The sequence below is a fragment of the Cajanus cajan genome, chromosome 1 (genome assembly GCF_000230855.2).
Source record: "Cajanus cajan strain Asha chromosome 1, NIPB_CcT2T_4, whole genome shotgun sequence".
In the NCBI taxonomy this organism is placed as follows: Eukaryota; Viridiplantae; Streptophyta; class Magnoliopsida; order Fabales; family Fabaceae; genus Cajanus; species Cajanus cajan.
This window is the reverse complement of record NC_138517.1, coordinates 85,280,141-85,417,803: the sequence shown is the minus strand read 5'-3', so window position 1 is coordinate 85,417,803 and position 137,663 is coordinate 85,280,141. Positions and strand designations below refer to the sequence as shown.

The 137,663-nt window shown below is 30.2% G+C and overlaps 13 protein-coding genes and 3 long non-coding RNA genes across 21 annotated transcripts; 3 read left to right on the top strand and 13 right to left on the bottom strand.

Moving 5' to 3' along the window:
* Positions 1-8,397: 8,397 nt before the first annotated feature.
* On the bottom strand, positions 8,398-11,247 carry LOC109788915 (GDSL esterase/lipase At1g29670). 2 transcript variants are annotated; one of them, XM_083065846.1, is made up of 5 exons: positions 10,814-11,247; positions 10,434-10,558; positions 9,708-9,953; positions 8,906-9,173; positions 8,398-8,794 (listed from the first exon to the last, which is right to left on the bottom strand). In XM_083065846.1, the coding sequence occupies exons 1-5, from the start codon at positions 11,061-11,063 to the stop codon at positions 8,529-8,531; spliced, it is 1,155 nt and encodes a 384-aa protein (XP_082921972.1). In that variant the 5' UTR covers positions 11,064-11,247; the 3' UTR covers positions 8,398-8,528. The 2 variants fall into 2 exon arrangements, with proteins under 2 accessions (XP_082921972.1, XP_020203370.1); XM_020347781.2 differs by having other exon boundaries at positions 8,906-9,146; positions 10,814-11,223.
* A 6,375-nt stretch (positions 11,248-17,622) lies between these two features.
* Positions 17,623-21,196, bottom strand: LOC109788916 (GDSL esterase/lipase At1g29670). The gene is made up of 5 exons (XM_020347783.3): positions 20,817-21,196; positions 20,410-20,534; positions 20,060-20,305; positions 18,239-18,485; positions 17,623-18,019 (listed from the first exon to the last, which is right to left on the bottom strand). Exons 1-5 carry the CDS (start codon positions 21,067-21,069, stop codon positions 17,751-17,753), a joined length of 1,140 nt encoding a protein of 379 aa, XP_020203372.1. The 5' UTR covers positions 21,070-21,196; the 3' UTR covers positions 17,623-17,750.
* Positions 21,197-24,662: 3,466 nt separating this feature from the next.
* On the top strand, positions 24,663-30,924 carry LOC145952822 (uncharacterized). The gene is made up of 3 exons (XR_014430315.1): positions 24,663-25,069; positions 25,970-29,649; positions 30,550-30,924. It is a non-coding gene; the product is annotated as an uncharacterized LOC145952822 (long non-coding RNA).
* Positions 30,925-37,351: 6,427 nt separating this feature from the next.
* On the bottom strand, positions 37,352-40,852 carry LOC109790817 (GDSL esterase/lipase At1g29670). Its single transcript, XM_020350057.3, has 5 exons — positions 40,334-40,852; positions 40,085-40,209; positions 39,175-39,420; positions 38,155-38,395; positions 37,352-37,793 (listed from the first exon to the last, which is right to left on the bottom strand). The coding sequence occupies exons 1-5, from the start codon at positions 40,569-40,571 to the stop codon at positions 37,603-37,605; spliced, it is 1,041 nt and encodes a 346-aa protein (XP_020205646.1). The 5' UTR covers positions 40,572-40,852; the 3' UTR covers positions 37,352-37,602.
* Positions 40,853-44,980: 4,128 nt separating this feature from the next.
* LOC114915262 (putative AC transposase) lies at positions 44,981-51,810 on the top strand. Of its 3 annotated transcripts, none has more exons than XM_083065836.1 (9): positions 44,981-45,381; positions 45,934-47,931; positions 48,010-48,487; positions 48,610-48,725; positions 49,155-49,265; positions 49,368-49,424; positions 49,545-49,621; positions 49,770-49,869; positions 51,226-51,810. In XM_083065836.1, the coding sequence occupies exons 3-9, from the start codon at positions 48,412-48,414 to the stop codon at positions 51,229-51,231; spliced, it is 543 nt and encodes a 180-aa protein (XP_082921962.1). In that variant the 5' UTR covers positions 44,981-45,381; positions 45,934-47,931; positions 48,010-48,411; the 3' UTR covers positions 51,232-51,810. The 3 variants fall into 3 exon arrangements, with proteins under 3 accessions (XP_082921962.1, XP_082921958.1, XP_082921957.1); XM_083065832.1 differs by lacking the exon at positions 51,226-51,810 and adding an exon at positions 50,043-50,546; XM_083065831.1 differs by lacking the exons at positions 48,610-48,725; positions 49,155-49,265; positions 49,368-49,424; ... (1 more) ...; positions 49,770-49,869; positions 51,226-51,810 and having other exon boundaries at positions 48,010-48,386.
* Positions 51,811-55,826: 4,016 nt separating this feature from the next.
* Positions 55,827-56,420, bottom strand: LOC145952820 (uncharacterized). The gene is made up of 2 exons (XR_014430310.1): positions 56,107-56,420; positions 55,827-55,950 (listed from the first exon to the last, which is right to left on the bottom strand). It is a non-coding gene; the product is annotated as an uncharacterized LOC145952820 (long non-coding RNA).
* An 8,357-nt stretch (positions 56,421-64,777) lies between these two features.
* Positions 64,778-66,101, bottom strand: LOC145952813 (uncharacterized). The gene is made up of 2 exons (XM_083065839.1): positions 65,777-66,101; positions 64,778-65,700 (listed from the first exon to the last, which is right to left on the bottom strand). Exons 1-2 carry the CDS (start codon positions 65,988-65,990, stop codon positions 64,850-64,852), a joined length of 1,065 nt encoding a protein of 354 aa, XP_082921965.1. The 5' UTR covers positions 65,991-66,101; the 3' UTR covers positions 64,778-64,849.
* Positions 66,102-66,135: 34 nt separating this feature from the next.
* On the bottom strand, positions 66,136-69,619 carry LOC145952808 (uncharacterized). The gene is made up of 3 exons (XM_083065828.1): positions 67,125-69,619; positions 66,392-66,652; positions 66,136-66,314 (listed from the first exon to the last, which is right to left on the bottom strand). Exons 1-3 carry the CDS (start codon positions 68,833-68,835, stop codon positions 66,208-66,210), a joined length of 2,079 nt encoding a protein of 692 aa, XP_082921954.1. The 5' UTR covers positions 68,836-69,619; the 3' UTR covers positions 66,136-66,207.
* Positions 69,620-71,759: 2,140 nt separating this feature from the next.
* Positions 71,760-79,188, bottom strand: LOC109790816 (GDSL esterase/lipase At1g29670-like). 2 transcript variants are annotated; one of them, XM_020350054.3, is made up of 5 exons: positions 78,611-79,188; positions 78,374-78,498; positions 77,907-78,152; positions 72,876-73,137; positions 71,760-72,079 (listed from the first exon to the last, which is right to left on the bottom strand). In XM_020350054.3, exons 1-5 carry the CDS (start codon positions 78,846-78,848, stop codon positions 71,895-71,897), a joined length of 1,056 nt encoding a protein of 351 aa, XP_020205643.2. In that variant the 5' UTR covers positions 78,849-79,188; the 3' UTR covers positions 71,760-71,894. The 2 variants fall into 2 exon arrangements, with proteins under 2 accessions (XP_020205643.2, XP_020205645.2); XM_020350056.3 differs by having other exon boundaries at positions 71,762-72,079; positions 72,876-73,116; positions 78,611-79,177.
* A 3,815-nt stretch (positions 79,189-83,003) lies between these two features.
* On the bottom strand, positions 83,004-86,055 carry LOC109790814 (GDSL esterase/lipase At1g29670). Its single transcript, XM_020350052.3, has 5 exons — positions 85,756-86,055; positions 84,510-84,634; positions 84,151-84,396; positions 83,655-83,910; positions 83,004-83,551 (listed from the first exon to the last, which is right to left on the bottom strand). Exons 1-5 carry the CDS (start codon positions 85,994-85,996, stop codon positions 83,328-83,330), a joined length of 1,092 nt encoding a protein of 363 aa, XP_020205641.1. The 5' UTR covers positions 85,997-86,055; the 3' UTR covers positions 83,004-83,327.
* Positions 86,056-93,010: 6,955 nt separating this feature from the next.
* On the bottom strand, positions 93,011-95,122 carry LOC109790815 (GDSL esterase/lipase At1g29670). The gene is made up of 5 exons (XM_020350053.3): positions 94,815-95,122; positions 94,108-94,232; positions 93,773-94,018; positions 93,433-93,688; positions 93,011-93,347 (listed from the first exon to the last, which is right to left on the bottom strand). Exons 1-5 carry the CDS (start codon positions 95,038-95,040, stop codon positions 93,124-93,126), a joined length of 1,077 nt encoding a protein of 358 aa, XP_020205642.1. The 5' UTR covers positions 95,041-95,122; the 3' UTR covers positions 93,011-93,123.
* A 4,597-nt stretch (positions 95,123-99,719) lies between these two features.
* LOC109790819 (adenine phosphoribosyltransferase) lies at positions 99,720-101,999 on the bottom strand. Its single transcript, XM_020350059.2, has 2 exons — positions 101,378-101,999; positions 99,720-99,996 (listed from the first exon to the last, which is right to left on the bottom strand). The coding sequence occupies exons 1-2, from the start codon at positions 101,837-101,839 to the stop codon at positions 99,829-99,831; spliced, it is 630 nt and encodes a 209-aa protein (XP_020205648.1). The 5' UTR covers positions 101,840-101,999; the 3' UTR covers positions 99,720-99,828.
* Positions 102,000-107,807: 5,808 nt separating this feature from the next.
* LOC109790818 (subtilase family protein) lies at positions 107,808-113,690 on the top strand. The gene is made up of 9 exons (XM_020350058.3): positions 107,808-107,958; positions 108,062-108,266; positions 108,372-108,563; positions 108,958-109,069; positions 110,511-111,072; positions 111,211-111,308; positions 111,403-111,760; positions 111,985-112,201; positions 112,802-113,690. The coding sequence occupies exons 1-9, from the start codon at positions 107,866-107,868 to the stop codon at positions 113,341-113,343; spliced, it is 2,379 nt and encodes a 792-aa protein (XP_020205647.2). The 5' UTR covers positions 107,808-107,865; the 3' UTR covers positions 113,344-113,690.
* Positions 113,691-119,144: 5,454 nt separating this feature from the next.
* On the bottom strand, positions 119,145-122,389 carry LOC109790821 (receptor-like protein EIX2). The gene has a single exon (XM_020350061.3). It carries the CDS (start codon positions 122,315-122,317, stop codon positions 119,384-119,386), a length of 2,934 nt encoding a protein of 977 aa, XP_020205650.1. The 5' UTR covers positions 122,318-122,389; the 3' UTR covers positions 119,145-119,383.
* Positions 122,390-122,407: 18 nt separating this feature from the next.
* Positions 122,408-124,634, bottom strand: LOC114915261 (uncharacterized). Its single transcript, XR_003803217.2, has 3 exons — positions 124,252-124,634; positions 123,746-123,893; positions 122,408-123,649 (listed from the first exon to the last, which is right to left on the bottom strand). It is a non-coding gene; the product is annotated as an uncharacterized LOC114915261 (long non-coding RNA).
* A 5,575-nt stretch (positions 124,635-130,209) lies between these two features.
* On the bottom strand, positions 130,210-133,715 carry LOC109790813 (Pentatricopeptide repeat (PPR) superfamily protein). 2 transcript variants are annotated; one of them, XM_020350051.3, is made up of 8 exons: positions 133,560-133,715; positions 132,956-133,083; positions 132,787-132,861; positions 132,630-132,700; positions 132,455-132,551; positions 131,839-131,982; positions 130,874-131,086; positions 130,210-130,704 (listed from the first exon to the last, which is right to left on the bottom strand). In XM_020350051.3, exons 2-8 carry the CDS (start codon positions 133,007-133,009, stop codon positions 130,492-130,494), a joined length of 867 nt encoding a protein of 288 aa, XP_020205640.1. In that variant the 5' UTR covers positions 133,010-133,083; positions 133,560-133,715; the 3' UTR covers positions 130,210-130,491. The 2 variants fall into 2 exon arrangements, with proteins under 2 accessions (XP_020205640.1, XP_082921933.1); XM_083065807.1 differs by lacking the exon at positions 131,839-131,982.
* Between the last annotated feature and the right edge of the window lie 3,948 nt (positions 133,716-137,663).

Below are 137,663 nucleotides of genomic sequence, written 5' to 3'. Positions count from 1 at the left end.
ATTTGTCTTTTTCTTTTATTTTGAGGTAGGGAAAATGAAATAAGATTTTTTAGATGAATCTGGTTCTTTATATATATATATATAGTAACCACTTCTATCATTTGATTTGACATTTTATCCTTTTTCAAATTGACATCAAATGCAAAGCTTTCTGTCAAGTTGTGAATTTAAATTGCTTTAAATATGTTTTAGTTTTCGTAAGATATATTCACTTTTTAGTTAGTTTTTTTAATTTTAAATAATGTCTGCAATATTTAATTTGTTAGTCTATGTCTTTACTTAGTCACCTTTAAGTTTAACTGCTAAGAAAGTTAAAGAGTTATGGACTAAAAAAAAAAAAAAAAGATTTACTGATAAACTAAAATAAAAATGAAGTGTATTTACTTAAACTAAACTAAAATATGTATATAGTAATGTTTCAGTTCGTGATAGGTTAAAATAGAGCTATTAAACTGGCTGTCCGACCCGCTTTTTATATGCATTATGTTTTTGCTGATAAGGCTAGATTAAGTCAATTTTTAATTAATTTTATATGTATTATAAGAAAAAAAATAAAAAATATCAAACCAAATAAATCCAATATTCTTTTACCTGAATTTTACTAGTAGAGCCAAACTTGTTTGGTCAAGTTCTTTCTGCAACTCAAAATAAAGAACCTAACCTAGTATAGCCCATGAGATTATCAGATTGAACTACTTTTTTTATCAGTAGAAAAATTGCAAAGACTGACTGTAGTTATATTCTTAATTAATAGAAACCAAGTAATAGTAGAAACCACTGCTAAAAAAAATAAATATTTTATGAATATATTCAAAAATCATCTTGCGATTATGTGTGGGCATGATTTACCAACTAAGAAATTTTGCCAAAATTAAATAGATTCACAAACCTTATATCAAAGAAAAATAAATCATTGAATGAGAGTTGCAAATTGGTTAACTGTCCGTGCAAGAAAACTAGTCATAAGATTTTTGAGGTTGAAGGTTTGTAATTATAATTTTTTTACATTAGTATATAATGCTACTAATTTTACCAACATGACACCTTATTTTACTTAAAAAAAATTATTATATAGTGACACATATCTTATAATGATATATTATGTTATTAAAATTATTTTTACCTACACTATACATATAATAAATATTGATATATTGTTAAAAAAATATAAATATAATTTATAGCAACATAATATATATTATTGAATCCCATTCAAAATTAATATTAAAATTGTGTATAATCATTTATCAAATAAATTTATATATACATATATTACATTTATAATGACATTTTTAACATCTCACTGTATATAATATTTATTATAATATTCCATTATAATTTCATCACACAAATAAATACCATTATGCTTATATCCAAATTTTACAATGAAATTACTATTATAACGTAGGTAAGGGGTTGAGACTTGCAGTCTGACCTATTTGACTCATTAATTGAATAGATTATAGAATTAGATTTTTTTATAAAAAATATTTTTTTTTGGTAAAAAGGCTAGACCATATATCTTAAAAAACCTATTATTAAAACTAATAGGCTAACTTATTTATACACTTAATATATTATTATATTATATTTTGTTATATTATATAAATATAATTATATATAATACATATATTCCAAATAATAACATAAAAAATAATTATTAACAGGTAGTTAGACTAATAAACCTACTAACCTTTTTAAAATTCATATAACAAAATAGATTTCTAAACAAATTTACAAGTTTGGTAAAAAATTTATGTAGGCTAAAGAAACAGGGTCGGACATGACATTTCATTGATGGTGAATTCTCTGAAGGACCACTTTCACAAGTGGTCCATGGGTGCATCATCAATTTTCACCCTTAGATGCATCTAAACTAGTAGACCATAATACACCTTACCACACTGGATCTAAATTTTCGATTTTTTTACTGATTTTTTTTTTAAATTACCCAAAAAAAAAAACACGTGGCAACAGGCGCAGCTGCTACTGACACTCGGAACGGGCCGTTCTGAAATCAGAACGGGCCGTTCCAAATGAATAAATAACACATAAATATTGGACCAGAACGGGCCGTTCCAGATGACAAAAAAACACATGAAGAATGGAACGGAATGGCCCGTTCCGAATTCAAAAATGACACATCAATAATTAAATCAGAACGGGCCGTTCTGAAAACGGAACGGCCCGTTCTAACTACAAATTTGTCACACGAATTTTTTAAAGCAAAATAATATATTTTTTTTTCCATTCTACTAAATTACATCTACACCCTAAGCCCTAAACCCAAAAAATCTTATACTAAGGTCCATAATACAAGACCAAACAATATAAACTCTTGTACTACCAAATATATAAGAAAAGTGGTCATCCACTAAGGCTCATAATACAAGACCAAACATTATAAACTCCTATACTACCAAACATATGAGAAAGGCGGTCACCCATGTAAAGTCCAAGTAAATAGAACCTTAGGCCCACCAAACCCATTGGGCTCACTAAGCTTAGAAGTAAACAAAAGCCCAAAGGCCCACAAAGCCCAAAACTAGGCCCAATAAGCTTAAAACCCAAAAAGTCTTATACTAAGGCCCATAATACAAGATCAAACATTATAAACTCCTATACTACCAAATATATGAGAAAGGTGGTCATCCATGTAAAGACCAAGTAAAGAGAACCTTAGGCCCACCAAACTCATTGGGCTCACTAAGCTCAGAAGCAGTCAAAAGCTCAAAGGCCCATGAAGCCCAAAACTAGGCCCAATAAGCTTAAAACCCAAAAAGTCTTATACTAAGGCCCATAATACAAGACCAAACATTATAAACTCCTATACTACCAAATATATGAGAAAGGTGGTCATCCATGTAAAGCCCAAGTAAAGAGAACCTTAGGCCCACCAAACTCATTGGGCTCACTAAGCTCAAAAGTAAACAAAAGCCCAAAGGCCCATAAAGCCCAAAACTAGGCCCAATAAGCTTAAAATCCAAAAAGTCTTATACTAAGACCCATAATACAAGACCAAACAATATAAATTCCTATACTACCAAATATATGAGAAAGGTTGTCATCTATATAAAGCCCAAGTAAAGAGAACCTTAGGCCCACCAAATCCATTAGGCTCACTAAGCTCAGAATTAATCAAAAGTCCAAAGGCCCATGAAGCCCAAAACTAGGCCCAATAAGCTTAAAACCCAAAAAGTCTTATACTAAGGCCCATAATACAAGACCAAAACAAAAGCCCAAAGGTCCATGAAGTACAAAACTAGGTTAGTGAGCCCAATGGGTTTGGTGGGCCAAAGGTTCTCTTTACTTGGGCTTTACAAAGATGACCACCTTTCTCATATATTTGGCAGTATAGGAGTTTATATTGTTTGGTCTTGTATTATGGGCCTTAGTATAAGACTTTTTGAGTTTTATGCTTATTGGGCCTAGTTTTGGGCTTCATGGGCCTTTGGACTTTTGATTGCTTTTGAGCTTAGTGAGCCCAATGGGTTTGGTGGGCCTAAGGTTCTCTTTACTTGGGCTTTATATAGATGACCACCTTTCTCATATATTTGGTAGTATAGGAGTTTATATTGTTTGGTCTTGTATTATGGGCCTTAGTATAAGACTTTTTGGATTTTAAGCTTATTGGGCCTAGTTTTGGGCTTCATGGGCCTTTGGACTTTTGATTGCTTTTGAGCTTAATGAGCCCAATGGGTTTGATGGGCCTAAGGTTCTCTTTAGTTGGGCTTTACATAAATGACCACCTTTCTCATATATTTGGTAGTATAGGAGTTTATATTGTTTGGTCTTGTATTATGGGCCTTAGTATAAGACTTTTTGGGTTTTAAGCTTATTGGGCCTAGTTTTGGGCTTCATGGGCCTTTGGACTTTTAATTGCTTTTGAGCTTAGTGAGCCCAATGGGTTTGATGGGCCTAAAGTTCTCTTTACTTGGATTTTACATAGATGACCACCTTTCTCATATATTTGGTAGTATAGGAGTTTATATTGCTTGGTCTTGTATTATGGGCCTTAGTATATGACTTTTTGGGTTTTAAGCTTATTGGACCTAGTTTTAGGCTTCATGGGCCTTTGAGCTTTTGATTGCTTATGAGCTTAGTGAGCCCAATGAGTTTGGTGGGCCAAAGGTTCTCTTTACTTGGTCTTTAGTATAGGAGTTTATATTGTTTGGTCTTGTATTATGGACCTAAGTATAAGACTTTTTGGGTTTTAAGCTTGTTGGGCCTAGCTTTGGGCTTCATGGGCCTTTATACTTTTGATTGCTTTTGAGCTTAGTGAGCCTAATGGGTTTGATGGGCATAAGGTTCTCTTTACTTGGACTTTACATAGATGACCACCTTTCTCATATATTTGGTAGTATAAGAGTTTATATTGTTTGGTCTTGTATTATGGGCCTTAGTATAAGACTTTTTGGATTTTAAGCTTATTGGGCCTAGTTTTGGGCTTCATGGGCCTTTGGACTTTTGATTGCTTTTGAGCTTAATGAGCCCAATGGGTTTGATGGGCCTAAGGTTCTCTTTACTTGGGCTTTACATAGATGACCACCTTTCTCATATATTTGGTAGTATAGGAGTTTATATTGTTTGGTCTTGTATTATGGGCTTTTGTATATGACTTTTTGGGTTTTAAGCTTATTGGACCTAGTTTTGGGCTTCATGGGCCTTTGAGCTTTTGACTGCTTCTGAGCTTAGTCAGCCCAATGAGTTTGGTGGGCCTAAGGTTCTCTTTACTTGGTCTTTAGTATAGGAGTTTATATTGTTTGGTCTTGTATTATGGACCTAAGTATAAGACTTTTTGGGTTTTAAGCTTGTTGGGCCTAGCTTTGGGCTTCATGGGCCTTTAGACTTTTGATTGCTTTTGAGCTTAGTGAGCCTAATGGGTTTGATGGGCATAAGGTTCTCTTTACTTGGACTTTACATAGATGACCACCTTTCTCATATATTTGGTAGTATAGGAGTTTATATTGTTTGGTCTTGTATTATGGGTCTTAGTATAAGACTTTTTGGGTTTTAAGTTTATTAGGCCTAGTTTTGGCCTTTATTCATAAGATGTTTGATGTCATTGAGGAAGGGGCTTCATATCTCGCTCAATTGAAAAACTATACTTAAATTTTAAATGTGATTTAGTAGAATGAAAAAAAAAAAAAAAACAAATATGTAGCCAGAACGGGCCGTTCCGAATTCAGAACGGCCCGTTCTGGTTTAAGTAATCATATGTTATTTTTAAATTTGGAACGGGCCGTTCAGATTTCATAACGGCCCGTTCTGGTGTAGTTTATCACGTGTTTTTTTTCCTTCTAGAACGGCCCGTTCTGGTGCATTATTCCTGTGTAATTTTTTCATCTAGAACGGGCCGTTCTGGTTTCAGAACGGCCCGTTCTGGAAGTGACAGATGTTGCGTCAGTCATCGTAATACGTGTTTTTTTTTTAGGTAATTTAAAAAAAAATAAAATCTAGTAAAATATTCAGAAATTTTATCCAGTGTGTGAAGGTGTACAATATATCTTCTCACTAAATCACAATCTCAACCATTCATTGTTTTTAATATTATATCTATGGTGATTTTAAATGCACCATCCATGGACCACTTGTCCAACTTCTCCATCATAGACATCACCTTCATTGATTCGGGACGAAACAATAAGCTTGAGTACTTATTTATATATATATATATATATTAAATATAAATATTTATAATATAAAAATAGATACATAATTTAATTCACGTTTAATATATATCATTTGATTTATAAATTCATTTGAAAATTTTTTATTAGGTATTAAATTAAATTTTTTATATAATTTATTATTTTATATTTTTATAATTTAATCTCTACAATTAGGAATAAGCTCATAATCCATGATATTTAATTTGACATAATATTTTTTTTATTTTCTTGTACTTAGACAACTATATTAAATTATTATTCGATATCAACATTTATTTGTATTAGGTTTTCAATTCTATTGATTAAATTATGATTAAAAAAACAATAAAAATCGATTAAAATTTGTTAGACATGCGCAATTATATATAATAATAATAATTCAAGGTAACTCTACAAATATTAAGATATAAAAAAATGTCGTATTTCAAAAAATGTAAATAGATCTATAGTCCTAAAGACTAAATTACAAACAAACAAAAAATGACTCAATTACAAATTTTTTAAGTTTAGAGACCTAATAAAAATTTTCAAAAAATTTCATAGACCAAATAATGTATTAAAATTTTAATCAAATATAACATGTTTTATTATATTAAATAAATAACAATGTTAACAAATATAAAATAAATATACTAATATATTTTTATACAACAATTTATTATAAAATACTATATAGATAACTTTAAGGACCAAAAGTAATGCATATTCAAATTAAAAGGACAAAAATAAATTGAGAAACTATAATCAAATTTAAATTTTTTTTAGAGGAATCAAAAATATAATTTATAATTTTATAAATATAATACATAAAAAAATATCAATAAAACTAATAAAACATTATAATTGTGTCACGTTATATTTTAAATATAAAAACAGAAATATATAAAAGATGATAATTTTAATTTATTTATAAAAATAATATAAAAAATATTTCCTGCAATCAAGATCCAGGTCTGTCCTGAAATTTTTTTAAAAAAAGGTTGGGTAACTAATTAAGTCAAACTCATTGTATATAGATATTTAAAGAAATATTGAAAAATGATGTGGAAAAATATTTTTTAGGAATAATTACTTAACCTTCTTAAAGTTTAGTGTTGATTATATTTGTTCTCTTTTTAATTAAATAAAATACACTTACATGTTTTAATTTATAAATTATTCTCATACTTGATATCAATTATTTATAAAATAAAAATTGCACATATTTTTATTTTTATATATAAACCTTCTATATATATATATATATATAATACTATTACCAATATGTGATTAGTATTAGAGTGGGAAGAACTAGGTTTAAAATGTTTAATCAATTTTCTCGAATTAGATATTTATGGATAAAAAAAGTGGTTAAAAGAAAATTTTCACTAAAAACAGTCAATTATTTTTTTATATTAAAGATTAGTATTAATAAAATCAATAAATACCTTACATGCCTATAAAAATAAATAAATACTTTACAAATATAATATGATATAAAAGTGCATACAATATGATTGAAAGTAACAAATAAAGATGGTATAGAAAGATAGTATAATATTTTATTGAAAAGTTGTAAATATAGTTGGTGCTATCTTCAAAAGAGAACTATGAAATTACAACTTTTATTCATGCCACTTTAAATAGTAATAGGGAAGACCCCAAAGGACCATTCAACAAGAAGAAAGCGCGGAAGCAATGGGCCCATTCTATTTCTTCAATAAATCCAGTCCATCAATTCATAGCCCATAGCCCATAGCCCATAGCCCATAGTCCAATCCTCCATACTCCTTCACAATGTTGGTCTCCTTGAATCCTTATCCTCATCAATTCTCATAACGTAATTCAACTCATGAAACTAATGTGATCAGAAAAGAATTCCGGATACAAAATTTATTTATTAATTAATTTTCAATAAATATATGGTAGTGATTCATTTAACGGTTCTCGTTTCAACCATCCTCTCCGATGGTTATGAAACAAAATTTATTAAACACACTGACTTATACTTGATAATCAATTAAAATATAATTATTGAAGAATAAATTTAGATTCTTTGTATCCTTTCCATCTAGGTATTAAATCAAACAGTACATATATAGATATTTCTTTTAACAATAAATCGCGTGTCTTAAGAATAGTAGGACTTAGTCCTAAAAAAAAAATAGTACGACTTATTTTACATGTCACTGCGCAGTCTTCGCCATTTGAAATTCTAATGATAAAAATATAATGACATTAACTAAAGTTGTTTGAAATTAAACTATTTTAGAGAAATATGCTAAGTTAATGATCAGAATAAGGATATTTTTGACATCATTTGTTCTATACTCATGCCAATAGAGTATAGAGATAGAAAAGGAGAGAAGTGTGGTCGAGGGAAGACAAAGATGAGTGATGTGATAAAAAAAGACAGAGTAATTCAGCAAAACAAAAAAGTGTTGAATAAATGGCATGACTCATGCCAATATATTGAGTCTAAAGGGCAAATGCTGTTTTCAACAATGATAAAAAGGGATAAACAGTATAAAATCTTATTTCAGAGACACAATTTAAAAACCAAATCATTATGGTGTAATGATTTTGAATTGCATTCCATAATAGCAAACAAGATATAAATAATCAAGTAATACAACACAAGATTTTAGTCGGTATTCACAAGGTCCTAAATTCTGATCTGATTATTATTATAGTAATCTTTCCTACCAATAAAAAAATAAAGTAATCCAACACAAATCGGATCAAATTTGAGGAAGGGTAGCAAATTTACTCATTTGATTGATTCCATCTTGTCATTCAATTCAGTAGCAGATCATTACTTTGCACATTCATACAATTAATTCAACTTCATACCAACGACTACATGATAACCAGAACTTATTCAGTGGCACTTAACTTTGAATTGGACTCATTTGTGAACTCCAAATCCCTCTTAATTTCACAATCAACAAGATGCATGATATCCATTGGATAAGTGACGGCTGGATTAGTGGTAGAATTATAAGATGATATTGCATTGAGTAGGTTCCATGCCTCAGTGGGATGAGCTTCATCCCAAAACACATATTCACTCCTATTATAGCACGCCTTTTGATCAGGAATACACCCCAATGGGCAACAAGCAGCATCCGAAACCTTAAAACCTGACACACATTATAAATAGTATATTGTATGCTCCTATGTAGAAGACAATCAATTGCTTTTAATTTATAATATGTGGATTGAAGAATATATAAGAAAACTTAACTTATTACCATCTGTATTGTTGAGGGCCCTTGGTGCAGTGTGAGTAGAGATGAATTTGGAATATGGAGAGAACCTGTTATTGAATTGATCCACTAGAGCTTTAAGCTTGTTATTAAAGTTGAATGCTGCATCATTCTGCTCTTCAACACAAGATCCATTTGTCCCATGAGAATTCATGACAGATGGAGCGCATCCTAAAAGGCCCAAACCAACCAACACAAACTTTCTCGCTCCAATGGCTTGTAAAGCCTGCATGCCCATAAAATTTAAATTGCCCTGCTCAACCATCATATCATAAATGCTCTAGCTTCAAATGACATGCTACTATAGTTAATATAACAGTAATATTATATAATCTTACAAGTTTTCCTGATATTTTATAAAGAAGGGCTAATTTTTAAGCAATGACAGATGTAAAAAAGAGTAAATAGTCATTTTTATATTGAAAGTAGTCCAGTGTTGTGACATTGGTCTCTTAAACTAGAAAGTGTTAAGTTAGACTTCAAAATGTAAAATAAGTCTCTAAATTAGTAAACTTAACTATTTATTATTATTTTTTCTTTGAATGAATATCAATACTATCATTCTAATCACATATTTTTTAAAATTTTGAACTAATGTAATTATCAATTTGCACTTTCAGAAACATTGACATTTTTTAGTTTTAAATATTAATATGACAATGTCTTCCAAATTCAGAGATTAAAATGATTGTTTTATTTAAGTAAAAATATTTACTCTGTTTTGTAAAAATCTTACTCTTATCTTAGTACATGAACCATTTGTGAAACAGAAAATTTCAATGGATACCAGTAAATTCATAGATAACTCTTCATTCAGAGCTTGTGAGTACTGCTCAAGGCTATACATGCTGTTTGTTGGGTAGAGCTGGGGATTGAAGTAGTTGGTCATGTAATCATTGCTGCCTATGTTCACATAATACAAGCATTTTTCAAGGTATTGTCGAGCTAAGTCAGGACTTCCAAGTCTGCTAGCAATTTGAGAAACTATGACTCTGTGATTTGTTAACTGTGATCCCAAGCTGATAGTAGCACCCTGCATTATATAACATTAATCAAGGTTTTAAGAAACAATCAGCAATCACAATTTCATCCCCAACGTCAAAGTTTTTGAGATCTAATGCAACTGCAATTGCAGCCACATTTGTCCACAATTCCCTGACATCAAGGATCGCAACAAAATTGCAACTGTGACCCAAATTTCAAACCTTGAAGTTAATTTAGTGGCATCCATGAGAATTGTAACACAAGGCCTCTAGCCATTTAACATAAATTAATGGACAAAACTTAGGTATAGTACAATATTGTAAGTACTAATAGTATTATTCTCTAATTAAAAGTTGAGTTTTAATTTAATAATATGCATAATTGTATATTACTAAAGTCAGGACTAAATGTAATGTACTCTAATTCTAATTGAAGAATAACAGTACCTATTCTAATGTATCCAAGTTTTGTCCTAAACCAATTGGAAGATCAAGAAAAACAAGAAAGACTTTGGCAGTGTGATTTATACCAAATATGTGCCGGTTTCAAGGCGTATTCCAGCTCCACCAGATGCATAGTTCACACCTTCAAGTATGTCTGAACCACTAGTGTTTGCAAAGGGTGGGATGAATTTCTCAAATCCCAGAAGTTGAGCTGCAATTGTAGAACCTCAGTCTGAGCTTGAACAAAACGTATAGGGTAAGAGGAAAAAACACTTGTCACTAAATAAATGTTTTTTTTTGTTCTTTCAGCAATATTAAAAAATTGTTTAGATAACAGAAAGTAATCAATACCAAGTTCCCAACTCACAAACTTGACCCCCAAAATTCATAACGAGATTTGCACTAAAACTCTTTGGTTGCAGCACTGAATGCTTAATATTAAAAAGAAAGAAAGAAGAAATGTTACTAATTATGTCAATTTCTGTACGGCCATTGGTAAATCTTCCTGTTGGTCCTGTTGGAAAGTCGATCCCATATGGTCTGTAATTAGATTTTGCAGAGGTTGGAAGATGATTGTTGTTTCCACTATCAGATAAAGAGTCCCCAAAGATGAAAAGGCAAGGCACTTGGGACACCCCAAGAACACAATGTTGCATGTAGTTTGCAACCAACAAAAGAAGCAGCATAACCAAATATGTCTTGGTTTCACAAGCCATATCTAAGGAGAGGAATTAGTGAAACAAAAGAGGTTGAGTTATGGTCCAAGAAATAAAGAACAAGACAAAAGAAGAAGCAGTGGTGCTATGCAGATACTTAATTAACAGGCTGGGCTCCATTATTGCAATGTATGTAGAAATGCATGAAAAAGACTTTGGTATCAAACACGTGGCTAAGATGTTTTCAGATAAAATGTTGACTTTTATTTTGCTTAGAAAGCAAAAATTGTACATACTCAAAAATCACGTCTTGAAATCGGAAGCAGAGTATGACAAATCTCATATCAAGAGAAGAGAGCTTATTCAGATGAACGTGGCAGCTTCTTAGACACTATCTGCTGTTTTGTTTACTGTCATTTAACGTGCCCTGATTCATAAAAGTTACCCACCTAACTAACCATCGCCATTCTTAAATCATAAATAGCTCATTAAATTATTTGAGAATTTCTAGTCAAATTTTTTAATTTTAAATAAATTATAGTAACTTTTTTTAACCTTTTACGATTTTTTTAATTAAGTTTAGTGCATTTTATATTTTTTTATAATTGAGTTTGGATATTAATAAAATTGTTTCAAACTACTTGTCGTAATTAAGCCTTGCTTGGTATGCATGAAAAAGATAGGAAAGAATGGGAGAGAAGAGAAAAATAGAAAGAAAAAAATTCTTTCCTTCATTTGGTTGTTTAAAAAGATGGAAGGAAAAAATAAAAAGCTTGTGAACTTCACAAAATCAGATTTTTATTTTAATTATATCTATACAAATAGTAATTTTTACAAAATTTTATTTTTTAATTATTATTTTTTGCTAAATTATATATATATACACGTGTGTCTTAGGTTCTTTATGGTGAATTCTCTGATAGACCACTAGCACAAGTGGTGTATGGGTGTACCATGAGTTTTGACCATAAGATCCATCTAAACTAATAGCATACTATACACCTTGTCACACAGGATTAAACTTTTCGGATTTTTTACTAAAGTTATTTTTTTTTACCCAAAAAAAAAGCACGTGTTACGATACGCTGTCGCAACTGCTATTCAGAACAGGCCGTTCCAGATTAAACAATAACACATGAATAATGGATCAGAACAGGCCGTTCTAGATGAAAAAAAACACGTGATGACTAGATCAGAACGGGCCGTTCCGAAATCAGAACGGGCCGTTCCGAAATCAGAACGGCCCGTTCCAGATTCAAAAATAACATATGAATAGTTAAACCAGAACGGGCCGTTCTGAATTCGGAACGGCCCGTTCTAACTATTTTTTTAAGCAAAATAATTTTTTTTTCATTCTACTAAATTACATTTAAAATTTAAGTATAGTTTTTCAATTGATAATATTTTTCTATTAGAATTAAGGGTTTACATTAATTATATGCGTAAATTTCTAATTCTAATTAGAAAATAACACCAAACAAAATTTTCTATTATAAATATAATTTTATATCATTTAAACCATTGCAAAAATTTGTTAGTTTTAGTTTTATATCTCGATATTTTCCTCTTAAAAAATGATGTTACCAAATTTTTTTTAATTTGATTTACATTAGTTTAATTACTTTTAAGGTGTATAGACTTTCGTCGTTTTGTTGCCAATGCCACAAACATTAGGTGTTGATTAAATGTCACCTAGTGTGAGGAGCGATACTCATTTTCTGTTTGGATTTGCATTGGGTGTTAATGTATGTGGCGTTAAAGTAATTTAGAAAAAGGTCTTCTGCCTAATTAGTGTTGGGCGAGAGTTTTGTCATACCAGACGCGAGAGAATAGGAGACTCTTTGCCTCAATGACATTAGGTGCGGGTAGTTTGGTGCTAAGCGTGAGTGAGATATGAAGCCCCTTCCTCAATGACATCAAGCATCCTATGAATGAAGCCCAAACTAGGCCTAATAAACTTAAAACCCAAAAAGTCTTATACTGAGGCCCATAATACAAGACCAAACAATATAAACTCCTATACTACCAAAAATATGAGAAAGGTGGTTATCCATGTAAAGCCCAAGTAAAGAGAACCTTAGGCCCACCAAACCCATTGGGCTCCCTGAGCTCAGAAGCAGTCAAAAGCCCAAAGGCCCTTGAAGTCCAAAACTAGGCCCAATAAGCTTAAAACCCAAAAAGTCTTATACTAAGGCCCATAATACAAGACCAAACAATATAAACTCCTATACTACCAAATATATGAGAAAGGTGGTCATCCATGTAAAACCCAAGTAAAGAGAACCCTAGGCCCACCAAACTCATTGGGCTTACTAAGCTCAGAAGCAGTCAAAAGCTCAAAGGTCCTTGAAGCCCAAAATTAGGCCCAATATGCTTAAAACCCAAAAAGTCTTATACTAAGGCCCATAATACAAGACCAAACAATATAAACTCCTATACTACCAAATATATGAGAAAGGTGGTCATCCATGTAAAGCTCAAGTAAAGAGAACCCTAGGCCCGTTCCAGTTTCAAAAAAAAAAGACCAGTTAAACCAGTAGGGTTTAGGGTTTATGGGCCTTAGTATAAGACTTTTTGGATTTTAAGCTTATTGGGCCTAGTTTTGGGCTTCATGGGCCTTTGGGCTTTTGATTGCTTATGAGCTTAGTGAGCCCAATGGGTTTGGTGGGCCTAGGGTTCTCTTTACTTGGGCTTTACATGAATGACCACCTTTCTCATATATTTGGTAGTATAGGAGTTTATATTGTTTGGTCTTGTATTATGGGCCTTAATATAAGACTTTTTGGGTTTTAAGCTTATTGGGCCTAGTTTTGGACTTCATGGGCCTTTGGGCTTTTGACTGCTTATGAGCTTAGTGAGCCCAATGGGTTTGGTGGGCCTAGGGTTCTCTTTACTTGGGCTTTACATGAATGACCACCTTTCTCATATATTTGGTAGTATAGGAGTTTATATTGTTTGGTCTTGTATTATGGGCCTTAATATAAGACTTTTTGGGTTTTAAGCTTATTGGGCCTAGTTTTAGGCTTCATGGGCCTTTGGACTTTTGATTGCTTCTGAGCTTAGTGAGCCCAATAGATTTGGTGGGCTTAAGGTTCTCTTTACTTAGGCTTTACATAGATGACCACCTTTCTCATATATTTGGTAGTATATGAGTTTATATTGTTTGGTCTTGTATTATGGGCCTTAGTATAAGACTTTTTGGGTTTTAAGCTTATTGGGCCTAGTTTTGGACTTCATGGGCCTTTGAGCTTTTGACTGCTTATGAGCTTAGTGAGCCCAATGGGTTTGGTGGGCCTAGGGTTCACTTTACTTGAGCTTTACATGGATGACCACCTTTCTCATATATTTGGTAGTATAGGAATTTATATTGTTTGGTCTTGTATTATGGGCCTTAATATAAGACTTTTTGGGTTTTAAGCTTATTGGGCCTAGTTTTGGACTTCATGGGCCTTTGGGCTTTTGACTGCTTCTGGGCTCAGTGAGCTCAATGGGTTTGATGGGCCTAGGGTTCTCTTTACTTGGGATGGATGACCACCTTTCTCATATTTTTTGTAGTATAGGAGTTTATATTGTTTGGTCTTGTATTATGGGCCTTAGTATAAGACTTTTTGGGTTTTAAGCTTATTAGGCCTAGTTTTGGGCTTCATTCATAGGATGCTTGATGTCATTGAGGAAGGGGCTTCATATCTCACTCACGCTTAGCACCAAACTACCCGCACCTAATGTCATTGAGGCAAAGAGTCTCTTATTCTCTCGTGTCTGCTAATTAGGCAGAGGGCCTTTGTCTAACTTATATTTAACGCCACATACATTAGTACTCAATGCAAATCCAAACAGAAAATGAGTATCTCTCCTCACACTAGGTGACATTTAATCAACGCCTAATGTTTGTAGCATTGGCAACAAAACCACGAAAGTCTATGCACCTTAAAAGCAATTAAACTAATGTAAATCAAATTTAAAAATATTTGGTAACATCATTTTTTAAGAGGAAAATGTCGAGATATAAAACTAAAACTAACAAATTTTTGCAATGATTTAAATGAGAGAAAATTATATTTATAATAGAAAATTTTGTTTGGTGTTATTTTCTAATTAGAATTAGAAATTTATGCATATAATTAATGTAAACCTCTAATTCTAATAGAAAAACATTATCAATTGAAAAACTATACTTAAATTTTAAATGTAATTTAGTAGAATGAAAAAAAAAATATTATTTTGCTTAAAAAAAAAGTGCTTATGACAAATATGTAGTTAGAACGGGCCGTTCTGAATTCAGAACGACCCGTTCTGGTTTAACTATTCATATGTTATTTTTGAATCTGGAATTGGCCGTTCTGATTTCGGAACGGCCCGTTCTGATTCAGTCATCACGTGTTTTTTTTTCATCTGGAACGGCCCATTCTAATCCATTATTCATGTGTTATTGTTTCATCTGGAACGGCCCGTTCTAATTTCAGAATGGCCCGTTCCAATCGTGAATAACAGTTGCGTCAGTGCATCGTAACATGTGCTTTTTTTTGGGTAATTTAAAAAAAAAATAACTTCAGTTAAAAATTCAAAAAATTTAATCCTATGTGACAAGGTGTATAGTATGCTATTAGTTTAGATGGATCTTATGGTCAAAACTCATGGTGCACCATACACCACTTGTGCTAGTGGTCTATCAGAGATGCCACCTAAATCAAATAGTAAATGTATGGATGTTTTTTCAACAATAAGTGTTGTATATTTTTAATTTATTAGCGAGAATTATATATGTAATGAAAGGAACAAAGTTTGAATTATTATTTCATTTTTTCTGTTATTAAATTAACTTTAATGATTTAATAGATTGTATGTATTAAGATTTATATATATATATATATATATATATGAGGAAAAATCCTTTTACTTTAGAAATAAGTCTATCTAGACTTATTCCGTTCAATTATTCATGTTCAATTACTTCTAGAGTAAAGAGATCTCTCCTCTATATATATATATATATATATATATAGTATTCCCGTGTCATTATGCAATTTGAAATTCTAATGACAAAAATATAATAAACTTCAATAAAATTTTGTTAATAATTAAATTATTATTGAGAAATATGCAAAGTTTTAGAATAAGGATACTTTTTAAGCTACTCTTTTGCCATATGTTTAATATTGATGCCAACAGAGAGTCACTTTTGTAAATATAAATAAATAAATATATATATATATATATATATTAAATTAAATATTGTACCATTACAAAAGATAGAAAAAAGAGAGAAGTGTTAGATATAATGTGTTCTTATTATTTAACTTTTCATTCGCACTCTTAAGGTCTTAATATTATTTCATTGTTTCAAAAAAGTAGTGAATTTTTTTATTAAAATTATTTAACATTTTTTTTCTAATATTTTTCTTTTATCTACAATTGCCTTTTGGATTCATAAGTATTGTGATTATGCAATTTTGGTCTCTAAAATTTAATTTAAGTAATCTTAATTTTTAAATATTACAGTTATGCAAGTTTGATCTTCCAAATTTTAATTGAATCAATTTAATATATCCTTTAAATCACAATTATATGATTTTTGTTTCTCACATTTAAATTCTAATAAACTTAAAATTATTATTATATATATAATATTTTAAAATTATATTAATTTTGACCTATTTAAATTACGTATGTTATAATTTTCATTCATATATCAAATGATATATTATTACTAGATAAATAAAATGTATGTATGTTATTAGTAAGATAATATTATTAATAAATTAATATCAATAATATTATTAGTATATTTTAATATATTTATAGATTAATTAATAATTTCATAAATATAAATTAATATATTAATATTTGTTTTACAAAATATACATATATTAAAGTAGATGAGATAAATATATTAAAAAAAATTAATTAAAAGCATCAATGTACCATGTCACTTGTTAGTGTCATATCAATGAAAATCATTAAACTTTTAATAAGAGACTAAAATTGTATAATTACAACTATTGAGAAACTCAAATTGCTTAATTAAAAATTAAAAGATCAAAATTACACAATTAAAATATTTGATTAACAAAAAATATTCAATTAAAATTTAAAAAACTAAAATCATACAATTATAATACTTGGTAAACCGAAAATATATTTAAGGTCAGTTATTTAGTTAACATATGAGAAAATTTGATAATTATTATTTTTTATATTTTATTTATAATTTTATTTTATTTTTTTTTAGATTTATTTAAAAATCATATTCTTTTAGTTTTGCGTCCACTAACGGCATATCGACACATGAATTTGGGCGAACCTATTTATTTAGAGCGCCTAAACCCTAAACCCTAAACCCTAAATCCCAAAAATATGAATTTGGGCGAACCTAAACCCTAAACCCTAAACCGGACAATACATATGCGAATGGAATTTAGAGCGCCTGTTTTTATTTATACACTATCAAAACCTAGGATTACGTGTGTGTTACTTCAATCCCACCCAACATAGGGTTCGTTTGAATTGTTTTGGAAAAGAGTTCTCAAAAGTTATTTTAAACTCGTGGAACATATATGCCTAGTCCTACATGCTTTTCGTGACAGCTTACAAGAATCAAGTAATTAAAATACAATACATATTGGATGAAATTTGAGGTAGGATATCCAATTTACTCATTAATTTGGTGGTTGAACACAGTAGCATGCCATTACTTAGTACATATTCAACTCAGAGTTTATTCAGGTACATATGATAACAAGAACTCATTCAGTGCATGGCACTAAGTTTTGAAATGGACTCCACCAATTCCATTTTAATTTCAGTGTCAACCAGGTGCAGGATATCCACTGGGTATGCTGTGGCTGGATCAGTGGTAGAATTATAAGATGTTATTGCATTGAGTAGGTTCCATGCCTCTGTGGGATGGACTCCATCAAAAAACACATAGTCACTCCTATTATAGCACGCCTTTTCATCAGGAATACAATCCCCTAATAACCCCCATCCACAGCAACCAGCATCCGAAACCAAAAAAGCTGACACACATGCATTATATTTCGTTATTTATGATATATTATACGATAGGATATGCTGAACCATATGTGTTTTTTATTTATTGCTGATCAGAATTAGAGTTTTATTTTAATAATATGTGTGATAAATAATTTTATTAAATGTCAATACATATTATAAAAATAAAATCAATTGATTTTAACATGTGGATCGAAGAATAAGAAAATTTTACTAGTTATTACCATCTGTGTTGCTCAACTGAAGGGCCTTTAATGCAGTGTCTATAAAGATGAATTTGGAATTAGGAGAGAAGTCGTTATTGAATTGATCCACTAGAGCTTTAAGATTGTTATTGAACATGATTGCAGCAGCATTAAGCTCTTCAACACAAGATCCATTTGTCCCATAAGAATATATTTCAGCTAGAGTGCATCCTAAAAGGCCCAACCCTGCCAACACATACTTTCTCGCTCCAACGTCATGCAAAACCTGCCCACAAAAATCAAATAGCTCAGCTCAAACCATCATCATATCATAAGTGGTGCAGCTTCAATTGACATGCTACTATTATTATAGTTAAATTTTAAGAAAAATATTCTCATGTATATTATTAATTATTATACGAAACTTTGCACGAAATATATATCCATCAATGATAAAATAAAAAAGTTTTAAAAAAAAGTAATTTTACTCACAAATATGTTAATTATAGTTTCCTAATTTATAGAAAATTAAATCCTTGATTTATGAAAAAAAAATTATGATTCCCTTAAATTAAGTAAAAAAATATTTCAACATTCACCCTCAAATTGGTGCATTGATGTTTCACATACCCAATTTATCTACAACATTTGAAAACACTTGAGATGAAACTGTTTTAGTCAAGATATCTGTTAATTGATCCTTTGATTGTATCCTTGATAACTCTTCTCATCCAATTTCTCCTTTATGAAGAATCTATCTACTTCCACATGCTTCATACGATCATTTTCAATTAGGTTGTGAGTTACATCACATAGAGCCTTATTATCATAATACAATTGAATTGGTTGCTCAAGTGGATAACTCAAATTTGATAGGAGAAAACTTAGCCATGGTGCTTTATATAACCAAAGAGTCATCCCTCTAAGTTCAACTTCTACACTTGAACGTGAAACAACAACATTAATTTTTTATTTTTTCATGTGACAAGGTTACCTCCAACAAAAGTAAAGTAACCTAAAGTAAATTTTATCATCTATAGATCTAGCCCAATCAATGTCTATATATACATTCACACTTTGATTATTTCCATTTTTTTTTAGAACAAAATTCATTTCCCCACAGTAGACTTTAAATATCTCAAAATACGTATAACAATATTTATATGTTTCTCTTTGACTAACAATACTCAAAGCATAAGCAAGGTTTGGCCTTGTGTGTGCTAGATACATCAATCTTTCTACAAGTTTCAATACCCATGATACATGTATCAATGGTGAGTGATCCATTTAGAATGGATCTAGATAGCTATGATATCATCATTTAAAATAGTGAATTTGAGCTTAATTCAATCATACAAAATTAGTATGTTAAATAAGGGGTGTTCTCTACTTATATATTTTTTAATTGTCTTATCTATAGTGAATGTGGAACTTAAATTTTTTCCAATACTGGTACCAAGTCAAAGTTTAAAAAGAATATTTTCATGTATATTATTTATATATGAAACTGTGCAAGTAATCATCAATTATAGAGAGAGAGAAAGCTAAAAAAAAATAAAGTAACTTTGTTCATGAATCTGCTAACTATAATTTCTTGGTTTACAGAAAATTAAATTCTTTATTTACAAAAAAAAAAAAAAAATTATTGAATCCCTTAAATTAAGGAAAAAATATTGCAACAATTATTCCAGTGATGTTATATCCACCAACTATTATATTCCTAATACTTAATGTCTTGAAAACATAAAATAAAATATTCTATCCTTATCATACAAAACAAATAAACTGATTAGTAGAAGGATCTACGATTGAATTATTCATATTCTAATCGTTTGTGAAGCAGAGAAATTGAATACATACCTGCAAATTCTGAGATAACTCTTCAATCAGAACTTGTGTATACTGTTCAGGAGTGTAAATGCTGCTTGTTGGGTAGAACTGGGGAACGAAGTAATTGTCCATGTAATCATTGCTGCCTATGTTCACATAATACAAGCACTTTTCAAGGTATTGTTGAGCTAATTCAGGACTTCCAAGTCTGGAAGCAATTTGAGAAACTATGGCTCTGTGATTTTTTAACTGCAATCCCAAGCTGATAGTAGCACCCTGCATTGCATAGCATGCATGAGAATTGTGACATAAGCACTCTAGTCATCTACCATAAATCAATTGAAGAAAAACTAGAAAGAACTAGACCCTTTGATTTATACCCAATGTGTGCCGGTTTCAACGCGTATTCCAGCTCCACCTGATGCATAGTTCACACCTTTAAGTATGTCTGAACCACTAGTGTTTGCAAAGGGTGGGATGAATTTCTCAAATCCCAGAAATTGAGCTGCAATTGTAGAACTTCAGTCTTAGCTTGAACATAAAGCACAGGGCAAGAGAAAAAACACTTTGCTCTATAAATAAATACGGTTTTTATTCTTTCAGCACTATTAAAAAAATGCTTAGTTAACATATACACAAGGTAGTCCATCCAAGAACATGATCCCTATAATTAATAACTAGATTTGAATAAAATAAATAAATCTTTGATAGCAGCACTGAATGCTCAAATTAAAAATAAAAATTAATAAAAAAGGAGATTGGAGGTCTCATTGTAGAGAAATGTTACTAATTATGTCAATTTCTGTTCGGCCATTGGTAAATCTTCCGGTTGGTCCTGTTGGGAAATCAATCCCGTATGGTTTGTAATTAGATTTTGCAGAAGTTGGAAGATCATTGTTGTTTCCACTATCTGATAAAGAGTCCCCAAAGATAAAAAGGCAAGGCACTTGGGGTACCCCATGAACACAATGTTGCATGTAGTTTGCAACCAAGAAAAGAAGCAGCATAACCAACCATGTCTTGGTTTCTCGAGCCATCATCTCTAACCAGAGGAATTGATGAGGCAAAAAGAGATTGGCTTATGATTCAATAATAAGGAACAAGACTAAAGGTGGGTATATAGTAGGGTGGTGTGGCTATCATAGAAACAAAATATAGAAACAGTGATGCAATGCACAATGATTGGTTTGGCAATGGCACGTTTAACGGTAGGGGTGGGAAAAAAAACTAAACTAAACTGAACTCAACTGAACTGGTGGTGAACTGTATTATAAAAAACTAAACTGTTTGTAAAAAAATTGAACTGAACTGTTTAAAAAAAATTAAACTGAACTGAACTATTGTAAAGTTGAACTGTACTGAACTATAAAAACTGAACTGAATTATAAAAATTAAACTATTTTTATAAAAGAATAAAAATTAAATGTGTTTAACATGTTATGTCTTAATGGATTAGCTCGATAGTCTAATAATCAAAACTTTAGAAAAAAAGTGATCTAAAAAAATTGTATCAATTTTGTCGAACTTAACGAATCAATTGAGCTATGTTGAACTACTTATTTTTAGGCTTAAAATTTACTGAGTTTGTTTGACTTAATTTTATATTTTTTTCCTTTGAAAATTTTAAATAAAATGGAAAATAAAGTAAAGTTGGTAAATGTGTCCTATTTTGATAAATCAATGAGTCAAAATTGTTCAATTCAAAATATTATAACAGTTTAGTGCAGTTTAAATTATAGTTCAGTTCAAGTTTTTATAGTATAGTTCAGATCAGTTTAATGACACAAAAGAATAGTTCAGTTCAGTTAATCTGAACTAATATTTAGTTTAGTTCAGTTCATATGAACTACTTTTAAGTTCAATATAATTTTTATAAATTCAGTTTAATTCAGTTCGTTTTGCCCACCCCTATTTAACACACTTAAAATAAAAAACAAATGTCTAGGTACAGCAATGAGAGCATCTATTTTATTATTGAGTTTCTGACTGGGCGTCATTATTGCAATTGTGGTGCATGTAAATGTGAATTGACTGTCATATAAAAACGTGTGGCTAAGATATTTTCAGTACAATCAGAGAAATTATTGACCTTCACTTTGCTCGTGAATCAAAAATGGTGGAATTGTTTACAACACTCATATCACATCTTAAACTTAACTGGATGGACCCATGATGCATGCCTGTTCAGACCACTTCATGAAATCTGATACGGTCCACCATGGCAGATAGAAGATGTTGGAATTCAGATCGAAAAGATGTTAATATCAACTCTCAAGACACCTTGATTAATTATCTACATGGACGTGGCAGTTTCTTAGACTGTAGACACGATTAGACTTACCACCCACTCCCTACTCAGCTATTATTGTGATTTAATTTTAACGTACCATAAAGGAGTGGTGATGTGAGTAGGCATGGCAAATAAACACGTGAGTAATATACAAATCTATTCTGACTTTGACAGGTTAGTTTGATCGGGTATGGATATGAATACAGATAAAATTTGATATGTTAAATTGGGTATGGGTACAAGTACGGGTATATATATACATGTACCGTATCTGTTTCTAATTGAATTATATTAAAAAAATTTAATATTTTATTATGTGTAATTATTTATTTTAATGTGAAACATTTATAGTATTTTAATTATTAAAAAATCTTTTGATAAAAATATGTGATAGAGAAATAATTTAATTATAATTATAATATAATGAAAAAATAATTTAAAAATATTATATATTTTTTTATAAAAAATAATAATAATTTTTTACAAGTATGAATACGGATATATCCAATACCCGACGGAGACGAGAATAGGAAAAGAAATTACATACTCAATAAGTACGAATACGAGTACGGGAATGAATTTAAATTGCGAAAACAGAGACACGTATCATGAAATTCATACCCGACGTGCTCGATTATCATCCCTAGATGTGAGGTTAAACAAGACACCAAAAGTTGGCCCCCTTAATTAATTTCCACTCCCCAGTCTTCATGCATGAAACACGAGTGAAAAGGTAGTTTTCATTGATCGAGTTAGTTTGAATTTGCATGAAAATTTAATTTAAATTAATTAAATTTTATTAATTTGAATTGGTTTATATTTCTTAATTTTTTTTAATTTAAATAAATTAATCCGATATCAATTGAGTCGATTCGGTTCGAGTCATTAAATATATAATAATTTTTATAAAAAAAATAAATTAAATTTTTTTTTTAATTTACATCTACTAAATTGATATATTAACAAAAAATAATTAAATTAATAGATTTACAATATAATTCTTCTTGATTTCATTTCTTAATCTACTTAAAGATTAATGTTTGAAAATGCCACTCAATATATTATAATATAGTTCTTCTTGATTTCTTTTAAGCATTTGAAAACAAGAATAAAAAAATATACATATTGTAACTAAAAAATATCCTTAAAATAATATACATTTTTTTAGAGTTAAAATAATATACATAAATATTAATTATTAACTACATAAAAATAATAATAATATATAAATTAATTGTTTTAGTTTAGTTTAATTCAAATTTTAAATATATAAATTTGATATTTAAACCAATCAACATCAAATTTAATTAGTTTAGTTTAGATTGAATTAAAAAAACTAAACCAATTTAATTGATTTAATTCAAAGTGTTGGATTGGTCAGATTAAATTAATCCAATGAACACATATTATAACTAATTAAGAGGTCATATTTGCATGTCAATTTTTGTCGAAAAAATTGATTGATCACATTTTATAATAAAGTTTTTTCTTTCACTTATATTTTTTTAATCCACAGATTTTGACTTGTTTAATCAAACCAACCGTTTATTAGTAAATGCATATTAAATAAAGGTATATTTGAAAAGAAAAATATTAATTAAACTTTAAAATTCTAAACAATTGTTTGATGGAAAAAAAAGGGTAAAAGGACTAAAATTTTGGAACAAAGAATAGTATTTTAACAATGAACAATATAAATGTGTATTTTATATACGATTAAAATTTATAATAAATAAATATTTTTACATATATAAAAATTACTTTAGTCTATTAATTATGTTAACTTTTATCTCAAATACAAATATAATAATAATTTATATTAAAATTAGATTTAAATATACAAATTTAAGATAAATTTATTTTTGATCTCTCAAACTTAAAATTATTGTTTTTAGTTCATGTAATTTTAAAAATATTGTTTTAATTCTTATTTTTAAATTTTGTTATGAAATCTTTCAAATAATGTCGTATAAAATCTAGGCTAAAAACCTAATTTAGTCCCTTATAATAATTTTTTGTTTCAATTTAGTCCCACTTTTATTTTGATTTCAATTTGGTCCCAAACTAATTAATTGGTTTCAATTTAGTCCCAAATTAATTAATTAGTTTCAATGTGCGACTTCCGTCCAAATTATTTAAACGGAGTTAACTTTTGGCCACGTGGATGCCATGTAGATGCATACGTGGCATCCACGTGGATGAGAATTTTTTTGAAAATACCTGGAACCAGAACGGCCCGTTCTGAAATCGGAACGGGCCGTTTGTAACATCCCAAATTTTATTCAATGAAAAGAAATATTTTTTTATGTATTTATTATGTGAATAAGTATTTTATTTATGTATTTTACTATTTACGTATACGTATGTATGAATAGTATTTCACTATGCAATTGCACAGTGAAGGGCGGCTGCACGAGGGACGCGGGTTCAAATTTTATAATAAATTTGAATATAATAATGAATAGTGCATAGTAATTTATAATATTATTTTAATGAATAGTGCATAGTGCATAGTAACTTCAAAAATTCTATAAATAGGGACTTAAGGTTTTGAAAATTTAGAATTCTAGAGAGAAGGAAATTCTGGAGAAATAGAGAGAGAAAGTAAGAGAGAGAGAAGGAGAAAGAAAAGGAGGTTCTGCTCTAGTGTCTTGTTTAAGGAGAAAGAGGAAGAGATTCTGCCCTAATTCCGATTCCTTTTAAGGAAAGATAGAGAGGAGGAGATTCTGCCCAAATTTCTGTAAACCCAGGTAAGGGGGGAGTGGGAAACCTCACTTGGGGGTGTGGGAATAATTGTTAAATAGTTTGTTTGTTGGATTGGCTCCCGATCCCTTGCCTGTTGTTTATTTCTTTGAATATGTATTATTGATGTGTTTTGTTTTATATCTTATTTATTTACATATTAGAATCTGTTATTTGAATGGAAGGCTAAGCCTCCTAAGTATTTATAAATTTGTAATCTATTATTTAAATGGAAGGCTGAGCCTCCTTATTATCTTATATTACCTTTTAAGCTTCCTACTTTACTTAAAAGATCTTAATATATTATTATTGAAAAATATGATACCTAAGCAACCTCTGGACTGTTGGATTGTTGGACTGTTGGATTGTTGGACTGTTGGACTGTTGGACTGTTTGGACTGTTGGACTGTTTGGACTGTTGGACTATTGGACTATTAAATTGGATTATTGAAATAATTCTTAATTATGAAATATGAATATGATATGTGTAACATGCTAAAGGTTGAGTCTGTGAATGTATGACATGCATCATATGCACATATTACTCCAGGTGTGCCGCTGAGGCCGCATACCCACGACTAACAAGGTGTACCTTTGGGTCACCCACGATATGCTAACGAGGTGCATGAACACCAATGATAGGTGTACCTTAGGGTCACCGACAATTGTATAGGTGTGCCTTCGGGTCACCAGTGATGAATTCTGCAACTTCCGTATGGCGCCACATGCATACATTAGTGAGTCAAGTCAAGAAAATCATTATACATAAGCATATATGTGAGATTGATTATATATGTGAATTATATTGCGTGTGTGTGTGCTATTTAACTTTTATTTCTATATCTGCAACTGAGTGAGAAGTTTCTCACTCCCTTGTCATTTTTGTGTATATTTAAATTATGATGCAGATAATTAGCATGAGGCTGAGGATGTTGGTGGTGAAGCTTAGGCTTCTGTTTGGGTTTCGCTCTGATAGGATGTGACATCGGGATTAGCTAGACTTATTGTTAAATTATTATTATTTTTCTTTTGTAATTTTTATGTTATTTATGTTGAAAGTGTGTATTTTTGTCATATTATAATTTTACTAAAAGATTATAAGTTAATTCCTAACTAGGAGGCTCTGCCACCTTTACTGGGATTAATCTATAATCTTTATTTTATTATTTCTTGACAATTTGATACTTATAGTTGAAAATTATGAATGTGCATCTTTTACCCAATGATACTTGAGATAATTATTTTATATTAGACTAAGAAAGAATTTATATATAGATGGTTTATATCTATTGTATTTATGTTGGGGTAGAGGGTGTCACATTTAGTGGTATCAGAGCCTGGTTGATTTTATCAACCGTGTGTGTTATGTGCTTATCATGACTCTGTTGTGTACTCTGACTATGTCTTGTTTGTTGTGTATTATGATGATGATGTTCGTCCTGTGTTGATATTGTTGAGTTTGAGATTGTTAAGTTAGTTTGTAATCAGAGGAATGATAATCATGATAGTGTTAGCCAACTCGAATTATTAGAACCTTGGATGGGAGGTGATATATTGAGTGTACTAAGAGTTTATGATTGGTGAAGTTTCTGACATCTATAGTTGTAGCAGGTTGAATCTAAAGGTGGTTGTCTCTTTGGTGAGAGATCGAAATGATGGTAATTTCCTTAAGTGTTATTATTGGTATGTTAATTATTTATGGTTTAGGTAGCATGAGAGTTGTTTTGATTGAGAAAAGTAAGGAGAGACTTGAATGAGAAATTAAGTAGTGAATTTGGAAAAAGTTGAGGTATTTTGTGGCATTAGATATATTGATACATTATTGCTATTTGGTGTCGAAAATATTTTCATTATAGTTTGTTATGATAGTATGAGTATTATATCGACAAAATTTATATTTTGAGGTCTTTATGAAGAATATGGCTTTAGATATTATCTTTTCAATAGAACTAGGATAAGATGAAACAAAAATCTAGAACTTCAAGTTATGACTGCCTTGGTGATTAGAAATTTAGTAAGCACTGAATTTATTAGTGGTGATATTTGAATCTTTAGCTAAAGAGATGATCTCTTGGAAATCTTATGTCTTCATAAAGAGTTGTAGCTTATTCACTTAACTTTCGTTTGAGATAAGTTTGAAATCACTTGGATGAATACAACTCTGTGTGTCAGGCAGATATATGCTATCATGATATTTTGAGTTGTTAGGTATAAAAATAGATTTAAATATGATATTTTGAGGTTTTGTATTTGATAGGTCTATTAAAATGATATAATGCAGAGTAGTAAAAGTTGGTTCTTGTACATGCTATAGGATGTAAGCAATGATCAATTCATACATGCTTAGGAATGATATTTATGAAAAAGGTATTCTAATATGATTTGATATACATGTATGTAGAAATAAGAATAGATGACTTTATGGATCAATCAGTGGAGGGTTGCGATAATAAAATGTTTTTGACCTTAGGATGTGAGATGATCATATTAGAGTATAGATTTAAACTAGATTGTCTAAGTATGAATTTGGATTGTATGAGGTGAGTATTTTAGACCATGAAATTTCTTGCGGAGGAAGATTTACCTAAGTTGTGCTTAAGTGAGAGAAATTACCTTACCCATAACCTTGTTAGCGACTTTGTCATTTATACTAAGATTTGGAGACACTAACTATATGATTCTATGGTTGAGGTATTTAGTGATCATAAGAACCTTAAATATCTTTTGACCAAAGGGGTTGAATACGAGATAAAAGAAATAGTTGAAATTTCTTAAGGAGTAAAATTTTGATCTTATTATTTGGCTAAAGCCATTGTGGTGATTGATGTTTTGAGGAAATCTTTATCTTTCATTATGATTAGAGAGATGAATCTTTTTGGCTCAAATTAGAAATTTAAGTTTGGATTATAAGGTTACTTCTAGTATTGTGAGATTAAGTATGAACAACGAATGGATTGTTGAAGAAAATTATAGGAGCATAATTAGTTGATTTATTTTGGTAACAAGTTATAAGGCTATAGGTTAAGGTGATGGATATGATTATGACTTGGGTGAAGATGAAATGGTGAAACTAGAGAACTGATATGGATACCGAGTGTACATTATGCTTAGGTACCTGATCTTTAGAATTGATCATAGAAGAGTTTGAATTGGTTGTAGATAGAGTAGTAAAATTAGTGATCTGATATGTGTATCTAATGCTTAGGTGTTGATGTTGTGGCAAATATCTGGATTACAATGATAACCAAATTATTATTTTGATGATTTAAGGATTGAATTTGATTGCAGAATTTAGAAACTTATGCTTGATGTGTAAGATTACCCTAGTAGCATTGAATTATTTATGTTGGAAGTAACTATCAGATTAATAGATGAGATTAGAGGAACTAGGAGTTAGATCCTTTATTAGTGACCCAAATAAGCAAGAGATTAGAAAGGACACAGTTGGATGTTTAGTTATAAAACTTGAAAGGACATAAGAGTACTCTTAACATTTATTTAGAAGTTACTAAAATGTATCAGAGTGGCGCAGGGGAAGCGTGATGGTCTAATATGGAAAGAGAAGTAGAGAACTTGAATCAAGATATGGAGAGTGAGTTTAAATTTGGAGTGGATGGAGTTTTGAGATTTAAGGATAAGTTGTGCATTCCTAGTGTGCTAGAATTTAATAAAGCAATCCTAGAAGAAGGTCATAAGAGTATCTTTAGTATCCATTCAGAAACTACTAAGATGTACCAAAATCTTAAGAAGATATTTTGTGACCTAAGATGAAGAGAGGAGTAAAGCAATTGTATATTTATGGTTAGCATACTAGAAGTTTTTAAGAATCTTGTAGCACTTAGATGCTCCATTTTGGAAGTAAGATGGTGAATAGATAGACCCTAGTGGAAGATTTGTCTAAGACGCTTAAGAAATTGATTTTGTTTGTGTTTAAGTGGATAAATTCGTCAAGATCTTTCCCTAAGCAAATCCTTTGAGGAAATTGATAAAAGTTGTACATCAACAATGTAGTGATGTTGCATAAGAATTAGAAGTAAGAATGCGAAGAGTTTACCATTGCAAAAATTTCGGGGACGAAATTTCTAAAAGGAGGGGAGAATTGTAACATCCCAAATTTTATTCAATGAAAAGAAATATTTTTTTATGTATTTATTATGTGAATAAGTATTTTATTTATGTATTTTACTATTTACGTATACGTATGTATGAATAGTATTTCACTATGCAATTGCACAGTGAAGGGCGGCTGCACGAGGGACGCGGGTTCAAATTTTATAATAAATTTGAATATAATAATGAATAGTGCATAGTAATTTATAATATTATTTTAATGAATAGTGCATAGTGCATAGTAACTTCAAAAATTCTATAAATAGGGACTTAAGGTTTTGAAAATTTAGAATTCTAGAGAGAAGGAAATTCTGGAGAAATAGAGAGAGAAAGTAAGAGAGAGAGAAGGAGAAAGAAAAGGAGGTTCTGCTCTAGTGTCTTGTTTAAGGAGAAAGAGGAAGAGATTCTGCCCTAATTCCGATTCCTTTTAAGGAAAGATAGAGAGGAGGAGATTCTGCCCAAATTTCTGTAAACCCAGGTAAGGGGGGAGTGGGAAACCTCACTTGGGGGTGTGGGAATAATTGTTAAATAGTTTGTTTGTTGGATTGGCTCCCGATCCCTTGCCTGTTGTTTATTTCTTTGAATATGTATTATTGATGTGTTTTGTTTTATATCTTATTTATTTACATATTAGAATCTGTTATTTGAATGGAAGGCTAAGCCTCCTAAGTATTTATAAATTTGTAATCTATTATTTAAATGGAAGGCTGAGCCTCCTTATTATCTTATATTACCTTTTAAGCTTCCTACTTTACTTAAAAGATCTTAATATATTATTATTGAAAAATATGATACCTAAGCAACCTCTGGACTGTTGGATTGTTGGACTGTTGGATTGTTGGACTGTTGGACTGTTGGACTGTTTGGACTGTTGGACTGTTTGGACTGTTGGACTATTGGACTATTAAATTGGATTATTGAAATAATTCTTAATTATGAAATATGAATATGATATGTGTAACATGCTAAAGGTTGAGTCTGTGAATGTATGACATGCATCATATGCACATATTACTCCAGGTGTGCCGCTGAGGCCGCATACCCACGACTAACAAGGTGTACCTTTGGGTCACCCACGATATGCTAACGAGGTGCATGAACACCAATGATAGGTGTACCTTAGGGTCACCGACAATTGTATAGGTGTGCCTTCGGGTCACCAGTGATGAATTCTGCAACTTCCGTATGGCGCCACATGCATACATTAGTGAGTCAAGTCAAGAAAATCATTATACATAAGCATATATGTGAGATTGATTATATATGTGAATTATATTGCGTGTGTGTGTGCTATTTAACTTTTATTTCTATATCTGCAACTGAGTGAGAAGTTTCTCACTCCCTTGTCATTTTTGTGTATATTTAAATTATGATGCAGATAATTAGCATGAGGCTGAGGATGTTGGTGGTGAAGCTTAGGCTTCTGTTTGGGTTTCGCTCTGATAGGATGTGACATCGGGATTAGCTAGACTTATTGTTAAATTATTATTATTTTTCTTTTGTAATTTTTATGTTATTTATGTTGAAAGTGTGTATTTTTGTCATATTATAATTTTACTAAAAGATTATAAGTTAATTCCTAACTAGGAGGCTCTGCCACCTTTACTGGGATTAATCTATAATCTTTATTTTATTATTTCTTGACAATTTGATACTTATAGTTGAAAATTATGAATGTGCATCTTTTACCCAATGATACTTGAGATAATTATTTTATATTAGACTAAGAAAGAATTTATATATAGATGGTTTATATCTATTGTATTTATGTTGGGGTAGAGGGTGTCACACCGTTCTGGTTGCAAAATTAAAACACCAACAGTGAATTCAGAACGGCCCGTTCCAAAACTGTGAATAAAATATTCTATGCCTAATTATGTTTTTGATCGCTCAAGTATTATAATTATGCAATTTTAATCCCTAAGGTTTTAATTTAGTAATTTCAGTCCTTAAAAGATTATAGTTGTGTAATCTTAGTCTCACAATTTTTAATTTAACAATTTTAATCTCTCAAATATCATAATTGTGCAATTTTAGTCTTTCTCATTAAAAATTTAATAATTTTAAAATTTTAATATATATATATATAATGTTTTAAAACTATATAATTGTTTGCTTATTTAAATTAACGTATATTATAATTTTTTTTAATGTATTAAATGATATATATTTATTATTACTAAATAAATAAAATTTATATATTGTTAGTATTTTAATATTACTGATAAATTAATATCAATAATATTTTTACTATATTTATAAATAAACTAATAATTTGATAAATATAACTTAATATATATTAATATACTTTTACAAAAATATAAATATATAAGATCAGATATATATTTCTAATTAATATACTTATATTTTTGTAAAAGTATATTAATATATAACAAGTTATATTTATCAAATTATTAGTTTATCTATAAATATATTAATATTATTATTGATATAATATCAAAAATTATAATATACGTTAATTTGAATAGATAAATAATTATTTAATTTTAAAACATTATATATATATATATTAAAATTATTAATTTTTAATGAGAGAAACTAAAATTATACTATTATGATATTCGAGGGACTAAAATTGTTCAATTAAAAATTGAAGGACCAAAATCGCGCAATTGCAATTCTTTAAGGACTACAATTACCCAATTAAAATCTTGCAGATCAAAACTCCACAATTGTAATACTTGAGGGATAAAAAATGCAATTAAACCAATATTCTTTATTAATTTTATTAAAAATATAATAATTTTGAAAAATATTTTTTTATGGTAAAAATTTTAAAATTACTTATTTTTATAAAATATAATTGTCTTATAAATAGAGTAATAATTTTTTCTTTTTCTCTTTCTGTTTGAAAAAATATTTAAATATCACTTTATAATTTTTTGCAACTTATTTAAGATTAGAAGAATAAAATAATAAAAATTAATAAGATAAACATAATAAAATAAAATATATTTTTTTCTTTTGTACCTAGAACGGGTCGTTCCGAATGCAAAATTAACACACCAAAAGTGCACCCAGAACGGCTCGTTCCGATTTCAGAACGGGCTGTTCTGAGTCCAGGTGTTTTCAAAAAAATTCTCATCCACGTGGCATCCACATATGCATCTACGTGGCATCCACGTGGCCAAAAGTTAATTTCGTTTAAATAATTTGGACGGAAGTCCCACATTGAAACCAATTAATTAATTTGGGACTAAATTGAAACCAATTAATTAGTTTGGGACCAAATTGAAACCAAAAATAAAAATGGGACTAAATTGAAACAAAAAATTATTATAAGGGACCAAATTAGGTTTTTAGCCTAAAATCTATCATCTGATATCTTTGTTAATGAAAATATTACATTAAACCTAGTTAATATTACATAATTGTCTCAATCTATTACTTTTATATATATCATTAATGACTTGAAAAAATTATAATAATTTTTTAAAATTACATGAATTAAAAATAACAATTTTAAATTTTAAAAAATAAAAATAAATTTATCATAAATATATGGAAATAATCACATATTTGAACCTTAAAACTAAATTCATAATAATAAAAGTAAAGCACAAAATTTTAACAATTGTTCTTTTGGCATGGGGATCGATTATTCTTCAAGTCTAAAATATTCAAAAGTAATCTGTCAATTTTAATCCTAAAAATTCCTTATATATTGTTCAAGCCTATAGATTTCTTTGATCTCCTTGGAGAAAATGCGTCACGATCACAAATCACAATGTTTTTACGAAGAACAATAAAAAAAAAATCTCGACATTGTTACCTCATCATTATTCATCGAGTGATCTGGTTGATAGATCATTCTAGTGGGTGTACCTATCAATCTCTCCATCGACTTAGATGAAGACTTTAAAAAGAGATTGTTTGGTCGATCATTCTGGTGGGTGTGCTTATCAGTCTCTCCACTTTTTTTTTTCTTCCTATTTCAGTATTTTTTTAAAATTTTATTTTAGACTAATTTGATTAAGAACCAAATCCATTAAATAATTTTTTGTATAATTTTTCTTTGTATATTTTTTTTAAAGCTTTCATTTGTCTATTCTCTCAATTTTGCGTAAAGAGAAGGTTTTATTTTCTTCCCAACATTCATGTTGTTAAAATATTGCGCAAGTGTTGAAAACCTTCTTAATGTTGTGTTCGATTTCCATATATAAAAAAATATTACTAGTAGAGGCGTATATATAAAGGAGGATTGCTAGAGCATTTATTTTCTCACTTGTTGGAATCTTTATTTTCTCACACAAAATAAATTTCTCTATTATAAATACTCATTTTGTTTTATAATAAGTGTTGTATTTAAAAAAAAAAATACATCTTAAAATAAGGATAAATTATCTTTTTTTCATTTATACTTCTTATAATATTTAAAAGTGATTATTATGTTATATTGTTAATATAAAAAAATTAATCATAAAATTATTTTATGAAATCATTATTCTCTTTCATTTATTTATTATTATTATTTTGTTTGTGTAAAATAATTTAGGATGACATTTATTATAATTAAAATGGATTGAGTAAATAATGGGGGTTGATTTGTCTTTTCTTTATTTTTATTTTGATAATAATTATAATTTCAACTTTCGAATTTAACATTTAAAATTTGTCTTCTTTTCGTTTGCCGGATACATTTTTCAAATTTTATATATCTATTACATTTAATAGGGAAGTCTCGTAAATATAGTCCTCATGTAATAATTGAGTACTTATTTTCGTTTATAAAAATGTATCGAAACAATTGCAAGATGGTGTATCAATTAATCATCACATAACAATGTGAAATTTCATAAATAGTTTGATACTTATATTTTTTAAGTGTTGATATATTTATTCTATTCAATAATTCATATTTTACATCAAATTTTAATAATTTAAATGTTAAATTTAAAATTTTTAATACATAAATCAAGTCTACAAATTTTTATAAAATTTAAAAATTATTTGACTCTTAATTTCATTAATTCATATTAAAGGACAATTATAAAAATATTTTATACATTGATTTGAATTTGTATGATAAAGTAGCATATGATTTTCAATTTTTTTTAAAAATTTATAGACTTGATTTATGCATTGATAACATTAAATTTAATAGTTGAATCGTTGAAATTTAATGTAGAACATGAATTATTGAGTGAGTTAAATTTATCAAAATCTACTTTTGATGTAACGTAATTAGTAGACTAGAACGGGGCATTCCCAAATTGGAACGGGTCGTTCTAAATTACTAAATAGGCCTATAAATCCTAGTTGAACATGGGTCATTCCAAACAGGATCGTTGTGAGTTAAATGCAACTCCAGAACGGGCTGTTCTGGTTTGAGAACGGGTCGTTCTGGATGTAAATTTTACACATGACGTTTGAGTCCATAACGGGCCGTTCCGAATTCAAAATGGGTCGTTCTGATCACTCCAGACTTCTATAAATAGGTCACATGCTTGCAGTTGAGGAGAGAGAAGGGGAACTTAGAGAGAGGTTTTAGAGAGAAGGACTCTAGGTTTGTGAGTTCCTTTCTCTCCTAAACTTCTCTGTATGATTCTTCTTCTCATTTAGATCACCAACATCTTCTGTCTTTTCTTGAAATTCAGACTAGGAAGCTTTCTTTGGGTGGATTGAAGTTTCCAGGTTGAGCTTTGAAAGGAAATTCTACTTCTTATCAGTTCTTGGCCATTTTGAGTCAATTTTTAGGTGAGGGAAGCTAGAATGTTTGTTGTTTAGGTTGCATGTGAGTTTAGAAACTCAATCGATGCATGAATGTTGAGAATCCATGGTTAGATTGGAGAAATTGTTCATTTTGGGGTTTTTGGGAAAATTGGAGTTTTGATGATTTTGATGCATCGGATGAGTGCATGTTGATTTTGAACTTTTTTTTGAGTTGTAGCCTGTGCATTGTGTTTTTGTGTTTGCATGTGACTGGATTTGTTGGTTTGGATGAGTTTTTGAACTCTCTGATTGTGATTAGGCCAAGCGCAGGTTGAGCGCGCCGGACGTGGAAGAGCTTAGGGCTCTCGGGTTGGATGTTAGGTCGGGCGTGATTTGATTGCGCCGGGCGTGAGTGGGTTTGATGTTTTTGGATTGAAATTGACGTTCATGCATGTTTAAAGTTGAAGTTTTAGATTATGTATGTATGATATATGATGTATGGTGAGTAGTGATTCATATGTATGCTTGGTAATGATATATATGAATGTTTAAATATGATATGACATGTGTATATGTTCACATGAAAATGATATTGATCATGATGGTGGGTAGACCATGTATGATGTGTGATGCATTATTGCATGTGATGCCTTATGGCACGAGTATGATTATTGATTATGATAGTGGGTAGACCATGTATGATTTGTGATGCATTATTGCATATGATGCCTTATGGCATGAGTCTAGCCTAGGACTTGATGAGAGGGAAAATGTTTTCGAACTAGAAGAGCTCATATAGAGTCTCTTGAGAGTGGTGCTTAGATAGGCCACTGATATATGAGAGTGGTGCTCAGGTAGGCCACTAGATTTGGGTGAGAGTGGTGCTCAGGTAGGCCACTTGGTTGGGTGAGTCTCCTCTAAGTCCTTAGCTAGTGTTGGAGCGGAGTATGAGGTCGAGGGTTATTCCCTTAACCAAGTACTGGGGAAGGTGCGTGGATCCTTGCGGATAGTCGGTGGGCGAACTCCACAAGTGACTTGGTAATGCATGCCAAGGTCGTGGTAAGCCTGTACCCAACTGTGCTATACTTGACGGTGGATCCGGACTTCTAATTGTGTAAGTGACATCATCTGAGTAAACCTGAGTGAGGATTTTTATTCTGTTTAGCTGTGACCGAGCGAGCGCATTGGGCGTGAAAATGGTTGGGGTGGTTTCGGTAGGATTGAGATGTCACTTATACTGCTCTGCTGTTAGGGAGATCTCCTAGGTATATGCGTGACAACACATTAGATGATTGATATGCATTGATATCTGTCGTGAGTTACATGTATTGCATGATTGTTATGATGATGAAGTGTATGGTGTTTGACTTCATATTTGATGAATGGACGATTGATTGAGATGGAAGTTCCTTTGGGACTTGATTTGGATGCATGTATAGTATAGATTTTATTCTGTACTTGTATGATTGCTTTTTGAACTCTAGCTTACCCTTTTGTTTCCATGTTGATGGACTACAATGATCATACTTGGCATGGGAACAGGTCAGGGCTAGCTTAGAGTTGAGGTGACCGCTGCGTGATGGGGAGTTTGTCCTAGTGGTAGAGTTACCTTATTGGGTAACTGTTGTGCGTGCTTGACCGACACTAGGAGGTTATGATTTTGGGATGACTGTACATATATGGTGCTATATTTTGTAATAGAAACGTAATTATTATATTTATATTTATATACCTATATGTATGAGTCATTCAATTTTTATATTTTCTTAGTTCACTAGCTAGTAGTAGTGCGATTCTTCTAAGTGTAGAGACCATGACTGGTCATTACACTTGAAGTAAATAGGTCCCTCCTTATATATATATATATATATATATATATATATATATATATATATATATATATATTTCAAGTTCGACATTAAATTTCAACGATTCAACAAGTTAAATCTAAAGTTATTAATTCATAGATCAAGTATACAAAGTTTTTAAAAATTTAAAAACTATTTGATACTTACTTTCATTAATTCAAATAGATGGATAATTATAAAAGTATTTTATACCTTGATTTGAATCTATATAATAAAATATTATATGGTTTTTAACCTTTTAAAGAATTTAAAGATTTTATCTATTTATTAAGAACTTTTAATTTAATGATTAAATTATTAAATTAGATATATAAAATATAAGTTATCGAGTAAAATAAGTTAAAAAAATATTTTTTAAATGTGAATCCTATGTATAGTATAATATAGTATAATTGTGCCTTATATCCGTCTGCCTTTGTTCTGCTCTGGTAGAATTTTTAAATTTTAAATTTTAAATTTATTACATTTATTAAAGAGACCCTATAGTCTTAACCTAATAATATTAGGTAATTATTTCATAATGCACATTGACTCCTATCTTAAATTAAAATTTTAAATCAATCAAATATTGAATACACCATATCTCACATAAAAGAAATTGGTCAAGTTATTGCATATTATTTTCATTGTCTTGAATGAACAGCATTGCACCAATCAACGATAACAAATAATTGTTTTTGCATACTTTACAAACAGTGTATAATTAAATATTTATTTGCAAGTACTATTGTAACTACATGTATTTAATTATGAGAAAAATAAATATTTTGTATGTAAATAATATATTAATTTAAATTAAATAATATTTTTATTTTTATTAAAATATTTGAATGATTTTTATTTAGTATTTGGTCTTGAAGTGATAAAATGATAATAAGCTAACTGAATCATCAACCATGATGAACAATCAGCAGCTTGATATCATTATATAAACTTTTTGCAGTGAATTGATTTACAGCTTGTGTGGTATGGAATTGATCCCAAAACAGGTGTGCATCCACATTTTTGCATGGTATTTTATCAGGAATGCACTGCCCATTCTCCCCCGATAGGCAGCAAGGAGCATCCAAAACGTCCAAACCTGAAATACATGCATGGACCATATATTGTTATTACTTATTTCATTCAAATTAGAGTTTATTTTAATAAAATATATAATAAACTTTTTATTAAATATTAATTAGTGTGTACTATTAAAATAATATTTCAATTTAGATCAGACAATACACCCACAGTATTATACTACTTTTTGATTTTTTTTTTATAAGAAATAAATATAATAGAGTGTTTTACCCTGCAACTTAATTATTTCTTATGGAAAAGATCCGAGGGAGTATTTAAGTGTTGTCTTACATTTTCTTAATGAAATTGTAATGAAGACATTAAATTGTTGTAATCTAGAAAGTGAATTAATGAAAGTGTAAGAAAATGGAAATGTATACCCGGTAAGGTGCCAGGGTTTACAACTGTGTTGTTTATAAAGATGAATATGGAATGAGCAAAGAAGTTGATATTGAATCGATCCACCAGAGATTTAAGTTTGTTATTGAACAAGATGGAAGCATCATTCAACTCTTTAACACAAGATCCATGTGTCTTATACCTAGACAAGGCACTTGGAGTGCATCCTATAAGACTTAACCCAACAATCACGAATTTTCTTGCCCCAACTTCTCGCAGATCCTTCACATAACCCAACAACCATGAAACATTAGTTATTTGCTAAGACATTGGTTGATATAACGAGTTACCTAATAGTTAAACAAATTAAAGGTAGCTAATAAATGATTTTGAACGAGGCTTCCACTTAAGTGAAAACGAGTTTAACTTGTTTTCAAAAGTAAAATTTAATGTACAGTTGTTTTCCTTTCACACACGTAAGAGAATTAGTGGAGCAATGAAAATGTGACATAATTAATAGATAATTTATCTCTTAAATTTTGTTTGGAGGTGAGGAAGGAATAGAAGAGAATAAAAAATAATATATGAGAATTGATTTGATAAGAATTAAATAAGAAATTAAGTAAAATAGAATAAAATTAAATGAAAAATGAAATAAATTTAGTATTTACAATTATTATTTTATCCTCACTTTTATAATATAATTAGAATTAATATTTTTATTTTATATAATTTTACATATTTTCTAAAATCCACATGAATCTCCACAATAGAAAAAAAATATAAAAAAATGATGTGGGACATAATTTTAGATTCAAATTTAATTATTATCATTGTAATTTTTATAAATAAAAAAATAACAAAAGTATATGCGGGTAAAATGACTAGTAGTAAATAAATGAATTTTTTTTAAGTGAATCCTAAAACTCTGAACTCTTCAAATCTGCTGGAAGCTTCTAAAATAAATACTTGATCCAGTCAATTTATAATTACGTTACGTTGCCACTAAATCAATTAGTGAGAGAAAGTGAAAACAAATACAGTAGAAAATTCTGAGATACCTGTATATGTCCAGCGTATTGGTCAATAAGAAGATGCACGTATTGGAGAGGGGTATAAATGCGACTTGTTGGGTAAAAGTTGGGAAGGAAGTAATTATTTATGAAATCATTGCTTCCTATATTCATGTAATACAAGCACTTGCTAAGATACAGTTTTGCTTTCTCAGAACCTCCAAGCTTCTCAGCAATTTTGGAATATATGACTTCGTGATTTTTCACCTGTGCTCCCAAGTAGATATCAGCACCCTACATTATTAATGTTAAGTGTAAACCTAATTTAGTGGCATCCATGTGTGACCATTGAAACAAATATATCCTCTAAAATTATGCCAAAAATCTATTGAAGATAGAGATCAACAAAGAAGCATATTTGAGTCATCAGGAGATGTTTAAATATTTATTTTATAAGTACTTTTAATGAGGAAAAAAAAATAAGGAGAAAAATTGAATTTTTTTTTTATAAATTAAAACTAATTTATACACAAGTTAAAAATAAATTTATAAAAAAACTAATATGAGATAACTTTTACTAGTAAACTAAATTTAACTTGGGTAAAGAAAAATTTTAATCTTTATAATTTCATTTACTTTACTTTTTAGTATGAGAATTAATACATTTATTATGTGTCAACATGAAAGAAATAATATTATAAAAAAAATGATAACAAAGACTAAAAATAATAAAAACTATAAGTATAAGAACCAAAAAGACTTATCTTAAATTAAAAAAATTGAAAAAATAAGTATATATATTAAAAATATCTATTTTAGATTATAAAGATTAAAAATGTTAAGTAAGTTAAGTTATAAGGATAAAAAATATACTTATAATAAAGTTTTTTTTGTCTACTTATTTCCGAAAGTATTTCTTAAAAAAAGATTATCTAAAGATAGTGTTATATATATATACCATATGTGTGCCTGTCTCGGGGCGAATCCCAGCTGATCCGGATGCATAGTTGACACCCTTTTGAATGTCGAAGCCACGCGTGTTTGCAAAGGGTGGGATGAATTTCTCAAATCCCAGAAGTTCAGCTGCAATAGTTAAACGCTAATTAAAAAGATGAAGATAAATAAGTGTGAGGGCAACAAAATAGAAAATAATAATAATAATAATAATAATAAGGGCTACACTGGAATTAAGCATAAAAAATGTTACTTGCAAAGTCAATTGAGGTTCGTCCATTAGTAAATCTTCCGGTTGGGCCATTTGGGAAGTCGATGCCATATGGCAAGTAATTGGATTTTGCAAATGTTGGAAGATTGTTGTTGTTTCCACTATCAGATAGAGAGTCCCCAAATATAAAAACGCAAGGCAATTGCGATTCTCCATCAACACAATTTGCAGCCAATAGAAGAAGAGAAAGAACCAACCATGGTTTAGTTTCAATTGCCATATATTCAATGAATCTAGCTACGAAGAAAAGAGCAAAAAGAGGTTCAGTAGGTTATTATGATCCAAGAAATTATATGTAATGTGACAATTGCACAAAATCATGGAAGGTGAATGGATATATCATATATGTGTGGTGTGGGGTAAGTGGGTAACAAAGTTTTGCGCCCAAATGGCATGTTTTTTAATAATGAAGTCAGAATAAAGCAATATGGAGTGAAGAGTTTGGTAAGTTTTTTTTTTTTTTTTTTTTTTTTTAACGAAGTAACATTATCTATTAATAATAAAAAAAAGGGGTGAAATTCTGATAACTTCATCATATATGATTGAATTACAAAAACTTATGAACAGGTATCTTACATCTAAATTGAATTTTTTTCTGATTAAATAATCTCTTTCTAAATGTTTTGAAACAATTAGAATGAGATTTTTGAAAAGAAATACGAAATTTTGATTTTGGTAAAAATATATTTAGTTTGAAAAAAGAGTATGAAAAAATGGTTGGATCTTCATATTTGAATTTCTCGAATGAAGAGATTCATGAATTAGAATCCTAACGCATATAAATATAAATGGTAATTTCTAAAATCATTTGAACTATTTCATTTCCTTCCAAAACTCTCTTCTCTCCAAAATTTTCTCAATTTTTTTAATATATATATATATATATATATATATATATATATATATATATAAGTATATAATAATATTAAAATAAAAATATATTTAACAAAAATATAGCACAATAAGAAAGTGTATCCATATAAATGATAGTGATATATTTTTCTTTTCTTTTTTTCATATTTTTACTTATTTGTACACTTTATTTTCATCTCTCAAGATAATGATCATGTTATTATATTTCAATTTTTATATTTATTTAAAAATTTTGAAACAAAGAAAGAAGACTCTTTACATGTTATTTAAACATAAAAAAAAATAATTTTTTATGTTAAAATTATATAATTGCATCATCTTTTAAAATCATATAAAATATAAAAAATAAATTTATTTTACTAAATTAAAATTAATTTATTATTGATAAAAAAAAACATTAATTCAATACCCGCACATTGCACGGATATACCAACTAGTTGCTAATTAAGATAATGAGTTTGGCAATAGTTTGGTAGTAATAAAAACAGAGAGTACCCGTCAAAAAATAATCTTAACTATGTGTAGTGTGTTTTACATTTTTTTTATTTATTAATTACGTGTAGCATGATTGTATCGTAGAGCATGATTCACAATTCACCATAGGTGGAGTTGCTTTGGGTCTATTATTTTTTAAATATAAATTTGACCCGATATTTTATTTAGCTATTTTCTAAAAATATCAATTTAACTTGATTAAAGTGTAAAGTTATATGAGATAATGTCAAATCAATTCAATATTAATATACTATATTAATTTTAACATCATATATAATTAAATTATAAATTTTAAAAAATATATAACATAAATTAAGATATATTTTAAAAATAAATAATTTTATTATAAATATAATATCATGTTATAAAAAATATTAAACTAAATAATTTTTTATTATTAATATATAATAATTTAATAAAATTTATATTTTAAAAAAAATATTATATATTATATCAATGTGAAAACCTAAGTCCATTTAAATCAACATCGGACCAAACCGGATTAGTTCGACATTCATATATAAATTTTGACTATCAACTATAATTTATCCTTCATGCCAAACCTTTGGTTTTTGGCCATTCTACGAGCATCTACACCGCGAGTATCTTAAAGATATCTTAAAATTAAGATACGGTGTCTTACTTTCTTTTGCCGTTGGAAATTGTCTACATGTCACAGAAGATATCTTAAAACTAAACACCACATCTTATATGATATATAATTATAGTTAATATGATATATAATTATAATTAATCACTTATACACTAACACTGTAAAAAAATTTTATACTGACAATCAATCATATCTTTTAAATAAATTTATTTTATTTTTTCATTAAATAAGCAACTGAAATTATACTATTAAAAGATATGATTGGTTATCAGTGTAAAAAATTTTTACACTGGCAGTGTATATATGATTATTTCATATAATTAATTAAAAAGTAATTTTTTTTTACCATTAACCACCATCAAGTTAATTCTCGCATAAAACAATTATTTCAATATATAGAATAATTTTATGATTATCCGTCAATTTGAATAAGTGAAATGAAGTATTAAATGATTTTTAAATTTTCTAAAAATTTTGCAGACTTAATCTATGCATTAAGAACTTTAAATTTAACGGTTAGATCGTTAAAATTTAATGTAGAACATGCGTTATTGAACGGAATAAGTCTAGGTAGATTTACTCCTGAAATAAACAGATCCCTCCTATATATATATATAAAATTAGCTACATTGAAGTAGGTATTGGTAGAATTGTCAAAGTGATTTTCAATTCATAGGTCAATCCAACCCATTAGGGATGGGAATGGGGCGGGTCAGGTACGGGTTTCATGATACCCGTCCTCGTCCTCGCGACTCAAACTCATTCCCGTACTTGTCCGATATCGGGTATACCTATACCCTTAAAAAAAAAAAAAAATTTGCAAAAAAAAAAATATACAATATTTTTTAATTTTTTTTCATTATATTATTTATAATTAAATTGTTTCTCTATCTCATATTTAAATCAAGAGATTTCTTAATAATTAAACAACTATAAATGTTTCTCATATAATAAATAATTATACATAATAAAATATTAATTTTTTTTAACATAATTCAATCGGGGACGGGTATGGGTACGGGTACGGGGCAGGTATGTATATATCCGTACCCGGTTTAACATATCGGGTTTTACTCATACCCGATCAAACCGGGTATTCCTTGTCAAAGTCAGGATAGGTTTGGGTATTACCCACGAGTATGGGTTTATTTGACATCCCTACAACCCATCTTGAAAATAGACTGAGTCGAGCTAAAAAAAATGAGTTTTTTACTCAAATAATACTATTTAAAAAAAAAAAATTACCCAAATAGCAACTGTGCAAATTTATTTCCCCAATTAGCACCATTTATTGTTCGCGTTCAAAACGGGTCGTTCCAGATTAAAAAATAACACATGGCGAATGAATCAGAAGGGTCATTCCAGATTCAAAATTAGCACATAAAAAGTAAAACCAGAACGAGTCGTTCTAAATCCGGAACGGGCCGTTCTAGCCTATAAATAAAAAAAAATTGGTTCGATTTTCACTTATCAAGTACCAAAACTCAGAAATTAACATCAAATAATTAAATTTATTGAATATTAACATTATAAATATAACTAAATAAATTTATTAAAATTCATTACAACAATAAAGATCAATGGTAGCGGAAACTGAATTCATGACCAATATTTGGATATGTCTTCCTAGTGTGATCAGGGGTGTGACAATAGAAACAATTTTTTACACAATTATGTTGTTCTTTAATGTCCATATCTGTTTTAATTCTGTTGGACTTTGGCCGACCCTTGAAAGTTATCTTGAGTACTTGATTTGGCCACAAAGTTGAAAGAAATGCAACATCCGAGAGAAGTTTGACCCACAGGGAGATTTACAGTAAGGCTAAATGAAATGTGGTATGATTGCGGCAAGTTCCAAAAAGTTCATATCCCTTGCTCGCATAACCCGCTGGGAGATTTACAGTAAGGCTAAATGAAATGTGGTATGATTGCAGAGTTCCAAAAAGTTCATATCCCTTGCTCGCATGACCTATTGGGAGATTTACAGTAAGGCTAAATGTAATGTGGTGTGATTGCAGCAAGTTCTAGAAAGTTCATATCCCTTGCTCGCATGGTCACACTAGGAAGACATATTCAAATATTGGTCATGAATTCAGTTTCTGCCACCATTGATCTTTATTGTTGTAATGAATTTTAATAAATTTATTTAGTTATATTTATAATGTTAATATTCAATAAATTTAATCACTTGATGGTAGTCTTTGAGTGAAAATAAAAAAAAAAAGATGGTCTGAATCTGTAGGCCAGAACGGCCTGTTCTAGTTCTACTTTTTGTGTGCTAATTTTGAATTTGGAACGGCTCGTTCTGATCCATTCGCCATGTGTTATTTTTTAATCTGGAACGGGCCGTTCTGATTTCAAAACGGCCCGTTCTGGACGTGAACAGTAAATGGTGCTAGTTAAGGAAATAAATTTGCACAGTTGCTATTTGGATATTTTTTTTAAAATATTATTATTTGAGTAAAAAATTAAAAAAAAAAACTCCTAATAGACTAAAACATTCAACTAGTTCACTTTGATTTGACCAACCTGAGTTGAACTTATGGTGAGTTGGACTACTCACCAAACTCACTTACACCTAGGGCTGGGAAAAATTAACTAAACAAAACAAAAATTATTAAATAACTGAATTATTTTTAACTAAAAAACTAAAACTATTTAAAATAAAACTGAATTAAACTATTTTTTAATTCAGTTTTAAAAAACTGAACTTATTTTAGTTACAGTTCAGTTAACTATAAGTAATTACAAATTAAAAAATAAAAGCACGCACAACACAGGTTGGCTCTTGTACGCTATTAGGAATCCCTAACTCACACCAGCCACCGCCCACCGCATAAGGTAAATGCACCAACCAGAATTCGCAACTTGCTCACACCAGCCACCACCCACAGCATAAGGTAAATGCACCAACCAGAAATCGCAACTCGCACTAGCCACCTCATGGGTTCCTGATTCGTCCAACCAAGCCATCCTCAAGCACCAACCAGGCAACCACGGATTCCTCCATCCTCAAGCACCAACCACGGATTCTCTCTTCTTTCTTCAGGTTCACTTTTTCTATGTAAAATTTCATTTGGGTATCCCTTTTTCCCTAAAATATTTGTTTTTTTTATTCCTTTGTTGATTCCCAATAATTATCTGAATAGTTGTTGAAATGTCACGGTTTTAAGGTAGTGTTTTGTGATATTCTTCTCTTTAATAATTTTTTTTGGTGGAGTGGAAATTTATTTTAAAAATTGTATCCTTTTCTGTGTTTTTTGGTTAAAGGGTGTTGGTTCATTTTGCGAAGTTGGAGTCTTTGTAGCTGGTACTGAAGATGTATTGGAAACATGACACTGTTTGTGCTTTGACTGGCTTGCGTTTAATTAAGTTTTTTTTATATGTATGAGCAGAAAGTTAGTCGATATAAAAATGATAATATATTTTTCTTAAAAAATATATTTTATGTATAAAAATGATTAATTTTGTATACAAGTTGTCTTGATCCCAGCCTATATAGCCCAAAACATTAAAAGGTAATATATTTTCCTTTATATTGTGTGTTATAAAGTAGTAATTAGTAATATATTTTTCTTGCATCCTTGTTTTTTGTTATCAGATGGAATTTACATTGCCAAACACCATAGAAACTCTCATACCAGATGTTTCTAGAATTAATGATGTACCCCCTTGTGTTGATTCATCATCGACTGGGCAAAGTAAAGGTCGGTCAAACATGTGAGAACATTTTACTAAACAAAAACCTTATTCTAAGAAGAAGGCTAAATGCGATTACTGTGGAGATTTTATTAAATATTTGGTTGGGACAAGTGGCATGAGGAATCATTTGATGAGATGCAAAGAAAATCCTAATAGAGAAGTATTCAAGAGGCAAAAACTTTCATCATCAACTATAGAAGGGGTTAGTGTTGGCCCTTCGCCAACTATTTCTAAATTTGACCAAAATGCATCTCGAATGAAGTTGGTGAAGATGTTTGTGAAGTCTGAGCTTCCTTTTCGATTTGTGGAAGATGATGACTTTCGTGACTTTGTATGGTCCTTGCAACCACAATTTGAAGTCCCATCCCGCACCACATTGAGGCGTGAAATGTGGGAACTCTATGAAGAAGAAAAAGCAAAGTTAAAATTTTTCTATCAAAGCAATGTGGGAGGGTTTGCTTAACTACAGACACATGGACTTCAATCCAAAATCTAAACTACATGAGTTTGACAGCACACTTTGTTGACAATGACTGGAAGCTTTAAAAGAAAATTTTGAATTTTTCTCAAACAACAAGACATTCAAGAGAGCTCATTGCTAAACATGTTGAGGCTTGTTTGAATAATTGGGAGTTGAAGCAGGTCCTTAGTATCACTGTGGATAATGCTACAGCAAATGATGTTGGGGTCCAATATCTTAAAAGGAGGATGTTATCATGGAATTGTCTTGTCTTAAAGGGAGAATATGTCCATATGCGTTGTTGTGCACATATATTGAGTTTGATTATGAAGGATGGTTTAAAAGAGATCAAAGATTCAATTTTGAAAATTAAAAATGCAGTTAAATATGTGAAGTCTTCTCCAGCTAGATTTGCTAGATTCAAGGCTTGTGTTGAGCAAGAGGGAATTTCTTACAAAGGTATTGTTTGCCTTGATGTTGAAACTAGGTGGAATTCAACTTACTTATTGTTAGAGGCAAGCTTGAAGTATAAAGATGCCTTTGTCTTGCTAGATATGCAAGACAAGAAATTTGGTGTTGAAATGGCCAAAGGTAATGGTAGTGTGCCACTAGAAGAGGATTGGGAATATGCGAGGTCTGTTCTACCATTTTTAAAGATGTTCTATGACTCTACCATGCGCATTTCTGGTACTTCATATGTCACCAGTCATATGTACATGAAAGAGGTGTTTGGAATTGGTAAAAAGATTCGACAATATTCTGAGAGTAGTGATGTGAGCATAAGGTTGATGGCATTGAGGATGAAGGGAAAGTATGACAAATATTGGGGAAATCCTAATGGAATTAATATCTTATTATTGTTTGCTGTTGTGCTTGATCCTAGGAGTAAGTTGGATTTTGTTAATTACTTCATTGACTATATATTTGAATCTGATATGGCTAGTCAATTGAAATCAAAATTGTTGTCATCTTTGAAAACACTTTATGAACAATATCAAGGTGTTGAGGAGGGTTCTCAAAGTAGCCAACAAGAATCACAATTAGATGATGAAGATGATGATCCTCATGGCATGAGTTTCTACCTAAGAGCTATTGGACGTAGATTTGATTATATATCAGAGCTTGATAAATATTTTAGAGAAGATCCTGAACCTTATACAAAGTTAGTTGAGCTTGATGTTTTACATTGGTGGAAAGTCAACTCAACTAGATTTCCTATCCTTGCAAACATGGCTCGCGAGGTGTTGGCCATTCCCATCTATACTGTAGCATCAGAAAGTGCATTCAGCACAGGCGGAAGGGTGGTTAGTCCTTATCGTAGTTGCCTAACGCCTAAAATAGTGGAAGTACTTGTTTGCACCCAAGATTGGTTGAAAGGAACACCTTTCTCTATACTTTTTGATGAGGATCCTAAAGAGCTTGATAAATTTGAGCAAGGTGAGTCTATATTAAAAATCTATATATTTTGTTTATATTTTAAATTTTTGAAAATGAGAGTATTTTTTTTTTTTGTAGAGATAACCTCTCAAGATGAAGTGGGACCTTCAAGTGTTATTCATTTGGATGATTGAAGATGTGCTTGATAAGTTTTATTTTATGATACAACTTATATTTGAAGATGTATTAATTTTTTGATTTTGTTGTTCATGGGAGAACCTACATATTTGAACATACAACTTATAGTTTTATGTTTTTTTTTTTGTTTATGAGAAATCTATATAATTTTAGCTTGATTTCCATTTAATGACTCTCAAGACAAATGCTTCACAAATTACAGTTTTTTTTTGTTTATGAGAAACCTATATAATTTTTGATTTTGGCTTTGAGTTCTCTCTTTTACATAATTGGGGCTTAGCTTTTTCCCATGATGGATTTAACATTTTTGCTCTATGGGTACTTTTGAAGCCTGCATTCCTGATGGGACTTGTTTTTACCAAATGGGCATGTGCATTCTTACTCTGTTGTTGTCTCATCACTTCTGGGGTATATTCAGGTAAGGTAAACTCTGTTAGCTCCTAAGTTTCATGCCTTATCCGTTATTTATTCTTCGAAAGCAATGCGTTGAGTACATTATCTAACTTGTCTCTTGTGTTGTGTTGAATGGCCTTGTCTCAGTGGAGGGTTTACATGGGAGTTCTAAAGTGAGAGGAGTGAACTTAGGAGGGTGGTTGGTTATTGAAGGTTGGATCAAGCCTTCACTGTTTGATGGCATTTCCAATGGAGACATGCTAGTGAGCTACTTCACATTTTTGTTTATTGATTCATTTTTTCTTTGAAAAACATGAGTCTTCTGGGGTGTTAATAACTCATATGGATGATCTATATGTTGATATTGAAAATACTCGTCATTAGCTTATGTGATAATCTGCCAGAGAATTGGTTCATTATAATTGTTTTTCTATGGGTTTCTAGTAATGTTTTCTCATTAGATATGAAGTTTTATCTCAAAAACTTATTTTACCTTTAATATAAATATTTATTATGCTGATGGAATTCCAATTCTAATACTATTAAATGATGAAGGAAAAAAAGAAGGAAGAAAGAGAGTGTGAATCAAACGAATATTGTTTTTTAGCTAATGCTTGGTGCTACAGTCGCATGTGTTATTGATAGTTGATTACTGTTGAAGTAATCTTGTGCCCTTGGCATGGTTTTTGCAGTTTGATTATGATAGTTCTACTCCACCGAAACAAGCTTGGAGAAGGAGATTAAACAGCCATGCCAATCTTCTTAAAGAATTTAGAATAACTTTTATGGAAGCTATAAAAATGGCAAGTGTTTTTCTCTAACTAACGGTGATTCACTGGTTTAATAATTTTCAAATTAATGTTATTCTATCTGTTCTGATTGTCAATTGTGTTTTAAAATCCCAGGTTCGACTAGGCATTCGAATTTGGTCATATGTTAGGGAAGAGGCTTCTCATGGAAGGGTAAATTTCAAATTCTCCTTCATTTTTTGGTCATTCATTGTTCTCTGTGTGTGGATACACAAGATTAATATGTTTAAACTTAGGATTCCAGACTTCATTTTGCTGGCCTGATTTATGCAGAAAGCACCTATCGATCCTTTCACTAGAGAAAGTTGCAAGCCATCTACATCTCAAGGAGTTCCACTTGGAGGGATGGGGTATGATTTGTTCCAATTGAAAGCTACCAAATAATTGTTTGACTCACTAATAACCATTCAAATGGCTAATAGGTTACTATTTACAAATATGTTTATCTGTTGGCCATAACCTTTTTCTTCTTGTATTTATTTGAACATGACTATACAGGAGTGGCAGCATATCAAGAGGATTTAGGGGTGAGTTCCGACAATGGCAAATTATTCCTAGCTCGTGTGAAGCATCACCAGTCATGGCCAATCAGTTCTCTGTGAGTTCTATTTTTCCACTTACTATTGACCTGCTATAATCATCTCTAATTGCATGGATTTATTTCCCTGTGTCATATGTTTGTCACTGATGTGTTCAGAATGTATCATTTGAAATGAATTATAGAGACATTAACCATTTCTAAGGAGCTATTGACTTTTATTGATCATGCAGTTTATTGCTGCTTGCAAGAAATCTCCAGTGTTTTGCACAATTACTGAATATTTGGCTGGTGGTTCACTGGGAAAATTCTTGCATCACTAACAACCAGATATACTTCCACTCAAACTTGTTCTGAAATTAGCCCTTGACATTGCAAGGGGAATGCAATATCTTCATTCTCAAAGGGATTCTCCATAGGGACCTCAAATCAGAGAATCTCCTTCTGGGGGGAGACATGTGTGTAAAAGTAGCAGATTTTGGTATAGTTCATAAACAGTTCATAAACTGGTGGCACAGTTTAGAAGCAGTTCATAAATAGTTCAGTTCGAAAATAGTGCAGTTCAGAAACAGATTAAGGTGCATAGCAGTTCAGTTTAGTTCATATTATAGTTCAGTATAGTTCAGTACAGTACAGTTTAATAGAATAAAAAATAGTTCAGTTCAGTTTGTGTAATCTAATTTTCAATTGAGTTCAGTTTAATTGAACTACTTTTCAGTTTAATATAGTTTTTAACAGTTTAGTGCAATTTAATTTGCCCACCCCTACTTACACCTCCGTCAACTCCATTAATGACCTACTTAACCATTTATTATATATATATATATATATATATATATATATATATATTATTTTAATAAAGTACCTTTTTGTAGAAAAAGATAAAATTAATGTTAAACAATATGAAATTGCTATAAATTTATCTACTTAAGCCTTCAATGGAATTTAATATTGATGGATAACAACTCTAATGATAATTTTTATTATTATTATTATTTGATTATTTAAAGTTGTACATTTTTTAATTGAGTTTAATTTTTGTATGCATGATGCTTAACTTGATAACTTTTATTTTAGATTAGAGATTGTTTTTAAATTGAAGTTCATTTTAAATTAATATTTATTTTAAATTATATTTTTGAAAAAATAGGTGAATTGGTGGATAGACTTGCTTAGTCCACCAACCGGTGATAAATTGAGTTGGGTTAGAAAATTTTTAACATTTAAGTTGATGGACTGATGATAAGTGTCTAATTAGTTTGATGAAATTTAAATTTGAGACACTTATCTAGCACACTTTTTGTATATATATTGATATAATTTTGGCAAATACATTAAGAATCAAAGAGGGGATCTTAATTTACATTGTTACATGGAGTGATGAGTTTTTGATCAGATTTTCCTCTTATTTTGTAGTTTTGAAATATGGAGGCAAACAGCTGAGCGCCTTGAAACGGCTGAGCGCTTTCAAGCCAGAGAACTCAACAAATGCAGCAAAGAAGAGACGCTCAGCCACTCTAAGGCACTGAGCGAATTTGGCCCTGGAAGAAGGAGTGCTCTCTGCCTCCTGGGCGCTCAGCGGATATGAAGCGCCCAGCCCCTTGTCCTTGCTTAACAGTGAAGAATCTCCAAGGCGCTCAGCGGATTTGAACGGCTCAGCCCTTCAGATTACTTCATGGTGAAGAATTCTTCAAACCGCTCAGCCGTTTCAAGACGCTGAGCGGATTCTTCTCTTTCCTGCCTACTCTGTTTTAATTCTAGCACTTATAAAAGGGCAGAGGAGAAAGAAAAAGGAAATCACTAGCGGTACAAAGTGAAGAACAAAGAGGAACGAGGAAACAGAGCACTTTGGAGCTCGTGGGGATGCGATTCTTCAGAGGATCTCTTTCTTCTACCTTTCTCCTTGTTGTTTAGTGATTTCTTGTATCATGGAGAGCTAAAGCTCTAGGTTTGGGATTAATGTAGTCATCAAACTCCTGTGTATTCCTCTTTGATTTATATATATATATATATATATATATATATATATATATATATATATATATATCTCATCTATTACTCAATTTCAGTGATTTGTATTATGTTCTTAATGCTTTGATAAACTGATCATTTATCTTTGATCTTGGATTTAGAATTTGGTTGGAAAACGTTTTCTAAATCTAGACTTGAAACAAATCACCATTAGTTTTGAGAGCCAGGGATGGTCTTGAAATTAATAGTTGCAACAAGTTCTGATTCTTAATGCGGGATATTGAACTGAATGAAGTGAGGAATCATTCATTGAGTTAAATATCTCATAATCTCTTATGTCAAGGGATTGGGTTTGAATGAAAATAGAGAACTCAATGGCAATGAGTAATGGAATCATTTGATAGAATCATTAGGAATACATAGGAGAGAGATTGATGAATTTAATCCCAAACTGTTTCTCGTATCTGTTTTCCTTCATATTAAATTATCCTTTGGTTACTTAAATTTGATCAATCATCCATATCAAATTTGAACATGTGTAATTACTCAAGTTTTAAATTCACAAGCATCAATTAGTATAATAGAAATCATAGCTTACTTCACAAGTTCTTGAGGTTCGACAACCTTTTAATTATACTATAGAGACTTGGGTGCGCTTGCCTATAAAACCAACAACTGAATCGGACCAAGTTACTTAAAAAATAGGTTGAGGTGAGTCAGATCGAACATGTTGGATCAACCTATTTTAACAATCCTAAATCTAGGTACATGATGTTAGGTATATATTTTTATTTATTTTTTATTTTAAATAAATAATGTAATATTTATAATATTATTGATGATATATATTATAAATTTATTAAAAATAGATAAACTAAACACATTTTAATATTTATATTTTTAAAGTTAGAAAATGAAAAATTAAACCAAATATATTTTCTAAATTTAAAAATGAAAATAGAGAAACCAAACAACTTGTAAACAACCATTTATTTGAAAATAGTCTTAACTAAACATGTAATATACGTGCGAATTAATGGGCGAGTGGAAGTACAAACAAGTTGTTGGTACGGAGAAAGTTAGTAAATTGAATTGTTATTTTAAAATTGAACGTATAAATAAATCTTTAAAAGTATATATGATAAATAATTATGATAAGATCGATGTAAATTTTTTTCTTATGTTTGAGTTCCCTTACAATTTCACCAACAGTGAATCCATTGAAGCACGAACAACACAATTGCAACCCCAACATGCTTTGTCCTTTGAATTAATAAAACATAATGTCGTTCTTCCTTGCAAAAGAACATGCTGCTCTAAAGCCATTGTTAATGTTTCAGCATGTCGCGTTAGCTATCTTCTGCGCAACGATGTCGTTCAGCAATGCACAAACCTACAATGGCATCTCTCACGCGCCTATACAAAGGCACGTGTGACTGCTGTTCATCGTCTCCGACCCTAAGGAGTATTTCGGATATTTAGATATAATAATATGAATACTTGTTTAGTGATTTATTATATTTTATTACCACAATTCAATTTTTTATGGTATATCGATGTTTAGTTGAGTTTAAATTAAGAGATAATATTGAGTAAGTTTTTTTTTTTTTTTTTACAAAATATTTTATTATCTTTTATATTTATTACTGTTATAAATAATTATATTTTTATTTTTAAACAAATATTATATCTCCCTCTTATAGTTTTTATTACAAATATAATTGCATTCTTCTTTTTTTTCTAGACAAAATATCTAAATATCATTTTTTTTCTTTTATAATTATTTTTTTATTTTTATTTTAAAAAATAAATATTAATAATTAATATGTTATGTTAGTTGGAGGAACCCATACCTTCTTATCACTCCGGTTCTTATGTCTTTGTTTCCAAACCACTAAATCACCATCTTTTTCTTTTATAATTTATTGTTATTTTAAAGTCTATAAATGATTGTACTTGTGATCAAATGACTTTATTGGTCTTTCATTTAAAGTTTTGTACTATAATTGATTTGATAATTAAAGACTGTTCATTAACCTTGATGATAGGCCAAACTTATGAACATTATATAATAATTAATATGACATTTTATTTTTTAAAAATCATGGTTTATTTTTATTAAAAAAGTTATGATTTATGTAAATAACAATTTTCCTTATAAACTCATGATCATTAAGGTGCTTGGTGGCATGTGAAACTGATTACTAAGAAATGTAATGTTGGATCTTTAAAAAATGTTTTTAGTTTGTTTTTCTGTTATTTTTATTTGCATTTAAGTTGATAAATAATATTATAAAAAAAACTTGATATAAAAAAATGGCATTATTTTCTTATTTTTGTAGTTAAATTTTTTTTAATGTGTTGAAATAATACTTTCTGTACTGATTATTTTTTAGTTTAAAAAGAAAATATAATTTATTCTCACTAGTTGATCCATATGGAAGTGAAATGATACACTTAATCAGGACTCTATATTTAACTTTGAGATTGAATTTTAATTCGTTAAGAAATAAAAATAGTGATTCACTTATGCTAATATTTTTTTTGTAAAAGAACCCAAGAGGGGATGAAAAACATGTTTTTATTTTTATTTAAATGAATGTTAATGTTTACCGTTAGCCCCCAGCCTGGCTCCATCCCTGTCGATGGGTATTGATTCTATGACTTACGTACGGCTGAACGATATGTTTTAGGGTTTACCTTATATTTTGTCTATAAACATATCTAAAATGAATGTTTTATGAACAAAAAAATTGGTATGATAGAAGAATGAACCCTTCTAAGTTGAAGCAGTGAAAAATGGGGTACAACGGTGAGGTAAGAAGTTTTTGCAAGTTGTCCGTACATATTATATTTAAATATTTATATTAAAATAATATTATTAATTATGGTGGATAAGTTTAACATATTAATTGTTTACCGGTGTACAAGTGAACGGTAACAATTTTTATTTTTTATTTTCATTTAAATTGTTTAAAATTACTAAAAAAACTTTCTTTTTTTGTAACTTAACATCTTCCTTGCTTCAGTCATCATGAATGCGAGATTGTCGCTTTGATTGTGGTGGTGCAGATTCGCACTGACTTTATCAACAACTTTATGGAGTGTTCTAAGTCGAGGCCATCTAACATATTTGGACCAAGATTTAAAAGCACATTCGCCTCACATACCCAAATCATGTGCAACATCGCAAGGGTTGTGGCTTTGATCATAGTTGTGTAGATTCGTACTGGCAAAGCCTTTGCCAATAGTTTCACGCAGTGCTCTGAGTTAAGGTTGACAAGAGGAGGAGTGTTGTGCAGTCATCAACATCAACATCGTAGTCACTGTCGGAGTCCGAATCTATTGTCGTTGTTGGAGTTGGCATCATCGAGGAGAAGTGTTAGGGGTTTGAGGCTGAAGGTTTATAGGGTATAAGTAGTCCATTGTAGGAATATCGTCTCTGCACAGTACCGTGACATGGAGAACCCATTGCTATTGTTCGCATCTGACTATGCCAGCATCTTTGTGAATGACACCAACTTCTTCAAACCCTTTGAGGTGTCTTCGTCGAGCTCTAAGCTCCGAAATGATTAATAGTACCACGACACAAAGAACCTACTGCTATTATTCGCATTTGATTATGTTAGCATCTTCGCGAACGACACTAGCTTCGTGAACTATTTAATTTAATTATTTATATATCTAAGACTAAAAACTTAATTTAGTCCCTTATAATATAAAAAGTTTTAATTTAATCCCACTTTAATTTTTTATTTTAATTTAATCTCAATTTAATTTAAAATATTCAAATTTGAATAATAGAGTTAACTCTTGACCATGTATATGCAAACATGAATGCCAACTGGCTCTTGAATCGGTATCAGTCAGATTGCCTGAATCGTGTGAACCTCCTCAAACATCCCATTGAAGGCCTTGAACCTCTCCCTTAGAGCACTCTTGGACACCCCAGAAGAAAACCCCCCACTGTCACAGAAAAACCCCATCAATACCAATACAGTATAGTCTAGCACCACCAAAATTAATCCCAATATTGACTCAAAATATTCAATTAACGAAAGCCAATTTATCAATATCATTCCAAAATGCAGCGGCAGAAGTCAAATGCGCCTCAGACTTATTAGTAATGTTATCATCATTAACAATATTATTCTCTTCCACCACAACACCCTACAAAACAAACATCGCACTGAAATCAACATAAACAAATAAGAAAAAAAATCCCAATCGAATTGAGACACACCGATCGGAATGCAACAATCAATCAAACAACCCCTCGCGGGAATCAGATCGAATTGAGAATCTCGAGCGAAACAAATTCCTTACACGAAAATGAAAAGGCATGGAATAAAAGAGGGGAAAATTCCAGTGCGCGACGATGTTGATTCTGATGGGGTTTTGCTTCACGGCGACGTCGATTTCGCCGATGAGGAGGGCGCGGCGGAATTGAGGTCGGTGACGGCGACGACACGGTGGTTGTCGGCGCAGCACTATGTGAGGAATTGGTGGAGGTCTAGGGTTTCAGTGGAAGAAGAATAGAGAAAAAGAAATCTTTACGTAAATCTACTTACACATCCACGTGTTCAAGAGTTAACTCTGTTAGTCAAATTTAGACGAAAGTTCCACATTGAAATATTTTAAATTAAATTAAGACCAAATTGAAACAAAAAATTAAAATGAGATCAAATTAATTTTTTTTAATATTATAAGAGATCAAATTAGATTTTTAACCTATATCTAACAATAAATTTTATTTCTCCACCAGTGAATCACATAAAAATTATACTTTATTTTATTGGTTCGCTCATAAACTACATGATGTATGGATGCACCATAGTCGTCTAAAATAATATGTATTTACTTAATTTTGTATTGAAGATGGTAATTACAACAATGCCCTTCTTTCTTGAAATTTCTTTAATTATAAGGTACTGTAATCATCTTTTTTCAACTTCGATCATCAACCAACAATATTGTGCGGATTCACAGAAGATTTTTTTTTTGAAGCTTCTCATTTTCTTTTCTTAAAACCTAAAATGCTTTTTTAAATTTTTTTGTTGTTGTTTATTTGTAAATACTGGAATATCATGGCAAGGGGATGTTGGGATTGCGATTTTTGTTACAGGGTTAGAAATCTTAGATCATGTACTGTTTGGTTTTACATTCAAGCTAAGAATTTCTTTAGATAAAAGTAAAAAACGAGAAATATGACTGTTAGGCATACTCGAAAATCATGTGACTCGAAAAGATTGATAGCGCTGCCTGAGAAGTAAAATCAACACATGATGAAATTATGGGACTCGAAAAAACAAGTGTTGCTCGAAAATAGTTGAAAAGTTGAGACCGTCAGAACATGGAGGTTAAGCCAAAACGGTTACTAAAAAATCAATCGAGAAAACAAGGAACGTGGGAAGAGCGGTTAAAGGAAGTTGAGTCAAGACCACGTAGCAAAGATAGTGGATAGCGGTTGAGTCAAAAGCGTACATGTACAGAATCAACCGCCCTTAATTGCTCTATAAATACAAGGAGTACGGACCTTTAAGGAGGTCGGAAAAACTCATACTTGAATTAACTTCTGAAGCACTCTCTGCCTACACACACATATGGCTTTCGTGCACAAGATCGTTTTTGGGTATGACTGACTCTCGGCCACTTTTCTTTTGCTTTTTAGGAGTAGAATTAGCATAGTTCTCTTAGTTATTTCTTTTAATCACGTAGTTATATTACTTTGATATTGTAACTCTGGAACATTATGCAAGTTGAACCATGATTTGTATTGCAAGTATCTTAATTATTCATTCTGTTCATCTTAGCATTTATATGTATGAAAATTATTGCTTGTTAATTATGGAAGAATCTTTAGAAACAAGTAATTACTAAAGTTGTTCACTCCTTTTCCTGTTCTTAAATCAAAAATCCTAAATTGAAACCATTTACGTGCTAGTTCGAGTAAAAAGAACCCTTAAACGTTTTTTCACCGTAAACAAATTGGCACGCCCAGTGGGACCCGTTTAATTTAGAACATAATTGGACTAGTTTTAGGTGTGTGAATTGCATGAGATTAAGGAGTGGAAGAACTATGTCTACGTCTGATAACATGAACGTAAACCATAATAATGTAGATGTAGAACAGCCTAACTCCAATCCTAATAATGCTACCAATGTGACCAGGGGGGCAAGATCTCCTCCTGTGTTGCTTGAAAACCATGCTAGGCATAATAATATCACTCAAGAGTTGGTAAATGTTACTAGAGAGTATCCCTGGGGTATGCCACAGAATTGGCGAAATACCCAACCTTTGCATGTCGAAATGCCAATACCGCTAATAGGACCCAATTCACAAATGCATGTATCCCCACAGGGTTATAATCCTGGGCCGAATGGCATGGGTTTTGTTATGCAAGACCCGTATCAGCATGTAGGAACAAGTCAGGAGGGTTCATTAATTCGACAAGGTAGTTACATGCCCACGGGTATTAGTAATCAAGCAATGATGGCCCTTCGACAACAAATGGACCATAGTAATCATGACATGGTCAATTTGTTGTCTACTCAGATGCACAACATCATGACACCCCTTTACGAGCTAATAAACAAAATAGGAGATAAGTTGGGTAATGGGACTCCTTCGAGAGCAATGAGTGTGAATCTGAACGATACAGAAAACCCTGGGGGGCATGGAAATTTGCAAAACATAGTTCGACCTAACAGGAACCCTAATGATAATTTAGATCAAATGGTAGAAAGGATATTGAATAGACATGGATTTGATGTAGGTCGGAATGAACGCCCATACTTTGTGTCAGCCTTTCCAGATTATATTACACAAGTAGAATTACCCCGTGGAATGAAAGTCCCAAAATTCTCGAAATTTGCAGGAGATATAACTGAGTCAACAGTTGAACACATAGCTAGGTATGGGGTCGAATGTGGGGATTTGGCTAATAATGAATACTTGAAAATGAAATATTTCCCAAGTTCGTTGACTAAACATGCTTTTACCTGGTTTACCACCCTGCCTCCTAATTCGATACATACTTGGGTACAGCTAGAAGGTAGCTTTCATGAGCATTTCTTTCGAGAGGAAACAAAGGTTAGTATAGTCGATCTAATGAATATCAAAAGGCAAAGTAATGAAACATTAGATGACTATTTAAATAGGTTTAGGCAATTAAAATCTCGATGCTATACTAATATTCCAGAACATGAATTGGTTAGAATCGCCGCCACAGGTTTAGACTTCTCAATACGCAAAAAATTAGTAAATGAACAATTGAGGGACATGGCTCAACTTGCTGAGAAAGTGAGGAGGATTGAACAAATTAAATTAGAAAAGGAAAAGTTGATGAAATTCGACAAGTTCGTTCGAAAAGAAAAGATAGCGTATTTAGAAAGTTCTGAGTTAAATGAGGATTCTAATTATGAAGTTGTAAGTGAAGATTTCGAGATTAATTTGGCAGAATTGCGCCCTGGACCTACGTACCAATGTCAAATGCTAAAACCAGGAGGTAATATAGAAGGGAATTCGACTAAAAAATATAGTTTTGACATTAGTAAGGCAGAAAAGATATTCGATACTTTGTTAAAAGATAAACAGATTATACTCCCAGAGAATCATAAAATTCCACCTTTCGAGCAAAGAAAAGGAAAGAAATTCTGCAAATATCATAATATGTATGGACATTGGACTAACAGTTGTGTGCGTTTCAGGGATTTCATCGAGAAGGCGATTACTGATGGTCGCCTGGCTTTTGAAGAGAAGGAAATGAAAGTGGATGTTGACCCATTTGCTGCCCATACTGGCTATGTTGAACCAGTTTCGATGTCCATCAACATGGTGGAAGTCGCTGCTGAGGACGATGATAGCATTGAGCCCATTTCTGATGAGAAGCTCGAAGAGTTAATGGAGGATTTTGCTAAAGAGCAAGAACCCATATACCCAAAGGAAGGAGATAGTCTAGTGGAATTTTTATCGAAGAAAAAAGAAGCTGATAAAGAGGTCATGTTGTGTCCTCGATGCAGTGCTGTCTTCGACAGAGCAGCGGCTAAGGCTTTCGAGGAGTCTGAAATAATGAAGAATTACAAAGTTGAGAAGCTGCGTGAAAAAATGAAGCCCAATGCTAGGTTGAATGCTGGTCTGACTATGAGGCAAGTTCATATGCCTCAATATAATGCCCCGGTTGGGAAGATGGAGATGTATAACTCGTCTAGGTTCGGCAATACTTTTGTGCCGAACGCGAATGTGCCTGTCGGGACATGGAACGCACCACCTAGGTCTATGATGGGTCGAGGTAAACAAGTAATGACTAGCATGGGAAACCCGGAACAAAGAAATGCAGGAAAATTTTCGAACTTGACTACAGGGAATGTTGGAATTCCAGCTGGGGGATATGGACGTGGATTTCGACAGCCATTGAACAACTTAACCAAAACTCAATGGAGGAGGCAGCAAAGGATGCGTAAAGCAACCTTTGAAGGTAGGGGAGGAAATCGTTTTTCGATCCCAGTTCCTCAGAAAGGGGAATCTTCTGGCAAGTTCATCGAAGACGATGAAGACATGATAACAAACTGCTTCGAGAGCGGTTTTGAAGATTCTTTGGAAGATATTTGCGGGGTAGTTTCCATTTTACCTTCAGAGTATGCTGGTGCTATGGAATCCGTGAATGAACAAGAGGATATCATCAGGGAAGACGTTTTCGAGGACCCCAATTATGAGTCCAAAATCATATGGGTCAATCAAATCTCGAGGGTTATCCCTAAGTTCAACTCTGCTGTTTTCGACTCTCCCACAGAGGAAATGAAAGGACATCTCAAACCCCTATTGTTAACACTGATGATCGAAGGGCAAGAGGTAAACAAGGTCTTGGTCGATGGAGGCGCAGCTGTGAATATTTTGCCTAAGACAATGCTGAAAAGGTTTGGGAAATCCTTGGATGATCTGAAACCCCATAACATCATGATCTCCGACTATGCAGGCAAGTCTTCACATCCTGAAGGTATGATTCTGCTCGATGTACAGATCGGAAGTGTGAAGAGGACTACCATGTTTATAGTAACACCTTCCAAAGCAAACTTCAACGTGTTGCTAGGTCGGGAGTGGATTCATGGGGTAGGTGCTGTTCCTTCGACCGTACACCAGAAGATTTTCTTCTGGAACGATGATGAAGGTTTAGAGGTTCTCGAAGCTGATCAGAAGACTTATGAAGTTGGCATGTATTTTGCTGATCAACAACTGACAGCATTTGCCAAGACCAAACCTTTTGACGCTTACAACTCTAGGGTGATGGATGAAGAGAAAGGTGTCAAGAAAACCTTTTGTTGGGATGTAAAGAGAGGATTCGTTATTCGAGCCGAAAAGAATTCGGCTCCTTTGGATGCATGAAGGACGAAGATCCTTATTTGAGCTTTTTAGCTCGAATATCGGCCTACGTGGCCGATCAAACGGCCAATTTGGCCGATAAAGATCAATTTGACAATGAGGTTAGCACGGCTATGTTGGCTGAAGAAAAACAAAAAAAAAAGAAGAGATGGATTTCGAATCAATAAAGGAAAAAGAAAAACAACAAAAAGAAAAGGAGTTCGAAATCGGGAAAAAGAGGGAAGAAAAGCAAAAAACAGAAAATCAAAGGGACGAAGGAGTCTCAGATAAAAATGAAAAGCAAAAAGAAAAAGCAGAGCTAGAACTCAAACTGGATTGCATTTTTGATGATTCACCTTTGGGTTTCGAGAGTGCCGCTAATGGAGAGCATAAGTTAGAATCCCAAGATCCGCTCGAAGAGGTTAATCTGGGAACTATCGAAAATAAGCGGATTACTTACATTAGCAAGTTCTTGCAAGGGGAGCTGAAAGGGGAGATAATTCAAGTCTTGCATGAATACAAAGATTGCTTCGCATGGGATTATGATGAAATGCCAGGTTTGGATCGAGAATTGGTAGAACATAGGCTACCAATGATCCTAGGAAGGAAGCCCGTGAAACAAAGTCCTCGAAGATTTGCTCCTGAAGTGATCGAGAAAATCAAAGGGGAAATTGAGAGATTGCTGAAAGCAAAGTTCATCAGAACTTCGAGATATCCTGACTGGATCTCGAATATAGTGCCAGTTATAAAGAAAAATGGAAAACTCAGAGTTTGCATTGACTTTCGAGATCTCAACATGGCAACTCCCAAGGATGAGTACCCTATGCCCATTGCTGAAAATATGATAGACGTCGCTGCAGGTAACGAGATTATGAGTTTGTTAGATGGTTATTCTGGATATAATCAAATTTATATTGCAGCGAATGACGTGTCAAAAACTGCCTTTCGATGCCCAGGTGCCTTAGGCATCTACGAATGGGTGATGATGCCATTTGGTCTTAAAAACGCTGGTGCGACTTATCAAAGAGCGATGAATTTAATCTTTCATGATTTGATTGGTAAGTTCGTGCAAGTTTATATTGATGACATAATTGTTGGCTCAAAACAAAAGAAAGACCATTTATATCATTTGAAACTAGCCTTCGAGAGAATGAGGAAATATGGTTTGAAAATGAATCCATTGAAATGTGCTTTTGGTGTCATAGCAGGCGAATTTCTGGGATTTATTATACACCAGAGGGGGATCGAGGTAGACAAGAACAAAACCAAGGCTATCATGGAGACCAAGCCTCCATCGAACAAGAAAGAGCTTCAATCTCTCTTAGGTAAAGTAAATTTTTTGAGGAGATTTATTTCGAATTTGTCGGGTAAAACTAAAGTATTCTCTCCTTTGTTGCGTTTAAAAAAGGAGCAAGAATTTCGATGGGATGAAGAGCACCAGAGAGCATTCGAAGAAATTAAAGCTTACTTGGCTCATCCTCCAGTGCTTGCACCAATCTCTGAAGGGAAGCAACTGAAGTTGTACATTTCAGCTAATGATTCGACTATTGCGGGCATGCTGGCGCAAGATGATGAAAATGGCATCGAAAGAGTCATTTACTATTTAAGTCGAATGTTAGTAGGAGCAGAACTTAGATACACCCCTTTAGAGAAATTATGTTTAAGTCTTTATGTTGCGTGTACTAAGTTGAAGTACTATATTAGGACTCGTAATGTTGTAATACTTTGTCGAAGTAATGTGATAAAATATATGTTGTGTAAACCTGTGTTACATTCTCGAGTCGGCAAATGGGCACTTGCCTTAACCGAATACTCATTAACTTTCGAGCCGCTAAAAGAAACTAAAGGACAAATAATTGCAGATTTTCTTGCAGAACATTCGAATGGAACTGAAGAAGTTAATTACATAACCACCAAGCCTTGGCAATTATATTTCGATGGCTCGAAACACGAGTTAGGCGCCGGAATAGGTCTTTTAATCATCTCTCCCAAAGGGGTCCCGACGAAGTTATCAGTCAAAACAAATACAGGATGCTCGAATAATGAAACTGAATACCAAGCATTGATTACTGGACTTGAGATTCTTGAAGAATTAGGCGCTAAAAATGTGGTAATTCGAGGAGATTCACAACTGGTCATCAAACAATTAACTCGAGAGTATAAGTGTTTAAATGAAAAATTAATTGAATTCAAAACTCGAGCTACACGATTACTTGACACGTTTGATGAAGTAGAGTTGCAACACATTCCCCGGGACTCAAATCATATTGCAAATAAATTGGCCCAAATAGCCTCTGGATATAAAATCAGCAAAGAGTATCTTGAATATCTGATTCATACAGAGAGTGAAGTGTTAGACTATCGAGCAATTCTAAATATAAGTTCAGCAGGTCAACAAGATTGGAGGAGCGAATTGATCGAATACTTGCGAGATCCTAACATAAAGGTTGAAAGGAAGATTAAACTCCAAGCTCTCAATTATCTCTTACTAAATGATGAATTGTACAAAAGAGGCTTCGACGGAGTTTTGTTCAAATGTTTGGGAGACCATGAAGGTTATATAGCAATGGCAGAGATTCATGAAGGCATTTGTGGAGCACATCAAGCTGGAAAGAAGATGAAATGGGTTTTGTCAAGGAAAGGCTTATATTGGCCTACTATGATTAAAGATTGTATCGAATTCGCAAAAAGTTGTGTGGAGTGTCAAAAGCATGGACCAATACAAAAGGTACCGGCAAGTGAGTTGCATTCGATCATCAAACCTTGGCCATTTCGGGGTTGGGCAATGGATTTAATCGGACAAATACACCCACCTTCCTCGAAGAACCACAGGTATATACTAGTTGCCATAGACTATTTTACAAAATGGGTTGAAGCTATTCCTTTAAAAGAAGTCGAGCAAAAAAATATAATTGATTTTATCGAAGATCATATTATTACAAGGTTTGGAATTCCTCAAACAATCACTACTGATCAGGGTACGGTTTTCACGGGTCGAAACATTGCTCGATATGCAGAATCAAGAGGAATTAAGTTGGTAACTTCAACACCATATTACGCCCAAGCTAATGGTCAAGTTGAGGCTGCTAATAAAGTGGTAATTGGTTTAATCAAAAAACACATATCAAATAAACCTCGAAATTTGCATGAAACTCTCGTCCAAATACTATGGGCATATAGGAACTCACCTCGAGATGCCACGAAAACAACCCCATATAAATTAGTATATGGCCATGAGGCTATTCTTCCTATTGATATTAACTTACAATCAATTCATATACAAAAACAAAATGAATTACCCGTGGAGGATTATTGGAACTTGATGTATGATGAGTTGATCTCTTTAGAGGAAGAAAGATTAATTGCGTTACAGAATATTGTTCAACAGAAAGAAAGAGTCGAGAAAACTTATAATAAGAGAGTGAATATGCAACGTTTTCGAGTCGGAGAATTGGTATTAAAAGTTATACTTCCCATGGATCAAAAATCTCGATGTTTGGGGAAGTGGTCATATAATTGGGAAGGCCCATTTCTAGTCGAGCAAGTATATTCAAAGAACGCATATGTAATTAAGGAGATAAATAATTCAAGTGCAAGCAAAGTCATAAATGGGAAATATTTAAAAAATTTCCATAAAAGAGCAGAAGAATAATTGTTCAATACAAGGCAAATATAAACTAAAAGGTTGGAAAAGTAGATAAGAAGAATGAATTATTGCAAAAATTGCTTCTTGAAATCCTCGAAAGCTTTGTAAGCCTCGTCCAGATTCTTTTTGCGAGACGCACATTGAGCTTCTAAATGCCTCTTCTGCTCCAAAGTCTTTGCTAACCGAGAAGAAATGGCTTTGCCCTCTTCCTTAAGCCCTGTTTGACGTTGCTTGATCTCTTGACTCTTAATTTTCACTCCATCCTTCTTCGAGCGAGTTTTGTCAAGCTCGTGGTTTAAGGCTTCGATAGTACGTTCGATATCAGCCTCCTCCTTCTGCAATGCTTGTAAAGCAGAAATCATTTCTTCCGTTGATTTCTTGATAGAAACCAACTCGTCTCGGAGTTTCTCGAGCTTAGCACGGTCTCCTTCAGTTTCGACCTCAATTTGAGTCACTTCTTGATATGCAGTAGACCACTGAGTTCGAAGTTCCCAGGCGCGGCTAAAGGGCTTGATAAATGCTTGAAGCTCTAAAGAAATATCAGAAGGAAGGTCCGAATAACTGAGCAACTCATCAATCATTTGTTGCACTTCCGTTTTGAATTCAGGAATGAGGAAGGCTTGATCGAGATCTTTAACGTATGCCTTCGAGCGAAAAGAGTCGAGTAGGGGTTGGTAAGAAGGTGTGTCAGAAGCTGGCTCAACAACCTTCAATTTGTCTTTCTCTGACCCAGAGGGACCACTCGTCCAGTTGTCCAACACTTCGAAGATAGTATTGATATCTTCGTCCTCGTCATTAAAGAAACTCATCAAATCCAGATCTGGAGAGGGAATCAAGGAGAGACCTTGGACAGAAGAAGTAGCACCGCCCTGGGTCGAAGGAGAAGTAGTAAAAGGTCTAGGGGACTCAGTTGAACCTGCACAAAAGTAAATACATAAGAAACTTCCATTAACAAGGTATCATATCGAAGATTAAAGTCGAAAGAAATATACCCTGGTTCGGATCCAAGGGAGGTTGTAGTTCGAAAGAAGGTTCACCTTGAGCGGAGTCTTGCCGCGTCTCCATATTAGTCAAAGGTTCGGGTTGGGGAATCTTACCCTCTTCGACAGGAGGGGGAACTTCTATCGAAGCCATGGCAGAGGCAAGCGCCGCAACATCCACTTGAGGAGTAGACAACTGAGGAAATGAAGAAGTCAGGCTAAACATCAAGAGGAAATTTGAGTCACAAGGTATAACAAGATGAACATGTTGGGTTACCTCAGTGGCAAAGGGTACGCTTTTCTGCACCTCTTGAGACACCCCTTGAGAAGAATCCAGTGGGATAATTGCAATATCCTATTAATAGGATTTTAGAACGGTTAAAGGCATAAGAGAAATATAAAGGAGGAAAGACGTCGAAATTGAGATACCTTAGGAACGGACTTCATGGCGTCTTTAAGCAACTTCTCGCCAGAGGATTGTTGAGGTTTTTTGGGAAGAGGCAAGACCATCTTACCTTTCCCCTTGTCTTGTTTTTTTTGTGGTCGAGACCTGAATTGGAAAATAATTGATTAGGTATGAAAAACGAGCAAGAAAATAATCTTAATATTTGAGGTAAGATACTTAACAGTTTTGGTACTGTCTGAACCTATTCTTTGTTTCTTCGAGTTTCCAATACTCTGTAGAGTAGAATTTCGAGAAGGTAAGATAAAATATTAGTTTCGAGGAAAACTGCAATCCAAACAGGTATACCTTAGAACGTAAAGAAACCTTGTCAGCAGCGGTCTTTCTCTTTCGACCCTTTTTCGATGTCTCCTTATCCTCGTCATCGTCACTCTCCCAATCAGGAGTTGGATCAACATGTCGAGGAACACGCTGAGGGATGGCAGCTACAAGTGTCGAGCAAAGAAGTGAGACAAGTTTAAGGTATACGCGAAGAAGAAGGAGGTGAAAAATATTTACCAGGAGGAGGGTTAATGTTATTGACCCAACATAATGGCCACCATTTGTTTCGAGGAAAATCGTACACGGAACATCTCGCGTAGGTAACTTTATTCTTTACAGGAACTTCTTTGCGCTCAAGGTAAAACGGGTCGAGTGTTTTCACCCAAGGAGGATGAGATACATGTTTAACTAGACCAAAAAGGGCATTTGGAAGAGGAGGTATATGCTTTGGACAAAATTTTTCGAAATCAGTTTTACCTTGAGGATTTATTACCTTTTTTGAGCGAATGTTCCGTTGTACCATTTTCGATAATGAGACAGAAGCGTCAAAAATGGTTCGGTGCGCATTGTCAGGTCGATAACAAACCTTAAAAAATTGTTCGAATTGATAAATGATAAGTTGATTCTTGAAAGTACCTGGTTGTTTAGGCCCCTGCGAACAAGAAAGAGGAGAACTAATCAGCTTTTTCAGAAAGCCATCAAAATCGGTGAGTTTATCTACAATATAGTAACACCACCATCGAAGGTAGCATTTTGAGACTAAGAAGGAAGGAGAAAAGGTGGTCGGTGTAAGCCTAAGTTCTTTATCAGGGCGAAGGATGAAGTTAAGGACTTCTTCATAATTCCCTTTTTCGACACAAATATCCGCATCAATGCCCTCTTTACGTCGAAGGGGAAGAGGTTTCATTTGGCAAAGTCCAAACTGTCGAGCAAAAAGTTGGGGCTGATAAGGATAAAGTCTGACATCTTTTTGCCTCATACCCGACATGATCACATCCCAAGACAAGAATCCAAACCACAGGTCAGTTGAAGCTGGACTGATGCTACCAACTTGGTTATTTTGGCGCAACCACGTAGGACCTATCAAGTTCGGTCGAATGAAAGGGGCTAAATCTTCAGTGAAGTCAGTAAAGCTAAGGATGGCTCTAATATATTTCTCGAAATTGTCTACCAGACGCTTTCGAGGGGTAAGGGTTGTTAAACGAGCTCCTTCGAGTTCACATATGGGAATGGGTTTTGAGGGCAAATGAAGTTTCTTCTCCAATAGCGCGTTGAGCCAAAGTTGAAGTAGCCATAACGGGCCAGAGAGATTTCGAGGCCCAGATTCTCGAGCAAGACTTTCAGAAGCTTCATCAAGACAAGTATAAAGAGAGGCCAGAAGTAATTTGCTTAAGCAGATTTTCATTTGCAAATGAAGGGCTTGAGCTAAATTGTAATAATATTTTGGGACTTGAAGCGAAGGGGTACAAAAGACACAGGCTGACAACCAGTACATAAGAAAGGCAATATGTTCTGAAGGTGAGACAGGCGTGTCAGGTTGTCCCATATGCGCGTTAATAAAGGCCAAATAGGTCTTCTTATCCCAAGAAATTGAAGTATCCTTGATCGAAATTTCCTCTTCAAAGGCGTCAGGATAAAACCTATCTCCAATAGGCTTTAACCCTGTTATAGCAGCAACATCAAGTAACGTCGGGAAAATGAAGCCACAAGGAAACTCGAAAGCCCGAGTCTCTCTATTCCAGAAGAAGATAGCAGAAAGGAGCATTTGAGGGTCGAAAAGGTGGAGGTCGAACTTAGCTAGTTGGATAAATTCAAAAATACCTGTTTCTTTCCATTCTGAGGACATAGAAGCCTCTACACGAGCTAACCAAGAAAGGTGCCTTTCTTTAACGGGGGGAAACGCTCTGAAAATTTTGGTAGTATCCCCAAAAAGGTTTAGGTCTATTTCTGGGGAATAAATGAAAGGTAGGGTGGTGGAGTCCTCAGGCAAAAGGGTATTACCATATCTCTTGGTATTTTGACCAGCAAAAGGACCAAGGAAAGCATGAACAGAACCATCTGCTAGAGAAAAAGGAAGAAGTACCTGAGATTGGTATATTTTCAAACTAGCCTCCTCCATGCCTGGAATTGGAATGAAAGTGTCATCACCTTCTTTGACCTTTTGAACCTGAGCACCAGTCAGTAGCAGAGGAGTGTCCTGGATAGTAGTTGCGGTGGCCATAGTGGTTACCGGAGTGGTGGGCATAGCAGCAGAAGTAGTAGCAATCAAAATAGGGGAAGAAGTGGTGGCAGTAGGAGACATTGAAGAAGCTACGGCAGCAGAAGTGGACGCAGCAGAAGAAGCCATAACAAACAAAAGCAAGAACAGAGAGAACGGTCTGAGAAGAAGATCAAGAACCAGAGCAAAAAAGAAACAGTGAGCAAGAAAACTTGGGCACGAAGGAAGAGAATGGTGAAAACAATTTAACCCTAGGGTGAAAAAGGGGTTTTAAACGAGGTAAATGGGCCTAGGTTGAAACGGGTTAGGTTAGGCAAGATTATTTGAAATATTAAATTGAATTTCCAAAACAACCGCCAAAACGTTTCATATCAGAAGGCAAATTTATGGAAAAATAGAAGTATGCGCCGTCAGAGCTATCGATGTCACATCCAAATGGTCAGTACCTTACAAGAATAGGTTTTCATCGAAAGAAAGATTAAGTTAACGTCAAGAAAAGTGAACATCAAGAAACAAATCGAGGAAGTATCGAAGAACAACCTTGATAGGAATTTAGTTTTCTCCTAAGATGCTCATCGAAACCAAATTCCTAGGGGGGCATTTGTTAGGCATACTCGAAAATCATGTGACTCGAAAAGATTGATAGCGCTGCCTGAGAAGTAAAATCAACACATGATGAAATTATGGGACTCGAAAAAACAAGTGTTGCTCGAAAATAGTTGAAAAGTTGAGACCGTCAGAACATGGAGGTTAAGCCAAAACGGTTACTAAAAAATCAATCGAGAAAACAAGGAACGTGGGAAGAGCGGTTAAAGGAAGTTGAGTCAAGACCACGTAGCAAAGATAGTGGATAGCGGTTGAGTCAAAAGCGTACATGTACAGAATCAACCGCCCTTAATTGCTCTATAAATACAAGGAGTACGGACCTTTAAGGAGGTCAGAAAAACTCATACTTGAATTAACTTCTGAAGCACTCTCTGCCTACACACACATATGGCTTTCGTGCACAAGATCGTTTTTGGGTATGACTGACTCTCGGCCACTTTTCTTTTGCTTTTTAGGAGTAGAATTAGCATAGTTCTCTTAGTTATTTCTTTTAATCACGTAGTTATATTACTTTGATATTGTAACTCTGGAACATTATGCAAGTTGAACCATGATTTGTATTGCAAGTATCTTAATTATTCATTCTGTTCATCTTAGCATTTATATGTATGAAAATTATTGCTTGTTAATTATGGAAGAATCTTTAGAAACAAGTAATTACTAAAGTTGTTCACTCCTTTTCCTGTTCTTAAATCAAAAATCCTAAATTGAAACCATTTACGTGCTAGTTCGAGTAAAAAGAACCCTTAAACGTTTTTTCACCGTAAACAAATTGGCATTCACCGTAAACAATGACAAACGAGATTTTCTTTTTGAATATGATTTTTTATTTTCGATTTTGTAAAGTAGAAGAGGATTGTACAAGTGAAACAAAATGCGATTTACATTAAATGTTTTCTAAGATTGTAAGCCCCAAGTTCAAACTTTAAATCCGTGAAATCAACCTTGCCAAGTAACGGTGTCAAAGTCCAAAGATTTTGTCTAATGAGTGTAGAAGCTTTGATCTTCACTATTTCTTAATGTGTTTGTCCAATTTTACGATGGTGTTCACTTTCATCACAATATTGGTCACAATCAAATTGAAACACTTGAAACGAACAAAATAAGAAACATCAATTAGAAACACCGAAAATCCTACTCGAAAAAAAATGTCAAATAAGTCATTTCATTTTTAAGACTATTTTAAATTCTCAAAACCCCTATAATTTATCTTAACCTTTCAATACAAATATAATAAATCTAAAGGTGATAACTCATGGTCCACTCATATATCATATAAGACAATACTTTAAATTGCTTCCTCACCCGTAACACTTAATGAAATGTTTCATGTTAATTAGAATCTCTATAGAAGAATCATACTTTAAATTTTGAAGTACATTTTTGATATTCTTGTATGCCAAAAGGATAAAGTTAAGTACGAATATCTTAAATTTTAATTATTTTTAAAATATTTTAATTATTTTTTCTCATAACTAACAATTAAAATCATGATATGTAGTAAATATTAATTTAATAAATAAAACTTAATAATTTTTTTATTTGGACAATGATGATTCTGTTGTATATTTTGAAATATTTCAAAAGATTAATTTATTTATGAAATTATTTTGAATTTAAATTTAAAATAATTATTTTATTAATTACATGCTTTAAAATTAATTAATATTAATTTTAATAAAATATAATAATTTGATCGTTATAATTTTAATTAATTTTAATTATTAAATATTTTAAAAAATTAATGGATTTTAATTCTTATAATTAATTATAATCATAGTAGTTAGTATTTCCTACTATCAATACTGAGAATGAGTGAAAGGATCTATTTGTTTTTGGATTAAAAACTTGTTTGCTGGTTCCCCTTAGTAGTACATGGGAAGATCTTATAGGAGTCTGCGGATCCATTTAGAACAGTGGGAGTAAGGGAGTACTCTACAGATCCTTTAGGGAGAGTCTACGGATCCTTTAGGGCAGTCTTAGGAGTTCAAATTATTTTTGTGCTATTAACATCATAGACAACAGATTCAGCACAAGGTTTATCACGATTAACAGAACAAATTAACCATGTACGTCAGCCAAATTGGGAAAGAGTTGAATTCTACCAGATCGAATTTGTTATTAATGAGCTAAGTATTTTGTAAATGCTTGTTGAAGTTGAGGGCTTATATAAACCATGAAAAACAAAATATGACAACTTGTTTAAATATCGATGATTAATAGTAGAAAAAATGTGGGTATATATAATACAGATCTACTAGTAGCATCAATTTTTGAACATGGCCCAGGACCTACAAGGGCAAGGGGCCATGGCCTGCACCCACCCTAATAAGACTTGTGACCTTTCTGAATTAACCCAAATAAATTCGGCTTCAATTGTTTTCTGAATAATATTGGGATACTTCTTCGATAATATTCTACCAATTTTAGTCAATAAATAAATGGAAATATGTTTAATCAAATACGTAAAGTCAAATATTGATATGAATTTATTTAGAATAGTATATATATATATATATACATAAAAGGCCCTTATTTATTGTTTGGTCATGAACATATAAAATGTCATGAACTGGAAGTGATCAAGCCTGAAAGAGGAACTTGATATTATTATATAAACCTATTGCAGTGTAACGGTTGACAGCTTGTGTGGTATGGAATTCATCCCAAAACACAAATGCAGTGCTATTTTGGCATGGTGTCTCATTAGGAATGCACTGTCCATTCTCCCCAGAAGGGCAACAAGGAGCATCCACGACAGTGAAACCTGAAATTGCATTGTATTCAATTGTTGTAATCTACAAAGTGAAATGAAAGAAATGCATGTATGTATAGGGGTGGGCAAAAAAAACTGAACTGAACTGAACTGGTGGTGAACTGAACTGTACTGTACTATAAAAAACTGAACTGTTTGTAAAAAAACTGAACTGAACTGTTTAAAAAAAAAACTGAACTGAACTGAACTGTTGGATAGTTAACTGTATTGAACTATAAAACTGAACTGAATTATAAAAATTGAACTATTTTTATAAAAGGATAAAAATTAAATGTGTCTAACATGTTATGTTTTAATGGATTAACTCGATAGTCTAATAACCAAAACTTAAAAACAAAAAGTGATCCAAAAAAAATTGTATCAATTTTGTCAAATCTAACGGATCAATTGAGCTATGTTGGACTACTTATTTTTAGGCTTAAAATTCAATGAGTTTGTTTGACTTAATTATATATATATATTTTTTGAAAAATTTAAATAAAATGGAAAATAAAGTAATTTTGGCAAATGTGTCTTATTTTGATAGATCAATGAGTCAAAATTGTTCAATTCAAAATATCATAACAGTTCAGTGCAACTTAAACTGCAGTTCAGTTCAAGTTTTTATAGTATAGTTCAGTTCAGTTCAATGACACAAAAAAATAGTTCAGTTCAGTTAGTCTGAACTAATATTTAGTTTAGTTCAATTCATAAGAACTATTTTTAAGTTCAGTATAGTTTTTATAAGTTCAGTTCAGTTCAGTTCATTTTGTCCACCCCTATGTATGTATGTGTGTGTACTGTGTACCAAGTGAACTGTCGAGGCTTCCAGCTGTGCTGTTTATAAAGATGAATTTGGAATCAGCAGAGAAATTGGTGTTGAGTTGGTCCACCAGAGAGTTAAGCTTGTTATTGAACATGAACGCAGCATCGTTCAACCCTTCAAAACAAGTTCCATTTGTCTTATACCTACCAAAGGCATTTGGAGTGCATCCCATAAGACCTAACCCAACAATCACCATTTTTCTTGCCCCAACTTCGCGCAGACTCTGCGTGCCCCACAAAACCATCTTTAAATAATTATAAGTCGTTCCAATTAATAAACATAAAACTGCTTATTCGTTATTTGCTCACACATGAAACATTCGTTAACACTTACTCTAAATTTATATATAAGAAAATCTGCTTAACATTTTTAGGTTAAATTATACTCTTAATTTTTTTATTTTTATCGATCTACAATTTTGATTCTTCTATTTTAAAATAAAGATACTTAGTCCCTTTTTTTAAAAAATATAAAATTTTAATTATTCTGTTAATTTAATATTCGTTGGTTATTAAATTTTGATATTGTTGCATAATTTGTTACCATTTATGTAATAAGATATATATGAACAAAAATTAAAAAAATAACATGCAAAATATTTTTGTTTATTATTTATTTTTATAAGTTATTGATATTTATTTTATTAATAAAAATCATATTTACATATTTTTATGATTTTTTTTAAATTATAAATATCATGTTATTATTAAATATCACAACACTTAAATATGATTAAATGTTAATAAAATTAATAAATATTAATTTGAAAAGTAGACTAAAATTTTATATTTTTAAAAATAGAATGACTAAATAATTCTATTTTAAAATAGAGAGATCAAAATTACGAATTGATAAAAATAAAAAAGAATCAAAAATATAATTTATCTTAACTTTTAAACTAAAATATAAATAATTTTTAATCAAATTAACTTTATTTAATATATTTTTAATTTAAAAATACTTTTAAAATATTAGTAAAAAAACCATTTACTATAAATTTACTTAAGATATTTTAAAAAATGTAACTTGTCAAAAAAGTATAGTGAAATGCGTAATGTAGAAATTAAATTCAGCTAATTAATGTTGTCATTAACTTTATTATGAAAATAGTGACTCTTGGGATTTAAGAACATTAAATATGGACATTACATGTGTGTTTGGTTTGTAATTTAAAAAGTATTTAATGAATTTTCACACATTCCTATATACAAAACGTAAAAATAACTCTTTTAATCCAAAAGTGAGTTACGTTGAAGGCAACCTTTTCACAAACACATTCGACTTGCGCGCGATGCCTATAAAGCATGTAGTTCTATTTGATGAAATTTTGAAAACTACAAGTCACGTGTAATAAATTAAGACGGTGCCTGGCTGACATACACAAATTTTATGAGGAAATGTGAAATAAATATATATAAGATGTAAAATAAAGTAGTGTTTTAAAACCCGGACCGACCCGGCCGGTCGGACCGGTTGGACCGGGAACCGGTGGTCCAGCCGGTCCGAATCTGAAGTTGGATCGGTTATGCAGTCGACCTGTTTTAAACCGGATTGAACCAGTCAATTTTCCGGTTCAACCGGTGAACCGGTGGGTCAAACCAGTTCAACCACTTTTTTTTTTTTTTTTTAAGGGACCATAAATCACAAAAATAATAATGAAAATTGAATCTCTTAATGAAAAAGCAAGGAGTCTTATTAAATATAACAATGACTACTTGTTCTAAGATATTTGTTTGCAATATATACAACTTAAATAACTTTTATAGTATATTATTAATTTTAAATTATATATTTAATAATTCAATATTTATGTAAATATTAAATATATTATTTTGTGATATTAATTGCAAGCATATTATATATATACATATTATTTATATTTTTAATTTGTATTAATATACCGTTTAACATGTAATTTTTTTATATATTTTTTTACAAAATAAAAATAAAAATAATTTTAAATAAGATAAAAAAATTTAAATTTAAAATAAGATATGAATTTATTAGAATTTATAATTATAAATATATTTAATATGAATATTTTTTAATAAAAATAAATAAAAATCGAGTCATGCGGTTCAACCAGTGACCCACCGGTTCAACCTTTGACCCACTGACCCAATACCTTAACCGGTTCGATGACCGGTCCGGTTTTTAAAACTATTAATAAACTTTTAAATTTATTTTTATTTTAGTTCTTAATATATATTAACATCATTATCACATTTATTTTTTTTTTTGACGTTTATATTATATGACTGTGAATTTACACTTTTAAGTAGAAATAATAAAATGTATCCAAAACTTATGAAAATTGTAAAAATATTCTCAATTGGAAAGATAAAAACTTACATAATAGGATTAAAGTGAAGATCTACTCCAAAATTTAATGGAGACGGACAGGTATAGAGATAGATACTATATATCCAACTTGTCCTACACAGGCACCTCTATTTATATATAATTGTTTTTAAAATATATTTTATATTATAATATAAAATCTTGAGTTATATTATTTTATTTATTCAATTGGAGTTTTTTAATCTTTTGTTAGTATTTTTAATTATTATTTTAAACTTAATTTATTTTCATGTCTTAATTTTTTTTTAATATTATTAGATCAAAATAATATTAAATTTGAGAGATGCATCTGGTATTTTTTTTGTCTTTCCTTTTTTGAGGGAGTCTTTCCTTTTAATTTATAATATGTTGGGGTAAATGCATTAAATAGGATTTACACTTGATCCTCAATGTTGTGGAATATTTCGATTTATTAAAAAAAAATGTCATATGTGGAAATAGGCCAAAAAGCCTATTAGTGACTTACACTTTCTAAAAATTTTGTTTAAGTAAAGAGTCCAAATTTTAAGCTTTAAAAATGTTTGCTTAGGTCAACCTATTTATCTAACAAGTATTATTATATATTATACAAAATTATATGATGCATAATATATATATATATATAAAATATTTATATTTAATATAAAATTATTAATGATGAGTTTTTTTAACAAAAATAATTTAATCTAAATTTTTTCTATTATATAAATGTATGACTAATATTGCAAACATTTGCTAAAATTCCTTGTGGTCTTTATATTTTTTAATTGTGGAGTAATGATTGTTTTAACTGATGATTGTGAATTTTTAAAACTTCTCTAAATATATTTGGCATATATGATCTGTATTAGTAATCACATGTTGTAAGTAAAATCAAGCCTTTAAGAAAAGATTTATAACAAATAAACATGACAAATTCAAACTTAAAATATATGTTTTAGTCTTGTATGTCAAATTCAAGTTTGTCAAAATTTAGCATTAACTTGTTTTCACATCTATTAATGATAATCTTAAATTATTATAAATTTATGTTTCTAATGTTGTTTGATTATGACTTTATATTTAAATAATTAATTTAAAGTTATGTTCAAAAAATTTAAGAGTTTTTAATTTTGTTGTAACAACTTTTTAATTAATATTTTCTTATTAATTTATTAATTTTACACATAAATATAGATAACAAGTGCAAATAAGGTATATAAGTATATGAGGATGAGATTAAAGTTGTTAGTGACATAAAGATGAGAAAGGATAATGACATTTTTTTTCCAAACACAAATACTATAGTTATTTAGTCCTTATTTATTTTCAACCCTACTTTAAAGAATTTATTTGTTGAGAAATGTTATCGACATTCTTTCTAACACATTTTCTAAGACTATTTTATTATTGGTTAAAAATCACACATGTTGATAAGTCATATTACCAAATCAGGAGAGAGATTCATTAAAAAAAATATGTGAGATCGACAAACTTTGTGATTTTTAATAAATTTAAGTCAATAATAAAGAAAGTGTTAGAATTAAAAAAATTCTTTAACATTTTTTTATTTGAAATTTTTATAAATTTCGTGAGTCAATATGACCACGTTTTTTAAATTCAAGATCAAATGAATCGTATACTTATACTTAGGTTCATATTTAAATATATAGTTGATCAATTTTTATTTTATTCTTACAATTTCTTGAAATATAAAACTTTTAATTAAAAAAATTAATTAACAAATTATAACATCTCAGCCTATGGTAATTTATTCGATCATCATTTTGTAACTTAGTTTATCATAAATTAATTTTTTTATAAACATAATTCACATAATATCTTAAAGTTAACAATAAAAAATTAATATTAGTAGTGGTAATAATATATAAATATTAAATATTTAAAAAGATAAAATTTTAATATAATTTAATACTTCTAATAAATAAATAATTTATATTTTTAATATTTCTTTTGGTACCTTCAATTTAGGAGGGAGAAAGTCAAGATCATTAATATTACATTAATCCTCACTAAAACTTATATTTTACAGATTAATATATATCAAAATCATTCTATTTATAAATTTTAACCTATTGAAATTAAATTAAAAAACTCAAAATTGATTTCAAATTTTAATTTTTCAAATAAGCTATTAATAAAAGAAAGTAAATTAATTTGATATTTACACAAAATAATAAAAAATTAAAATAATTATTTTTTTATGAGAACCAAAAAAAATATTTAGTTAAATGTGTTCTCATAACTATCATTTTTGTCGAAATGTTTTTGTACTTGTACTTTTTTATTATAAAAATTAGTCTCTATAAAAAAAATTTTCGAGTTCAAAGCAAATGGCAAATAATTATCTCTACAAATCTTTAAATGTTATAAAAAAAATATTAAATAATCTACGTACAATAATATCTATATATTGCAAAATTCTAAATTACATAAAAATTTATTAACAAATGAATAAAAATAATATAATAAAATTTCTCATCTAATAAGTTCAATTTAAATTATTTTTTTTATGAATATAACAAAAATTAGGAGCTTTGAATGGCCTAAGGAAAACTATAACAAATACTTGATCCAATAGTTTAATTTCAATTTATAATTACGTATATATAAAAGTAACCCCAGATCAAAATGTGAGAGAAAGTGAAAAACAAACAGAATATTATAAAATACCTGTATATGTCCGGAGTATTGGTCAATAAGAAGATTCGCAAATTGGAGAGGGGTATAAATGCGACTTGCTGGGTAAAAGTTGGGAAGGAAGTAATTATTTATGTAATCATTGCTTCCTATATTCATGTAATATAAGCATTTGTTAAGATACTGTTCAGCTTTCTCAGAACCTCCAAGTCTCATCGCAATTCTGGAATATATGACTCTGTGATTTATCAACTGTGCTCCCAAATGGATATTTTCACCCTGCGTTATTAACACTAATTTAGTGGCATGCATGTGTGAGCATTGAAACACATATAAATCCTCTAAAGTTATACCAAAAATCAATTAAAGATAGAGATCAACAAAGAAAAAAGAAAGAAGTATAAAGGGTATTATGAACATTGTATGGAGAATTTCGTTCCTTTTTTAAATCATTTTTCTTTATTATAAGTGTTTATAAAGAAGTATATTCAAATATATACCATATGCTTGCCGGACTCAAAGAGAATCCCAGCTGCTCCGGATGCATAGTTAGCACCCTTGAGAATGTCTGAGCCACTGGTGTTGGCAAAGGGTGGGATGAATTTCTCAAATCCCAGAAGTTGAGCTGCAATAGTTAAACGTCGATTTTAATAACACAAGTATATGATATTATATAAGTTTTTTTTTTTTTTGGTGATTGAAACAAAAATGGTGAATTAAGCATAAAAAAATGTTACTAGTAAAGTCAATTGTGGTTAGTCCATTAGTGAATCTTCCGGTTGGGCCATTTGGGAAGTTGATGCCATATGGTCTGTAATTGGATTTTGCATATGTTGGAAGGTTGTTGTTGTTTCCATTATCAGATAGAGAGTCCCCAAAGATAAAAACACAAGGTACATGGGATTCTCCATGAACACAATTTGCAGCCAGTAGGAGAAGAGATACAACCAACAATGGCTTAGTCTTTGCTTCCATCTGGATTTAGGAAGAAGAGACAAAAAAGGGTTGGTTGCGTTATTATGATCCAAGAAATTAAATGAAATGTGGCAAGCACAAGATCATGAAAGGTGCACGTATATTATATATATATATATGGGGTACTTATCAAAGTTTTGTGTCCACGTGGGAATTTATTTTAACGATGAAGTCAGGATGAAGCAATATATTGAAGAGCGGAGAGTTTGCAAAGTTGTTCTTTTTGTTGGTCAACAAAGTAACATTATTGCTAATTAAGATGACGAGTTTGGCAAGTTTTGGCAGTAATAAAAACAGAAGGTCCATCCAGCCAAGAAACTAAAAATCCAAAACAGAAGTTAACCTAAGCCCTAAATTATCAAAAGTATTTTTTCTTTATCAGAATCAATTGCTCTATTTTAATTATATAAAAAAATTTATTGTATAATGTAGAAATTAAAATACTATATTATATATATCAAAAAGTTAGATGATATTTCAAATTAATGAAAAAGAAGTATATAATATATATTATAAGATAAAAACATAATAAATAATTAAATAATACATTTGTATACAAGTTTGTTTGTATTTTACGTTTTAAAAATATAAATATAAATCAATTTAAACCACTAAATAATTAAACTGTAGATATAAACTTTCTTTATTCTCTAAAATGATAAGCTCATTTTAGAGGATCTTGATTCTTTATTATATGTTGTTAGTTGTTCTAGGGATGAAAGAATTCTATAGTTAAGTCGTAAAATCTTGGTTTAACTTAAAAATAGAAGTTGGTCTCGAGAGAGTTAAGATATAAAAAAAAAATGAAAAGTCATTTTCAAAATTCTAGAAAGATAAACTACTCTGGCGACTAGAAAAACGTGTTCTTCATCTAATCTCTTTATGAGGCTTTGATTCTTCTCAAATTGAGTATTCAAGTCCTGAGAAGCTATAGGAAGATCTATAAAATTAGATATTGTTGTGGAAATACTAGTTTTGAGGGTTTTAGACAAGCTGTGGGAATGAAAATCCGGTCTATTAGGAAATAGTTGGTTGAGAGTAAAATATTTAGATAAAGAGCAAGGCCAATGCATTATTGGAAAAGTTAAACTATTAATTGATTTTTATATATTAATTAAACACGGATAATTATTGTAAATATTTTATGAATTTTTTTTACGAGAGAATTTTTAGATATTCTTTTATTATTTTTTATCTAATTCAGTTTTAGTAACTTTCTCTTAAAATTTAACTCCTTTTTTAACCTAATAGTTAAAACAATTAACTTAAAGTTACACATCTTTTTCCTCAAATAGTAAAATAAAAAATTAATAATATATATATATCAATAATTAAAACATTTATTAAAATCACCAATCTAATTAATTATAAAAATAAATAATTTAATAGATTTTATTAATAGAAAAACTTGGAGCGTTACATGAATTGTTGATATTTGACATAGAATATGAATTATTAAATGAAATAAGTAACTAAGACTTACTTTCGAAATAAGTAACTAAGTAAATTTCTTTTAATATATATATATATATATATATATATATATATATAGAGGAGGGTTATAATATTATTGATGTAAATTTTACTAAGCATTACACCCCTCAATAACTTTATATTAAATGTGAATTTTGTAAATTCAATCGTTAGATTGAAAGTTTATATCACTTTATATGGTTATATCAAATTTTGTTAAAATTGAACAATAACTTGAAGGTAATCAAAATGTTCGTATTTTAGTATATTTTAAAATGTATATATTACGTCAATTTTGTTTTACAAGAATGAAGTATCAAATCATTTTTTATTAATATAAAATTTTGTATATATGATCTAAGAGTAAAAAACTTTCAATCTAATTGTTAGATTTACAAAATTCACATTTAATATAAAGTTATTGAGCGGTATAATACTTAGTAAAAATTACACTGATGTTGTTATAATCCTCCTCATATATATATATATATATATATATATATATATATATATATATATATATATATATATATATATGATACATTGAGATCATGATGTTAAATTAGTGAAATGACACCTTTAATATATTTTTTTATAAAATATGAATTTAATTTATTCAACTGTTATATTTAGTGATTATAGTAATTTGATCAAATATATAAAATTACAATAAAAAAAAGTGACATGATTAGATATATGCACGTAATTAATAAATGATAAAGATTTTCTAAAAGATTATAAAACTAATAAAAAAATGTTGAAACTAAAATCATATTATGACATGAACTAAAAATATATTGTCATAAAATAAAAATCTAATATGAGTATATAAATTACCTAGTTCTTTTGTTTCACTTTCTCTATTTTTTTTTAATCTAGTTTTGTAATTTTATATTATTACATATTTCTAATGCAATATTTTTAATAGTAGAAATAATTCTTAATTGAGTTAATTCATGCAAAAGAATATTACAATAATTTTGAACTATTCTTTCTCTTACCTTATTAGTAAAAAAGGAGGTAGTCTACAATAAACCTTTCTTTTCAAAAGTTTTCTTTACAATATGCTTTTGTTAGAGTCATCATCATAAAACTATTTCTATACTTCCTAAAATCTCCTAATTTTTGAGCAAGAAGAAGAAGTTAATTCCAATATAATTTAACATAAATTAATAATTTCACAAATAGAACATCAAATTTCTAAATGAACCATTCCTAATTTAGAGATATCCTCCATGTACAAAACTTCATGGAATGATATTTTTTAAATTGAATATGTAATTCAAACAATAAAAAAGAAAGATGAATTAAAATTAAGTCATGAATCGATCCATACCATTTGTGTTCCTTAATTAAGTCAAGTAACCATAAAATCTTTGTTTAGTTTAGGAATGTACACCCCTATGTTTGTAACTTTAAGAGATAGTAGGCCAATAAAACTTAAAAATCAAATTCTAGCTATGTTTGAAATAAATTTACATTAAGGTCTTGTCTATATAAATAATTATCCAAATTATTCAATATCTATTAAAAGCTTCCATAATACTACTAATAATATTATGTTAGATATAAAAATGCTAGAAGATGAATGAAATCAAATTTTTTCCCTAATTACTACAATATATAAAATATACTAAAAAGTAATGAAAACTCAATTAGCCTCTAGAATATTATTAATGTTTCCAAAAGATAAAACTACTATACTCTTCGTAAATGCATAAAAGGTAAATATAGTGGTTCCAAAAATTTTAAAACATAATGTAATAACCAATAGTTTAAAATGGAGACTTGAAGATCTTTTAATTCCTGAACCACCCAAACCTATAATATTAAAATATATGATTAAATATAAATTAGGAACAAGAGAAGTACTATTTACTTATTAAGAAGATTTAGGTCTTTTAATTTTGCGTCATCCTCATCCATTTTTAATATGACTAAAAAATCTTTAAATCGATGTAGTTCTACAATACTAAAAGTATTCATTTAAAGGACATTAAATAATATTCAATTATTCTAATATCCGAATATGAATATAAATATGTTAATATATATAATTCACTTACTCAATCTGATATATACCAAGATGAAACTATAATAAAATGTTATTAAAAAATTTAAAATATATCAAGATTTTTTAAGACAATCATTTTTAGATAGTAAAATTAAAAAAAAAAAAGATTAATTTTTTAAAACCTTTCCTTTAATAAAATTATTATCATTTTTCATTTGTTTTGCCCTTATTTATGATTACACTTGGCCTGTATACACAGCACTAGTACATTAAAATATAAATTCAAAATAATTTAATCATTTCGACCTTACACTTGCGTCGATGTTTTGTTTTAGACTTTAGTTGTATATCTTAAAAATATTTAATTGTGTTTTTAGTCCTCTAAATTAAGATAATTATTTTATTTTATAAATTTAAAATTTATATTTTAAATTTTTATAATTATAATTATGCATATTTATATATATATATATATATATATATATTTCTTTTGTTTTTCAAATTTATAATATATATTTTAAAATTTTAAAATATAAAAAATATTATTTTAGTTTCTCACATTTAAAATTATTTTTTTTTAAGTCTATGAAATTACAACACAGAATTAATTAAAAAGTTTGATAGCAAATATTTTACGCAGAAAGTAGTTTCATTTTTTTGAAGAGGTCTGAAAGCAAATAATTTCTTGTCATTTTATTCATTTTGGATGAAAATATATATCACCAGCCAATAAGTGGTACTGACTACCAAAATGCAAATCTTAAACCAAAACTTTTATGACAAATTACACTTGAACTTATGAATACAACATTTAAAATATGAAAGCAAAAGTGATGTTACAAACATAAACGACTAGGCCGGTTTCACGGTGAGGTTTGAGTAACAGCATAAAAACTTGAAGTTTAATTCTCATCGCTGTTCTATAATATTTTCTACTGATTAAAAAAAACAGAGAACACACAAACATTACAATCGGCACTACTAGATCCTCTTTAGATCCGAGCTAAGCGATTGATATCAATAGGGTAAGCATCTGATGGAGATTGAGCATTGTAAGCTCTCCTTCCAATGACAGTATTGGCAGCTTCAGTTGGATGAAATGCATCCCAAAACAGGTAATCCCTCCTGTTTCTGCATGGGGGTTGCAGGGGCAGACATGTAATTTGACCATTGTTCCTTCCTACCCCACAGCAACCAGCATTTGTGACTCTGAATCCTGAAAATTGAAGACCACATATGAGCAAATTGTGCATGAACTATGTCCAAATTTTGACTAAACAAAATTACATCAAATGTTTAGGCACAAAAAATATAGTTACCAAAGGATGATGGGCTGTTTATGATATCTTGAAAGATACCATAAGTGTTTATATAGATGAGTTTTGCATTTGGAAGCTGGTTGTTGAGTTGATCAACAAGAGATCTCAATCCATTGTTGAATAATTGGTTTGCAGAATTGATTCTTGCCACACATGTTCTACCATCTGGACTGTTTTGGGCCAATTCATTAGGGCTACAACCTATTTGACCAACACCAAATAAGGCCATTTTTCTTGCCCCATAGTTGTACAGAATCTGAATCACAAGCACAAAACAGTTAGGCTTTCAGTTTGGTAACCTTATTTGAACTTCTAACTTGCACAACGTCAAACCATAATCATCTTTTTTTTTTTCTTCTGTTGTTTAATTACTGTTAATACTATTATATAGTTTTGGACTTTGCAACAAAAAATGGCTATAGCTGGAGCTGTATATGGAAATTATAAAAGCTAATTGAAAATGGTACAAGTGTAAGGGAAAAAAACTGAGACAAACCCTGATTTGTTGAGCGTATGCTTGAATAAGAACATCAGCATATTGTTGTGGTGTGTATTGCCTGCTGCTGGAATAGACTAGAGGCATGAAATAGTTGTTAAGGTAATCATTGCTACCCAATCCAATTGAATAAATGCACTTGCTCAGGTAATTTGCAGTGGTGTTCTCATCTCCTAACAAATTTACCATCTGGGACACTGTCCTTTGGTAATTTTGCACCTGCCCTCTAAAACTGATACGGGCTCCCTACAAATGAACAATTATACAAAATAACCATATGGTTATCAAATTAATGAAGAGGAAAAAGAAAGTTATGTGTTGTGGCACCGAAGCAAAAAACAAATAAGTAAAAAAGGTACCAGTTGCTGTCCAGTTTCCTCTCTAATTCCAGCAGCTGCAGAAGCATAATTGACTCCGCTAAGTATGTCTCGGCCTCTAGCATTTGCATAGGGACGTATGTAACCGTTGAACCCCAAAAGCTCAGCTGTTAAATTTCAAGACAAATTGTTAGACAAGAGTAAAAGATTAATATCAGATTCAGAGTAAGTTAGTTTTTCTAGATGATGCTCTTTTTCCCTCTGTACTTGCCTTCTGCAGTCCAAAGACTATACCAGTACCAGACTGTCTTAAATTGCAAATTCAATGCAGCCAAACAAACCCATGTGCTTCATATTTGAGGGGTAGTAGACATACAACTAAAGTAAAATATTTAAACTGTCGGTACTTTTTAATAAATTCATAATAAAAAAATTTAAATAAATAGCATGGTACAAATAAAAAATTAAAACTAGAGTTTTGTAATGTAAAAAATAAAGTGATCACAAATATTTCTCACCAAGTTTTAGATTTGTTATGTGATTTTTCCATACTACTTTTTATTTATTTTTTTTGTATTTTTTTCTGATCTAATAAAAAGGTATAAATTTTTTATTAGGTCAATTTTTATAAGAGTAAAATAGTATTTTTTTTGAATCATAATTTCATACTTAAGGTGAAAATTAAACTCAATTTTTAATTAAAGAACATAAATATTAAATTACTTGAATTAATAACTATAAATTATTTTACTTTTTTGTATTTTTATTGGGAAGTGATAGCTGATAATTAAAGAGAGTTTATGTATCTTAAAGCCGTGCCTTTAAAGGTAACCTATATTGTGGTTAGAACTTTTGGCTAAATTAACATCAATGCATCATATAATTGTCTTCCAATCGGCCATTAAAGGTAATCTATGATTGAGTATAAGTTGCATTTAATTTACATATACCTGTCTTAACTATGGGTTGATAAACAGAAAAACCATTAACTTGTTGTATGCCCAGTACGTAAAATCTTAAAACAGTTAGATAAAGGTTTAAGGATGACGAGTAGATAAACAATATTCTTCTCAAGTAGCTTGCAATCTTGATAAGCAAACTAAAATGTTTGAATGTTAACAACCTATTAGTATTATATAAAGTGGAAAAATTAAAAGAAATATGCTTTAGAAAAACATGCTTAAATTATCAATAGGTATAAGTTAGTTGAGTAATATATGTACAAGTGTTGCAAATGTTATTGATACTAAGTTCATGTTAAAAGCAGGCTAGCTATTAAGAAACTTACTGACAACATCAACAGTGGTTTTGCCATTGGAAAACCTTCCAGTTGGGCCAGCAGGGAAGTCAATCCCATAAGGAAGGTAATTAGCTTTTGCCAATGAGTTGAGCTGGTTGTTGTTCCCATTATCCACCAAAGAGTCTCCAAAAATGAAGTAGCAAGGTACTTGCTGTGCAACTCCAACTCCACTCCACAAACCCACAACCACCACCGCTACGTGGATCATAATCCATTTCATAGATGCCATTGACACAACAACAAACTATATTTAGATGTGGTGGCTATGTATTTGTAAAAGTGAGCAAACAAAGCTATATATAGCAGTTGAGGGAAGAAGAAAAACCAAGCTTTTACAGTTGGGATATTAGTGTTATGAGCATTAAATTCACGCGGATATAATGTGAAATTCAATGACGACAATCCCACCATTAGCTACCATCACCTTTTTCTCTACTCTTTAATGTCCAATTAATTAATTGCGTTTCTCAAGTCATGGGAATTCAGGCATGACAAGATATATACATAAAACCATATCCATCTTTTGTTAAAATGTTTTTGCCAGAGAGAATAAATGACAGATAGGTTTTGAATGATATTTTCACAGCTAATGGCTTAATTATCGCCACTTGCCATTTTGCTATTTCAACATTTTAGCTGCGTATGATTGGTATAGTGAACATCACGCATCATCGATCTATCTATTAATTGGGCATGCCGTGCCAAGGAAACTATTAATCAAAGTTACTGTCACACAATAACCAGATCTAGGTTTAAAAAATAAGTTTGTACTCCATTAAAAGTGCCAAGAAAAATTCTCCTTTTCCAATGCCAAAATCATGATCCATCCATTAAGAATCAAGGCAGATAACTTCATATTTATGCACAAATGTGTTCATAATCACGTATGGCACGAGTGAATGTAGTAACCGAGAGAGTTTAATTTGTTTAAAATTAGATAGAAGTATTTCTTTAAAAAAATTCTATTAAAAATAAAGAGTTATTTCAGTTAAAAAAAACTCTAAAAAATATTTCAAAACTTATATCCAATCATATTCTAAATTTAAGTTACGGCTGCAAATATACCATTTTTGTCTTTGATGAAGCGAGACACTTTTTCCTTTCATAAACAAAGTTATTGGCGCGTTTAATCGATAATGTTTATAGAAGATTGCAGATACTCCGATATGAATCACAAATCAACGTCAATCATTTTCTTCCTTCCTTCCTTTCATGATAAAACTGCAAGAACTAGTCTAGCTAGCTTATTTCCTTAAAATTAAATAAAAATAACAAAAAGAATAATTAAAATATTTAAATATAGTTTTAAAATTGTAGTTTGTATTTTTTTGTTATACTTGCCGTTAACATATTTAATCAGTAATAAAATGTATTTATACTTTAAAATTTTGTATTTATTTTAATAATTTAAATGAGTAAAAATATAAATTTATAATTTATTATTTTATATTTATTTTAACATTAATCTCTAAAATTAAGAAAGTTTCAAATAAGTTCTTAAAAGTGTGATGCATCAATCATATTAATTAGCCTAAAATTTTTAAAAGTACAATTTAAGTGTTAATATTAATATATCTTTTGAGATCAAAATATAATAAATATTAAATTTAAAGACTTATATTTGAAACAATTGAAAATTTTAGAAATTTATTTATAATTTCTTTAGTTGTAAGGATCGACATTACAACAACTAATTATACTTGGACTAAAATGACGATTTTTTTTTCTCTCTATCATATTATTTATCTTATTTAAAAGTTCTGCCTCCTCTCTTTTTATCTTTTCTTAGTTGTAAAAATGTATAAAATAGTTGTATAGAAGACAGTTTTCAATACTTTCAGCGAAAAAAAAACTCAAGACTAAATACCAAGATCACTCCCTAAAAGAATAAATTTAATTGACCCAAACCCAATTTAGTTTTCAGAGAAAAAAAATGATTGAATAATATCTCACAAGTCTACAAATTGAGTCTTATATAATAGTTCATCCATTTTAGCTAATATTTTAATTAGGAACCATTTTCGGTCATGACTAAATATTTAGTAAAAAAAAAAGAAAATTGAAAGAAAAAATGTTTCACATTTATAATTAATATTTAATTAAAATCTAAAGTAAATCGGATAATTATTTTTTCAAAAGGTCCTTTGAAAGAGTTTATATATATCTTATTTAAATTTATATTGTAAGTGTTTGTTTGTGATGATGTTTGAAAGATTTTATGAAAATATCTTATGATTATTCAATAATATGTATTTAACATTTTTTTTAGTTCTACAAGATAGCATATAATAGTTATTTTTAAATATTTGTATATTTAATCTAATTAGTAATATTATTGGCTAAATTTATATTTTATAAAAAATTATTAAAAGTGTCATTTCGCTAATTTGATAAAATAATGTCAATGGACCCAAGTTCCAATCCTTGTATATAATGTTAGTAATTAATAATTTAGCTAGTTTTCAAATTCATAATCCTTTTTTTTTTATCATGATTCAATTTTTTAAAATTATTTTTAAAGTGAAATAATATTTATATAAGTGTTTATCAATATAAACACTTTAAAATTTGTAAGTACTTATTGTGATACTTTCTACCCCGCATGTATAATTAAATAAATATAATAATCATGAAAAGAAAATATGGTACTGGAATGACTTCAACAAAAGATAAAGAGTATCACGTTTGAAATTCAAATAAAACTAAAACAACTACAAACTTAAAGAAGATATGTTTTATAGAAAGCAAACTATAATTTTTAAAACATAAAGCATGAAACGTAATTTAGGATCATCAATATCACAGGTATTAGAGTTGTCCCTTCAATCAACTAGACTCCCTAAAAAAGAAAGTCTCTTGCCACATATAAAACATCCACAAGGAGAATATGGGAGTGAAAACATATCTCACTCTGACTACTGATATAGAATAAGGTTGGGTATCAATACACAATATTATATAAAACCAATAATTTTCTTATTAAACCATACAATAATTTCAACTCAGTTTCTATCTCATTCCATCATGACATCAATCAAAATACAATTCAAACATAAGCAAAATGTTATGATATTATACATAAATTAGACTCCCCTAAACTATATGCATGTGACGCCAGTAAAACACATTTATCCTTGCCTGAAAGGCTAAGTAATATAGGAGTACGTACATGTTGGGTCAAGTCATCACAATACTCTCATTAGAAGTATATGTACTACTAAGATCTCGTTGGGATAGTCAAGTTGTGCAAGATACACTCATGCACACAATGGACAAGAACGGGGCTTCCCAAACCAAATTATTCCCAAATATTAATCTCCAAACTTTTATACAAAGAAATCTTTATAGCGGTGTATTTTGCATTGTACCCATCACAAAAATACAAATGTATATAATACATGACATTCAAGACTCAATGCATTTATCACGCATAATCACTTATCACTTATAATTCATAACACATCATGTTTTGTCATTGATCATTTTATCATTTCACAATTCATCACTCATTACTTTATCACTTCACAATTCATCACTCATCAATTTATCACTTATTATAATCACTTAAGTACACAGATTCTCTCACGCATAAGAACTAAGTTCAAATACATGGTCGCACTTGGTGAGACACACCTATGAGGCTGAGCCTCTGGATGGAATTATGCCTAACGTGGTCCTCCCTGCACTCGACAATATGCATCTAGAGAACTTTTGGAACCCTCACGCTGGGCGTGACTATACTCATGTTTGATTTCAATAATGTTACAAGTATTTTTGGACTTCCATGCTCAGCAAGGTGAAACTCATACCCGACATGATTGAGGTCGGAAGTATTCTATTACCTACACTCGATGAGCCCAAGCTGTCACTCAACACAGTATTAGTAAACAAGTTTTTTTTCATAATTTACAATTTTTCAAATATAAAGCTCCTACGATTTCTACAATTTTAACATGTTAAACAGGGTTCCTATATATCCTTTTATTGTAGCACTCCCTGCGTTTACTTTTTCCTCTGCTTTTAGTGCTCTGAAGAAAATGGAAAAGAAAAAGTACAAAACTTTGAATTTTCGAAAGGTAAATATTTAATGCTTGCAGATATATGGATGAAGGGGGAATCCAAAGATAAAAGTCGACAACAAATTAAACCAAATGAATCCAATGGAAGACAGCTTCATCCCTCTAAGTCGCTATATCCTCCATTTATAATTATGAATATAATGAATTTTGTTTAATTTATTTTTAGAAATTCATTTTTTAAACACTTTTACTAAATAAGATGTGCAAACGCTGTAATTGAAATAATGTTCTGGAACACATTCATGTGAATTATCTTATTTTCGCTTCAATTATGAAAATTATTACTACGAGTAATATATATCCTTAAAATAATGACGGTAAGGTAATGAAAATCATGACGTTTTATGGGTTTATACCATAATATCACCAAGTATCATTCATTATAGATACCAACCCATGGGTCCATACACAACAAAGTTATTGATTGTTTCAAATATTTAATATAATTATACATATTTAGTACTCGAATTTAAAATCTCTAGTTAAAATGTAATATAACTCCATGTTACTTAGTTCACGCACAAATTAACAAATTGTTCCGTCGATATAGAAAGTTCAATCACCAACCCATTAAAGAAAGAATACATAGTTCCTCTCATAGAAACATATGTAGATGATTCCTTAACGATGTGTTTGGACGAAAATTTTTAATTTTAAGAAATTTAAAATTTTTAGAATTTAAATTATTTTTTAATTTTCATTTATGTCATTTTTAAATACTTTGTTTAGACAAATCAATTCAAATTTTTAAAATTTTTAATTTTTGATTTGGATAGAGCAATTTAATTTCTATCATGGATAAAATTGAATTTACACACACGTATACACACAAATTTTAAGATTTAATTTTATAATACTAAATATTAACCAATTTTAAATATTTAATAATTTTTAAAATAACATTATACAATATTCAAGAATTAAAATAAACTTTTTATATTTTTATGTCAATTTTGAAAAGAAAAAAAAAAAAGAGAGAGGAAGGTAAAAAAAGAGAGAGAAAAACAAGAATTTCAAATTCTTACTTTTTTTAGAGAATTTAAAATTTTACAATTTTAAGAAATTTCATAAATAATTGAATTTCAATTTTTTTTTATAAATTCTTCATTCAAATAAAATATTTTATGTTTAAAATTTTTTGAAATTCTTCAAAATATTAAATTATTTTATTAAAATCTTCCATCCAAAAACACACTTTAATTTTTGACTTATTTTGTCCACTCATGAAAACATATTATCAATATGAAAATCTTTTGAAACATATATTACACTTTTATGATAAACTAACATTGGGTATCGTAGTCAACCTTTAGTGTTAGCAGACAACTCAACAACACCGTTGATCCACAACTTTGATAGATAAACAATCTAGCTTAAATCTTAAAACTTAATAGAGATAAAGACACTAAAAAACAGACCTAATATTGGTCAATATTTAACAATCTAAATGAGTACATATATAACCTCTTAATTTCTAAGTCTTTATAAAGACAAATAGATTGGAATGCATATACAAACTAAGATGGATCAATGCCTATAGGGGTATAAATATTTTATAAATGAAAGCTTTGCATTTTGAATAGAAGCTGAAATATTTGTTGAATTATAATTATAAAAAAAAAATACATCTCATAGTTACTATTCTTTTAACAATTGATAAAAAAAAACAAAAATAGGGAGTAGTACATGGCTTGAGATGGTGGGTGTATGGCTTGGAAGTTGTCAACTAAACATAAATATTAGTAGATAGTGAGATTTAATGATTTTGGCCGTAGTACCGACTAAGAAGGGTTGAAGAAATATGCTATTGTGCATTTAAAGCAAAAAGTCTAAAATCTTTGGTCAAGTTAGCTAAACTCTCCATGCAGCTTTGAGCAAGTTGTACGTTGTTGACATTTGCGTCGGTGTTATACAATTGCACTGCACTTCAACCGTGTTTGTCTCCAGCTCAATATAAAATAACATTCGTCTGCACTTTACAGCTAATACCCTAACAGGGACTATCATTTTTTTTCTTTTTTTCTACGAGCAATATTTATGACATAGTTGACCTTAGCGACAAATAAATCAATAAATGAAAACCTTTTTTTTTTTTTAATTAAAGTTAAAATGTATTGAAAATTATGATATAAATATATTAATAAAAGCTTTTAATAAAAATATTCTATTCTAAGCTCTTTAATAATTGTTTATTTGTCTCGCAATGTTTTTTTTTTTTCATAGACAATATTATTCCAGATATTTTTAGGTACTAAATATAAGCATTTCGTACAATGCAAAATTGAATTTTGATTCACCATATTTACAAGAGAGTAACACTTTCTAGTAGATTCAACCATCATTAGTTTCTTGCAGAAAATTGGGCCGGCCCCAGAGGTTAGAGGAGTGATCATTCACTTCCACATGTTTGAGAGACCAAAAAAATAATTCGAACAATTTTAATATGAAGAAAAAAAAATTTATTTCTCTTTATAATGACACTTAAATTTTACCTTATTTTTTAAAAATTAATTTTCAATTTTAACTTATCACAATAAAGTTAATGAAATTTCAATTTATACTAAAATATTAAATGCATATTCACAAACATGATATTTTGTATCTATATTTATTTAATTAGAAATATGAATTAAATGAGTTTTTAGTTTTTAAAATATTTTTTTTATGTTTTTAGTTTCTATAAAAAAAATCGTTTGTTTTGGTCTTTAGAGAATCTCATTTTACGATTTTAGTCATTCTAAATTTATAAGCTTTTGATTGCAGACGTAATTTATGTTATTTGTTTTTATTTCACACCAAGTAGCAAACGTCTTTATAAAAAGATTGTTTAGACCCAATTTTGAATTTTTTTTATAAGCAAGCAAGTTGGACATGTTAGCTATTTATATACCAACATGAGGGGATGTCAACCAATAATAGTATGTAGTTTTATTTTAAATTTCAGATAAGAACTCTAGAAAATTTAGGAAGATAAGATAAAAAAACAAAAAACAAAATATCCAAATCTAATTTAATTTGAGTATCCCTTATTTTGTCCTTATAGTGTCCTTATATTTTATCTTGTAATTACGGTAGTTATGAATTTATTATCTCTCTTAAGTTCCCAAACATCTGTCGAATGTATAATTTTTCATGTAATTTTTCAAAATGACTTCCAAAAAATATATGTATAATTTTCTGGTCCTAAAATTGACATTACAATGAGTTACTGTTGCACAACTTATTACCACTAGCTACTAAAGCTTATTGGCATTGATAGAGCAACCCTATGGCTATGTTAAATTTGAGCTAAGCGATTGATATCAATGGGGTAAGCATCCGATTCAGATTGAGCATTGTAAGCTCTCCTACCAATAACACTATTGGCAGCCTCAGTTAGATGAAATGCATCCCAAAACAGAAACTCATTCCTGTTCCAACATGGGGGTTGCAGAGGTAAACACGTTACTTCACCATTGTTCCTTCCTACGCTACAACACCCTTCATTTGTCACTCTAATACCTGAAAAATCCAAGACCACCAACTATGTCAAAAGTTTGATTCTCAACAAAATAGCAAATATCCTAGGCATGCATCAAGTAATTACCAAAGGATGATGGGTTTCTTATGATGTCTTGAACGATGCCACTAACGTTTATGTAGATGAATCTTGCACCCGATAGCTGGTTGTTGAGTTGATCAACAAGAGATCTCAATCCATTGTTGAATAATTGGGTTGCGGAATTGATTCTCGCCACGCACGTTCTACCATCTGGGCTGTTTTGGGCCAATGCAATTGGGCTGCATCCTATTGGACCAAGCCCAAATAACGCAATTTTCCTTGCCCCGTAGTTGTACATTATCTGAATGAGAAGCAGAAAACAAGTAAGCTAGAGAAGAATCAATCATTTGAGAGTGAAAGTGAAATAGAAGAAGCATAAAGTAACCCTGAGTTGTTGAGCATATTCTTGGGTGAGAACATTAGCGTACTGTTCTGGTGTGAATTGCCTGCTACTGGAATAGAGTTGAGACATGAAATAGTTGTTAAGGTAATCATTGCTACCCAAATCAATTGAATAAATGCACTTGCTTAGGTAATCTAATGTTCTTCTCTCATCCCCCAGGAAATTTAGCATTAGGGACACCGTCCTTAGGTAATTTTGCACTTGCTCTCTAAAACTCATTCGCCCTCCCTGCAAAAATAATTATATTTTTCTTTTATCTATACAAATTACATTCACAATAAATAAAAAGGTTGGAACCTAAAATTCTAAGAAAATACCAGGTGTTGTCCTGTTTCCTGTCTAATTCCGGCAGCTGCAGAAGCGTAATTGAGTCCGTTAAATAAGTCTCGGAATGTAGCTCTTGCATAGGGACGTACGTAACCGTTCACCCTCAAAAGCTCAGCTGTTAAATTTCAACACAAATTGTTAGACAATATATACTATAATAAATTGTGCAACAGTTAAAATTTTGAGTATGAAAAATTATATAAGAATAATAAAGAACTTGATATTTTAGTTTAAAATAAAATAAAAAAATAAAAATAATTATCATAATGACATTAAACATATTAATGATAGAAATTAATATATAGATAACCTAGTTAGTATAGTTTATTAGATATTTATGATCTAATAACATGAAATAATCTGATAAAGTAATTTATAAGATGAATTACTAAAAAGTAATATTATATTAGATATATCTATTATAAATAATCTTGAGAATATTTTTTATATCATAATAATTTTACAATAAAAAAATACTTAAATAAATAATCGAGAACATCATTTTTTTTTTTTTTTTTGCTTCCTTAAAGACCTTAAAAAACTTAAAGTCAGTCTTGAACTCAACCTCATCCCTATTAAATTGAGACTCACATATTTTATTAAAAAAATAGTTTACTTATATATATATATATATATAAAAATTATAAAAATGAATTATTAATATTTTTAGAAAAGCAGACAAAATTAAGAAACTGACCGAGTACATCACTGATGGTTTTGCCATTGGAAAACCTTCCAGTTGGGCCAAAGGGGAAGTCAATCCCATAAGGGAGGTAATTGGCTTTTACCAATGACCAAAGCTGGTTGCTGTTCCCACTATCAGCCAAAGAGTCTCCAAAAATAAAGTAGCAAGGTGCTTGTTGTGCACCTCCAACCCCACTCCACAAACCCAAAACCATTACCACTACCCCTATAATATTCATATTCCAAGATGCTCTAATTAATTCAATCAACAACAAACTATATATATCTTCTGTAAGAGTGCACAACTGAAAGGATATTGAGCAACTTCTCAACTCAGCAAAACTATATATAGAAGTAGAAGGAAGGAAGAGAATTAAAACACCAAGCTTTTACATTTCTTCTTGTGAGCATTAGCATATAGCAAGGTACCACTTAGACATATAGCAAGGTACCACTTAGACATATATAACTACTACTTGGTTTCCTATTTAAGTAATGTAAATGTGATGATGTAAATAATTAATTTTCTTATTTTATCAATAATAATTGTACTTTTAACAACTCTCTTTTCTTTTTTTTTCGTAAGTCATGTTTTTTAACATGGTATCAAAACGATACCACCCACTTTAAAAGAGAGCTTTTCATTCTACTTATGAAGCTGCAAAACTCATTTTTGTTAACTTTCCTCTGTTTTCCTTTACTTTCTAAACCTTTTTTCATGCATGAATTAAATAGCAATAGTAGACCGATGTTGTTGTTGTAGTGCACACAATTCCAATCTTGGATAATATTTCTAGCACGCTCGAAGACAATAGTGAGGGTACGATTAACACTTCCAAATATTGCTATTCTTTCTCCACCTTGTGTTGTATGATAATTATTAATTAAACATTGAGATTCTGATTTTGGCTTATGAATATTAAACGCTAAAGCATCACATTTAGTTTTAGTACTTGATAGTTAAATTCCAATAACTTTTGTCTTTTTTATAAAGTCAAAACAAACATATTTTCTAAATCATAGAAAATTGATAATGAAACATATTTTTCAGAAAATAAAAATAAAAAAACATTTTCACTAATGGCTCTAAAATATCCCACATTAATAATCTTGAAGAATAATTTGATGACTTTTGTCTCTTTAAAAACTAAATTAGGTTATATATTCTTTCATGGACTAAATTTAAATTTATTTTTGTAAAAAATTAATGAATATATCATTTTACAAAAGTTCATACTTAATCAATTAATTTTCTCTCTTTATATTTGTCTATGTAAGTTATAATAATTATCTTCTTTTATAGGCGTTTACTTTTTCTCCGCTGTAATTAGTGCTCCACAGAAATTGGAAAATGATGGAGTACCAAACAATGTTGCAATGGAGAATTGAAGTTTGCATGTACCTGCAGCAAGGGGAATTCGAACCTAAAAGTTGACAATAAAATTAAGTTGCTATCCTCCATTTATTAATGATATTTCTTTCGTTTTATACAGCATTTTAAGAGATTTTGAGTAGCATATAAAAAATGCAAAAAGTATGAGAAAAAATAGATAAAGACTTCAAAAAAATATAATTTAGTTGGTTTATTTAGAATGAACGGGTAAATTTAATTAATACCGTATTGAATTTCTATGAATAAAAAAAAAAGTGGTCGCACAATACACCACGATGCAATGACATGTCGATGATGAAACAGATTTTATATTACTATGTATAAATTAGGAAAATGAGTTTTATTTTATTTTTTTTTACATTTTTCTCTCTCTTTATATGGTCAAGAATCGTACCCTCAATAATGTGCTGTTTGTAGATAATCAATCTAAACTATGTCTCTTGCATTAAAATTTTGAAATGATTACTATATTATAATTACTAATAAAAAATTATACTTACTTCTTTTAACAATAAAAAGTATAGTTTAATTTTTATGTAGAATATGTTTTCAGGTAATTTTTTTTAAGAATCAAATTAAAAGTTTGGTTTTTTTTTGGTACATAAATTAAAATTTTTGTTTGGTTTTCTTTTTATAAAAAATCAAATCTAAAATGTGTCTTGTTATTATTATATTTTTTATTTATAAAAATAATCTTAATTATGAGTCTTTTTCTCTAAGCTCAATAAATTGTAGACGAAATATATTAATGTTTTAGGCTCGAAGTCTAACTCTGCCTTGTGTGGAGAAAATTTTAGAAACCTTATTTTACCCCTTTACATTTATAGCCATGAAAGTAAAATGAATAAATAAATATATTATTAATGAGAGAAATTAAAAAATAAATATTTGGAGAAAAATTTGTATCTCATTAATATTAAGGGTGATTTAAAAAAATGTAAATTTAAGATAAATTTAATGTTATTAATTAATTTTCTTAATCATTATAAATCAACTGATTGTATCTAATAATAAAAGATTGGTGGGATAAAAATTTGAAATTAAAAACTAACTAATCGAAACTTATTAGCGTAAGTAGTTTGATATTTATCATTAAAATATTTGACCCTCAATTTAGACATAATGTTAAAATTAGATATATCACTGTTTTTATTAATAAGAATTATAATGATAATAATAAAATTTAAACTTAAAAACTTGGTAGTTTATATACTATTTCAAACTTCTAAATAAGTCATAAAATATACTACTTTACCTTTAAATGAGTCAATTAAATGGATGGATTATTTTCTCTTAATATTTGATAATAAAAAATTAGAGACTAGAACTTGAGGTGGTCGGTCGATGGGTTGGAAGTTGTCAACTAAACATAAATATCTGAGTGGATGATCAAATTTAATGATTTCGGCTGTACATTGACTAACAAACACAAGCTTGGATTCTCAGAATTAAAACGTAAACGATTTTAATCTTTCTAAGATATCTTTCAAATATCGCTCCATGAACTATTTTTTTTATTAGAGGGAATTACTTTAGCCAGACTAAGATTAGAATTTAAGACTTATGAATTAAGAATTTCTTATGAATTAAATAAAATATTATTTTTTTAAAATTTCAAGACATAAATATATTTATTTTTTCGTTTGATGTTTTTCTTCGTAAAATATTTGGAAAATTTTATATAAGAGAATTTGTAAATAGATATAATCAAAGGACAACCTAACCTAAAATATATATATATATATATATATATATTACGTGAAAAAAATCATAATTAATTTTTATTCTAGTTAATGTGAGGTTTATAACAATTTGAGTGAATTCACCCAGAAAAAAATAGTTGGAATTATGTGAGAGGTGGAAATATACGGTATCTATAGATGTGTAGGTAGAACTCAACTGCGGTGGACACTTCCCAATCTATTTATTGCAATTGCCTTTGTTCGTATCCAATATATCGTGGTGGATCGTGGATATAGCTATGTCACGGTATAAAGGGAATAGGGACTAGGTAGAAGAATTATTGGTGTAAAATATCTATTATCTTTATCAAAAAGTTTAACTTATAACATTTACTAAAGTCTCCAATTCTTATCACATTTTAAATTTATTTGAATTAACCACACGTTGGTATTAATTATAATTACAAAGTAACAAGAATTGTGAAGTATGGTATAAGGTAAGAAATATTTTCATAATCCGACAATTCAGTGAGAATATTAGTTACTATTTTTGTTTCAAAACATGATTTGTTAAAAGAAAAAAAAAGTCTAAACAAACAATATAATTATTTTTTTAGCTTTTTAATACAATATAATTATTTTTCTTTATTTATATCCCTAATAGATATTGTTATATTGCATGTTTCCATTAAAAAGTGTTTTTTTTTTTGAAAATGAATTATTGGAATAAGAAAAATGATTTTATCTAAATTATAAAAGAAAATAATAATAATAATAATAATAATAATAATAATAAAAAAAAAGTTAATTTCGTAAGATTATAATGCTATTTTTAATAATATTTTTTGATATGTGTAAGACGACATTTATTATAGATAGAAAAAAGTACTAAATTTGACCCATTTGCAATTTTGTGAATGATAAATTTTCAAGGAAACTAAAACTTGGTATGTCATTGTTGTTGAGCCCATCAGTACTAGGATGTCCTAACACTAACAAAATAGACAGTTAATGTTAATAACTCTCGTGACAATTATCTTGTAGGAAATTGATTTTATTTATGAAGTTCTTAACTCTTTGCTTGTTAACTCTGTGACAACTATCTTGTAACAAGATAGACATTTCACTAGCACCTAGATGATTTATTCTAGCTTCATTGATTTGAATTTTAACTCTTTGCTCGTAATTGCTGTCAAAAAAAAAAATTTGCTTGTTATTCATCTTCTTCCTCCTTGATTTTATTTTTGTTATTCTAAAACTTTGAAATGCAAGAGGCCGGTTTTAATGAAGTTAAAACTGAAAATAAGGTAAAAAGGTGCTTTCAGAATTATAGGCCTGTTGAGTCCTTGTTGGAAGAAATTTTGCCTGTACAAAATAAATAAGCTATTATCTATCTATGTAGTTTGTTTGTTTTTCTTTTTGTTATGTCTATTTTTATATTGCATGCCTTATCTTATTTTGATAAATATTTGTTCTTTTTATATCAAAACCTGAATAGAATGTATGATTCTCATCAAGTCAGCAAAATCCACGTCTAATTCTCACATTTATACAAATGATATTATAAATATCTTCACATTTTCACGTTTCTTGATTCCAAAGCTGAACCAAACATACATGGAACTTAAGAAATTCTGGAATGAATAAAAATTGTTTAGGTAGAAATAACATTTAAACTTAAAAGTCATTGATTTCATGGAGATGAAAATGAAGCTACAGATTCTGCTCTAAGCTCATTAAAATTTGCCTTCACATTTACAATTTCCTCATTGAATCTTTATTAACAATAAATTTAACCGTTAAAAAAACATATCGATTCATATGTATTCCAAGAAAAACAAACTGAAGGCAAACAAAGAAATTGAATTTGGTTACGTATAAGTAAAGTGAGGCAGTTGTAATCCTTAAAAATTCTCAATGGTCCAAATTCTTTTACATTGCTGATTAATAAGTTATAGATCAGGGTCTTTATCATGAGCAGGAAAGAATTGCATCAACAAATCCTTGGCAACCTGAATCAAAGCCTTCAAATCATTGTTACCCAATTCAAGACAATCCCTTATTAATCCACCTTCCACCACCTCTTTCTGAAACGTTTCCCCTATTTCCCTCATCACTCCCTGTAATTCCATATGCTCAAATTCATCACTAACTCAGTAACCACACACAACAGGGTACATCACATTATACAACAAGGTTGGTCATAAACTTGAACAAAATAAATAGCAAAATAATTTCAAAAGTTAAACAATTCACTTGCTTACAAAGTTACTTAATTGTTTCTGTTTTAAGTTTCAGTTCCTGTACAAGAAAAGTGTAAATTTGCACTGCAACAGTTTATCACTGTCTAAAAGTTTTTTGTAGTATTTGGGTACCTTTGAAAAACTTTGACAAAACGTACATGAGAAATTGAACTTACCGTATTCCAGATACTAACTAAAACTAAAAATTGTGTTTGTTTTAAAATATCACAAATTACTCTATCAAAAAAAAAAAGTGAACTTGAGATATCACATTTCTACATTTGGTACAAATTTTAAGAAAATATATTACTAAGATAAAAGGTGAATATCTTAAATTTACATTAAAATAGAAGTTATTTGATATAACAACTGTCTACCTCCACTTTATTCTTTTATTTTTAATTAAATAAATTATAGTTTTTTTTCTGAAATCATTAATATCAACCAAACATATTTACAAAATTAACTTCCCTAAAGATATAAATTATGAAAATATATTTTCAAGAAATATGATATTATTTATAGCCGAACAAACCCAACTTAGTATGCAAGTGAATGCAAGGGAAAAAAAAAAGTATGCAAGTGAATGCAAGGGAAGAAAAAAGTATGCAAGTGGATAATTTAGGTTAACTTATATATTTTTTTTATAAAAATTTATTTTAATTTTTTATTTAAAAATATTATTTTGATCTTTTATTTTCTAAATTTAAATTTCATTAATCCTTTTAAAATAGTCATTATTTGTAATTTTGAAAGATCATTTTAAATCTTTTATTTCATTAGGATTACAAAATTATGAAATTCAATTAATGTTTAGATTTAAAAGAGTAATAAATACAGTGAAAATCATGTAAAAAATATATCTCACAAGTAATTAAAAAATAATATAAAATAATATAAAATAACATTTTTAGAATTATTTCTGTTAATTTATATATAATTTTTATCATGTTTATAATATTTTTTATTTAAACTTCAATTTCATTTAATACTTTTTATATAAGCAAATTTTGTTAGACAAATACTAAGTTTTGAATCCATTAAAAAAAATTCAAAATCTTGACTCAAAATTTAAAATAATCATTGACCAAGTAAATATAAATTTTTTTAAAAAAAAGACTAAAATAAATATTTTAAAAGATACATGAATAAACTAAATTAAAGATAAAAAAACTAAAAAGTATAATTTAACTAAAATATATTATGATTTAAAATAATAGACAAAGACAGAAATAAATGAAACGCGCGTTTCACATACCGATTGGCGTAACGCTTTGAGGAGCTTGGCGGAGAGCGACTTAGAGACGGTGAGGACACTTTGGTAATTTCGCGAAACCCAAGCGGACCTTTGCGCGACCGATTCCAAGCGAGTCAACTCAGTCAAAACCCTAAGCAACTCGTTGACGTCGGAAACGACGCCGTATAGATCCGTGAAGGACAAGTCCGTCCAGGACCAGGTCCAGAGGAGCTTCAAGAAGCCGAAGACGGTTCCCTGATGGAGCTTGTCCGCAATGGCCCGGGCTCGGTCGGCGCCGGCGACGTCGCCGCGTGCGGCGCGGTGGTTGGCGACGGAGATGAGGAGGTTGTGGGAGATGGAGAAGAGGTTTCGGTAACGGAAGTAAGAGGAGAAAGAGAGGGATTGGGAGGGAGATGGTGCTGCTGTGAGGAGAACAAAGAAGAAGAACAAGACGGTGATTGAGTTTGATCGAAAGGTTACCATTTTCGGATTTCAAACTTCAAAATCGATGGAACTGTAATGAAGCATTCAAAAAACAAAAAAAAAATCAGATTTGGGCGGTGGACATTTCTTCGGAAATGCTCTGCTTAGTCCATTCGGCTCACTATTTTTCCATCCCTTTTTAGAAAAAAAAAAAAAATAATAATAATCCTTAAATTGTGCTAACTAATTATGAATTTTTTATTTTATTATTAATTTTGAGATACCCATAAAATTGGTTTTAAAAATAAAAATGTTCCGGATAAGGGAGTGTCTAGGGTTCTTCTCCTAGGTCAAGTCTCTCAAACCAGAACATTCAAGAGTAAGAGATCCACCATTAGATTTAGGGTTCAAGATTTTATAACTCTTTGTGGGCCCCGTAATCCTGATAGTTTCGTGATTCTTAGCCGTTTTTTATGTTCCAAATATTTGATTATCATTAATGGGATTTTATTCTTGATATGGTGCGTACTAAGTTAAAGTTCTTGTCTCTAAGTCCCCAGTAAAAAGAAACTGAGATGGTACCTATGGATGGTAACACCTGCTCGTCTGGGTCGAGGTATTCCATCTCGGTATTTCATCTCAGCCAAATGTCTATCGGTAAGTCATATTGATATAAGTCTGGGACAGTACACTTGTCTTCTAGCCCTGAGCCTATTATAAGCTCAGGGCTTGAGTAATCACAATAGCGACCTGATACCTCTTGTCAAAGTGGTGAAAAAGTACATCGTGTCGTCCCTAAAGATGTATTGACATTTTGCCGACACATATTATGGATCTAGGTTATCCTTCTAGTGAAACTATCTCGAAAATAGTCCAAGATGATACAAAAAGTAATTATCAATTTTGTAGAATTTTTTTAAAAACATTTAATTCATTCTTAATTCTTAATTTTTTTGTTTATATTGATTATATAATTTTAGCCAATTAATTTTTTAAAAAATAGATAATTTTAATTCAAATGTTAAATATGTATACATTAACTATTGAAATTTAAAAAAAATTGTGATGACGACAGTGATAGAAGGAACACAACATCCGATGATAAGAGATATATGAGGACTGAGAGGATATTAAGAAGAGAAAAATAAAGAAGCTCTAAATCAAATGGTGGCAAATTAAATTGAAGAAAGTTCTAAAGATGCAGGCCCAAAATATGAAGAGGAGTACAAAATAATTTGTTGCAATTAATATTGAAGTGTGCATAACTCAAGTGACATTACTATAGCATAATAGAATGTACTGTCTTATTGATTTATTTGCAAAGTCGTCAAGAGGGTTAGTCACAAATTAAGAGGGTCGGCTGCTTATGCAAGCAGTTATACTAATTTGGAGAGAGAGAAATTTGAGCCTCAGCATGTCTTTTTCTGCTTTTTTAAAGAAAAAATTGGAGATAAAGTAATTTTGTTTTTCAACCATCCAACAGTATTAAGGATGGCAATGGGCGCCATGAGGCGAGTAATAGTAAACTTGTCCCGTCTCACCAGATGAAAATTGGTTCCATACCTATTTTATATTCGTGCGGGTATTCATTAATTTCTTAAATAGTTACGGATATTCATGAATATTTAAATATTTTAATAAATTAAAAAAATTATATTATAAATAATTTTAAGTTTATATTTAATTTCATTAAAATATTAAAAAATAAAAATTCATTGTTAATTTTGAACTTGTATTTAACGTTAATTTTATTGAAATAATAATAAAAATGCAAGATAATTAATAACTCAATATACATTAATCTCACAAGTAAGTTAAAGTCTCATCACAAAGCTACAATAATTCAATCTCATAATTTCAAATAAAAGTAAATAACTTACAATACATGAATTTTATTGGTTCAATCAAAGCTAGAAAATCAATCAAATTACATCCAACATAATTCTATAATATGCTTAACACATGTTGGTAACTTCATCAACATCACTTTTGTAAGAAAATAAGATGAGAGAGTATAGTTTTAGGATTATGTGGTACAACAATAATTAGGATATTTAAAAAATATTATTAAACGGGTACCCGCGGGTATGAATATTATCATACCCACCCCGCCCCATTTATAAACGGGTAAAAAATTATCCGTCCCCATTATCTGCGGGTACCCAGTTAACCTATCCATTTATTATTCGTAACGGGTTTTACCCGCAAATACCCGCAGGTACAGGTATTTTTGCCATCCCTAAACAGTATGTTAAGTATACTCTTACATTGTTATTTGCCGTGAGATGGAAGAGATGAGACTGTGATTTAAGTGGATTTAAAGATAAATGAGAGTATTAAAAAAAATCATTAACATGAGGTGATTTGCATAAAAAAATAATAAAAAGATAAAAAAAAATGTAATTTAATCATCACTTATTCTCAATTTGGCCATGCAAAAAATACTTACGATTTTTGATTATGTATATATATAGTCGAATATATAATTAATTTATATTATTTTTACTTATTTATTTTTAACTAAATAAATAATTAATAATAATAAATAAATAAATAAATAAAAATTAAATAATTTATTTATATATAATATTAGGGATGGCAATGGGCCCCATAGGGGCGGGTAATAGTAAACTCACCCCGCCCCGCTAGATGAAAATTGACCCCGTACCCACTCCATATCTATCCGGATATCCATTAAGCGGGTATCCATGAATTTCTTGTATACCCACGGATATTCGTGGATATCCATGGATATTTATAAATTTTGTAAGAAATTAAAAAAATTATATTATAAATAATTTTAAATTTATATTTAATATCATTGAAATATTAAAAAATAAAAAATAAATGTTAATTTTAAACTTGTATTTAATGTTAATTTTGTTGAAATAATAATAAAAATGCAAGATAATCAATAATTTAAAATACATCAATCTCACAAGTAAGTTAAAGTCTCATCACAAAGTTACAATAATTCAATCTTATAATTTCAAACGAAAGTAAACAACTTAAAATGCATCAAAATTTATTGGTTCAATCAAAGCTAGAAAATTAATCAAATTACATCCAACATAATTTTATAACATGCTTAATATATATTGGTAACTTCATCAACCTCACTTTTATAAGAAAATAAGAAGAGAGTGTAATTTTAGGGTTATGTGGTACAAGGATAATTAGGATATTTATGAAATATTATTAAACGGGTACCCGCGGGTATGGATATCATCATACCCACCCTGCCTCATTTATAAACGGGTAAAAAATTATCCGTCTCCATTATATGTGGGTACCCAATTAGTCTATCCATTTATTATCCGTAGTGAATTTTACCCGCAGGTGCGGGTAATTTTGCCATTCCTATATAACATACTATTTTAAAATACTATTTTTTATTTTTCACTCTTTCATTTTTTTCTTTTATTTATTTTCTATTAAATTAATTCTTAATTATTCTTTATCATTCTTTTTTCTCTCCCAAACAAAAAATTAAGATATTGAACAATGTTTAAACTTTCCCCCCTCAAGTATTTTAAAATAGACTTACATTAAAAAACTTTGGAGAAATTTTTTATCCCCATAATGATTTTATCTTATTTGTCAAGATTATTCGGATACTCATACCAATTATTTTAGAGTTCAAGTTATTTTATTTCTCCATTTATCAAAATGAAAGGAAAGACATAGTTACAACTTGCAGCCCAGAACCCTGCGTGCATTTCTTTTTTGACCGCATGCCCTGTCATCCGAGACTAGTACTTTCACCTCTTTGATTCAGTGATTCTGGGAATATATGAACTTAATTTGTTTTAAACTTTTTTCCCACAAAGCCAGTTTACATAGCACATTTGTGTTTTTTTTTTTTTTTTACTTATTTTATCTTTAAAAGATATATTACAAAAATTAAAGGGACCACTTTATAATGTTACCACAATTTTATCTTTAATAAACATTTTTTCCTATTACAAACACTCTTCATTTATGTCGGTAAAAACTAAAATTTCTAATCGCACATTAGTTTAAATACCCCAGTTCTGAAACGTAAAATACTGAATTAGAGCAATAATGTAAAAATTGACAAATTCTTACCCTTGCATCAACTAAATAACTGAGAGAGAAAAAGAGGAAGTGAAAGAGGAGAAGAGATGATTATGTTATATTCTCTGTGTTTTAATCCTCAAAAGATGCATGGTGTATTTATAGAAGGAAAACTTGACCATTGCATCAACTAAATAACTCGAATATTAAAAGACAATTAATAACGTTTATACTTTAAAACAACAATGATCAGCTAATAAAATCACACTAGGTGTGCCAAAAAAAACACACACACATTACAATAAAATTTAAAAAGACCTGAAACATTTAATCATTAAATAAAGGTTGAAAAGTATTAAAAAGAAATTATTTAATAAAGATGTTAAACTCTTTTTTAGCTATATGTTTAAAGTGGAGATTGAATGTCAATCATTAATTAAGGAGTAGAAGTGTCAAAACACTATATCTAACAATTTTAAAGGATTAAATTTCAAATGGATAAAAAATCTTATTAATATTGCGAGGATATTCAACAGTTAGTTACATTATTATCCATTCGTGATAGGGCTCTTCAAATAGTTGAATTAAACTAAATTATATGTGAATTAAACTAAACTAAAATTGTAGTTTGATTAAATTGAATTGAACTAAAAAATAGTTCCAAAAAATTAAACTAAACTACTTTATATTTTAGTAAATTATAGTTTTTAAATTTGAACTATACTATAATTTATACTAAACTAACTTATTATTATTATTATTATAAACTGAATTCAAATACATTTTAAAAAAATATCTTTTTACTTTTTAATTTATAATTTCTTTATGGTCAAACTTATGATAAAAATAAATAAATAAATTTATCATAGTCCATGATTATTATGCTATTTTTTAGTAATTTGATTTTTTGACGAATTCATAAACTACTTTGATGTTATAAAACAAAGACTATGAACAAAAACAAAGTATCTAAATAAAAGCTTTAATTTTCAATGAGTTTACTGATCTTATTAATTATTAAATAAAAAATTTAAAAATAATATTTAAATATTACATGTAATTATTGTTTTAATTAATGCCTTCTTTACAAAATAGTATGACTTTTAAAGAATATTATAAAAATATATACTGTTATTTTATAATGTTGTAAACTCAATCGTTAAACTTAACCAATTAATATTATAATTTTTTTATTAAAATAATAATATTTTTTTACATAAAAAATAAAATTATTTGGATAATAAAGAGATAAGTTTGTACACACATATATAATACATTTTTCTAATTTTTATAATAATTATATTAAAAATATAGAAAGAGTAATAATTATCAAACGCATATAAATTTTTATTCAATTAATAAATGAAAATTAATTTTTTTTAATCCTGTAAATTAAATCACCATAAAAAATTCTGTAACCAAAACAAAAATGTGTAGTTGTGCACAGTAACACTAAACCACTAGTATACTGATTCAACGGTAGACAATAGGCGAAATTGAAAATTTATGAAAAAGATATTAATAATGAGAATACAGTTTTATTAAGAGTTTGACCTAACAAACTACTATTTAAAAAATAGTTTTATATTTATAAAATTGAACATAAAACTTATTTTAGTTCAATTTTTTTATAAAAATAATTTAGTTTTTTCTAGTTTAATCTAATTTAGTTATTTATTAGTTTAGTTCTAATTAATTATTTATAACATTTTCTAATTATAACTTTTTTTTATAACTAAAGTGCACTAAAAATAATAGTTTAGTTTTTAAAAACTAAACTTAAACTATAATTTAGTTTAATTTTTATAAAAATTAGTTTTTAAATTTAAAATATAATTTAGTTTAGTTTTTATAAAAATTAATTTAGTTTTTTATAGTCTAATTTAGTTTAGTTTTTACAATAATTTAGTTTAATGTAGTTTTTTAAACACCCCTAACGAATGATTACCCTCATGAGAGTTAGATAAGGTGAAGCGTTGGTTAGACATTCGTGTAATCTCTAGCTATAAATTAATATCTCATATTTATGAAATTGCATTAGTTTACAAATGGCAATTAAGAGCATCATTTCTGCAACTTATTTCCTACTCTTTCTCCACCTTCTCCTTCGCTTGGCCTCATGCAGTACCAAAAGGAACCAGGTCTTTCATTTTTCATCCAATTCTTTTTTTTCTCTTTTCTTTTTGTCATGTCATCTATGTAGAGTCTCATGCATGTGAAACAATTTTTCTATGGTTCTCACAGGTTTATGTAGTTGAGTTGTTTGGAGAGCACTCTAGTAGTGGAGATCATAAAACACTGCATGAAGTAGAAAATGCCCATCACTCTTTTTTGCTTTCAGTGAAAGAAACTGAGGAGGATGCTCGAGCTTCCCTTCTTTATAGTTACAAACACACTATCAATGGCTTTGCAGCATTGCTTACTCCGAAAGAAGCCAATAAGCTCTCTGGTAAAAAAAAAAAAACTAAAATAATTCTTCAACCGTTTTCGTGTTATTTTTTTTTTATCTATTTATCCATATATCTATGTGACGTTTGAAAGAAAACGTGGACAGAAATGGAGGGGGTGGTCTTTGTGCATAAGAATCAGCCAAGGATCTACTCTTTGCACACCACAAGGTCATGGAAATTCGTGGGGTTAGATGGGCCCTTAAATCCTCAGGAAGAACAATTCAATCACACAAATGAAGACTTGCTAACCAGAGCAAAATATGGGAAAGATATCATTGTAGGAATGATTGATAGTGGTAATTAATCAATATATATATATAAATATTTTCCTACTCGTGTCTTTGGTTTTATATCCCGCATATAATTATAAACAATAATGTTATTCTTACAATATTTGTTTACTTTCTATCTCCTGTATCATATTACCTATATATATATCCTAGCTATTTCACATTTCTGATATCTTCTTTGTTATTTCTTTTCTGTCTCTAGATCTCTCTTTGTTATAGATTTTTTTGTGAAAAAATATGTATATATAGCATTACTCTAATTAAATTTGGCTGTTCTTATTTTACTGCATTCCATACAATTAATTTATTATTATGTAATTATAACTAATGAACAGTATTGCACCAAACCAGAGAGCAATGAGTGTGTCAGTGTGTGTGATGACTGTGTTTTTACTTGCAGGTGTGTGGCCAGAGTCAAAGAGCTTCAGTGATGAAGGGATGGACCCTGTTCCGACAAAATGGAAAGGAGTGTGCCAAAATGGAACTGCTTTCGATTCCTCTCAATGCAATAGGTGATTAATTGCTTTTCATTATACCACTAGAACTTCTCTTATACTTTTTTCTCTCTTTAATTAATTTGGAGGACATTCAATATTATTCATGAATGTCAATCATTTTTAATTAGTTCTTATGTATGAATATTTTGTAAATTTTTACTGAAACGGCTAATAAGGAATTTGCCTTTTGCTAATTAATAGTGAACTTGTAACTTGCAAGACATATATATTTAAGGTTGGAGTTATATTTCATAGAAAGAAATACTTGAGCAGTTTGATTTTATTTCTTTTCTTCAAGGACTCATAGCAGTTTCTATAAACTTGTGATTTCTTTGTCAAGCTTCAATATTCTAGTTTATTATTATTATTATTATTATCGTTGAATGTATTATAATGATGACAAGACAATTGTCTTTTTGACATGAAAGTTCTTCAATGAACTTTGGAACCTTTGAATAGGTTTCCTTTTATAAATTAGCCAATATTTGTAGTTTCTTTTTTTCTTTTATTTAATCTTGAACGAGTGGCTTAAATATTACGAAAGTAAAAGTTCAATTCTTATCTGTTGCATAAACGATCATCATGTCATTGTCATGGTATACAAATATTCATATATTTATTTTAAAGATAATCAAATTATGGAAAATGTGCATAGAGGTATCCAATAGCTTGCAAGCTAAGGAAGAATATATTTTTAAGGGAGAATGTACTGTGATATCATTTTTATCAATGAGGTTTTCTCTAGATGGTCCTTGATTAATTTTCCGAGACACAATGATAAGGTCAAAAAGGCATTTTCAAATCCAGCTTTTGCGATGCGTGGGGTTAAATTCTAAATACAATATCTATAGAGCTTGTTCGTATTTATATGATTTCTAGCTTTTGTCCTTTTGACTTAATTGTTTTTTGGCTTCTTTTATTTTTCATCTTGTGAGCCTCTCTATTCCACAGAGTCTTGTTTTATTAGTCAAGACTCAAGAGTGCATTCTTCTTCTTTTTTCATTTTTGGTTCTGTCAATGTCTTTTCTCTTGGCTTGTGGTGTGTGACTATATATACATATACCATTCTCCCATAGTCTAGATATAGATGATTGAAGGAAAAGAAAAGAAAAATGCCCAATTATTGAAGAGCTCTATGCGGAAATGGTCAGTGCATGCCAAAACACCAAAACATAAGCACGAGAGAGAGAGAGAGAGACAGAAGAAGAAAAAAAATGACATGTAAACTACAAGACAACGTTTTCATCTGTATGTATTCAAACGATAGACTGATGAAAATTATGTAGCTCTGACAAGTCTTGCTTTGGTTACTCGTGATACTTTTGAATCTCTCAATCTTGGGTATTTGAAAGAGACGTATTATTATATATATTTATATAACACTTTTATATATTTATTTTTTTCATTATATCACCCGTCTTATCTATTTCTTAAAATGTATTATATGTTAATGCAGAAAGATCATTGGAGCTCGTTACTACTTGCATGGGTATGAAAGTATATATGGCCCTCTAAACGAAAAGGAAGATTACAAGTCAGCACGTGACAAAGATGGACACGGAAGCCACACAGCTTCAATAGTGGGAGGGCGTGCAGTTGCGAACGCATCAGCCATGGGGGGCTTTGCGAAGGGGACGGCCCAAGGGGGTGCCCCACTGGGCCGGCTGGCCATATACAAAGCGTGTTGGCCCATTAAGGGGCAGTCAAAGAGCGATGGCAACGTGTGCACAAACATTGACATTCTCAAGGCCATAGATGACGCCATTGGTGACGGCGTTGACGTCATAAGCATTTCCATTGGGTACAGTGCACTGATCTCATATGAGGAGGATGTGATCGCCAGGGGGGCATTGCATGGTGTGAGGAAGAACGTAGTGGTGGTGTGTAGTGCTGGCAACTCTGGCCCTTCACCTCACACTTTGTCCAACCCTGCACCCTGGATCATCACTGTCGCTGCTAACACTGTTGATCGTTCCTTTCTTGCTACAGTTAAGCTTACCAATGGCACACGCATTCAGGTCATTCAACTTATTGAAAATTGAAACTCATTTCTTCTAAAATACAATATGCATTACATATTGGATGCCTACATGATCAACTTTAACTTAAAAATTGGAACTCATTTGAATTATAATTTTTGTCTTTGTTAATATCAGGGTCGATCAATTACTCCAGTCCACATGGGAAATAGCCTCTACCCATTGGTTCTAGCTGGAGATGTTGAGCATCCAGGCTTGCCTAGTACAAATTCTGGGTGCTTTTTCAACACTAGTTTTTTCTACCTCTTCATGTATTCTGATTATTTGACTAATAATAAATTGAATAAGATTATTTAATTAATCTTGCAGGTATTGCCTGGACAATACCCTTCAACCCAACAAGGTAAGAGGGAAGATAGTTCTCTGCCTTAGAGGGCAAGGGGAAAGGCTAAAAAAAGGCTTAGAAGTTCAAAGGGCTGGTGGGGTTGGTTTTATCCTTGGCAACAATAAAATAAATGGGAACGATGTACCCTCTGATCCTCATTTTATTCCAGCCGCTGGTGTGTCCTATGAGAATGCCTTAAAACTAATTCACTATGTCAATTCTACTCCAAATCCAATGGCACAAATTCTACCAGGAACAACAGTGTTAAATACCAAACCAGCACCCTCCATGGCCTCCTTTTCTAGCAGGGGTCCAAATATAGTTTACCCCAATATTCTGAAGGTATTTTTTATATACATGAATCATGATCACTATTTTTATTATCTTTATAAAAATATTTAGATAATTAGTCTGTCTCAAATGTCCTTTGCTTTTTGAGAAGGCATGTCACTGTTCTCATAATACTTTACTAAACATAACGGTTGGAATCTTGTGTACCTCATCATGCAATTGATTTATCTCTTGTACATATGTCTAAAATTTCTTTAATCATCTTGGACTTTCAGCCTGACATTACAGCTCCAGGAGTAGACATATTGGCAGCATGGACCGCTGAAGATGGCCCCACACGAATGACATTTTACGACAATCGAGTAGTTAAATACAACATTTTCTCTGGAACTTCAATGTCATGCCCTCACGTGGCTGCTGCGGCAGTTCTTCTCAAAGCCATTCACCCTACTTGGAGCACTGCTGCTATAAGATCTGCTCTCATCACTACAGGTAACTTCAAGATCAAAATCCACTCATGAGATGATCCACCTAGTTCTTCGCACCAAATGGCCATATAGAGGCAGTAATAAACATGTTTTGCTGCTACACCTGATCATATATATATATAGACCAATCTAATTTGAAAAACCAGCAAATAAAGTAATACTATTCAATTGGTCATCTATTATAAAAATCAACAATCATATCATACTGATATTTATACGAGAGAATATTTTATAAAAATTATAATTTTATTATTTTTATAAATTTATTTTATACATAATTTTATTTTATTTTTTGATTACTATCAAAAAGTTTTTTAATTATTAAAATATATATGTATTTTATAATTTTTTTTTATTTTATCGATATTAAATTTTGTTTGTATTCTAATAATATGTCAATTTATAATTGAATGACAATCCAAAAAAAAAAAACCATTACACTTTCCTGATTAAATTTTTAATACTTTGCAATTATATAACAAACAATTCAAAATTTAGCTTGATCACGGTAACTAGTGTGTATACTGCAAACATTATCCTCAACGCACTGAAATTCCATGCCATGTATTTCAATTTTCCTGAACTGAATCCTGTTCTCTTGCAGCCATGGCAACAGACAACACTGGCAATCCATTGACTGATGAAACTGGAAATCCTGCAACGCCTTTCGCAATGGGGTCTGGCCACTTCCACCCCAAAAGAGCAGCAGATCCTGGTCTGGTTTATGATGCCTCCTACATGGACTACCTTCTTTACACTTGTAGCCTTGGAGTGACTCAAAACTTTAACATTACATATAACTGTCCAAAGTCATTTCCTGAACCGTTTGAGCTTAACTATCCATCCATACAAATCCATAGGCTCAATTACACCAAGACTATTAAGAGGACAGTCACCAATGTTGGTAGGAGAAGGAGTGTTTACATGTTTAGTGCTGTGTCACCAAAGGAATACTCCATCACAGCTACTCCAAACATTCTGAAATTTAATCATGTTGGGCAAAAAATGAACTTCGTCATCACAGTGACAGCAAACTGGGGTCAGATACTAACCAAGCATGAGCCAGATAACTACTATTTTGGATGGTATGCATGGACTCGCGAACAACACGTTGTAAGAAGCCCAGTGGCAGTGTCTTTTCCATAAAATAACATTCTATCTTACTTTCATTAACTTATTGAAGTGTTTTTTCCTTCTGAGATTTTTCTTGTGCTTTCCAAAAGGCCAAAGGCCAAATAATTTGAGAATCTTGGAGAAACAGGAAACGAAACAGATAGGATACAGATTATTAGAGGATTGAATTAGTGTTCTCATACAACATCAACACTAATGACATAGTTGTTTCTTCCTGCTGCTTCTTTTCTTTTGTTCCCTCCCTCACACATACTTAGATCGTTGGGAATAAGATGTATGCCCAAGATTGTTGGGAATAAGATGTATGCCCAAGGTCTAATCTATCTTATATGTATTAATAAGATTGTACTTTATTATTATATTTATTGATTATGAGAAATAATTAATATGATAAAGTCTTCATTAAAATTAAAGACTTCTTTTTTTATAAGAGATTATAATAATGAGAAAAACAAGTCTCTTTTAATTTTATCTAAATTATTCTTGATCGTAAGATTAGTAAGGATATGACATTATTAATCCACATAGATCAATATATGTGTAATAATTTTTATTGGATAGAGATTAATAGATCTTATTTATTAAATTACTCATAAATAGTGCATATAGGAATATGACTATTGAACATATTTTATAAAGAAGAATTTCTAATAGTTATATATTATTTTAAAATTTCGTCAATAGAAAATTCTTAAGAAGAAATATATAATTTCCTTATACTTGAGATTATCATAATAATTAACAAGATATTTATTATATTTTGATTTCGAACACCTAATACTTAAAGGTGTTAGTTGAATGATTATTGAGTGTAATTAAATTCTTGTACATGTAGAATTAAATGATTAATCAATAAGGAATTCATCGACTCTTGGTAATGAGTTTAAGCTTTATAATGAAAATAAGGACCTTGGCCAAGGCAATTGAAATAATAAAGAAAAATGGATTTTTCTTGTATTTTTTATTATACGTTAACTTATTAGAATTTGGCAATTAAACCATATTCTAAAGTTAATTTATAGTTGTAAAATGATGGAAGGAAATTTTATGTTAATCTTCTAAAGGTTATTGAAAATATTATTTCATACTATCCGGACATTAAAGAGTGTTGCTAGACGCCAACCTTGATTAGTAAATTAATGTAATTAATTTACTATCGATTTAGTTTTGAACCTACAGAGTCACACTAACAAGTGTTCTAATCTTTGCTCAAGAAAATAAAATATTGTTTATTTATTTTTGACTGGCATCAAAATATAAATAATATTTATTTCTATTAAGATAGAAAAACACGTCAATTTTTAAATTTCAAATTGAAAGATTCAATTTGAATTTTGATCTAGTCAAAAGTAGTTTTGATAAGAAAAGATAAAAACTATTTTTTGGATATTTGATAATTCATATTTTTTAGAAGATAGGATATGGATGTTGTTGCTGATAGAATATATATGTTTACATATTTATAAATATACAGTTCTACTGTGGATAAAAAATAAACAGAAAAAAACATAAGAAAATTAGTTCTTTTCTCTCTTATATTCTCTGCTGAAAAATTGTTCGATGAAGAGATTGACAAGCAAAGATTAGTCTTGGTGTGAATACACGTGGAACCTTCATAGTTTTGAAGAAAAAATTTTAAAATTTAGACTTTAACCAGGTAAACTTTATTTACTTTCATAGATATCTTATTAATTATCATGTGTGATTTTAGCATAAAATAGATCTTTATATATCATAAATCAAAATTATTCTGCATATTTTCTTTGAATACTAAAATATATTGGCAAATCTTCCTATAGCGAGTTGATATCACGGTTTAGCCTTACATTAAGCACTCTCCAACAGCCAACAGGCGCAGATATTTGTGAGGATCTTTCAAATGCTTTTGAATATTTAGACTTGATATATTGTTAAAATTTTACAAACCTAACATATGCATATATCACATAAATGTAAGTTATCAAGTAAAACTCCGAAAGAAAAAAGCAGCAGTGATTCAGTTCTTTATCAACGTACGAACAACAGCAACAGATTCAAGAAACATACACAAGAAACTAATATGAAAATTGTAACTAATCTACCATACATAGTGGGATATGACTATATATCCTTGTGGTTACCATGGTCATCACCATTCACCTGCATTCTCAGTTTCTTTCCGTGTACAAACCTGTGTTTTGCACATGCCAAATTAACTGCAATCAAAACCAAAAGCTTGTCTCTCATGTCAAACACAAACCCGAAATATGCATGTCTCCAAGACCTCTTCAACACCAAACTGCCACACACAAACCAGAAGCCCGTAATGTACCCCACAGCTATGCTTGCATATAACCCCAACCTTTCAATCTTCTCATCATCTTCCCTAGCACCATCTTCACCATCTTTTACTTCCTCTCCATTTCTATGCAACAATGATGAGCAATCAGTTGGTAGCGGATCTCCACAAAGGTAAAGGTAAGGGTTGCTTACATTAATCGATGGATCATTAAAGGTCCCGAACTGATTAGCAACCGGAGTTTGTCCAGACAAATTGTTGTATGACAAGTTCAAATAGCTCAAGAAAGTCATGGAAGCCATGCTTGGAGGGATTGGACCCAAAAGACGGTTGTGCGAAAGGTCTAGACTTTCTAAATTTGTTAATGATCCAATGTTCTTGGGTATGTGCCCAGTTAGCTTATTCCAAGACAAATTCAGGGCACCCTCTGTAAACTTCTCTGGTATCTCTCCAGAAAGGTGATTGATAGAAAGGTGATTGCAGCATCCATTAGCTCAAAGAGACAAGTTGGCTCACTTGAACAAGTCCTTCATAAATGCTCCAAGTGGTGCTTCTGTTCTTGCATGCTTAAGCAGTTAAAGTCACTCGCGTAAGTGAGCATAGGATCGCTTAGAGATTGTTTAACTCTCGCTCTAAGTGAGAACTCCCAATGCTATAATACTCTCGATCTTATCTCGTTTAAGATCAAACTGGCTCGTTTAGAGCTTGACACAATTAACTTTCTCAAGGACCTTATTGACCATTGCTCCTTCTATTTCTTTCTTATGTCTCAAAAATTAACAAAAAGAAGTATTAAAAACACCTAAAAAAACTTAAAAGGCTATTAATTAACAAAACCAATTCAAAATACTTATTCTTTTTGATAGAAACTAAACTCCAAAGCATAAGATATTCCTGAAAATTTCTTAAATTGAGTAAAAGATATGACATATTTGGCAATTACCACTGGTGCATCTTCCTAGCTTCTCTTGGTGGTTGTTCATGTCATCTAGTTATGTTTATATATATATATATATATATATATATATATATATATATATATATATATATATATATATATATATATATATATATATATATATATATATATATATATATATATATATATATAAAGAGGGTTTAAATGATACTAGTATAATTTTTACCTATTATTACAAAATACTTAATAACTTTTAATTAAATATAAATTTTTTAAAACTTACCATTAGATAAAAAGTTTTTTACTCCTATATCATATATACAAAAAATTTATATTAATCTAAAATAATTTGATATCTCATTCTTATATAACAAAATTAACGTGATATATATATATATATATATATATATATATATTTCAAAATATATTAAAATATGAACTCTTTGATTATATTCAAACTATTGTTCAATTTTTACAAAATTTGATATACATATACAAGATAATATGAAGTTATAATTCAACAATTAGTTTCACAAAATTCATATTTAATTAAAAGTTATTGAGAGGTATAATAGTTGGTAAAAGTTACACCAGTATTGCTTGAATCATCCTCTCTCTCTTTATATATATGAGGAGGGTTCAAACGACACCGGTGTAACTTTTAGTAATATATATATATGGGGAATGCTAATATACTCCCACTTATTTTTTAGTTGAAGTATGTTAGCAACCTACACTAAAATTTTAGGACAAAAAAACTACTCATTTCTTTTGATTTGATTAATTTATACAAAGGATATTATAGTAATTTAATTTAATTTTAAATAAAAATAAAATATTTTCTCTCTCTTATTAACTTCATTCTCTAAATCATTTCTCTCTCCTATTAAATTTTCTCCAATCCATTTCTTTTTCTTATTAAATTCTTTCTCTAACTTATTTATCTCTTTCCTATTAAATTCATTCTTTAACTCATTTCTCTTTCATCTCTTATGATGTCTCCTCTTTCTCTCTGAACAAATAAAAAATTAATTAATCAAAATAAATAAATGAACTGGAGAATGAAGTTAATAAGAGAGAGAAAATGTTTTATTTTTATTTAAAATTAAATTAAATTACTATAATATCATTTGTATAAATTAACCAAATCAAAAGAAATGAGTGACTTTTTATCTTAAAATTTTGGTGTAGGTTGCTAACATACTCCAACTAAAAAATAGGTGGGAGTATATTAGCATTCCCCAATATATATATATATATATATATATATATATATATATATATATATATATATATATATATATATAAAACAGAGGAAGGGTCCACTTACTCCTAAAGTAAATCTTGGTAAACTTATTTTGTTCTATAACTCATGTTCTACATTAAATTTCAATGATCTAACAGTTAAATTAAAAGTTCTTAATGCATAGATCAAGCTTGTAAAGTTTTAAAAAATTTGAAAATTATTTGATATTTTAATTTATTAATTCAAATAAATGTATAATATATATATATGGGAGGAATCAAATAATATCGATGTAACTTTTATTAACTATTACATTGTTTAAACTTTATATTAGATGTGAATTTTTCAAAAATTACCGTTAGAATATAAGTTCCTTACTCCTATATCATTTATACAAAAGATTTATATTAATATAAGATGATTTAATACATCATTCACATAGATCAAAATTCATGTAATATATACATTGCAAAATATACTAAAAATAAAAACAATTTGATTACCTTCAAATAGTTTTTCAATTTCTACAAAATTTGACATAAATATACAAGATAATATTAAATAATTCAATGGATTAATCGATAAAATTCATATCTAATATAAAGTTATTGAGTAGTGTAATATGGTCAAGATTTATTAACACAATGATGTCAAGTTAATGAAATGACACCTTCAATAATTTTTTATAAAATGCAAATTTAACTAATCCAACTATTATATTTGATGATTTTAGACTCATAATCATGCATATAAATTTTCAAATTATTTGGACTCTTCTAAATATGTAATCTAACAATAGATATTTACATGTATTTTAAATATTATTTTATACATTGAAATAAAATGATAAGATGAACTACCAAATAATTTATAATTATATACAATTTATATACTTGATCTAATTAGTAAAATTATCAAATACATCATTTGAATTGATTCAATTTACATTTTTATAAAAAAAATATTGAAATATATATATATATATATATATATATATATATTATTTTAAAACAAGGGGGGCTTGTGTTTCGAAATAACAATAATAAATAAATATAATAATAAAAACAATTTTTATTTGATATGAAGCCTAAGGTGGTGATAATTGTTGATTTTGTTTTTGATGGCTTGTGTTTCCCTAATCTGGGGCAAATCCAAGGTGTCATTGGAACTTGGAAGAGTGTGGCTTAAAAGGTTTCTCCCATTGTGGTTGTGGGCATCTGTCAAGAGAATAAGTCAAAGGAGACGTGGCTGACTCCTAACATGTACAAAAAACTCGACATGAATTTGGGTGCAAATCCTAATGCAGCCACGGTAGCTGAGGTTACAACGATCGTTCAAAAGATAGCATGATTCCAAATATATTACTAAAATTTTACAAATCATATGAATATATCACATAAATGTATGTTATCAAGTAAAAGTCCTAATGAAAAAAAGCAGCACTGATTCCATTTCCTTATTTACCTATGGACAACAGGAACGGATTCAAGCAACATACGCGAGAAACTTACATATGACAATTGTAACTAATACACCTTACAAAGACAGTGGGACATGAGTATATGACTGATATATATCATTGTTGTTGTCACGGTCGTCACATGCATTCTCAGATTCTTTCCAATCCAAACCTCCGTTTTGCACGCGCCAAATTAACTGCAATCAGAACTAAAAGCTTGTCTCTCATGTCAAACACAAACTTGAATTGTGCATTTCTCCAAGATCTCTTCAACAACAAACTACCAAACACTAACCAGAAGGCCGTAATGTACCCCACAGCTATGCTTGCATATAACCCCAATCGTTCAATCTTTTCATCATCTTCATCAGCACCATCTTTTTCTTCCTCTCCATTTCCATGCAACAATGATGAGCAGTCAATAGGTAAAGGATCCCCACAAAGGTAAGGGTTGCCTGCATAAACCGATGGATCATTAAAGGTCCCAAACTGATTAGCAATCGGAATTTGTCCAGACAGATTGTTGTATGACAAGTTCAAATAGCTCAGGAAAGTCATGGAAGCCATGCTTGGAGGTATTGGACCCAAAAGACGGTTGTGCGAAAGGTCAAGACTTTCTAAATCTTTTAATGATCCAATGTTGTCGGGTATGTGCCCAGTTAGCTTATTCCAGGACAAATTCATGGCACCCAAGTGAATTAGCTCAGCTAACTCCACTGGGATCTCTCCAGAAAGGTGATTGTTAGAAAGATCAATGGCGGAATACACGAGCATTCGGCTCAAATAATCAATTATTCTTCCTTTCAGCGTCAATTCTATATGCCTTCTGTAGGTTAACGAGTCATAAAAGATTGTTGGATGGGGAAGATACGCAAAGTTCGTTTGTGGCAATTTGAAACCGTGCACATCACCCAAACACGTTGGTAAAGACCCTGATATGTTGTTTTCTGCCAGATCCAATAAATGGAGGAAAGGTAGACGACATAGCTCTTCGGGAATGCTTCCACTGAGTCTGTTGCCTCTAAAAAGTAACTCTGAAAGTGAAGGAAGGTTTTTGGTTATCTCATTTGGCAGAGACCCAAAAAACCTATTGTTTCCTAGTGAAAGAGTTCTCAGAGTAGTACAATTTTGAAAGACAAAAGACAAATCTACAGAGAGATTATTTTTGCTCAATTCTAGGATAAAAAGTGAAGGTAGAGAACATATTGAAGCTGGAATTCCACCTGAAAAATTATTGTTGGATAGATCAATGGTTTGTAAATTCTGCAAACCCGTCCAAAACACGGGGATTTCCCCTCTCAAATAATTGTTGGAGAGATCAACATAAACCAATTTTTGAATCTTATTTATGGATAGTGGAATGCTCCCATTCAGGTGCTTATTTGAGAGATCCAAGAACCTCAAACCTGACATCTCCTGGCCAATATTGACTGGCACAATTCCAGACAGTAAGTTGTTCCTTAGATTGAGAACAGTGAGACCAGACCAAAGTGGGATTGAGCCCTTCAACTGGTTGAAAGCAAGGTTGACGATTGATGACAGGGTCGAACAGAAGTTCAGTTCAATCGGAAGGTAACCACTTATTTTGTTGTGAGAAAGATCTAGCTGACGAATCTGAGAGGACATGCTGTAAAGCCAACGAGGTATCTCCCCAGAAATTTTAGCATTTCTTAGGATTATCTTCAGCAAGAACACTTGGTTGTTGAGCCAATTAGGAAATGTAGGGCCAACTTGACAATCACGAATTTCAACATAATGCAAACTCTTAAAAGGTGGAATCCAATCTTGTGTCACATTAAAGATGAATGAGTTCGTTTTAGATGATACAGAGAAACCGACAATGTTTGTGAGATTATGGAAATGAATGTTTGTCATTGTACCTTCCCAATTGTTCTCGAGTAGATTTAGGAGTTGCAACTTGGTTAGTTGACCAATACTTTTTGGAATTTTCCCGTTCATCATGTTGCCTTCCAAATCCAGATAAACAAGGTTTGATAAGTTTCCTATTGATGCTGGTATAGGACCTGAGAGTGAGTTGCCTGACAATTCAAGATCATGCAAACTGTTGAATAGACCTACTGAATGGAGCAATTTCCCTGTCAAGTGATTTGAATTTAATTCTAAAAGCTTCAGACTTTGGTTGCTACATGATGACAAGGTCTCCAACATTTGAGTTATATCACCGATGAGATCATTATTAGACAAGAGTAGTCTCTGAAGCTTACAGAGATTCCCTCTGCCAAGCACAGGAAGGGGACCTCTAAGAGATGAAAAAGTGAGATCAATATCTATGAGATTACTCATATTGAACAACCATGACGGTGTTGAGGAATTAAAATAATTCCCCGATAGATCAAGCACAGAAAGTGATGTAAAATTTTCAAATGGAAGAGATGGAGGGAGAGTAACAAGCTTGCAATTAGGCAACTGTAATTCTACCAATGATGGCATCATACTCAATGCTCGAAAAAATTCATAGGATGCACTAGAAATATTAACAGAACCCATGTGAAGATACTGAAGTGAAGACAAAGCAGAGAGCCAGCTTACATCTATTATCCAAAGTGATGAAAATGCTATAGAGATATCAAGATAAAGCAAATTTGACAAGTTGCCTAGATGAGTAGGGACCATTCCAGCAAAATTAGCATTGGATAGGTCAAGATAACGCAACATATTGAGAGAACCTATAAATTTTGGAATAGTGATTCCTTCGAAGTCATTGTCACTTAGGTCCAAGTGACTCAGATGTTTCAAGTCTGTCAATGAAGGACTTATCTTACCGCCTAAGGGTAATTTATTTGTAGTGGAGCAGATTTGGGAGTACCGGAGGTGAAGCTTTAGAACGTGACCGGTTTGGTTGTCGCACTCTATACCTTTCCAATAACAACAATCTTCCCCAACCCATGAAGAAAGACAATTGGAAGCATCTTTGAGGTTTTTTTTTATTTTAAGGAGGGTCAATCTCTCTTCCTTAATGCAAAGAGTGCTAACATTAAGGCTCGTAACTACAAAGAGAGTTGATAAAAAAAGAAAGAGGAAAGGAATAACAAGATATTCAGAGAAAAGTTTTATGCCTGCCATCCTTCCCACAGAGGATGTCAGATAAAGGGTTTCAAATTAATATGTTCCAACCTCTTGATCAGTATGTATATATGTGTGTATATATAGAGAGAGAACAAACAGGCTGGGAAATTTCATGGTGCTATCTTTCTTTATGCCTTTCTTTATTTCTTCTTAATGCATTAGCATTAAATATGTTTTTTATATTGACAAACAAAATATGGTGAAGCTGTATCTGATATGGACCATCTCTGAAAAGGTCAACAAGTCAATCCAGGATGCTGCATATGCTAAATAATAGCGTTAAAATACACAGCTACTGATACAAGTTATGTATATGCAAGATAACACAATAAAAATCCTGACAAATAATTTCTAGAATCAAAATGTTCATTTGTAAATTAAAATTAGATGTAGACTACGGGCACGCCTCAAAGTTTATATCATGCCCCTTTCTAAAAGACAAATGGTAAAATATGTTGAGGTGTAAAGGTATATTGAGTTGAATTGAACTTGTTTTAAAATAAAGTCCTTTACGTGATTCTTGACTTCCCGTCCTTTTGATATATTTGTATACAATTATCAGTATTTTCTTAGTAAAGACTGGGGTGTACACAGCTTGTTAGATGTTATTTGTTGCTCTTGTATGTTTAATTTCATGATATTTCTTTCTGTACTGTAGTAAAAAAAGAGTAACACACACATATATATATATATATATATTATAATTGTTAACACCTCTCTGTCGATCTTTTTTTCCTCTTATCTTCCGGCAATATATGGTCACAAATAAATAATTGAATTAAACAGATGGATAGAATTGTAGCAAGAAAAACAGATAGATAGTCCATGTATGTTGTCCAAAAAAACACACACTAAATAATGCAAGAGATACAATGTTAGAATCGGTGTAGCAAACGTGAACAGTTTCGGTAGATATTGCTTGATCCAAGACGGCAAGAGGAATGCATAGACCAAGCACAGCATAAATTCTCATAATCATAAATCCCATTGTTTAGATGCTCTTTGGAAAATTGCCTTCAACTGTTGAGTGTCAGCTAAGAAGGAATTCAACAATCGAATCCACTGTTGAATGAGAAAGACAATATGGTCTAATAAAACTCGTAAAGAATGAATTAGCTTGGTATAATCCAGTTTCTCAAGGCATAACAGTCCACCATTACAAAGGAAAAACGGGGGGGGGGGGGGGGGGGGGAAACACCATTGAGGCATTGACTTGCACTGGTAAATTTTGCATCTCTTAACAAAAGGTAGAACATTACCTAATTGGACATGTAAGCTTCACTATACACACCTTATCTGTAGAGCCCAAATAAAGGAATATCAACTAATCTGCACAGTATTGATCATAATGAAATAGTATTGGATTTACCCTCAAATAATCGAATGTGAGCCGACAAAGATAAATTATCGCAGAACTTGAACTACCTTCCTAGTTGGTTGTCGACGAACTAGTAGATGGACCACAAATTAGAGAATTGAGAAAGTTTCCATGCACTTTGTTGCCAAATCTATTTGTGCCTTTCAGAGAAATTTTGAAAATGTAATAAATTGAGGAGATAGAAGTATAATGGTGCTGCAAAACAGAAGATTGACGTACTAAGTGAAAGTAGCAATGTTGGTTACGGCCACAGGAAAATTACCTTTTGAACAATATCGTCATTGTAATTATTCATATTAACAGAAGATTGACGTACTAAGTGAAAGCATCAGTAATCTATGCCATGAAGAAGAAATAGTAAATTATGAAATGAAAAGAGTATGTTACACAAACAAAAAGATTGATATAAAAGAATTTTTTAACTTGTAGATATCTGAGCTGACTACGTCACATTCGCTCAATCTTAATAAATAGATTTGGAAAAGTACCAAAAGAGCGTGTTAAATTACCAAAAGAATTAGAAACATATTAACGAAATGCAGGAATATCTTACTCGAAAACCCTTGAGCAATCCATTTATACTGGTACCAGATGTCATGATGTGCTTTAAAAGCACGAAGAATGACTGTGTGCAATAGGATCCAACAGCATGCAAATTATAATACTAATCCAGGCCCATCTCGATTCAGCAGAATTTTAATTTATCCAATTCTACTATTCACATGCTACTGAATTAGTTGATCAGACGAACAAATACAAAGTCCAAGGTATTAGGGATGCGGCCATCTGTGGTTTGCAAATATGTCCTATCATCTATAATACAATATTGACGAATATATCTAACGGTGTACATCATCAATCGGTTTCATTTCAGATTAAGAAAATATCTAAACTAAAAAAAATTAATTCTACTTGAAAAGAATCTAGACAAAAATTCATGAATCTGAATCAAATCAATCTAACAGAATGAATTGATTCAATTGGTAATCAAATTCAACATTATGTGTATTTTTATAATCTTGATTAAAAATATGAAAATAATAATAATAAGATCTCATAAAAGAAATACAAATCTAGCATAAAAAAGTTAATAAAAGACCTAGAATTTAAAAATCCATTTACGTACATATGCAATTCTCAATATATATATATATATATATGAGAAGAGGGATTCATATCCTCAAAAAAATAAATCTTAATAAACTCACTTCATTCAATAACTCATATTTTACATCAAATTTTAATAATTTAATCTTAAATTAAAATTTCTTAATATATAAATCAAATTTACAAAGTCTTGCAAAATGTAAAAATTATATAATACTTTGTTATATAAATTCAAATCAACGTATAAAGTATTTTTATGATTATTCGTCAATTTGAATTAATGAAACAAAGTATCAAATAATTTTTAAATTTTTTTAAAAATTGTATACTTGATCTATATATTAAAAAAATTTAATTCAATAATTGGATTATTAAAATTTGATATAAAAAATGAATTATTGAGTGAAATAAGTATATTAAGGGGGCGATTCCTTGCGTGCCCTTTGTGAGTAGATGGTTTTGGTGCCCTCTGTACGGACAGCGAATCAGGTGATGCCACGTGTTCCTTTACTCCATGTCATCCAGCGTGTTGAAATTTTGACCAGAAATTGGGTAATTGGATCTGATCCGCCCCTACACCATGATCCAACAAACCAACCTGGGTCCCTAGAATCATTTTGAAAATTTGGATTCTAGGGGATCAATTCCGACGAGGAAAATGTCATGTCCTTATAAATTGAATTGGGAGAATGGGTATCAAAGCACACCACCCTCAACGCCGACAACGCCGGCGGCAGCCTCATCCTCCGCGCCTCCACCTCCGGCGGCGGCGACGCCAGCCTCAACACCACCGACACGATTGAGGTCCTCCACAAAAAACAGGGAACCTTAAACGCCTCGTTATTCGTGTCGGAACCAAAATACGATTACTTATACTGCGGGTCGTCGCTGTTCGGGGACCTGAACCCGCAGCGCGTGAGGGAGTGGATAGCGTACCACGTGCGGTTCTTCGGGGTTAAGTCGCACTTCGTGATACACGACGCGGGTGGGGTCCACGCGGAGGTGCTGGAGGTGCTGAGGCCGTGGATGGAGCTGGGGTACGTGACGCTGCAGGACATTAGGGAGCAGGAGAGATTCGATGGGTACTACCACAACCAGTTCATGGTGGTCAATGTGGTCCCTAGAATCATTTTGAAAATTTGGATTCTAGGGGATCAATTCCGACAAGGAAAATGTCATGTCCTTATAAATGGAAAAATTTTGGGACCCGGGTTGGTTTGTTGGATCATGGTGCAGGGGCAGATCAGATCCAATTACCCAATTTCTGGTCAAACTTTCAACACGCTGGATGGCATGGAGTAAAGGAACACGTGGCATCACCTGATTCGCTGTCCGTACAGAGGGCACCAAAACCCTCTACTCACAAAGGGCACGCAAGGAATCGCCATATTAAGGGGGGTGTATTGGTTTAGGATTTTGTAGGATTTTAAAAGACTCTTTTTAAGTAAAAAAATTCATTAGTATTCAATCAGGATTTTATGTCACTTAAAAACAATCTAGTGGTATTCAATCTGGATTTTCAAGATTTTTTAAAGAGTTCATTAAAATCCATTGGTATTCATTTGAGATTTTTTACAACTTAAAAACAATCTATTAGTATTCAAAAATATAAGGATTTTAAAGGATTGTTGTGTGAGAAGGATTTTGAAGGACTTTCTAGTGTTATTTATAAATACCAAATTCATAAAACAATCCCATCCAAACTCATCGGATTTTGAAGGATTGTTTGAAGTGACTTTTCAAGAATTTCAAGTGAGTTTTTCATCTTTTTTTTTCTATGCTCCTATCTTCTCCATTTTTTCTCTGCTAATAATACTGCACTATTGTTCATTGCTCATATATAATATTGTAGTACTGTTCTCATCTCATTCCCCTATTTTGTGAAACTTCGATGTGTAAATGATAGTGTCATTGATTTGCTCTATTTTTCTGTTCGTTCTCCTTAATTGACTTGCTTTATTTTATTTTATGTAGTTAAATTTGTTCATTTATATAACACAAAAAAATGCTTGAAATCTCAACTTTTAAGTGGTAATTTTTTTTATAACACACGTCAAGAAAAGAAAAAGGTGAAAGATAATTGATATCTTAGGGGGGTGTATTGGTTTAGGATTTCGTAGGATTTTAAAAGACTTTTTTTGAGTAAAAAAGTCCATTGGTATTCAATCAGGATTTTATGTCACTTAAAAACAATCCAGTGGTATTCAATCTGGATTTTTAGGATTTTTTAAAGAGTCCATTAAAATCCACTGGTATTCATTTGAGATTTTTTACAACTTAAAAACAATCCATTGGTATTCAAAAATTTAAGGATTTTAAAGGATTGTTGTGTGAGAGGGATTTTGAAAGACTTTCTAGTGTTATCTATAAATACCAGATTCATAAAACAATCCCATCCAAACCCATCGGATTTTGAAGGATTGTTTGAAATGATTTTTCAAGTGTTTTAAGAATTTTCAAGTGAGTTTTTCATCTTTTTTTTCTATGCTCCTGTCTTCTCCATTTTTTCTCTACTAATAATACTACACTATTGTTCATTGCTCATATATAATACTATTCTCATACCATTCTCCTATTTTGTGAAACTCTAATATGTAAATGATAGTGTCATTGACTTGTTTTATTTTTCTGTTCGTTCTCTTTAATTGACTTACTTTATTTTATTCTATGTAGTTGAATTTGTTCCTTTATATAACACAAAAAAATACTTGAAATTTTAACTTTTAAGTGGTAATTTTTTTTATGACACACGTTAAGAAAAGAAAAAGGTGAAAGATGAAATTGATATCATAATCTCAACAATATATATATATATATATATATATATATATAAAAGATGAATTTGTTAGGGTTTTTGTGAGTAGAATGAGATAAAAATGGATCTTAGTAGGGGGAAGAACCCTCTTAGCATAAAAATTGCGAATTCTCTCTTTCCCTTGAATTTGTTACTCTTATCCCTCCTCCTTTTATGACTCAACAATTATTTTATTTTTTTTACTATGAATTTTTCTTTTTTATTTTTATATTATGAAATTAAGATTTTTTATATTTTAAAAAAAGAAAATTAACATAAGACATTGCAATATCTAATTTTTTAGGGTTTAGGATTTATGCCTTCATTAACTTATTTTTTAAAAAAGAAAATATTGTTAAAATATTTGTTAGAATAATTTATATTTATAAATATCGTTAAAAATTATCATATATATATATATATATATATATTCTCTATATCTAAATACTTCTGTTTATATAAAAAAAAATTATATATCTAAATATTTTTTCAGTATCGAATATACTAATTTTTTTATATAAAAAATTATCTTATGTTTCTATATTTTCGTTTTTACATTTTTTTTATAATAACTGAGGTATTTGATCCATTTGGATAGCAAAAATATATTCGATCTTGTATGATGGTGTGCTTCTAAAAATAATAATATAATTTTATTGATTTTGTCTATTATCCGTAATTATTTATATAACTATTTTTTAACATATATTGTTTTAGTAATTCAAATGGGAGATTCACAAGGAAATAATAAAGAAAAATGAAAAGAGAAAGAAAACTATGAAGCTTGGATTAAGGATGATTCCGATGAATTGTTACAATTGATAGTGAATGCTATAAAAAGAGGATAGAATATTATAGAGAATTATTATTATTATTTATCTAGACATTATTTTTTTTATTTATTTTTTTTATCTTTGACTCTTTTTAAATTTGAATGTATAATTTTTTTTAAATCTTATCAAATCTCAAAACTCCACAAAATCCCACAGAATCCATTAAAATCCTAATTTAAAAGTCTTGCAGAATCCATTAAAATCCTGATTTTAAGTCTTGTAGAATCTTGCAAAATCTTAAAAGTCATGAAAATCCTGCAAAGTCTTTTAAAATCCGCAGGATTTTTTTTAACTAAAAAAGTCCTTTAAAATCCTAATCCAATACACCCCCCTTAATCTCTACAATATATATATATATATATATATATATATATATATATATATATAAGATGAATTTGTTAGGGTTTTTGTGAGTAGAATGAGATGAAAATAGATCTTAGTTGGGGGAAGAACCCTCTCAGCATAAAAATTGCGATTTCTCTCATTCCCTTAAGTTTGTTACTCTTATCCCCCTCCTTTTACGACTCAACAATTATTTTATTTTTTTTACTATGAATTTTTCTTTTTATTTTTATATTGTGAAATTAGGACTTTTTTATATTTTAAAAAAAGAAAATTAACATAAGACATTGCAGTATCTAATTTTTTAGGGTTTAAGATTTATGTCTTCATTAGCTTATTTTTTAAAAGAGGAAATATTGTTAAAATATTTGTTAGAATAATTTACATTTATAAATATCGTTAAAAATTATCATATAATATATAACTAAAATAATATATATATATATATATATATATATATATATATATATATATATATATTCTATATATCTAAATGTTTATTCTTTAAATAATAATAATAATTACAATAATAATTATTATTATTATACTAATATTATATATATTGCATATGTAATTAGGCAAATATTTTTTTGGTGGATTGTGGATTTCCTAATCGACGTCAATTTTTAGCTCCATTTCAAGGTGTAAGATATCATTTACAAGATTTTGCAGGTCAAGGTAATGACCCTGAAAATGAGAAAGAATTGTTCAATCTTCGTCATGTGTCATTAAGAAATGTGATCGAGAAAATATTTGGTATTATTTTTATTTAAAACACAAGTAGAACTTGTATTAGTATGTGCAACACTACATAACTTTTTATGTAAAGAATGTCGTTCTGATGAATTTTCAATTGAAGCGGTAGATGAACCTTCATCTTCAATGTTACCAATTAATGAAGATCATACTTTTGAACCTATTATTCAAACCCAGGAGCAAGAGTGAAAAGACGCTAATACTTGGAGGACTAGTATAGCTATGAATATGTGGGTGAATGTTATTTAAGAGGATAAGATATTATGGAAAATTATTATTATTATTATTTATCTAGACATTATTAATTTTTATTATTTTTGTCTTTGACTCTTTTTAAATTTGAATGTATGAAATTTTTTTTGAAATCTTATCAAATGTCAAAAATCCACGAAAATTTTACAAAATCTCATAGAATCCATTAAAATTCTGATTTAAAAGTCTTGCAAAATCCATTAAAATCCTGATTTTAAGTCTTGTAAAATCCTGCAAAATCTTAAAAGTCATGAAAATCTTGCAAAGTCTTTTAAAATCCGCAAGATTTTTTTTAACTAAAAAAGTCTTTTAAAATCTTAATCCAATACACCCCCCTAAGACTAACTTTTAAAGTAAATAGATCTCTTGTCTCTTTATACATGTGTGTGTTGGACCCGATTGTGTAGAGAAAAAATACAATGTCAGATTCGTCATCCAATCTATCTTATATATCATATCAACAAGTTCTGCTGTAAATACATGTCTATCTACATTACAACATTGTCATTTTTCAATTTAGGGTGTAGTTCCCCCATCCATCCCTCAATGTAGTACAAACCCTGAATGATCAGTAGCTGCTATATTGGTCCTGGATATACAACAATGAACCAAACTGATGCAGCAGAAGCAGAACGAAACTAGAAAATTGCTCTGAAACGGCAGATCCCAAATTAGGATTTAGTGGTGACCTCATTGACATATACTGTACCTACCCATTTTTGGTAGATTCATTAACTTCCCATGCTTGTGTTCTAACTCTCACCCGTTCACCATTAAAGTGAATGTACTTCCATTTAAGCCCATATCGTTTTATAACCAATTTCCGCTTCTTTTCTTCGCCTAGTTCTCTAAAGGCTCTTGCCACTCTCCTGACCGTGTCTTCATCAGGTTTTACCCGCAGTTCCTCCATGTCTGCAAATACCTGAACTTACAGATAAGAAAGCATTGTGTTAAGCCATAGAAGAGTTAAATTCAGAATTGCAAAATAAAGTCATGTAAAGGTGTAGTGAGATTAATGGTATAAACACAGATACCTCTATAATATTATCTGGCATATTATGTAGTGAGATTAATGGTATAAACAAAGATACCTCTACAATCTTATCTGGCATATTATGATGATCATATAACGATATCATCCTAGAAAACAATCTCTTTGAGACAGAGCGCATGTGGGCATGTATGATCATGTTCCACAATGATTCTGCCTCATCTACCCTCTGGTCCATGTCAAATGCTAGAAGAAGGGTGTCATATGTTCCCATCGTTGCTCCTTGACCTTTGCTTAACATCCACTTTGCTACCTGAGAATTACCGTGGACTGATAATCAGCAAGATTCTTCTCCATTCCTCTTAAACAACCAAACATGAGATCATCACCTCTAGAAGGAAAAGAGCTATCATTTACAGAGCACCATAAGTTCATTTAACTCTTATATAGTTATATATAATATACGTGCATAATTTGCCAATTCTGAGACATCGGATAAATGAAGTTAAAACTTGCGCACATTTATCAAAACTAAACAACCTGGATGGCATTCTCAAGAAGGATTAAACAATGTCAATATTGATGGATGAAACACTATTAAGAAGAAAAGAGGGAAAATGGAAGCACATGCATATATGGAGTATATAAAATATTATTCAAGATTCATGTTTATCTGTAACTTGAATACGTACTGTTACTTCAACAGCTGAGGGAACATTTTGATGAGATAAAAGACCATTCAATGTACAACCTCAAATCACATGCTAACTTAAAGGACAACTGAGCAATTTCAGCATTAGTTAAAACTCAAATTCATTTGTCAAAAGTTTTAATTATAAACCATCGCACATCATTCATTTCATGAGGATACAACAATTTTAAAGCCCGGAAAACTTTAAACAAAGGGACATCAGCTCTAGAGCATGTTACAGAAACACAATTCATCAGTCGTCACGCAAACTGCATATTATTAGTGATCAAATATTTTTTAAAAAAATCAAAAAAGCAAACAAGTCACTTGGTAAGATATGCAACAAAAATTCTTTGAAATAGTTGTGATCATACTTGAATTACACGAACCCACTGACGCCTTTTCCTTAAGATTTTTAAAGCCTTAGCCACTGCAATCAATGGGAACTCTATTTCCCAAGCTGTCCATTTGTCTAATGCCCCATAAACAGCCTCTTTCTCATTAGGGAGTTTACAAACCTGTCATTTCAAGATTCACAATGCACTAAATCATAATCAACATGAGACTACAAGAATGAAAGAACCCCCCGTATGTTCATTAAATTATTTTCTTGGTACTTTTTTAATCAATTCGTATTATTTAATAAATCAATGGTTCATTATCAAAAATCAGTAGAGGAATTGAGGGAAAGCTTGAGAAAACTCCAAAAACCAGAAGAAAGATAAGAGAAAGGAGATAAATCACTCTTTGTATTGGAGCGAAAATCAATGCGCTCAGTCTATTAGCTGATAAGTATACTACTTATATATATATATGTAAGTTACAGTCTAGCAAAAATACCGACTCTCATTAATCCAAACAAACTTGTAGCTGACTAAAAATGGTTATAAAGTATCAGATCACGGCAGTGCTGATGAATGTGGAGAATCCAGTAATACCCCAAATCTAAGATTCTGAATCAAAAGGATATCAATGGGTAGGGAAACATACATTTCTAACAAGAGTGAGTGCCTTTTGGCCAGACTGAGCTGAATCTCTACTTTTCCACAAGTGGTGCTCTTTCTTTCCTGTTGTCTTCTTCCCTTTTCTGCATTCCAGGAAAAACAAATCATTCAAATAACCAAGAGTGCATTAGAAGATGATGAAAAAATAATCAATAACCTACTTCTTCTCCACGGGACTAACAGCTTTTGGGCTATATTCGGATCGGAAAATCATGCATCGCATACAACTTGTCTGCAATCAAAAGCAGAACATTTCAAAATTTCAAAGACAAATACAAGAAATACAATTATTATGCTATTTTATGGAGTTGTTGTTACCTTTGGTGAGATAGTTATTGTGTTTGTTGATAATTCATTCCCTGACGGAAGGGCTCTTGTTGTGTTCATCTTAGCCTGAGTCAAGAGAAGAATACAGTTACAAGTTACAACAATACCATGTCTTCTTTTTCAAGTGAAAAAAGAAATAAATAAATAAATAAAGCATTACCTGACATATTTGTGACAGGAAAACAATTGAACTTTCACAAGTCATGGGCATCATGCTTTTCAATTGCGGATATGTGTCTGCCTTTTTGACAGAGTAGAGGGGATATGTACCTTCTAGTGTTATCAAAACTGTACGTCAACAAACCTCAGTCATTCCTTTTCATTGAACAGAAGATCTACCGTAAAAACTTTGCCATGCCGTTTATCAGTATCACTTGAGTTTAACGACATGATGTAAGCAATTCTATATCACAACAGCACTCCCTAAACTCATTCTTTGGTGCTAAACTAATTAAAAACCGCAAAGAAGCTTGCTCAACAACTTAAACTGTCTGCATTCAACAATCAAAGTAATAAAAGAGAAACCGGCCTTCAATTTCGTTTATGCATTCCTTTGAACAGTTGATAGGCACAAGAAAATCCACACTTACTTATTCCAAAATAAATGATTTAGACGAATTCTAGAAACCTGTCTTAGAACAACTTCTAATGACTCAGTAAAAACAGAAAGAGCAGAATTTGAATATGCAGAAAACAAAAACATAGTAAAAGGGGAAACAATTGGACGCAATTGATTGCAGAATAATATTACGACGAACGCTTACTCAATAAAATAAATCATAAAAAGAAATGTCTCCTCTGGGTCGATTTTCCTACGCGCCAAAGACGAGGCAAAATTTGCATACGCTCTGAACTCATGCACACTCAACTGTTCTGTTATTTTCGTGCTTCTCCCTCTCCCTCTCTAGCAATTCTGCATGTTAGATAAAAATAAAAATGCTGTGCATGTCTGGACTTGGTCTTGGGCTTTTGGGCTCAGTTTGTTCTGGCCATATTTCGTAGTTGACCCGGAAAATAAAAAAGATTACATGGGCTATTCAGTGTGTGTTGGACAATTACTTCATGCACCCATTCTTTTTTAGTCAAGCACTAGTCCTTTTTATAAAACATCCAATATGAAATTTTATCACACAATCCAGAATACCTTATTCAAAAAATTATTCATCCAAACACTTAATTTGAAAGTGTGCTTTTCTTTAACACCCTTTCTAGATCAACATCATGTTGAATTGATTATTCCATATAAGCTATGATTCAGATTAGGTATTCGAGAGAAATACAAATTTATAATTCACCCATATTCACTGTCTAGAACAATCCATCCGAAATATTAAAAAAAAATCGAATTATATAATCCAAACTTGTAAAATCAGGTAAACATCTAATAATGCAAGATATCTATTTCGAAAAGATAAAAATACCTCTAAAATATGTATTTCGGAAAGATAATAACACATTCGGATTGAGTGTTACAAAAAAAAATGTTGTTGAAGTAAGAATATTTTTTAAAATAAAAAAAATGACAGGTGCATTAACAAAACGACACGTGCAAAGAGATTGGTATAAGTTTTTTTTTTTAAATGAGTGAACAGTTGATGGGAGAAAACGTTTAGTAAATAGTAGTATAATTAGGGAAAAATACTGATTAAAATTTGAAATTTTAAAATAATTATTTTTAAAAAAGTTAAAAAGATTAGAGATCTGATACGAAGAGAGTTAGAGAGCATTATTATTGTTCTTTAAGGAAAAATGAATTTTAATATGTTATGCATTATACAGTTAGCTATTGGGCCAACCTAAAACATAATTTGCACTCAACCTAAAATTATATCAACTCTTAACAAACTCAACCTAATTAACTTCAAATTGAGTTGGCATATTGGATCAAGCAGGTATTCAACCCTCCTAGATTTGATTGCATAATATATTACATGAAAGCCATAATGAAAGCTACATTTAATATTTTTTTTGGTATGTTTGGGTATATGGTTTAAAGTGGATTAAAAGAGAAAATAAATGATTAGTAGAGAATCGGAAAAAGTTAAGTTATCTAGGGGAAGTGATTTATAAAGATTTGAGGATAAATAGAGATAAGTTCAAAAAAGAAGAAAAAAAAAATACCTCTTAAAGAGAGGAAAGTTGCTAAGAATTTAAGAAAAAGACAAAATAATATACATTAGTTTTTTTTTTTTTGTCTGATTCTATTAAATGATGGTTGGATATAATAAAAATATAATTTTAAATTACTAATTTCTTTATATTTTTTTTACCTAATTTTACTCTACTAAACAACTACAAATTTTATTGTATTTTCTATCAAATTAATTCTCATTTATTCTACTTCGTTCTCTTCAGTTCTTCCCCCTCTCCTAAATAAAAGAGTAAATTTTGTTTCTCTATAGAGATATTATTACACTACTTTTCTCTCTTATCTTAAAATATAATTTAGTCTACTTAATTTAATATTGTTAGCATAAATAACACTTTCTTCTCATGTAAGATGTAAGTATTACATTACCTTTCATTTATATTTTAAAATATAAAATAAATTATATATTTATCCCTTAAAGATATGACTATTATACTATCACTCTCATATCATATTAAAATTAATTTATAATATTTAAATTAATATCATTAAGAAATATTTATTATAGGATTAAAAAATATATTTTTTATTAAAATATATTGAGTTCATACTATATAATTATTACATTTTGTAATACTTATATTTTATTTAATAATAAATTTTTAAAATAAATATATTCATTTAACATTCTATATTTCATATACATATTTTAATATTATATATATGAAACATGTAAATGAAATATGTAAATAATACTTTATCCAAAATTATCGATTTATTTATATATTTACTAAAATATTTTATTAATAACATCAATTAAATAATATCTCAATACATATATTATATTTAATAAATATAATTAATATTATATATAAAAAAATTATTTTATTTAAATATTTATAAAAGTATTGTCTTAACTACATAACTACATTGATTAAATACTATCTTCTTTTTTTTTAATTTTATTATACTTATATATATATATATATATATATATACAAATTATATATTATAACTTTGAAAATATTTTGTGGAAATGATAAATAAATATATATTTTTAAATATGTAAATAATTTTAACAAAATTCATAATAATTTTAAAAACAATAATTGAGTATGTAAAAACCATGAGATAGATTTTGAAAGTATAACCTATTTGTATTTATTAACAGAAATAAGTGTTTATTTTAACACAGAAAGAGAGGATAGTTTAATATTTACATCTCTGATAAAAATATTAATATAAAATATATTTTATTAATACTTCTTTTTATAAGGAAAGTTAATGAAAATTTAACAAAAAAAATTTATAAAAAAAAGTTATAAAGTGTCATAAATTAGAATTTGTCAAAGAACATAAGATACAAGGATAATGTATTATTCGTATATCTAATGAAAAAATAGTGTGAATTACTCAATTTTTAAAGGTAATGAACTTTCATAAAAAAAATTTACTTTAAATCTAAAGGTAATAATATAATTATAAAACTAATGTTGTAATAATATCATAATTTCATTAAAAATTGTTTTATCAAAAAATTTTAAGGATAAATTATTTTCATCTTTATTAATAGAAAAAGAGATATGAAATTTTTTTATTACTTAATAATCATATGTTTGGTTCAAACCTAACACATTATATTCAAAATATTACTTAATATTAGTATTAATTAAGAACCATTTGTGCTAGTCTAGATGTGAGGTATTGAAATAGTATATCCGGATCTTAAATTCGAACATGGATACGATCATCATAATTTTGATAAATAAAAAAAATTAAATCTTAAAAAATTAAATATTTAATAAATATATTGGTAGTATAAAGAAATATATTCTCATCTGACCACAAATTATAATGCAGAGAAAATAATTAGTATACACTCTGGTGCCATCATTTACTTTATATAAAATTAAGAAACTAATCCGAGAAAAAAAATAAAAAATAAAAAAATTAACCAAGAGATAGAGAGAATTAATCAATTTCATATTTTCATTCATCACGTACTGTCACATGTTCACTGTTTCCAATTATTGTTGAACTGATAGACATGCAGAGTTTCAATACATATCCATCACATGCACAAAGCACAATCAGATAGCCTTTTACGACAATCATGCATATATATATATCGATCAGATACCCCCAGAGATCAAGTCTTCGGCACTCACTAATTATTGACAACAATAGCGTGCAAATCTTTCTGTTACAGTTATATTTTCCTGTCTCGATTCCCAGTTCCCACAACGCTAAGAATGATTTTTTTATATGCTAAAAATGAAAGAACTTCAACTTTACAATTTAGCTATCTGTTGGCCTGAATTTAGCATCACATGCGGATTATATTTAGTTTCTTCTGTTTTATGAAGATGTTTGCCTAATTAAAAAAAAACGATAGGTCCGTTCCTTGTAAATTAAACAACCAGGAAAATGATAATCAAGGATAAACAATTTCAATTCGGATCTTTTCATTGTCACACAGTGTTAATTGAGGAAATAATATCCACAAAGAATAAAGGATAAAATGTAGAATAGTTGAAACATTGATTAAATCACTGGTGTTGTCGTTCTCACCGATATGGAGTACATGTACTCCAAGCACCCTCTTCTGGCTGCTTTCTCAGAGATAAAACTTCAATACCCAAACCAATAATTCTAGCATAATTGGTACATATAATTAGTTTTTTTTTTTTTTAAAGTGTGTAGACATATATTCAATTCTCTAATAAAAAAGACTTTGTTTGAATAGAAAGAAAATTGATCGGTCTCTATGTTAAAAGAA

What these genes read in the sequence shown, in the direction of transcription:
- LOC109788916 (XM_020347783.3), bottom strand. Translation starts at nt 21,069, where the DNA reads ATGATGGCTCGAGAAACCAAGACATGGTTGGTTATGCTGCTTCTTTTC. An exon ending in AACAGAAATTGACATAATTA is followed by an intron (nt 20,535 to 20,816) that starts GTAACATTTCTC and finishes CTACAATTGCAG; the next exon opens with CTCAATTTCTGGGATTTGAG. An exon ending in AGTTATCTCAGAATTTGCAG is followed by an intron (nt 18,486 to 20,059) that starts GTATGTATTCAA and finishes TTTTGTGGGCAG; the next exon opens with GTTTTGCATGACGTTGGAGC.
- LOC109790815 (XM_020350053.3), bottom strand. Translation starts at nt 95,040, where the DNA reads ATGAATATTATAGGGGTAGTGGTAATGGTTTTGGGTTTGTGGAGTGGG. An exon ending in AACCATCAGTGATGTACTCG is followed by an intron (nt 94,233 to 94,814) that starts GTCAGTTTCTTA and finishes GAAATTTAACAG; the next exon opens with CTGAGCTTTTGAGGGTGAAC. An exon ending in AAGAAACCCATCATCCTTTG is followed by an intron (nt 93,348 to 93,432) that starts GTAATTACTTGA and finishes TGGATTTTTCAG; the next exon opens with GTATTAGAGTGACAAATGAA.
- LOC109790814 (XM_020350052.3), bottom strand. Translation starts at nt 85,996, where the DNA reads ATGGCATCTATGAAATGGATTATGATCCACGTAGCGGTGGTGGTTGTG. An exon ending in AACCACTGTTGATGTTGTCA is followed by an intron (nt 84,635 to 85,755) that starts GTAAGTTTCTTA and finishes GAAATTTAACAG; the next exon opens with CTGAGCTTTTGGGGTTCAAC. An exon ending in CATACGCTCAACAAATCAGG is followed by an intron (nt 83,911 to 84,150) that starts GTTTGTCTCAGT and finishes CTTGTGATTCAG; the next exon opens with ATTCTGTACAACTATGGGGC.
- LOC114915262 (XM_083065831.1), top strand. Translation starts at nt 46,743, where the DNA reads ATGTTATCATGGAATTGTCTTGTCTTAAAGGGAGAATATGTCCATATG. An exon ending in GCTTGATAAATTTGAGCAAG is followed by an intron (nt 47,932 to 48,009) that starts GTGAGTCTATAT and finishes TTTTTTTTGTAG; the next exon opens with AGATAACCTCTCAAGATGAA.
- LOC145952808 (XM_083065828.1), bottom strand. Translation starts at nt 68,835, where the DNA reads ATGGCTTCTTCTGCTGCGTCCACTTCTGCTGCCGTAGCTTCTTCAATG. An exon ending in GCAGGGGCCTAAACAACCAG is followed by an intron (nt 66,653 to 67,124) that starts GTACTTTCAAGA and finishes CGACACTTGTAG; the next exon opens with CTGCCATCCCTCAGCGTGTT. An exon ending in GTTCAGACAGTACCAAAACT is followed by an intron (nt 66,315 to 66,391) that starts GTTAAGTATCTT and finishes TTTCCAATTCAG; the next exon opens with GTCTCGACCACAAAAAAAAC.
- LOC109790818 (XM_020350058.3), top strand. Translation starts at nt 107,866, where the DNA reads ATGGCAATTAAGAGCATCATTTCTGCAACTTATTTCCTACTCTTTCTC. An exon ending in GCAGTACCAAAAGGAACCAG is followed by an intron (nt 107,959 to 108,061) that starts GTCTTTCATTTT and finishes TGGTTCTCACAG; the next exon opens with GTTTATGTAGTTGAGTTGTT. An exon ending in TGTAGGAATGATTGATAGTG is followed by an intron (nt 108,564 to 108,957) that starts GTAATTAATCAA and finishes TTTTACTTGCAG; the next exon opens with GTGTGTGGCCAGAGTCAAAG.
- LOC145952813 (XM_083065839.1), bottom strand. Translation starts at nt 65,990, where the DNA reads ATGTTTAGCCTGACTTCTTCATTTCCTCAGTTGTCTACTCCTCAAGTG. An exon ending in TCCCTTGGATCCGAACCAGG is followed by an intron (nt 65,701 to 65,776) that starts GTATATTTCTTT and finishes ACTTTTGTGCAG; the next exon opens with GTTCAACTGAGTCCCCTAGA.
- LOC109788915 (XM_083065846.1), bottom strand. Translation starts at nt 11,063, where the DNA reads ATGGCTTGTGAAACCAAGACATATTTGGTTATGCTGCTTCTTTTGTTG. An exon ending in TACAGAAATTGACATAATTA is followed by an intron (nt 10,559 to 10,813) that starts GTAACATTTCTT and finishes CTACAATTGCAG; the next exon opens with CTCAACTTCTGGGATTTGAG. An exon ending in TTGAAACCGGCACATATTTG is followed by an intron (nt 9,954 to 10,433) that starts GTATAAATCACA and finishes TATATAATGCAG; the next exon opens with GGTGCTACTATCAGCTTGGG.
- LOC109790821 (XM_020350061.3), bottom strand. Translation starts at nt 122,317, where the DNA reads ATGGCAGGCATAAAACTTTTCTCTGAATATCTTGTTATTCCTTTCCTC.
- LOC109790819 (XM_020350059.2), bottom strand. Translation starts at nt 101,839, where the DNA reads ATGGTAACCTTTCGATCAAACTCAATCACCGTCTTGTTCTTCTTCTTT. An exon ending in TCAAAGCGTTACGCCAATCG is followed by an intron (nt 99,997 to 101,377) that starts GTATGTGAAACG and finishes ATGGAATTACAG; the next exon opens with GGAGTGATGAGGGAAATAGG.
- LOC109790817 (XM_020350057.3), bottom strand. Translation starts at nt 40,571, where the DNA reads ATGGCAATTGAAACTAAACCATGGTTGGTTCTTTCTCTTCTTCTATTG. An exon ending in AACCTCAATTGACTTTGCAA is followed by an intron (nt 40,210 to 40,333) that starts GTAACATTTTTT and finishes TAACTATTGCAG; the next exon opens with CTGAACTTCTGGGATTTGAG. An exon ending in AAACCCTGGCACCTTACCGG is followed by an intron (nt 37,794 to 38,154) that starts GTATACATTTCC and finishes CATGTATTTCAG; the next exon opens with GTTTGGACGTTTTGGATGCT.
- LOC109790813 (XM_020350051.3), bottom strand. Translation starts at nt 133,009, where the DNA reads ATGATGCCCATGACTTGTGAAAGTTCAATTGTTTTCCTGTCACAAATA. An exon ending in CACTCACTCTTGTTAGAAAT is followed by an intron (nt 131,983 to 132,454) that starts GTATGTTTCCCT and finishes TTGAAATGACAG; the next exon opens with GTTTGTAAACTCCCTAATGA. An exon ending in TGCCAGATAAGATTGTAGAG is followed by an intron (nt 130,705 to 130,873) that starts GTATCTTTGTTT and finishes CTGTAAGTTCAG; the next exon opens with GTATTTGCAGACATGGAGGA.
- LOC109790816 (XM_020350054.3), bottom strand. Translation starts at nt 78,848, where the DNA reads ATGGAAGCAAAGACTAAGCCATTGTTGGTTGTATCTCTTCTCCTACTG. An exon ending in AACCACAATTGACTTTACTA is followed by an intron (nt 78,499 to 78,610) that starts GTAACATTTTTT and finishes TAACTATTGCAG; the next exon opens with CTCAACTTCTGGGATTTGAG. An exon ending in AATACTCCGGACATATACAG is followed by an intron (nt 73,138 to 77,906) that starts GTATTTTATAAT and finishes AATTATTTAAAG; the next exon opens with ATGGTTTTGTGGGGCACGCA.